General features: G+C 51.7%; 6 protein-coding genes, 2 non-coding genes and 1 pseudogene across 9 annotated transcripts; 5 read left to right on the top strand and 4 right to left on the bottom strand.

Annotated features, from left to right (window-relative positions):
- Positions 1–6787: 6787 nt before the first annotated feature.
- TOB2 (transducer of ERBB2, 2) lies at positions 6788–17060 on the bottom strand. The gene is made up of 2 exons (XM_040233210.1): positions 16288–17060; positions 6788–10653 (listed from the first exon to the last, which is right to left on the bottom strand). Exon 2 carries the CDS (start codon positions 10555–10557, stop codon positions 9538–9540), a length of 1020 nt encoding a protein of 339 aa, XP_040089144.1. The 5' UTR covers positions 10558–10653; positions 16288–17060; the 3' UTR covers positions 6788–9537.
- A 7472-nt stretch (positions 17061–24532) lies between these two features.
- Positions 24533–33891, bottom strand: PHF5A (PHD finger protein 5A). The gene is made up of 4 exons (XM_040233209.1): positions 33774–33891; positions 33320–33343; positions 32657–32823; positions 24533–25209 (listed from the first exon to the last, which is right to left on the bottom strand). Exons 1-4 carry the CDS (start codon positions 33823–33825, stop codon positions 25120–25122), a joined length of 333 nt encoding a protein of 110 aa, XP_040089143.1. The 5' UTR covers positions 33826–33891; the 3' UTR covers positions 24533–25119.
- Positions 33892–34303: 412 nt separating this feature from the next.
- On the top strand, positions 34304–81094 carry ACO2 (aconitase 2). Its single transcript, XM_040233207.1, has 18 exons — positions 34304–34395; positions 59125–59261; positions 63316–63574; positions 66709–66801; positions 70192–70350; positions 70580–70730; positions 72043–72147; positions 73034–73125; positions 74091–74196; positions 75341–75498; positions 75612–75685; positions 76282–76393; positions 77448–77570; positions 77754–77909; positions 78725–78916; positions 79308–79440; positions 79946–80067; positions 80541–81094. Exons 1-18 carry the CDS (start codon positions 34360–34362, stop codon positions 80673–80675), a joined length of 2343 nt encoding a protein of 780 aa, XP_040089141.1. The 5' UTR covers positions 34304–34359; the 3' UTR covers positions 80676–81094.
- TRNAS-GGA lies at positions 38388–38459 on the top strand. The gene has a single exon. It is a non-coding gene; the product is annotated as a tRNA-Ser (tRNA).
- Positions 56664–56815, top strand: LOC120858983 (annotated as a pseudogene).
- POLR3H (RNA polymerase III subunit H) lies at positions 81004–93457 on the bottom strand. The gene is made up of 6 exons (XM_040233208.1): positions 93026–93457; positions 90237–90333; positions 85227–85313; positions 84780–84843; positions 83236–83437; positions 81004–82376 (listed from the first exon to the last, which is right to left on the bottom strand). Exons 1-6 carry the CDS (start codon positions 93134–93136, stop codon positions 82323–82325), a joined length of 615 nt encoding a protein of 204 aa, XP_040089142.1. The 5' UTR covers positions 93137–93457; the 3' UTR covers positions 81004–82322.
- On the top strand, positions 91225–91297 carry TRNAE-UUC. Its single transcript has one exon. It is a non-coding gene; the product is annotated as a tRNA-Glu (tRNA).
- Positions 93458–104528: 11071 nt separating the features above from the next.
- CSDC2 (cold shock domain containing C2) lies at positions 104529–119139 on the top strand. The gene is made up of 4 exons (XM_040233204.1): positions 104529–105054; positions 114809–115107; positions 116412–116534; positions 117294–119139. The coding sequence occupies exons 2-4, from the start codon at positions 114932–114934 to the stop codon at positions 117454–117456; spliced, it is 462 nt and encodes a 153-aa protein (XP_040089138.1). The 5' UTR covers positions 104529–105054; positions 114809–114931; the 3' UTR covers positions 117457–119139.
- Positions 119140–119356: 217 nt separating this feature from the next.
- On the bottom strand, positions 119357–129734 carry PMM1 (phosphomannomutase 1). Of its 2 annotated transcripts, XR_005719702.1 has the most exons (9): positions 129235–129400; positions 126590–126707; positions 125033–125109; positions 124811–124902; positions 124517–124616; positions 122633–122726; positions 121051–121126; positions 120272–120387; positions 119357–119904 (listed from the first exon to the last, which is right to left on the bottom strand). XR_005719702.1 is itself a non-coding variant. In XM_040233203.1 (8 exons), exons 1-8 carry the CDS (start codon positions 129319–129321, stop codon positions 119782–119784), a joined length of 789 nt encoding a protein of 262 aa, XP_040089137.1. In that variant the 5' UTR covers positions 129322–129734; the 3' UTR covers positions 119357–119781. The 2 variants fall into 2 exon arrangements, 1 of the variants encoding a protein (XP_040089137.1); XM_040233203.1 differs by lacking the exon at positions 122633–122726 and having other exon boundaries at positions 129235–129734.
- Positions 129735–139097: the final 9363 nt, after the last annotated feature.

Here is a 139097-nt window from a genome sequence, read left to right as displayed (position 1 = left end):
GCGCCAGGCCCCCTGCCTGCCTCCCAGATAAGCTGGTCCACTCCTTGCCCAAGGTGGCAGGACAGGTTGTAAGAACCAGCCTTTGCTCGGGCCAGGCTGCTCCCCCACACTGGGCTGGCTGCCAGAACCCTCTGCCAGCCACTGTTCCCTGTCCGCCAGCCAAGCTGTGGAGCGGTCCAGGACATTGTGTCCAGAGAGAGGGCCAAGTGGGCCCCTCGCCCCTGGCCGATGACCTCCTGCTCCACCCCTCTGGGCCTCAGGCCAGCCTTCCCTGTCCCCGGGCCTGGCACGCCTTGGCCCCTCCAGCCTCTCTGTGAGCCCTGCTGAGGAGGGGTGCCCGCTGCTCCAAACCATGCTCTCTCCCCAGCAGATGACCCCAGTCCAGAGAGACAGGCGCCCTGGTGTGCCTTTCCTGTGAAGCCAGCTGGGTTCCTGAGAAGCATGTTTCCCTGCCCCTGGCAGTTTTGCTCTGCCTGTCCCTGTCCCCAAATCCAGCCAGGCCCAGGTGAGAGGCCCCCTTGGGCAGAGAACCAAGACGGGAGAGGCCACGGCCTTGTCTCCCCGCCCCTCGCGGCCCAGGGCTAAGAAAGCTGAGCTGCAGAGACAGGCGGGGGTTTGGGCAAAGCCCCACAGTGGCTGAGAGCTGAGAGTTCACGGGGAGTGGGGCAGGCAGGGGGCTGCCTTGAGGAGTGGGGGCACAGAGAGGGGAGGAACACCGAGGCTCCGTCCCCCATGGCTCCCTGCTGCCCCCTCTGCCAAGTTCTCGCCATGTGGTTTTGATTCTCTGAGGTTATTTTCTCATTTGTTTATCAGGATTACTATCTATCTTGCCCACTGGAAAATGAGCCCAGTGCGGGCAGGGACTATGACTTGTCTCACAGCTTTATCGAGGAATAATTGATAAACAGTGATTATGGTTTCATAGTATATAATATGTCAAAACATGAAATTTTCAGTCACCCCCACAAAATTCCTATGTTCCCCTCTTTAATCCCCCCTTCTGCCCCTTCCCCTCCTCCTCCTGTCCCCAACAAACCACTTACCTGCTTTCTTTTGCGACCTGATTAGTTTACATTTTCTAGAATTTTCCATAAGCAGATTCAAACAGTATTTTTTTTTTTTTTGCTCTTTCAGCATTAATATTTTGAGCTTCATTCATGTATCAGTACTTTTTTTTTTTTTTTTAATGCTGAGTAGTTTTCCATAGTGTGGATTACTAGGGTTTGTTCAGCCATTCACCTCCTGAAGGACATTTGGGTTGCTTACAGTTTAGGGCTAACACATAAAGCTGCTATGAACATTTGTATACAAGTCTTTGTATGGACATTTATTTCCTTTTCTTCTTGGTGAATAGAATGGAATGGGGGGATCATGTTGTAGATAAATGCTTAACTTTTAAAGAATCTTCTAAATTATTTTCCAAAGTGGTTGTGCCATTTTCCATTTCCACCAGCAGTGTATAATAGTTACTAATTCCTCGAACCTCTGTCTCCTGGCATTGGCAGGCGGATTCTTAACCACTGGACCACCAGGGCAGTCGGAAACTGCCCTGGTAACTGACTTGTAACATTGTATTAGTTTCAGGTGTGCAACATAATGATTTGATACTTGTATATACTGTGACATAGTATAGTTGAGTCTTGAAAGTTCCTCATGGATTCTCTATGAAAACTCTTACAAAGACTTTGTTTTGCAAATGTCTTCTTCCAGTCTGTAGCTTGTCTTTTTATTCTCTTAATAGTATCTAAGGGAAGTTTTTTATTTTGATAAAGTCCAACTTATCAGTCTTTTATGGATCATTCTTTTGGAGTCCTAAGAAATCTCTGTATAACTTAAGATCACAAAGATTTTCTCTTCTCTTTCCTTAAAAGTTTTATTGCTCGGGGTCTTCGTTTTGGCGCGCAGGCTTTCTCTACTTGTGGCGGAAGGGCTCGCGGCAGTGAACAGGCTTCTCTCATTGCGGGCCATAGGCTTTAGGGCCAGTGGGCTCAGTACTTGTGGTGCATGGGCTTAGCTGTCCTGCAGCATATGGATCTTAGTTCCCCGACCAGGGATGGAACCTGAGTCTCCTGCAGGAAGGCGGATTCTCAACCACTGGACAGCCGAGAAAGTTTCTCTTCTGTTTTCGTTTAGACGTCTTATAATTTTAGTTTTACTTTTCCACCCTCTGGATATCTCTGTCGCTTCATGAAAGAGGTCATCTGCACTTACTGTGCCCACAGCTTTACTCCCTCGCGTCTCTGCTTTCGAGTCTTGTTCCTTTTCCTGCCTCTCTACCCACTGCAGGGAGCCCCTCAGTGCTGAGTCTAGGTGCCATTGTACTTGGTGTGTGTGCTGGGCTGTAGCTGCTCGCCCGTGACCGTCTATCAGCCCTCTGAAGAGCCTTTAGGCTGGATAGGAGCCTCCTCTGGGGCACGCAGGCCTCCCTGGTGGCTCAGATGGTGAAGTGTCTGCTTGTAATTCGGGAGACCTGGGTTTGATCCCTGGGTTGGGAAGTTCCCTTGGAGAAGGAAATGGCAACCCACTCTCGTACTCTTACCTGGAAAATTCCATGGATGGAGGAGTCTGGTGGGCTACAGTCCATGGGATCGCAAAGAGTCGTACGCTTTCACCTTCACTGGGGCATATGTGGCTCCCTGAGCATCATTCTGTCCTGAAGCTGAGCCTGCAATGGAAACGCGGAGTCTTAGTCACTGGACCACCAGGGAAGTGATTTCATTCCACCAGTAGTTCCCCTGTCCTCCAGCAGGCCCATGACCAGAGCCCAGGTCAGGACCTACCACTGAGAAGGGGCTCTGGGAAGGTTTGTTGATTGAAGGTGTGAGAGAACTCTTTCTCTCTGCTCCCAGCCTGAGCAGATGGGGCAACCTGGGGATGAGTGACAACACTCACATTGGAGATTAGATCCCAGCTCGCCATCTGGGCTAGGGGGCCCATGATGTTGCCCTGAGAACTTCTTCAACCTCATCTTGTGCTGCTTGCCTGTGTCTTGTTGTTGTTTAGTCACTAAGTCGTGTCTGGCTCTTTTGCGACCCCGTGGACTGTAGCCCACCAGGCTCCTCTGTCCGTGGGATTTTCCAGGCAAGCATACCAGAGTGGGTTGCCATTTCCTCCTCTACTCCCTTGTTTATGGCTGGTCTTTTCATTCCCTGGGCACACCATGCTTATTCCTGCCTCACCCATGGATGTGGCTGACTCTTCTGCTGTTCTCTCTGCTAGCACTCTTGTACTTCAGGTCGCAGGTTGAAAGCTCCTTCCTTGGGATGGTGTGCCTTCCCCCGACCAGCCAATCTCAAGGGGTTACTTGGTCACTGGCTGCTATCCCCAGTTTTGATTGTCTTAGTGGAGCGTCCTCACCATCTGATATATCCATCACTTTTTTGTGTGTGTGTGGTTCATAGAAAATAGCTTCATGAAGACACCTGGGGGACTTCCCCGGTGGTCCAGTGGTTACAACTCCATGTTCCCAATGCAGAAAGTATGAGTTCCATCCCTGGTTGGGGAACTACCCACATGCTGCCTGCCTGGAACCATGTCCAGGACTAATGGGGGCTCTGTATAGTATAGAATGGTAAACCTTGAATGTTGGGTGATTTCCTACTGCAGGTGAGGGCAGAGCTGGCCTCAGGAGCCAGATGTCCAGGTGGCTGGGCCAGGCATCTTCTCCTCCCTGGACTCACCCAGCCCTGCCACAGCCCAGCAGGATCCTGTGCGAGTCCTCATGCCTGCGGGGCTCTCAGCCCATCGCTTTTTGCTCCCCTCTCTGGGGAAGGTGCCACAGCCCATGGTCCAGCGCTTGGGACCCAGTGGGGCAGGAAGAGGTGCTGGCCCAGGGTCCAGCCCCAGTGGCCTAGCTGGACAGGAGCCGAGACTCACTGCCTCTTGTACAAATGGGACAGAAGTCAAGGGGAGAGACAGACATCTGAGGTTACACAGAGTCGGCAGCTATGAGGACCCATTTCTTTCGCTGGCAGTTGAAATTCCCCAAATTAAAACCCAGCAAATCAGCAGGTTCCTGTTGCCCGGGCGGATCCCAGCCTGCCCTTAGGCCCTGCCCACTCAGAACTTGGCCAGAGTGGCCAGATCCAGGGAAGGGAGGACGGAGGACAGGCATGTGGCCCTCCACCCCATGACTCACTGGGGGGCGGTGGCAGTGAGGGGCCCAGACAGCAGCATCCCCTTGGCCTTGGGACTGGCACTGATTCAGGCAGGCGGTGGTGAATGGAGCCGGGTTCTCCCGCCGCCATGACTCACCCCTCCCCGCCCACCTGCTCTCCAGGGAGAAACTCCCAGGCGGTTTCGGGGCTCACATCAGGAGTGACCGGCATCCTTCCCAGGACACTGCCTTGCTGGGCGACAGCAGCTTCCCACCCCTGCGGAGGGCAGGCTGGGGGCCAGCCTAGCGTCTGCCCTGAGAATGGAGTCTCTTTTTTCCACCCAAGCCTAGTCTTGCTGTCTGCAGGGTTGGGTTTCTGCTTGTGTGCTGAATCAAGGAAGCCTCCTGGACTTGTTGGCTGGTGGTGTTTGAGGATGGATGATTATGGCCTTGATGATGAAATGATACTTGTCATTTACTCTGGGCCAGCAACCGTGCTCAGCATTTCCCAATCACTATTGTAGTTAATTTTCACAAGTAGGTGTAATTATTATCCCCATTTTAGAGGTGAGGGAACTGAGGCCCCTGAGTAGGTGGAGTGGTTGCTTGAGGTCACCCAGCTCAGGAGTGGCAGGGTTGGGACTGGAAACCTCGTTTTTCTCAGGGAGCAGAGTCCAGACGCCTCCCTGCTGGGTGCCCTCTTGACACATCCCCTGGGGAGGGGCCATGGCCTTGCTCTGCCCCTTCCTGGCTCTTCTTCGCCTCCCGATCCCTGGGCTCCCAGGCCCCCTGTGCACACCTATCCTGTCACTGCTGTCCCCCTGTGCCCAGGGCAGTGGGTGCTCACGGAGCGTTTGTGAATAAATGAGCCTTTTCCCCAAGGAATTCTAGGTCTACCCGAACGTTCTATCTCCTCTGACGCCCAGGTCTCCCCCTGCCCCACTTCAGAGCCAACCGTTGATGATTAAATGGATGCAGGGACACATGAACCAGTCAGGTCTGTGCCTGAGCTGCGGAGAATTTGGAGGTGTGCTCGCATCTGGAGCCTCCGGTCTGCTCTCTAGTTGCAGCGCATGAGCTTCTTATTGCAGCGGCTTCTCCTGTGAAGCACGTGCTCTAGGGTCCTGAGCTACAGCGGTTGCAGCCCACGGGCTCAGGAGTTGCGGCTCCCGGGCTCTCAAGCACAGGCTCAGTAGTTGTGGCGCATGGGCTTAGTTGCTCCGTGGCATGTGGGATCTTCCCGGATCAGGGACCAAACCGGTGTCTCCTGCACTGGCAAGTGGATTCTTTACCACTTAGCCACCAGGAGCCCTGACGTTTGTTCTTTCAGCTGGAGGGGCTGGCTGGGGAGGCGATCTTGGCACCTGAACTGGGCCTCCAGCTGCCTCCCCCAGGCCTGTCAGCTCCCTGGCACGTGCCCAGGAAGTGGGACTGAGTAGCTGGGGGCCCCAGCTCTAGCAGGGTCTGTGCTAGGTGTTTTATTTATATTAACATAAATAGGGGTGAACATGTGAGGGGCCCTGGGGCCCACAGGCAATGGGCTGCCTGAGCTCAGGGACACGTAGACAGGCTGGGCTTCTCCCTGCCAGGGCCGAGGAAAGGCACCCTGGACTGGGGCCTCATTCCTCAACAGGCTCTGTTGGGGGAAGCGGCCCATGGAGGGGCTGGACGTCAAGGGCTCCTGGGACCTTGTGCAGATGTGGTGCCTGGCTTGAGAGCATCTAGGTCCAGTCCACACACTTGGGTGGGCAGGGATTGGTGGTGTCCTATTTGGGGGGAGCGGTTAGGAGCCTGAGGAAACCCCCATCCTGCTGATGCCCCAGAAGAGCTGCTTGTCCCCTGCCCCAGCCTGGATGGAGGGGGCAAGATCAGACCTCCCATGCCCACCCCATGTCACTCTTCCGTGACAATTACCATAGTTTTATAAAAAGGCCACACATGGGTCAAAATCAACTTCCCCATTTATCAGTTTTACGAATTAGCAGATATTCTAACATGGAGGCCATTTCTCAGTTGTACCGTTGAGATCATACCTGTTATCATCAGGTTGTTGTGAGGGTAAAACAAGATTCAACAAACACAGCCGCCCTCTTCATCCCGTGGGCCTTGAGGGGCTGGTGTGCATCCCCGCTGGGGAGGAGGTGCCAGGTCCCACGGTAGAGATGGTGGAGGGTAGAGGAGATGGCTGAGTTCCTAAGAAAATTAGCAGATGGCAAGGCAGGGGGCCGGCTCCTCCCCAGGCCCAAGCTCAGGTAGGCCGCTTCAGCCTTGAAGCATCTCGGGAATCGCCCGGCCAAGAAGCACCAGGTTTTTGGACGGAACCTGACCTAGGTAGGCGCTTCTCCTCCTCGCCCACCCCTAAGGGTCTAGCAGCCTGAGGTGGTGAGCAGGCTGGAGGCTGAGCCCTCCCTGGGCTGCTGTTCCACAAGCAGGCGTGTCCTGTTCTCACCACCATCGGCAGAGGAAGCGGGGCAGTTCCCCACCTCATGGAACCGGTTTCCAGTGTGGGAGTGGGCACCCCAAAGTGTCCTGTGCTGATGGGCTAGTTGGTAAAAGGGGGCCCACAACACCGTGACCCTCCAGGGGCTCACGTGAGGATGGCCAATCACTTCTTGAAGCTGACAGTCATCACTTCCAACCCTCCCTCTCCCAAAAGGGGCCCCGGAAACAAAACAAGCAGGGAGCCAGCAGGTTATTATATATCATGCTTTTAATACAAACTTAAAAAAATCTGGAACAATATAAACTGTACAGATTTGATCAATCTTTTTGTTTTGTTTTTAAACTAAATCTCTAAACACACCAATGTTCCATTCCAAAATATTGCACAACATTCTGAATACAAAATGCTTGATTGTATTCCTCCTTCACTAAAGAAAACAAGTTCATTACCCTGCTCCCCCAAGCTCCTCTGCGTGTTGCCTCAATGCCCCCCTTCCCATCCCTAGGGGTCACACTAGAGAATCTACAGCTCACTGCATTGAGAAAAAGACATCATTCTGGACTAAAAAGTTTACATTCTTTACAAGACAATCCACCTTTTGATTTGTTCCTGGGAAAGAAGGGTAGACAGAGAGAGGATGGGGAAAGGGGAGAAATAGGTTTTATTCTCCTCTTTTTTTATTTTAAAGTTTGTTTTTCCTGAAAAAATATCTTTCTCTCCTCTTTTTAAGAAAAAATCTTGAAAAGAAAAAAATTACGTTTTTTTACGTTAGAAATATACATATATTATATATACCTCTTACATTTTACAAATGTAGCAAATTATTCAATACAAACGGACACCAAAAAATGTAGAAAATAAAAAAAAAAAAGTCTTCCTACGAAACCAGGTAAATTAGTGCAGATTTCGGTTTTGTTTTCTTAAAAAAAATAAAATTGAAGCAAAAATGCCTAGATTTGAGGCAGACACACTGAAGTGGGCCCAAGAGCCCAGCCCAGGAGTCATGCCCCTGAACACACATTTTTTCTTCTTATTTCAAAAGACACTAAGGGGTTGGTCTCCCCCTCCCTGTATGTGGTGAGAAACGAGCCGACCAGGTGTGGCGGTGCCTGTGTGCGTGCGTGTGGGGGGAAGGGCTGGGAGGGGCATAAGGCAGCATCCAACCTTTCCCAGAGAGCAGCCTGGGCCTGTCACCTGTGCAGGAGCTGAGGGCTAAGGGAGAGGGTGGCCCAGATTGGGCTGGCCCCTGAGAAGTCTAGGGGGACAGATGGTGCTGGGCTGAGGAGCCAGGGCATTGCCCTGCTCAGGGAGGTAGAGCTGGTGCCCACTGCAGGGAGAGGAGGCTGGCAGTGTCTGTCTGGGCGGGACCCACTGCTGCAGCAGTTGCCCACTTGGGGTCACTGGGGCGTGCCAAGGGCTTTGGGACTTTCTGGGGATGGGGCCCCTGGTGCCCACACCCACTTGCCAAAGCGTCATGGTGTGGAAAGCTAGCCCGTTGGGGTCGGGTCGAAAAAAACAACTTCTCTCCAGCAGAGGTGGGAGGGCGGTGGGGGCCACGCGCCTGTCCAGACCATCACGTCCTCAGAGCATCAGGGTCCAGGGGGACTGGGTCAGGCAGTGAGGGGAGGGCAGGAGGTTCCCCAGCAGGCAGAGGAAGAAATGTACTAAAACAAGAACAGCCCAAAGATCAGTCTCAATTCAAGGTTTAGGACTGCCCACCGCAGGTGCTGACCCCAAACTCCCATCCCCTCCACCCCAGGTCCTCAGGGGAGCAGTTCCTACCCTGGGCTGAGGTCACACAATAGGAGGGTCCGAGTCCAGGGACTTCTCCTCTTAGGTATCAGAGACTGGATGTCTCCTTAGCCCCTCACTGCTAACCTTTTTTTTTTTTTTTTTTTTTGGTCAAAAACAAACGAAAGTGCAGACCCCTCCACAGTTGGGAAACCAGTGGTTTCTGCACTGCTTTCCCCTGGGGGTGTCAGGCTCAGCCAGACTCACCCTCCACGTGAACCACAGAAGGACCGACAGCCCCCCCTAGCCCTTTCCCCAACCTCACACATAAATAAGCACTTGCTGCAACCCAGAGTCACACCTAGTGACCAAGTTTCACATGGCTTGGAATCCCATACAACAGGACAGCAAACCACGCACGCATACCACCGACACTCACCCCACCTCCCCGCCCACCAGCGCAGGCCCAGGAAAGAGGGGGCTGTAGGAGAGGCCGCCTGTGCCAACGGCTGGGGCTCCAGGGCCTCGGTGACTGTCTGGGCCAGGTGGGAATGGTGGCATGGGGCCACAGGGCAGAGATGAAAGGGACACCAGACAGACTGCTAACACCCCTGGAGTCACAGACATCAGCTCAAGGGGGGAGGGTGTCAGGCGGCCAGCTGGCAGCTCCCTAAGGCCCAGGCCGGAGAGAGGGCAGGGGCTGGAGTCAGACCTATTTGGGTGGTAGGGCCCAAGAAGGCCTGATGAGGTTGGATGGCTTTGAGTCAGAGGACAGCTGGGTGATGGAGGCAGTGACACGGGGCAGTCTCTCCCTGTTCTGAGGAGGGCCGGGCCCCAGCTGCAGTTCTTCCTTCCCTGTGAGCTTGGACAAACCAGCTTTAAACCAGGCGTGTGAAGGAGGGAGGGAGGGAGGGAGCAGGGAGCAGCAATTCACATCTGGACCATTCTTAGCACAGGAAGCCACTAATTAAAGATGTTATATAGAAAACTACATGTTAAAAAAAAAAAAAAGAAATATAAAACCCAAACCAACCAAATAAATCAAGAGGCAGGCAGGAAAACAGCAGGGGGGGCCGAGTTAAACCCAATTCGCTGCTTCAGAAGCCCCCTCCCACTCCATGCCTGGGCTGGATCTTGTTTCTAGAAGTTAGAGTGAGAAGACTGGAAATCTTGTGTTATCTTGCTTTTCCTCTCTTTTTTTGGCCTTTCCTTTCCTTTCTCTTTCCTGTGGTCTTGGGTGCTCCTGGCCCCGTGGGCAGGTAGGCGGTCAGTTGGCCAGCACGACGGGCTGGAACGGCTGGCTGGGATACTGCATGGTGTTCAGGTTGTAGCTGAGGCCTTCCACGAAGGGTGTCTTCTCCAGAAAGAGGCTGTTGGCACCACCACCAAACACCTGGGCCACATCGAAGCTGCTGCTGTTGCAGGTGCCAGCGCCGCTGCCCCCAAAGGAGGCCGGGGAGCCACTGCCTGGGCCATCGGCCCCGTCAAAGAAGAGGCTGGGCGAGCCACCGCCGTTGTACACAAACTCCTTGGCGTTGGGTGAGAGCTGGGACTGAGGGGCTGGGTTGGCGGTGATGAAGTTCAGTGAATGCAGGGACAGAGAAAGGCTCTTCTGCTTCAGCAAGTTGCTGGTGGGAGAGCGGGCCAGGCGAGGCTGCTGCTGCGGGGGTTGCGGGCCGCCTGCACCCCCCCCTGCGGCCCCACCCCCCTTCTTCATCTTGGTGGAGCCGAACTTGGTGGCTGCGAAGGAGGCGGTGGTGAACGTGACGGGCTGGGCTGAGCGGGGGACGAAGGTGGGGCTGGGCGACTGGCCGAAGGGCGGGGACGGGGAGTGGGACAGGGAGCTGTCCTGGCTGCCGACGGGCACAAAGACCTGGGCGTCGGGGTTGAAGCTGCTCTTGATCTCCTTGTCCAGCTCGGGGGCAACACAGCCCTCGCTGTCATCCACGTACAGCACTTTCACAGCCCCCTTCTCACCAATCTGGTAGGACACCTCGAAAGGGTCAATCCAGACACTCAGCTCCTCAGGCACATTGGCCCGCACGTCCTCCACCGCCAGGCCACTCCGCTTGGCGGCCAGCTCCACCACAGGGTCCACTATCTCCCCAATGTGGACACAGCGGAAGCCAGAGCCCTTCAGCGGCTTGTCGGGGTACCAGTGGCCTTCATATTTCTTTTTCAAGAGTCGCTCAAGCTCCTCGCCAAACAGGTCTGCCCGGCGCCGGGGCAGCTTGTTGTACAGGTAGGAGATGATGAAATTCAGGGCTACTTTGATCTCCAGCTGCATGGTCTTCTCCTAGGCAGAGAATCAATGCAGGTGTGTGCACAAGTCGAGGGGAGAGGTAGGAAACGTACGGTGGGCAGCCTTGGGTTCCAGACAATTCTGAGAAACAAAAAAGAAAGGCTTCGTGAGTAGACATGAAGAAAGCCAGGGGGTGGGGGGTGGATGACACCGAAAAGGCAGAAAAGCACCAACTCTGGAACACGGAGGCCCAGGGTCCCATTTCTGCTCCACTAGTGGTAGGCTCGTATGTGAGGCTGTGGGTAGGCCACTTTCTTCTCAGCCTTTCTTTCATCAGTGACATGATATTTCAGGAGGCACTTGATAAATATTTTAAGTAATTCTAAAGAAATAGGGGTGCTGTGGTTTCCACTATTTTGAGAATTCAGGTCACTGTGAGTGACACCAAAAAAAAAAAAAACAACTGAGCTCCTAAATCAGAAGGAGAGGGGACGGTTCTTACTAACTGGTTCCCACAATGTCGCAGGGAAGTCGTACTCCCAAACTGTCACAGGTTACGACAGGAGTTTAGACTCTTCATTTCTCCCCCTTAAATGAAAAGTGATCCGGGTCCCTGAACAGGAAGTAGCACGACCAGCATTTCATGGGAGGCTGATATCCAGTCATATCCCATTTGCTATCCTGGGCTCCCTGGGTGTGTATGTGCTCTGGTTCACTCGACATTTGCAGAACTGATTTTTTTTTTTTTTTGGCAGAACATGTAACCAAGGTGTGCATTTCCATCCAGATAAACCTCCAAGAACAGAGACTGGAGCACAATTCCCCCCGAAAAAGCCAAGACCTATCACAGTCAGACACACAGACCAACAAGGGAACTGCTGACTAGGGGCTGCCCCAGAGAAGCAGAGGAAGAGAGGGGAGCAAGCCTTTTAGGCTAACAAAACCTCAGGAGCAGTACTGGTGTGGCCTCAGGGAAATCTCTGCAGTTTCTGGCTGTGATGAGGGGGAGCAGAGAGAAGAAATTTTCCATCACCCTCCAGCCTCCAGCTGGGGACCCATCGTCACTCAGCCTCCCAGGGACTGTCTGACCACCTGTCCTTGGCACTGGACCAGATTTATCAAGTGTTTGGAGATCCCTGGAGAGGAGGCAGCCCAACATAAACACTCAGCTTGTTATTTTGGGATTCTCTCACAGCCAGATCCACAGAGGTCAGAAAGGTTTATTCCTGAGGTCTGGGCCAGCTTCATTTCTCAGGAAGACGATCTGTGAGGTCCTGAGAGCAGTGATCCTAATCGGCTCGCTTTCTCTACAAGGGCAGACCCAGGCCCCTACCGTGGGAGACCTGAACTGAAAAGGGCCATCTTTGAGGCTGACAGAGTCAGAACATGTGCCCCGCCAGACCCCTGGGTGTGACTGTGCTGCTGAGCTCAGCCCAGAAGCAAGACTCATTCATGACCCAGGACAGGCATCTTCTGTCCCTGGAGCTGGATTTTTGACTAAAATGCCTTTAGGGTCCAGCACAGAGTATCCAGGTGCTCACTCTAGGCTTGAGGATCTCAAGCTTTCTGAACACTTGCCCCAGCTCACTACACTGCAATTGTAGGGTCTGGGCCCATGGTTCCCTGGGGGCACTTTAAGGAATGAACTCTCAGGCAAAGCTCTCTGAGGTGAGTATCAGAGAAAATGCACTGGGTCAGTATGGAGTATCTGATGACACTGGCCAAGTCTAGTGCCACCCTCATCTCAGGTCTGAGAGGTCACGGGCAGCATCAAAATAAATGCTACGAGTGTGGCCAATCCAGAGCCCTCCACAGGGAGGCTCAGGACTCAGGAGACCTTTGTCTTCTCCTCTGTTCCGGCCTCCAATACAGACTTAATCTCCATATGTCTTCAAATGCCTATTCATGGTCAAAGATTAATTCCAGTGTCCTTCTAGGTTTAAAGAGAAGAATGGTAAAGATAAGCAGCCTTCTGTTTATGAGGACTGACTTCACTACCAGATGCAAAGCTAGCCACCGGGACTATGCCCCCCACTCCCCCAAGAATGGAGGTCTGTAAGGGCCACAGTGGCCCACTAGGAGAGTCCAACACACAGGAAACTAAAGAGTTGTGCAGAAAGTTGGCACTGATTCCCAAGAACGGGCCTGGATTTAAAGACGGTGTCTTCAAAGTATTTTTGAAAAGGAGACCTTGAACATGACATATGACACTTCTCCCAAGGCACCGTATGGCCTCTTGGGATGCCACATGGTCCAAAAGGGCTCCTGTACCCATCTATGCCTTCTCAAACTCTATTGCCTAACTGCCTTCCAAGTCACCTCCTCTGAACAGTTCAGTCTCAAAATGGGAGCGTTTTAAATGCAGGCCAAAGTCATTGGGAAATAAGCCTCCCACCTCAAAATACAATAGAATCACTGTCATCAGCCCTGCCTCGCTAGCCATTTTCTGCAGCATAAGCAGCTAACACTGCACACCAATTTCCACCTCTGTGACGCTGCTGCACGAGTAAGGACGCATATACGGCCACCTTCACTTTTTTAATTGGAGAACAGGCCAGGCCAGATGGCTGTGGGGTGGAACCTTAGAAAAATGCCGGACAACCAGAATAAGCTTTTCCGCTTTATCAGCTCAGGCTCTAATTTTGACTTCAAGAAGCTTAGGGAACAGAGGATTAGAGCACTACTGCTGTCTTTAAAGACAGGAGTGACGGCTCAGATCAGTTTGTTCATTTTTTTAAGGCTATTGTACAAATTCTAACGCTTATCTACTAAATATTCATACAATGAGGTAAAATTAGAAAGCTTAAAAATAAGGACCTTTCAATAAAAAGAACAAGTAGATTTAAGGTAAACCACAGAGGAGGACTCAAAGACTTTCTACAACTCTGACTCAGGTGCAAAAGGCAAGAAAAGTGACAAAAAGGAAAAAAAGACTAAGTGCTTAAATAGCAAAATTGACCTTTTGTCATCAGGTCTTAGTCCTGTCATGTGGCATCTAGTTCCCTGACCAGGGATCAAACCTATGCCTCAGGTATCGGGAGTGCAGAGTCCTAGCCACTAGACCACCAGGGAATTCCCTGTCAGATCTTATTTAGGATTTCATCCTCTTTCACTTGCTTTACTTCCAGCAATAAAGTTAATCCTGGATTCAGATCCCTGTGTTGGCTTGTGTTTTTTAGAGTAAGTGCTCAAGAGAATGTCAAAAAGCGGGGGAAGAAAGAAGCTGAAAGATGGCTGCAAGTCAACGATATGGTAATGGAGACGCCAGAGAAGTGACAAAAACGTGAAGGACAGTTTTCAGAAGAAAAAAATTATCTTTTAAAGGTGAAAAAGAGGGATGGTGAGGGAACCCACTGGGCCCCTAAACTCAGTACATGTAAATTCAGACACCACAAGCCTTAACATCCAAATCGTCCTACTGGATTCGAGTGAGTGTTGAAGGAGGACTCGGCGATCTCAGTTTTGACAAGGCCAGTCGATGTCATTAACCGGGTGCTGGGCAGTGGGGGCCTGGCTCTCGCGGGACAGGGGGTGGCCCCACCCCACTGGTCTGGAAGGCGGTGGCCCAGACGGCGGGTGTGGTTGAAAGGCTTCCAGGACTTGTGGCGACCGACCGCAATACCCCGCCCAGTGTCTCACACCATGTCCCTCAAACATGGACCGTGCAAGCCCAAGCCGGCATGCAAGGCTCCTTCCAACTAAGAGGGTTCGTCCTATGCAGACCAGGTTTCTCTGAATCCAGGAAGACCTGACTGCGCCCCAACGTAAGACGGGCGGGCTCTTCATTCTGGGAATTGTAGTCTTTAGAAACCTCACGCTCGAGTTGGAGCAAATGACCTACTTTTTCTGCACACTACATTTCCCTGCGTACTTTGCGAAGACTCAGCCAGGGAACTACGCATGCCCGACGGAGGGTGGGAGAATCCAGGAAAAGTTTCCGCTGCACATGCGCGCTGTGGCGGGCTGGCGCCTCCCCCCGCCTTCCCCGCCCACGGCCTAATACATTTTATATAAATTCTATCCTTAAAGCCTACTCTTCGTATTGTATCACCCCACCATATCCAAGTCTCGGCTTCTCAAGAAACTAAACTTTTCCTCCTTCTGTCTCTTCACTGCCTCGCATGACTGCTGAATTAAGGATCAGCTTCTAATGAGTTTTTTTTTGTTTTTTTTTTCTGGGTGAAGGTGGTAGGCTGGGATAGATAGGGTCACATTCCTACCCCGCCTCAAACCCCCGCCACTTTAATCTGTATTCTTTGGGGTCGGTGGCTTCCTTTTGGAGTTGCTATAGGGCCGGTGGGTTCGAAGAGAAAAGAGCCTTTGCCCCTTAATGCTCAGTGGGCTCCGCTGGAGCACCCTCACAGCCAGGAACGGACAGGCAGGAATTCAACCAGTTCTCCTGTCCTCTCGGCCAAAGAAATTCCCAGTTTTGAGCTGCGGGGAGGCGCTGGGCCGACAATCAAAAGGCCCGACGCCAGCAGGGCCCAAGCCTCACTTCTCTCCTAATCCAAGTCCGAGTAACCAGAGCCGGCTAGGTAATGGGAAAGAGTTCCCGGGCAGGGAAGGAAAAACGGTACATCTGACACCTGAACAACATCTTTTAATACTTAAAATTGTTGATGAGTCTCCTCCCACTGAAAGACCTGCGCTATGGACCAGACTTACCGGATCCTAGGCCAAGCGCCCCTACAGGGTGTTAAACCTCCCTAATCCTTCCTCCCACACAAGCTTCTTTCCCCCCTCTGCTTAAGAGGGGGATGGGGGCAGGCATCCAAGAAAGCAACAGGGGTGTTTTTCTGCTGTTAAATCAAAGATGAGGGACCCTTTCCCAGGGTAGGGTGGGTAGGAAGGCGGGGGGAAAAAAGGTTAAGATACTGAGCAGACATCCGGGAACCCCCTCGGCTAGCCGCTAAGTTGTCGCCTGATGTGTGGCGTTCTGGCTCTTATAGGGGGTGAGAAAGGGCTGCCAGCTGTCGCTCGTCTCTCTGCTCCCTCCTCCCCCTCCGTTTCTGGTCAAGGGCACAGTCCATCCTCTGGACAGGCGCTTAGGAGTAGGGCTCTTCCTCTGAGGCACCTCACCAGGGTCAACCAGTATCCACTGATACTGCTGGAAGGGTACTTTTTTTCCGCCCAGTTTTCCCTTGAAACACTGACGAGGATAAAGAGCTCAAGCCAAAATGGTGAATTCTGGCTTGGAGAACAGAGGACAGTCATCACTGACCGGTCCAAAAGGGGGTGTGTGGGGGGGTTGTCCATTCTCCATCCCTTAGGCTCCACAGGGCTCAAAATAAACCCTATTAATTATTACCACCACCCCCCTCTTCCCCGCACACGGGCAAAGGAGGAGCAAAGCTAGAAGGCCTGGAACCTCTTCCTTCCTCTTGATTTATTTAATGGTGTTGAGAGTTATGTTTTGGGGGGGGGGACAAGGAAAATCTAGCGACTCTCTAGGATATTAAGAACGGAGGGAGGAAACGTACCCCACCCAGGAGGTGGTCACACTTGAAACTGGGAGAGAGAGACTGTGGGATACCCCAGGATAAGAGGGAAAGCGAGGGAAAGAGCAGCACGGGCAAAACGTGGGCTCCAGTGGGGAGGTGGAAAGGGGGGAAAAAATGCTGGCCAGGTGTAAGGGGGTGCGACAGCAACGTGGAGCGTCCAACAGAGCGAAGAGCCGGAGTGGAGAGAGGGTGGGGGAAAGCATCTCCTGCCTGTTTGGGTCCTTGGGGGGGGGCACCCCACCCCCCTCCGCCCGCACGGCCCCCATTCACTCACTCGGGTCTCCGCCGCGGCGGGGCTGCGTGCCGGCCGCGGGGCGGCTTCTCCTTCCACGGTGTCTCCTGCGAGCCGAGCGGAGGTCGTTCTCCTTTTCCTGGGCACCGCCGGGGCCCGGAGCCGATGTGTCCTTTGCTTCGTGGAGGGTTGGGGGGAAAGAGTGAGAGGGGCTTATAGGCTATGACTCTCAGTAATTCTTTCCGCTTTTTTGGAGGTCGGGCTCAGCAGCAGGGCGGCGCGCGGGGGGGGGTTGGTGGTGGTGGTGGTGGTGGTGGACGCAGGGCTGGCGGGCCAGCCGGCGGCGGCGGCGGCGGCGACGGCGCGGGGATGGGAGGACCAGGAGGGTGGCTCGCGTCGCGGAGCGGAGGACGGTCCGGGCTGTGCCCGGAGGACGGTCTTGCCCTTCTGGCCGCGCGTCGCCCGAGCCGCTCGCTTCTCGCCGCAAGACGACGACTCGCACCTTCCCGCGCCCCGGCCCGAAGTGAGCAAAGTCAATGAAAAGTTTCACCCTTAGCAACCCTGCGCACGGATCCGGCTTCCCCACCCCTGCGTGATGCGTCCCTCCGCCCTGCAGGGGCGTGGCCCGGCGCCGGGCCGGGACTACTTCCCGGCCGGCTGGCGGCTTTAACCCCTCCGGGCGCGCGGCCAGGCGCTCGGCGTGGAACCTGGCGGTGGCCGGGCCCTCGCCCTTGTCCTACCCTCTGGTGGCTGGCCGGCCCGCCTCATCACTCAGCTCCCTCCTCGCTCAGATGTCTGCGAGGCTGCCTCTGGCCAGCCTGTGTCACGTGGGCCGTCTCCCCTCCCCATCACGACTCCGCATCGTAGTTTTTTTCTTCGTGCAACACCCCCCCCGCCCCGCCGCCGCGCAAAACCACTCAAATCGTGCTTATCGTGTAAAAGTGTTTCCCTAGGTTAGACAGCAAGTTCGAGAGGGCAGGGGTGTCTGGCCTGGGACTGCGCGTGTGCTCACTTGGTGTGTTGGCTGAATGGGTGTGTCGCGGGAAAAGGGAGACTTTCCCCCCTGTGTCTTTCGGCCCTGCACCTGCACGGTTCGGTTTTGCTCGGCCGAACCGTCCCCGCGGGCACCTCAGTGAGTCCTTCCGGCTCTGGGCCTCTTTGACTGACATTCCCCGTGGTGCTCGCACCGCCCCAGTTACGGGTCTCTTCGCGGGTCGGGGAGCTGAGGGGACGTCGAGCCCTGGAAAGGTTTCGGACCTTTTTATCAAACTCGGCTCTTGGTCCGAGTCTTCCGAGCCCCTCGTGCCTCGTCAGGAGGACCCGTAACGTCGAGGAGAAAACCTGGGCTCAGGCAGCGCGGGTGTAAGGGATGACCAGAGGCCGGCCGGACGGCCAGGAAAAGGAGCCGAGCGACACATGAACGTGCCCCCTTGCCGCCTCTGACGCCCGTTAACCTCGCGTCTGGGGCAGCGCCAGCTCCAGCCCCGCGCAGGCGCGCGAGCGCGTCCCCTGCCTGATTGGGGCAGGGCTCGGCCCCTCTGCGGACGCCCCCGTAAGGTTCTCCCCAGTCGGCGACCCCCCTCGCACTTCGAGCCACATTTCTTCTAGTAACAGCCCCCGCTGGCGGGGGTGGCGCCTGCTAGGGCGAGGCCCGGGGCTCGCGCACCCGACAGTCAGTCGGCGTGCGGACCTCGGGCGGCTGACCCAGGTTCGCCCGGGGACCCACACACGCCAGACCTGCGCGCTCGGCTCCCCTGACCGGGCTATTGGCCACTCGGCTACTTTGTGACTGTGCAAGGCACCGCACAGTGGGGAGGATGTGTGTGTGTAGGGAGGCCTGAGTCTCCAGGGAGGTCACAGGCGGATGGGACTGCCCTTGGTGAAGCCCGGGGCCGCTGGGAGCTTGTACCTGAAGTCCTCCTATCCCTTCTTTAATCGCCCATTCCCCAATTCCCTCCCTACCCCCGACCTTAATTCTCATTCCAGGCGGTTCCAGCCCAACGGCAGCCGCCAAACCCACGTGGGGTGGCGAGATCCGAAAGTTTCCAGCTACGAACGGTTTGCAGTTTTTCCTTGATCACTATTTTTGGCAAGGGCAGAGAACAACGCTAACGAGCGGCTTTAAATGCTCTTCGCTGTAGAGAAACGCTCGACTGGAGGGCAAACTCCAAGGGGACCGACAGCGGGAGGGAGCCTGAGCCGTAGAACCCCCCATCCCCCACACTCAGGGCGCCTCAGCCCCTGGGGCTCCTCCAGGGACTACTTGCTTGTGCGTCAGCGAGTGCCAGAACGTCACATACACGCCCCTCCGCCTAGCCTATTCCACCCCTCTCCTTCTTATTCCTCTTCCACCTCCTTCCCCTCCCTTCCTCTCCCCTACACCCCCGCCCCTGTCCCGCCCCGCCTCCCTCGCTTCTCCCCTCCCCTCGCCCTGGAGAGCTAAAAATATACCCGATCCGTTAGCAACAGTCTTTCCATTGGTGGGGAACAGGGAGCGGCAGCCCCTGATTGGGTATTCGATCCAACCTCTAGGACGGGGAAGTGGGGGCGAAGAGCCTAGGAGCCCAGCCCTTGGGGCGGGACGGGGGGGTGGGGCGGAGAGTGCGGTTGCGTATAGGGGCATTGCAAGGGATGCTGGTATTTGTAGTCATTTATTGGAGGTCGCTGTGAAAATCGGTGGGTTTGAATCCCAGTTCTGCCACCAGCCGTTTTATCTTGATTTAATGGCAGTAAATCTCTTTACATCATCAAAACGTTTTCTCATCCTTAAAATGGAGATCGTGTGGGGATTAAATCTTATACTGTATGTAAAGCCTGTCTCTGTTCTTAAAGGTCACAGTCCTGGCCAAATTGTATCCTACATGTGCTGTGCTCAGTTCGGTGTGTATTCTGCAATAGGAAACCATACAAGACAGAGAGAGAAAGAGGAGAATGAGCTGAAACGAATTCTCCTAGGTTATCACAAGGAGGGATGGAGTCCATGTAAGCAGATAAAGGGTACACATTTCCTACCATTCAGTGCATGTTGAAGGAGGAATGAATCCCTGGAACGAAGGTGTTGAATTTCTGCGCGTTCCAGCATTTATTCCAATCTCTCCTGCAATGCTGAAAACACACCAGCCTGGACCAATATCACTGAAACAAAACTGAGAAACTCAGCATCCCTGGCAAGTAGGAGCGCTGGATAAAGGGTTAGCATATAAATAGGGGGAAAAAAAATAGAGAGGAAAAAAGGTAATCATCATTTTTAACTGCTGAAGTCTCCATTTATCATGTGGTAAGGTGGATGTTTTTTGCTCTCCTCAACGTGTGATTTCCTCTTGTCAGGGCTTAATTGTGTGCTGAGTTCCTACTCAAGCATTCCAGAGTCCCCTCCTATTTTGAATAATCACAGGTTGTAAGACATACACTTTGTTTTCAAGATGGTGAGCTTCAGGAGTAAGCATGTGCTCAGAGGGTGGAGGCAGCTCCCCTGTCTGAGAGTAAGCAAGTTATGCCAGATGTTTTGTTGTGACAAGTCAGGCTGGTCATAATTAGCCCTAATTAATTCTCAGGGATGAGTCACTCACACACACATGTCCGGGTGAGAAATTTTGTAGTTTCTTTTAAGTTATCCAAGAAAATAGAAAATTTGATTCTTCAGATCCACTGCTCCAACTGGGCAGGAACAAAGACAGCCACAACAGAAATTAACTTTGGAGAAGAGTGATTGGATGGATGCTGAGGGCAAATGATATGCTGTTTATTGACCTCATTTACCTCTAGTAAGGGAGGTAAGTGAACAAACCTGTTTTTGGCTAAGACACTAAAACTAGAGTGTCCAAAGGAAGTATCACTTTAGCCTTGGTGATGGCAGGTAGGCCATTTGGGGATATAGTTGATAAGGAACTAAATAACTGGCAAAAGATGGAAACTGGAATTTGTTTTAAGGCAGTAAAATTCCAAGGCAAAGAATCTTTCACCTTTATGTCCTTGGTTCAAGCTCTAAAGAACTACAGGTCAAAATGTAGTGACACACAATCTCTTTGTGATTTAGTTGAGTTTGATTCCCTGGGAAGTTAGTTTGCAGGCCAAGGTCCACATCTGGTGGCTCTATTGCCTTGGCATATACTGACACATTAAAAAATTTTTTTTTTATTGGCTGCGCTGGGTCTTTGTGTGACTGTGCTCCGGCTTTCTCAGTGTGTGCTGAGTGGGGGCACTCAACTCCTCATTGCAGCGCCTCCTCATGTTGCAGGACATGGGCTCTAAGGTGCTTAGGCTTCAGTAGCTGTGGTTCCCCTGCTCTAGAGCTCAGGCTTAGTGGCTGTGGCACACGGGCTTAGCTGTTCCATGGCATGTGGGATCTTCCCAGACCAGGGATCGAACCGGTTTCCCATGCATTGCAAGGTGGATTAACCACTGGACCACCAGGGAAGCCCCTACAATTTTTGAAGTGAGTTGACAGACAACACTTACAAAGTTGAGAGGTTGTACAAAAATGTCTTGTCACTTGTTCTAAATTCAAGATATGGTAACACGGCATTCAAACTGGAAATTGTTTCAGTTGAATAGCAACTGTTCCCTGTAGACAGGGCCTGTGCTCTCTGGTTCCAAGCTTCCTAAACTCCCTATTGTCTCCCAGACACTGAGGCCCAGTGCCACATACCAGTAACCATCATGTTTGGGCTGCTCTTCTTACATCCCTCCATGTTTCTTTTTTTTTTTTTTTTCCTGCACCATAAGGCATGCAGGATGATCCCTGAGATGATCCCCGAGCAGGGATTGAACTGTGCCCCCAGCAATGGAAGGGTGGAGTTTTAACCATTGGACCACCAGGGAAGTCCCATCTCTCCCCTTAAAAAAAAAAATTTTTATTTGGCTGTGTTGGTTCTTAGTTGGAGCATACAGGATCTTTCGTTGCGGCACACAGGCTAAGTGAGGGCTCAGTACTTGTGGCGCGAGGCATGTGGGCTCTTAGTTCTCTGACCAGGGATCAAACCTGTGTCCCCTGAACTGGAAGGCAGATTAACCACTGGACCACCAATAAAGTCTCCCACCCCTCCCTTTTAATCACTTATATTACTCACCCAGACTCCTGTATTTGTGAGTACTTTTTCTAGGTGTGTTTTTTTTTTTTTAAGAACAGAATAAATTGGAAAATACTGTACACACAGTAAATACTTCATGAAATGTTGGTTTCTGTTATACATATGTACCAAGTGTGAAAACAGTCCAAGTGAGAGATTGTTGTAGGGTATGGTGCATCTGGCAGCATTCATGTTGGGAGCTTAGAAAGAAAAGGTACAGTTGGCTGGATAATGTGACAGTGGAATAGTATTTCAAACAAAGGAAATGGAGAGCCAAAAAGATGTGCTATGTGTGAGGAATTCCCTCTATGAATAGAGGAAAACCTGAGGGGTAGGGAAGAAGGGGAACCATATGGAAGACCTTCAATGCTAGGACTTAAATGCTTATCTGTGAAGTAGAGGCCCTTTGCAAGAACTACCACTGAAAAAAGTAAAGCCCTCCCAGTAAAGGTCAGGCATTTACCAGATCAAATTTAATCCTTACAAACCAAAGTGGGAGGCATTAATGTCCTTATGTCATAGATAAGAAAAAAAATGTCCCCAGTACAAAGATCAGTATCAGATCAGAATTCAAATACAGGACGGATAATAAAGCCAATGCATTTCTCATTACACTTTTTTTTTTTAGCAAGAGCAATGTGTGATGTTTAAAGGAGATTAAATTACCATATGTGTATAGAGCATATTTGAGAAGCTAGAAGCAAGACACTCAAAACACTGAATACTTAACAGTAATCATAAACCTGGGAAATGAAATGGCTTTCTTAGACTGAACTATAATGAATTTAGTTATTTCAACTAGACTTGTACAAGTAGTGTCTACTTCAACAAATGAGAAAAACAGTAATTTTTAAGACCATTCTGTTTTTTTGTGGCCATACATTTGGCTGAGATTATTCTAATTATTTCCAAAGAACTATATACAATTAGGGGTTAAAATTCAGTTTGTAAGCAATAGTTTCTCAACAGAGAATACTGTCATTATTCTGATTTTTAAAACTGAAAAAGATTTATTCTAAGGTCCAAGGTAGACAATAATTAAGGACTTGAATTTGAACACCGTTTATTTAAGATGGTCTTTTTTAAAAAAAATTTTTTTTGGCTGCTCCAGCGCTTAGTTGCAGTAGGAAGGACTTTCAATTTTCATGGGCATTTGGGCCCTAGTTTCCTGACCAGGGATTGAACCCAGGCCCTTTGCATTGGAAACACAGTGTCTTAAGCCACCAGAGAAGTTCTTAATTTACTCATATCCTTCTCTTGGCCTCAGACAGCAAACAAATGGGAGAATGGGATTGTGAAATTAGGTGACAGAGGAACGGCATTCAGCAGAATTCACTGGGCTGAGATTGAACTTGCCTGTCACTGATCAGTATGGAAATCTCACTGGGCATTAAATTTCAAGCTCCCTTGCAAGACCTTTTAGAGGCATGCACACTGAAGCTCACACAACACAGTAAGGTGGTGTTTTGCTAAAACTAAGCAGTGGCTTTTCAAACACTTGTAGATCCACGATGTTACATGGACCAAGGTGGTTAATAAATTTTTTTTTGGGGGGAGGCATACCTCAAGGCATGTGGGATCTTTTCTCTGACCAGGGATCAAACCAGAGTCCCCTGCATTGGAGTTTTAACAGCTGGATTGCCAGCAAAGTCCCAATGAACAAATTTCAGAAATTGTTTAGTAAAACAAAACATTATGACTTAATATTACATGTTAAAACTAAAGTTAGTTACTAACTAACTAGTTAAAATCAGTGACAGATTCTAGTTATAATCTGGATTATCTGGTGTCTCCAACTTTTGATATACCATAACCCCTGACCTGATGCTTTAAAACTGCTCAGAGCTCCCCGAACACATCACCCTGTCCAAACTGTTTCCCCCACAAAAATGTGCATTATCAGCAGACCCCATCCCCTATGCTGGGAGGTTCCAATGTGGCCTTCAAAGCCCAGTTTATTACCTGGTTTCTATGACTTCAATTATTCATTCAACACTGAGTACCTGCTACATGCTGGACACAACAGACTTGTTGCCTGCCATCATGGAACACAGCCTTATAGATGATAGTATCACCAAATGCTAGAAACAAAATGCTCACGGTTATATGTGGGAGTATGACAAGAGGGACTTTGATTGGGGGTTGAATGAGGCATCTTTAAGGAAATACTTAGCTAAGGTCTGAAGGATGAGTAGGAGTTAGCTGAGCAGAAGCAGAACAGAGCTTTACAGGTAAAAAGAACAGAAGCAGGAGGGAAAGCAGCTGTTTGAGGAACTGAAAGGAGTCCTCATGACAGTCCTATGCCTATGATCTTCCTCTAGCCTTCCTGAGGTGCCTCTCGCTAGGCCCTTGCTTTGTGCAGCCCCTGAGTTGCACTGAGCTGTTTCTGTTAAGCTCAGTCACTAAATTCCTTGAAGGCAGAGATTATCCTAATTCTGTTTTGGACACTCAATACATCACAAATAAGCAAGTATACATTCAAGACAAAACTCCGACAGAGGTCAGAAGACTCCTCTCTTCCTTTAGCTCTGCCACTAAGTTGCAATGTGACCTTGGGCCAGGTCCCTGAATCCTGCAGGACTTAGAAGCCCTTTCAAATCCACTGTCTTAAAGGCTTACTTGACTGGAAGCCTCCAGTTATGAATATGCCTTCTCCAGATAACTTACTGCCTCTAGCAGACAAAAAGTACAGATGGTTAAGTTAGGGTAGGATACATCTAGAGTTAATTTTACTTAAATCACACATCCCTTCACATCCATCCTATTTTTTTTTTTTTTGGCCGCACCTCACGGCATGTGGAATCTTATTTCCCTGACCAGGAACTGAACCCACACCCCCTGCACTGGAAGTGCAGAGGCTTAAACACTGGACCACCAGGGTGGTCCCTCCCTTATATCCTTAATGTGAGTATATATATGTACTTTACAAAAAAAAGTCAACCAAGTTCAGGTTTCCTAACTCATTGATTTGAATACGTTTTGTCTCACTCCCTTCACCATTACTGGAAGCCACCTCTTCAGTTCAAAATTCAAGCTGGGCAGGAAGGAAAAAGCAATGTTTCTAAAAATAACTTTGATTTACTTATCATAAAAGGCATGAGTGGTTTTGAATTACAGTAGTAATAAGAGAACAAGGTGCTTAGTTAATCTCAATACCTCTATTTTGAATCACAAATTTCTAGGTGACTAAAATTCCTAGAGTTAAATTGGGAAGGGGCTGACAACCAGAAAATAAACACCTACTTTATTAATATAACAGCAAGAGAAAGGGTTTCCAATTTTTTAGAACAAAAATAACATGAACCAGCACCACCTGGTAAAGGTTACAAGATGAAATGCCCACATTTATTGTTCTGCTGGCCCCCACAACACTGCAGATATTAGGACAACTGCCATCAGAGATTCTCTAAGAACACGCTTTTCACTGCAGGTAGCTTCACAGTTGGCTCTTCAAATAGAAGACGGAAATGACACATTTTCTATGTCTAAATAAATGACATATATTTAGAAGGTTTTGGTATGAAGAAATTCTTGATGTGGATAACACATCCTTGCTTCTAGAATTTAAGGAATACCATGAACTAATCTATCAAATTTTCTGATATAGTCTGCCAGAGTGCTCTGCGAAGAATCTTTCTTCCATTCCTACCAGGTCCAGGTGAGAGGAAACAGTGGTAAGGTGCCCTATACTAACAGGCAGATTCAGGTGATGCTCTGTGCTCCGCTTCCTTTCTGCTGGCAGTGGTAGGCATTTCTTTTGGCAGCTGCAGCAGTTTGATGGGGGGAGGAAGAGGCAGCCCACCAATCACCTCTTCTTGAAGCCATATTTTTTACGTTCATAGAAGAGATCTGTCTTAGAGCTTCCCAAATTGACAATCTTTGGGCAACCATCTCTCTGGAAAACAGAAAAGTTGTTAAAAGTCTCTGAGCTTGAATTGAAAGGAATCTAAGATAAAAATTTGGGCTTCCCTTGTGGCTCAGCTGGTAAAGAATCTGCCTACAATGAGGGAGGCCTGGCTTCGATCCCTGGGTTGGGAAGATCCTCGGGAGAAGGGCAAGGCTCCACTCCAATATTCTGGCCTGGAGAATTCCATAGACTGTATAGTCCATGGGGCTGCAAAGAGTCAGATGTGACTGAGTGACTTTCACACTAAAATAAAAATAACTTTTGGGTTAATGGTTCAGTCAAGCGTCTGACTCCAATGCAGAAGACCCAGGTTCGATCCCTGGGTCAGGAAGATCCCCTGAAGAAGGAAATGGCAACCCACTCCAGTATTCTTGCCTGGAGAATCTCATGGACAGAGGAACCTGGTAGGCTACAGTCCACGGGGTCGCAAAGAGTCGGACATGACTGAGTGACTTCACTTTTCACTTTCACTCATCTTACCAGTTCAGTTATCCTATTTGATCAATCAAGTATTTATTAAGCACCTAGAATCTGCCATCTATCCAGTAGCCTGCACTTAGAATGCTGGATTCTTAGCCCACTTCTGTTGCTAATATGATATAGTGGAGGCAAAATCTAAAACACTTTAAGGTGAACTTCCCTGATGGCCCAATGGTTAAGACTGTGCTTCCAATGAATCGAGCATGGGTTTGATCCCTGGTTGGGGAACTAAGATCTCACATGATGTGTGGCCCCAAAAAATAAACAAAACTCCTTAAGGTGTTCAAAGGATTTTCTCCAAGTGAGAGTTAGGAAATGGTAATAATCATCTACAGATCAAGCTCTTCAGCTTTCTTTCACTATCCCAAGAAAGGAGAGAATACCAAGGGAAAAAAAACTGAAGACTTTAGGAAATAGTACCTTATATTTTAAGTATCATAGGAGAATACTAAGTTTGATGTGTCCTTATTAATTCACTTGACACACAGTCTTGGGAGAAGAGTGCTCCTGTGCTAGAGATCGCTGTTGACAGTCCATACTCTTGATTTGTAATGTCAGGCTCCCCTGGCCATTTTGTAAGCTTGAGTGGTTTCGGTGAAGCCCCTGGGAAACTGTGTTTTGCAGGGATGATGGCTCCATCAGTTGACTTGGGATGATGGGAAGAAAACTGGGGGAATTACTACTGGAAGAAGCCTTCCTAGATCTGATGATTTTATTAAACGTCCATGTCAAAGGTAGTTGCTTGACATTGGGCTATGGAATGAATGAATGAATGACTCCAGTCCTCAGACAACTTACTTCTAATTCAGCTGATTTCTTTTTTGGGGGACTGATACCAACACTGTAAAAAAAAATCTCTGAGAAGACACAAAGCCAACATTTCATTATTTTCTAGAAAACATGTATAGGTTGGCCAAAAGTTCCTTCAGGTTTTTCTGAAAGATGTTGCTGAGGGGCTTCCCTGGTGGGAAAGTGCCCATCTTATGGTTAAAAGCCACATGGTTATGTGGCTCTTCCAGTGGTTAAGAGCCCGCCTTGCAATGCAGTGGACACTGGTTTGATCTCTGATCTGAGAAGAACCCACATGCTGGGTGGGAACTAAGCCCCTGTATCACAACTATTGATCCCTTGCACCTGGAGCCTGTGCTCTGCAACAAGAGAAGCCATTGCAATGAAAAGCCCATGCACCACAACGCAAAGCAGGCCCTACTTGCTGCAACAAGAGAAAGCCTGTGCACAGCAGTGAAGACCCAGCACAGCCAAAAATAAACTAAAAAAACAAACAAAAGTAATGGAAAAACCTCAAGAACTTTTTGATCAACCTAGTACCATCTATTACATTGAGAACTACCGTCTGTGGAGCTCATTGTGCTGAGGGAGCCAGGCTGTGGGGAGCCCAGCCCCACCAGTGCGAGGTGCTAGGTGAACTCGAGTAAGCCACGTAATCTGTACTGGGAATCTTGGTACAAATGTCAGAAGAACTGCCTCTCCTGGCCCAAGGTAGCCTGCTACTAGTCACAACAGTGCTCAAAGCCCTGTAGGGATGCTATGAAATTCTGTGGTATGATAACAGTCTGTTCAGGTTCACTACGCTTCACTGACTTGCATGACTGGGCAAGCCACTTCTGTCTGGATTCATATCCAACTATAAAATAAGATGACTGGTTCAGGTCAATGTTTACAAACTGTATTTATAGAGCCCTAGAATCCTGAGAGGTGCCAGGTGACTGCAGGACTCATCCCCTGCTCTGTACAGCTCTGTTCTCCCTCATATTACGACTGTAGGCTCTGGAGACAGGCCACCTGAATTCGGAGAAGTTATTACCCTCTTTATGTCTCTTTTTAGTCATATTATTAAATTACTACAATGGTAGAACCTACCTTACAAAGTTAAGAATCAATAAATGTACTTAGAACAACACCTGGCATATAGCCAGCCTTTAATAAATTATAAGAAATTGCCAAAAACAAACAGCAGCAATTTCATAATGGTCCAACCTAACACAACCACGGCTTCTGTATACAACACTTTTTGAAGATAGGACTCGACGTGTTAAAAAGTTGAAAAAAACATTGGAAAACCAATGTTTTAGATTATTAGCTCTTTGGTTTTTATGGCATTTTCTCTGACTTATAAATTTCCTATTTTCTTGCCTAAACTCCTGTTTTTATTTTCTACATATCCTGTGGGTCTAGTGGTTGTTCCCAAATTCTAACAATACTGTGAGAAGTGAGGATGTGTGCACTGGCTGGCTTCTGTAAATGTGCCTGTAAATGGAGACCATGAAAACAACGTTTAAGAAAACCTCAAGGACGGTACAGAGAGTATTCGTGAGCTGAGCTAGGGAGTATATTAAAAACAACCTGCAAATGTCTGCCTGGTGCCAGTAGCTCTTTTAGCAACTGTATGCCTGATACAAATTTCAGCCTTTCTCAGTCCTCCCAGAGGGTAACAGATTTCCCCATTCTGAGCATAGGGAGCTTTTATTTTAGGCAGCTACAGGTTGAATTGAGTGTACACGTTGCATGGCCACTTAATTTCTATAATTTCACACACAAAAAAGTAGACCCTAGACTGCCAAATGCTTCTTTCCATTATACTAAATATGTCTGTTAAAACATCCCCATGTGTGCATGCTAAGTCAGTTCAGTTGTGTCCAACTCTATGTGACCCCATGGACTGTAACCTGCCAGGCTCCTCTCTCCATGGGATTCTCCAGGCAAGAATACTGGAGTGGGTTGCTGGGCCCTCCTCCAGGGGATCTTTCTGACCCATGGATAGAACTGAGTCTCTTATGTCTCCTGCATAGGCAGGCAGGTTCTTTACCACTTTAGGGAAGCCCCTAAAACATCTCCAGAAGCCTAAGGTGGGCTCCATTACCAACCACCAAGGAGAACTCAATGCCTATGGATTTCCTTCCTGAGGAGGGCTGAATGTCAAGTCCATTTCTTTGGCACGAAAGCAAGCTACAAAAATTACCCTGGACCTGGTGAAAATCCAGGACTTTATAAAGTAATACTTAAAAAACCAACACTGATCGTGTACCAAAATATAACATACCATGGGGAAATGTGTACAGAACCAAAATGCAGGAAAAGGCAATTTACAAATTTTGAGATCAGAAAAACAGGATTACAGAAAATGGGTCCACACGTCCGTTTCTTATAATCGGTAGCAAAGAATTACCAACAGCAGGCAAGGCCTGCTTGATTAACAGAAACTGGAAGACGAAACACTGATTTTTCCAGCAACTGTTTAATGAATACCTACAAGGTAAAAACCAGACTGTATACTGGTTTGAGATCTTAACAAGGGCATCACATTTTCTATTTGAAACTTTAAGCTCTCAGTAAATGTATCCAGGAGGTAAAAGGGATTACTACTACCCTTTGTGGGCTGGGGGGTCAGGGTGAGATTTCCTCAAAGCCACACACAGTATCTTAGTAGCAAAGCCAAGACCTGAACTTGGGCTTTCTACCTCCTACTCTGATGTTTTTTTTAAACAGAGCTTCCTGGAGGCAAACCCCAAAACTTTCACAAGGTTTAGGAAGTTGCAGAGAAGGGTAAACTTGTGAATTACCTTTGAAAATTATCACATATCTTTTCTATATATCTAACTGCTCCGTTTACTTAAACGGGGAGAAGAGAATGGTAGACGTAGCATGAGACAAGAGAGGCACACCCTTAACCATCTTGAGAAGAGAAATATGATGAGTGTTTAGGGTAAGTGCTTTGAGTTAGTTGATGCATCTTCAATAAGGATGAAAACATCTTTGACATTACAGTGGTTTGTGATCTGAAGCTCACCCTTACACAACAAAATCTTATCCAACTTTAATTCCTCTTGTTGTGGAGAAAATGTAAATAAAGCTTTTTGGCATTTGAGATCTTAGTTCCTCAACCAGGGATCAAATCTGTGTCCCCTACAGTGGAAGCACAAAGTCTTAACCACTGGACCACCAGGGAATTCCCAAGAAAATTTAATTTGGATTTTAACCTTTCTCCTTTAGTGGAGGGGCGATAACGAAAAACAACCACCCGAGCCCCCAAAAAAGAAAGAAAAACCACCACCAAAAAAAAAAAAAAAGGCTGAGAAAGAGTTCCAGAGACCTGGGTTCTAATCCCATATCTGCCATTTATTCATCATGTAACCTTGGGCCAAACCTGTCTTTAGGCCATTCATTTCCTCATCTGTATCATGCACAACTTTTAGACAAGAAAGACCAGCACAGCACCTGGCATGCAGCAAGAGCTCCAAAAATACTAGTTGCTGTTTTTACAATACTAGTTGTTATCTGGTTGGGAGAGTTGAGGAAAATGGTTAAGTAAAAGGAGTCAAGGGTAAAGGGAGATCAATAAGATGCCACATTATAAGAAACTACAAGTTGGTCCTTTGGCAGCAGTGCCCACAGATATTGTCCCTGACCCCTGAGTATTCTCGAGGCTTTGAAAAAACTAGAGAACACCTAACTTAGCTTACTGGGCTAATTCCCTTATAAATTATGGAAGTTGCTGGAAGAGAGCAATAAGAGGGGTTGCTTTGGCTGTAGGAAGATTTGTGTGTAGGAAAGTCTTGGGCACTTAATCTACATCATGATCTGTAAGGCTGAGAGGCTGGATCATGTCACTGGACTGTTTTGTGTTCCTTGGAAACTATTGCTGCGTAAACGCGAGCTAGATGCCACCTCAAATATCCTCAGAACATTCCTGTATAATGTGAAGTAAGGGAAGTGGTGACATCTAGAATGAGGCACAAGGATCCGGAGAGATCAGGTCACCTGCCACATGCAGACGAATCAGACAGCAATTAACCTTTATTAAGTACTCTCTGGTTGTAAGCGTATCAGATAAGAACTCTAGCTACAGTCATGGAAAACTCAAGAAAGTGTTGTCCTTAATAGATTCTTTGGCTAGTTTTAGCTAGTTTAAGACTTGCTTGTACTGTTTTTCACTGATACTGTCTCACCATGGTATAGACTGTAATCATCCAACACCTACGTGTACCAGATGCTCTCTAGCGGGAGCTCCTACAGATGATCTACAGGAGCAGCACAAAAATGTGGACCAGACTTACACTATATGCCGGGGCTACACCAAGAGCCGGGCTTCCCAGGTGGCTCAGGGAGATCCTCTGGAGAAGGAAATGGCAACCACCCCGGTGTTCTTGCCTGGGAAATCCTATGGGCAGAGGAGCCTGGTGGCGGGGCTACAGTCTACGGGGTCGCAAAAGAGTTAGACACAACTTAGTGAACTAAACAGCAGCAGCATACCAAGAGCTAGAGAAAAAGGAAGACATGAGCAGGGTATGATTTGACAGTCAAAGACAAATGCAAATCAGAGTTTAGGGTAAGAGAATGTTCAAATCGGGGACATCCCTGGTAGCCCAGTGTTTAAAAATGCAGGGGACATGCGTCTGATCCTTGGTCAGGTCAGGGAACCAAGATCCCACATACCTTGGAGCAAGTAACCCTGCACACCGCAAGACCCAGAGCAGCCCCCACAAGAGAGAGAACGTTCAAATCACCAACTGAAATTACGTTTTTGGTACTTTATCCATCACCGTTCTCACTTCCCTAAATAACAGAAGACTTCACTAGTGTAAGAAACAAGCTTATCTGCTCTAATATGTCCCACTTATTAGAGGTAGACAAAATCTAACTGCAAAGATTCTGAGGTAGCTGAATCGTCTCTTTTCAACACGGGCACATCACAGACTTATCAAAGGACACCACGAGGTTTAGTCAGAAAGCTTGGACTTGACACTTATTAGCTGGGAGAGGGGCTGTAAAATGGGGATAATAATAACCCCTAATTAACAAAGCTATTGAAGAATAAGGGAGATAAGATCTATATAGAAGAGGGATCTTCCTGACCCAGGGATTGAACCTGTGATGAACCCGAGTCTCTCACACTGCAGGCAGATTCTTTACCATCTGAGCGAACTGGGAAGCCCTATATATATATTTAATTATCTACTATTTGTAAAAAGGAATATAAAGAATTATTTATCTTTTGGGAATTCGCTGGCAGTTCAGTGGTTAGGATTCTGCATTTCCACAGCAGGGGGCCTGGGTTCCACCCCTGGTTGGGGAACTAAGATCCCCAAAGCTGCCCAGCATGGCCAAAGAATTTTTTATTTCTTTTTTGCCTTATGTCTTATCCTAGATTAGGTAACCAGATACCTCATATTAGCCTATTGTTACTGTATCACACTTTGTTTTATTGTCATAAGAAGAACAGAAGATGATTCATGGGTTGTCCTCCTCTCCTCCAAGAAACCTGTTTTTGGTACAGATCTATAGCTCTCTATTGTATCCTGGCAACTGGCTCAACTGCATTTGCCAACATACAATGTTAAGGGGAAAAAATGTCACAAACAGAATCCCAAGCAATTCTTAAAAATCAAAGCAAAAGTATTCTCTAGCTACTCAGAGCTGAAATCAACTTGAATGGTCCCAAATTCAGAAGTCAATACATCCACCTGAACAGTCCTTAATGATAATAAAGAGAATTACTGAATGGCTATTATACAGCTTGCACCATGCTAGGACTTAAAAATGCAGAATATTGGGAGTTTCCTGATGGCCTAATGGTTAGGATTCTGGGTTTTCACTGCTGTGGCCAGGGTTCAAGATCCTGTAAGCTATGTGGCACAGTTTAAAAAAAAAAAAGGATATTGTTTGTGAATAAAAATGAGAGAGACATCAAAGGAATAGAGGGCTTTCCAAATTGCCAGTGTTGACCAAAATTTGCTTCTCTTGCACTTTTGTCCTTGATACAAAATAACTGCCTTTTGTTGGGCTACACCCAGTTTGGCTCACAGACACTGAAGAAATTATAACCTATATGACTAAATGAACATATCCATCTACGGACTATACAGTTTGCTGTGGATGGCAAAGTGATACTAAGCACAAGGGAAAATCAGGTGAAAAGCTTCCTATATATACTCACATCTTTCTCCTGGATGGTGCATTCCTTACAATAATAGGCATCTGAAACTCCAGGGCCTCCACAGATCACACAGCGTCCCTGGTAAGAGCCATAGTTACACTCGTCGCATATGCGCACCAGGGTGCAAGGACGCACATAGGAGTCACAGATCACACACTTGCCATCACCTATGAGAAGGGAATGGAGTTACACTCACGTGCAAGTACCTCAAGTCCTTTGCCCTCCTCCTGCTATGGGGACTACACCAGTCTCCTAACAGTGACTTGAGGACCCTCTACTTTGGCATCACAAAACCTGACTTACCTCGTGTCCATCTCAATCTCTACAACACAAAGGAAAAGTTAATCAACTACTGGGTAAGGAGCTTAGAGAAGCACCTAGTAGATACGTCTACATAAATTAGTTGGCAGAACGCTGTATATGTCGGATGGGGTCATGCTACTTCCGGTCCAAAGCTAAAGATTATCTCAAAACCTAGTGTCTAAAACGTGCAAGCTGGAGTGAGGGTGGTGGCCTTTAGTTGCAGCCTGGCACTGTGTTGACATTCTTTGGGTCACGTCTACTCAAAGTCCTCTTAGTGCCACCGCTGAAAATGCTCGTTTGCTTGTTCTACAGAAACTGAGTGGGCCAGGTGGGCTATTTGGGGAGGCGTGTTCCACTCACACTTTTCACACAGTCTTCCAATGGCTGCAAGATAAAAGACGGTAAAGAGCACAATTAGGATTAAAGTTTTTACGAAGAGGGGACAAACATCTTCGAGCTTGCGGTGGGGACAGGAGCAGGGACTGCAGTGAGCCCTGAGGGGATCTATCCGTCTTATCCTCTTAAACTTCAATCCGAACCAAATCCAGAGCCTCCTGAAGCCCCTCACAGGTCCTGCGCAAACTGAGAATTTCTCCCAGCCCCATTCCGGCAGCCTGCCTCCGGCCCAAGCACGCGAGCCCCCGCCCTCTTTTCATTAAGAGACCGCAAACCCGCGCGCTCCAGCACTTTCAACCTACAGGCGGGGAACGTGGCGCCTCCCGGGCAAGGCCCTAAGCAAGTGGCGGGAACCCCGGACCTCTCAGGTCCTAATACCATTCCCACCCAGCGAACCGGGGGCAGAAGGCTGCCTCACCAACACCAGCCTGCTTGCGGCAAAAGATCAAGTCCGGGTGATGTTTAGCCATAGCGCCCTCTCAAGCCACCGGAAGCTTACAGAACTTCCGTCCGACCTTTAACCTCCGTTGCTCCTGCCTCTTGGTCGCCGTGATTGGTTCTCTAGACGTCCGTCAGCGTTTATACTCTTTGCGCCAAGCCCCGCTGGTTCTCGCGAGATCAAATTCCGAGGCCAAGTTTCCGTCCTAACGGGGGTCAGGTCCTGGCAGGTATATGAAAGTTATTTAAAAAAAAAAATCACAATCTTTCCAGAACTAGAATGGAAGAGGCAAATTGCAAAGTACAAAGGTGAAATTTTCGCTTCGATAAGATATCTCTTGCCCGGCATTTACTTCCTTGAGTGTTTTTATGTAGTTTTGTCCTCTCCCCTTTCGAGTCCTCACTCGGGAACTCCGCCCAAGGCGCTCGCAGGAGTAGGCGCCTCGGTGGAGGCCCAGCCTTCACGAGGTCGCGTTTCTCTTCAGGCCACGCCCCCAGCCCGAAGGCTTTAAATACTCTGAGTGGTACGTCACTTTCAAGCGACCTCATCTTTGTCAGTGCACAAAATGGCGCCTTACAGCCTACTGGTGTCCCGGCTGCAGGTGAGCGAACTGAGGGCCCTCTGGGTTCGCGGGGGCGGGGTGCCTCCTCCTGTGCTTGCGGCTGTGGGCGAGGCAAGACGAGGCAGGCCCGACCTCCGGCCGGCTTTTCGTGTACCTGTCCCTGTCGCGGGCCCAGCACCCACGCTCGCTCCTCCGGCGCCCGAGGTCAAGGCGTCCCTGGCTCTGTCAGCTCTCTCTGCTCTGTCCCCGCCCAGCTGGAAGCTTGGGTCTAAGAAGCGGCAGCTAGGTGAAGAGTGGAGGCACCTCTTTCTCGTTTTCGTGGACCTCGCTTTATACCCCATAGAGTTTCGTTTTCTGTTCCTCAAGGTGAGGACAAGGTGACTGGGGGGGCGCGGTGGTTGTTGAGCCCGCTAGGCCCAGAACCCGAAGGCCTCACTTCTCGTCTCTCAGCAGCGGAGACTTGCTAGCCAAGTGCATCAATCGTTGTCAAACCCGAAGTCTGGAGAAAAAAACTATATTCCCATCTTGAGGGGATCCTGCAGAACATACAGCCAAGAGTTCGAGGAGACCTTCCATCCCCAGCCGTAGTAATTAGTAATGATAACAGTAGTCTCACCTTTGCACAGATTGCCATTTGGTAGGATGATTATTCTCATTTGATAGGTGATGAAACTGCTAGGTAAAAGTTCCTGCTCTCTCTGAGTGTTACCTAAGTGCTGTGGCCTTAGCATCTGCCCTACTACCCCACTGTTCTCTTTGTTCGTGTCACCCTGCCCTCAGAACTTTGTAAGCCAGAGTGTGATCCTGGAGCTGACATTTGTATTTGTGAGAGTACCAGAATGGAGTATTTTGAGCACTCTTTCGTTGCTTTTCAATTACTAGATGGGAAGGTAAAAGAATCAACAGTTTGACCTTGACAGTCCTTTTATGAACCATCTAGAAAATTGACTGTGACTGCCAGATGGCTTTTTCACTCCTAACTTGACAATCCTAGGGAGGTGTTGTTACACACAAAGGTTCAATGTCGAGCATGTATTTTAATAAAAATAAAGGAAGCAAGCATTTGTGGACATTCTATGCAACTTTTTACATTTAACCTGTGCATCTACTTTGGATCAAGTAGCCAACTATACTTACAGGTTTGAAGAAGATGTACTGTACCTTCAAAAAGTTTTGTGTTACCAGAAGTTATTTATTAAGTCACATTGCTTAAATTTAAACCATTTAAAGTGAAGTCATCATTTATCTTATTTATACTTATGGTCTCTCAGTTCTGGCAGAAACAGGGGATTTGGCCTAATCTCTTTAGATGCTTTGATTCTCCAGGTTAACAATGTGGAATAGTTGTTTCTTCTTGATCCTGCTGTCACATGATCTAATGAAGTTATACAAGGTTATTTGATAAGGTAAATTACTACAGATTTATTGAGCTTGGAAGAGAGAACTGATATCACAGTATTTTCTAACTGAAAAAGAATCTTGGAAAGCATGAGCATTAGACAGGCATAGAAGAGAGCTGAACTCTTCCATGTTAACCCATATGCTAACCCATCTAAGTGACCTTGAACTTGGAAACTGAATCCCACTTTCTTCATCTCTCGTTTGGAAATTATGTTCATTGACAAACGTTTATTGAGTACTTGGTGATCAGCTTCCATTCATATTGTTATAATAATGGTTAGAAAGCAATGAGAAAGAATGTATTTGTTTATGATCATCATGTTGTCCAACTTCCTCTTTTATAGATAGACACTCCCAAGACCTTGAGAGCCTGGGTCTCCTTGTTTCTGCATTTAGCTAAGATGAATGAACAGCATTATACCACACTGTCTGCTAATAGCCAGGCTGTCTTAAGTAATGACCAGCTTCCACTGTTCTCTAAAAAGTTTGTAAATTTACCTCTTGTATGTTTAGCTACATTTGAGAAGTGATGGTACTACCTTAGTTGTTGTATGACAGAACCCTGTCTATGCATTCAGTTTATTTACCGCATATTAACTGAGTACTCTCTGCTTCCTCCGGATACAATGAGAAGCAGAAAGAGCAGACAATTCCTGTTCTCATGGAACTTCCACTATATTCTAACATATTCTACTGCAGAGGATCTTGGAGATCTTTCTCAGCTGAAATATTTTCAGCAGACCTTGATTGAACCTTGACTGGACCAAAGGTGATGGCAATTACTACTACCACTAAGAGCAGCTAACATTTAACTTAACTGTGTGCCAGTAGCCTTGCATGACCCTGTGAGATATCACAGATTTATTAACCCTGTGTTATAGATGAAGTAATAGGAGTAGAGCAGAAACACAGAGTAATGGCTAAGAGTGTAGATTCTGGCATCCACTGTCTTACTTTAATGCTGACTCTGAGACTCACTAGCTGTGGCTTTGGGCAAGTTACTTCACCTCTCTGTGCTTGTTCCTCACCTGTAAGATATGGATAACAGTACATCTGATTTATCTAGTAATCATAGTTGCAAAGTACTTAGAACCCTCGTTGTCGTGTCGTGAAGTCACTCAGTCGTGTCCGACTCTTAGCAACCCCATGGACTGCAGCCTACCAGGCTCCTCCGTCCGTGGGATTCTCCAGGCAAGAATACTGGAGTGGGTTGCTATTTCCTTCTCCAGGGGATCTTCCCAACCCAGGGATCGAACCCGGGTCTCCTGCATTCCAGGCAGACGCTTTAACTTCTGAGCCACCAGGGAAGCCCACTTAGAACCCTGCTTGCATCTAAAAGAGCTATATAAGTATTTGTTCATTAAATTAAAATAAATTTGTCTAGGGCCTTATCACTGGAGAAGGCAGTGGCACCCCACTCTAGTACTCTTGCCTGGAAAATCCCATGGATGGAGGAGCCTGGTGGGCTACAGTCCATGGGGTCGCTAAGAGTCGGACACGACTGAGTGACTTCACTTTCACTTTTCACTTTCATACATTGGAGAAGGAAATAGCAACCCACTCCAGTGTTCTTGCCTGGAGAATCCCAGGGACGGGGGAGCCTGGTGGGCTGCCGTCTATGGGCTCACACAGAGTCGGACACGACTGAAGCGACTTAGCAGCAGCAGGGCATTATCACTAGTTGTTAGTGGATGTGGTTTGAATCTGATACTTTCTGACTCACAAGCTTGAGGTTCCAGCACCTGCACCATACCACTGGTTCCCTTTGCCATCAAGACTCAGCCTGTCAACCAGGGTACCATTAATGGTCCATAACCAGAGAACAGTGCTCCACAAAGTTTTGTGTTGTTTGATACCTGCTACCAGGTAGAAAGATAGAAATAAAGTGTAGAAAATGGAAGTGAAATTTTTGAAAAACCATATCTACTCTCCAGTTTTTAAAATTAACTTTGTGTAAATGACCATGGATAGAAAATAAAAGGGGGTGGACACTTGCAGATACATTTTAGTCTTTGGTTTTGCCTTGAGATACTGGGATGCTGAGTTCTCACCATGTGACCTTGCGGAAGTTATGTAACTTCTTGCATGTAAATCTGAAGAGTCTGTTAACTACAAAGAAATCTGACACATTTGCAGGTGTTAAAAGTGCCTCTGTAAAGTGCCACGTTAAAAAAAAAAAACTTACTTTGAATTGGGAAATAAATCATTCTGGTTCCCTATTCACTGTGGTACCTTCTCAGGTGACCAGTAGTTAGTTGTTGGTTTGAATTAAGTGAATGAATGAACAGATAAGTAAACTTCCAATCTGTAATTTGGGCAGAGTGAGTAGAATCTTGAGGATGATGGGAGCACACCATTGCCTTTTGAATAGCCTGTTTGTAAAACGTTTATTGAACACTTATGTGCCTATCTCTATTCTGGGCTTCCCTTGTGGCTCAGCTGGTAAAGAATCCGCCTGCAATGTGGGAGACCTGGGTTTGATCCCCGGGTTGGGAAGATCCCTTGGAGAAGGGAAAGGCTACTCACTCCAGTATTCTGGCCTGGAGAATTCCATGGACTGTATAGTCCATGGGGTTGCAGAGTCGCACACGACTGAGCAACTTTCACTTCACATTTAATTGTTAGGGGCTTCCCTGGTGGCTCAGAGGTTAAAGCATCTGCCTGGAATGCAGGAGACCCGGGTTCGATCCCTGGGTTGGGAGGATTCCCTGGAGAAGGAAATGACAACCCACTCCAGTACTCTTACCTGGAGAATCCCTACAGTCCATGGGCTTGCAGAGTCAGACACGATTGAGTGACTTCACGACACGATCTCTGTTCTAGGCACTGAGAGAGTAACAATCAGCAGGAGTAGTGGAGCTTGTATTGTAGTTCTGGGGAGACAAGTGGACAAGAAAATTCAGCTGTGAAGTAAGACAATGAAGATACAGGATAGTGTGGTCGAGACAGTAGAGGTGAGGATGTGGCATAGCCTTTGACTGGAGTGGTGGGGAAGGCTTCTCAGAAGAGGTAGCATTTGATGATAAGAAGACAGCCCTTCAGGATTTTGGGAAGGCCCCAAAGTAGGAGGGGAAGGAGCAGTATGTGCAAAGCACCTGCGATGGATCTGAGGCTAAGAAATAGGGCCAGTGTGGCCAAGGTGATGCGAGGAAGGTCTGAGCAAGTGGCAGGAGCCAGGGTCCTGCTGGATCTGGTAAGGAAATTGGGTTTTACTCCAAGTGTAATGAAAATCCACTGGAAGATTTTAAATGGTGAAGTGACAGGATTTGATTTATAATCGAGAGGGATCATTCAGGCTGTATGAGTACTGGTGCTTGAGCAGTCTTGTCTTCATCGGCCCTGGTGTTCTTTGACACCCCTTGTTTTCCCAGCATGTGATTTGGAAAGCAGTGGTGGACTCTGCGCCCGTCAGCATGAAGAAGAGGAGGGACTGCAAGGCGGCTGCATTGGGGGAGGGGGGCAGGGGGGAATTGGATGAAAGTTGTCAAAAGGTGCAAAGGATTATAGTTATAACTAAGTACTAGGGATGTAATGTCCATGGTAAATATAATTAACACTACTGTATGTTATATATGAAAGTTGCCAAGAGAGTAAATTCTAAGAGTTCTCATCACAAGGAAAAAAGATATTTTTCCATTTATTTGACTTTGTATCTAAATGAGATAGATGGATGTTCACTAAACTTAATGTGGTAATTATTTCATCGTGTAAGTAAAATCATTATGCTGTACACCTTAAAACTTACACATCTATGTCAATTATATCGGTAAAACCAGGAGAAAACAATTTTTTAAATAAAAATAAAACGAAAAAAGGCGGCACATAGGATATCAGGAATCTTAGGAGACTTCCTCTAACCCATTCTTACCATGTGGCTTCAAGCAAGGCCTCAACCCCCTGTAGCTCTCTGGTTACACATCTGCAAAATGGGACAATTCATAGCTACCCTCTGATTGAGAAGGCTCCTGAAGACCTAGTAATGTTTGGAAAGCTCTTTAAACACTTGGTTTTCCCTGGTGGTTCAGATGATAAAGAATCCGCCTGCAATGCAAGAGACCCAGGTTCGATCCTTGGGTCGGGATGATCCCCGAGAGAAGGAAATGGCACCCACTCCAGTATTCCTGCCTGGAGAATTCTATGGACAGAGGAGCCAGGTGGACTACAGTCCATTTTTAGAATGGTCCTGAAGACCTGGTAATATTTGGAAGGTTCTTTATGGACTATAAAAATTTTTGAATAGTTTCTAATGTTATTTTAAAAATAGGCCTTTTCTAATATTGAGACAAAGGACAGATTTTTTTTTTCCTTAGATTATTCTAGAATGAACCTGTGGAAGCTCTTCTTTATTTAGTGGATCCGAAAAGGCAGGGAGAATGATTTTTTCTTGGATTCATTGTGCAAAGCCTGGGTCAAAGGAAAAGGTAGCAACATTGCTGTGTGGCCCTGGGAAAAATAGCTAAGTTCCGGAGCCTCAGTTTCTTCATCTATAAAATGGACACTGTACCTTCTGTCTCTGGGCGATCGTATTAGGTGGGACTGTGTGTATAAAGTGTTTGGGGGAAATTGACGCAGGATATATGGGCACTTGGTGAGAGTTAGTCTATGTCTCCACTGCTCCAGATGGTCTACAGCCCCCATTGCCCAGCATTTATCTTCAACTCATATGTTTAAAAAGAGTCTTGGGACTTCCTTGGCGGTCCAGAGGTCAAGACTCTGTGCTTTCACTGCTCTGGGCCCGAATTCCGTCCCTGGTCCGGGAACTAAGGTCCCGCACGCTGCGAGGTACGGCCTAAAAAATCAAAGAGGGGCTCTAGTGAAACTGCTTGCTCCTTCTGTAGTGGCCGTGGATACTGGGTGTGTAGTACTAGTGCAGGAAAACCTTTTGGGTACGGCTCTAAGAGAGGTGGGAGAAGAGGAGCAGATGAACCCACGGCTTCCTGTTTTTTAATTTTCTAAGTTGAAGGGCAGCCTTGAGAAGGCGAGCTCTAGAATAACATTTGCAGTATTTCCGTCAATAAAGATGAAGTTCCGTGGGGAATTTAGGCCCAGTGAGGAGCATTTCTGTTTTCACCCAGCAGAAGTTGAGACAGTTTCTCAGTGGGAGCTTTAATTCTGTGGCCGGTTGTGGGGGCCCAACGAGGCCTCAGGAGCGCCTTCAGCTCCTACACTTGCGTGCTCTGTTGCTGGGCACTTCACCTGCAGCTGGACACTGGTGTTACTGTTGTGTTGCCACTGCTCACTGAGAGAACTACAGAGCTTATTTAAAGGGCCTTTCTGTGCTGGTGAGGAAGAAACCGCGTCTTAGTAACTGTAATACCTTGCGCTGAAGTGAGGAGGGTGGGGGCATGCTAGGTGGAGCTAAGTCCATGCCGGCCTGTCCTACTTGCTTGAGTGGTGGCATGTTCAGTCTGCCCCACCGCACCCTTGGCATTTAGAAGATACTGATACTGAGCTGTACTCATCACTGAACTAGGTCTCATTGGACAAACACTGCCTCACTTGACCTTCACAACAACCTAAGATGTAGGTGTCATCAGCCTTGCAGAGTTTCGGAAATTAACTAGTTTTAAATCTTTGTATGTGGCCAAGGAAAGGAGGGCTGGAGAAGTGAAACAGTTAAACAGACCCCAGTTAGTTAAATGGCCTGCCCAAGGTCATGACTAGTATGCAGCTGAGCCAGATTTTGACTGCAGAACTCAGGGTTTTTACCCTTCAGTCAAACTGTTTCCCCAGAGGACTCCCCTGAGTATAGCAAGTAGAAACTGGATCTCTGCAGAGTAGGCTAGATGGAGGGGACACAGTTCGGTTGGCTCCGTGTCCTGTTGGGATGTGGAGATGTTTGAGGCCGTGATTGCCTCCTGCCCCAAATACCAGCAGAACTTGAGAGGGAGGGCCCAGAGCTGTGGGTCAGCCTCACAGGCTGTCTGTCAAGCTTTCAGAGGAAGCTATTGCCCCAGGATGGGCGGTGGGGGCCAGACCAGGGCTCAGAATTTATATGCAGTTCATGGTGTGCCTGGAGTCTGCTTCAGATGCCAGCAAAGGAGAATTAGGCAGATGAGTGAATATATCAGCTGACTTCTTAAAGGAACCCCTACTGCCTTGGAGCCCATTTACAGGCTGTGTCTTGGATAGACATGGCTCCCTCCCCCTTCCCAAGCCTCTGAAAAGGACTGCATCACTTTTGTGCCTGCCTGTTGCATAGCAACCAAGCTCACTGATTGCCTAGGGACAGGAGGGAGTTGTTTAGCTTGGGAGTCTTAGGAGGGTTGCCAGACATTCTCCTACCAGGAGTGGGAGACAGTTGTTAGAAGCAGCAAAGATGTGGAGAGATGACGCTTCTTAAGGAAGGTGCTGACTGACGTGCATTCCTGCATTGCTCACCTAGACAGAGCCTCACCTGAGGCTTCCCTGCCAGGAAGAGCTGGTTGCTAAGAGCTGTGAGGCTAAAGGCCATTGAGGGTTATGGTCAGAGGAACCAGGAGTCTTTCCCTTCCTGAGACCTTGAGGTCGTCTTGCTGGTGAAACAGGTGGCCTCCTGTGGTAGTGTGTTCCCCACTGCCAGAAAGGGTCTCTCAGGTATTCAGGGGCAGAATGGGTAGATAGATGAGACCTTTTCAATTCCAAGATGTGCTATCCTGGTGCTTGGGACCTGGTCTGGGGCTGGGAGGGACCTGCTTTGACAGCTGGGAGGGGGGCAGAGGGCATGGTCGGAAACAGCAGGTCATGGTTCTTTCTCTTAACACGTAGGCAGGAGGTATGTGAGAGGCAGCAACTCCTCCCAGGAGAAATGAGGAACAGCAGCTTACATTTATTGAATGCCTGGCAGGAACCCAGCTGCTGAGCTCTGTGTTTTCCATATATTTTTTCCTTAAAGAAGACTATGCTTAAAAAAGCTCTTTTTCCTTCTCCCAGTTCTGGTTCCCAGAGGCAACCACCGATAACCGATGGGAAGTTTGTATTTATCATTCCACACTTTTTTTTTCTGCTACATTTACAAACAATACATTGTTTCTGGGCTTCCCAGGTGGTGCTAGTGGTAAAGCCTCCGCCCGTCAGTGCAGGAGATGTGAGAGAAGTGGGTTCGATTCCTGGGTCAGGAAGACCCCCTGGAGGAGGGCATGGCAACCCACTCCAGTATTCTTTCCTGGAGAATCCCATGGACAGCGGAGCCTGGTGGGCTACAGTCTGTAGGGTTGCAAAGAGTCGGAGACGGGAGGGAAGCGACTTAACACACACATTGTTTCTAATCCTCACAAAATCTCTGCTGTTTTACACCAGTTTTACAGAAAAGGAAGCAGAAGCTCAGAGAAGTGAAGACTCTGGTCTGAGGCCCCACAGCTAGGGGAGTTGAGGTTCTGGGCCAGGCCCCTCCAGCTCTAGAGCGGATGCCTTCCCTGTGGCTAGACTCTGGGGCTGCAGTGTTGCTGCAGGCCAGGCCAGATGGGGCTGGCAATGTCTCTGTCTCCTGCTGAAGCAGCTGCCTTCAGAGACCAGGCTGCTCCAGGATCCCGGCCTGTTTGGACAGCTCAGCCACCTTCTCCTCCGCTTGCTCTGGGTTGTAGCGCCCTCTGACACGTGGTTCCCTGAGGCAGCGCTGGCGTATGGCGTGCTTCACAGTGTGGACGGAGGTCAGACTGGCCCAGCCAGCCGCCCTCATGCTTTGGCTCTGTGAACAGGCACGGAGGCTCAGCACAGCCTCTGCCAGAGACGCTCACAACTTGAACTGGAAGGCAAGATGAAGAGCCTATGTTCAAATCATGGTTCTGCCTTCATCCATCTCATCATCAAGCGTTGGTGTCCTGGACTCTGTGTCCGAAACTCTGAGTCTGTCGTGGTGACCACATGAGACAAGCCGTCTGCCCTCGTAGAGCTTACCTTTTAGTGCAGTCTACCTTCTCACCTGTCGGAGTCTGTTTTACCCTTACGACAAGACAAAATGACCTGTGACACTCCCACTCGGCCCAGTTGTTGGGAAGGTGACATAAGATAACCTTTGTGGTCCTGCCTCACAGTTTTGTTGGTTTCATTTCATTTTATTTCTTAGTGATTACCTGGCGGGTCCACTTTGGTTATAGTCCTTCCTTCAGAGTTTGTTCTCTGTCAGTTAAGCACGAGATCAGGAGAGCCTCCCTCACCCCTGGGAGCCCTAGGGGTTCATATCCCAGCCAGCAGAGGAGAGGGCAGGGTTGGACCAGGAAGCTAGATTCCACCAGAGACACTGAGCCCCCTGGAGGACTGAGCCCACCTGGCTGCCGGGCCTGAGGTTGGGAGACACTGTCTGTAAGCATGCTGAGAAGGGCGCAGCTCAGCGGGTTCCCAGCCATGTGACCTTGGGCAGGCCACTTGCTGTCACTGAACCTCTGCATCTTCAGGGCGGTTAGGGGGGCCGAGCTCTGTCTAGCCAGGGTTATAAGAGACACTGCCCTGGAAAAGTGGGTCAGCTGTTGCTGTTTACTCCAAAACAGATCCAAGGGCTTTCTGGTCACCCTGAGGGGAGACTCCCACCCAAGTGGATGGAGTTTTGTGGCAAGGAAATACTATAGGAGTGCTTAGAATGGAGAAGACATGGTCATGGTTTTCAGTGATTTGAAGGGCTGAAGCGTGGAGGAGTGACTAAGCTCGTTTGATCTGGTTCCAAAGGACAGGGCTAGGAAATGTGTTGGTGACTGGGCTGGCTCCTTTTACATGGGTGCTCTCCTTTAATAACCCCCACAGCGTTAGAGGGGTTCAGCAAAACCACACGGCATCGCGTGGCTTGTCGGGGACAGAACTGGGATTTGAGCCCCGGTTTCCATTGCCTGATAGGAAGGAGGTGGGTTTCAGTTCAGTGTGAGAAGCATTGGTTGTTAAGTGTTAGAACTGTCTAGTAGTGGAATAGGCTTTCTGGAAGCATATGAGCTCCCTAGAATAATCAGGTTGAATCCGGGCTCTGTAGAGGTTGCTGAAGAGAGGTTTTCTGCCTTGAGGCTGCCCTCAACTTCCTAGTTCCTGAGAAAATGGAGGCTGAGGGCATATCTGGAAGTATCTGTTCTAGATAAGGGCCTGGTACTTACTCATGAGAATTTCACACAGCCTGGGACTTGGACTTCAAGTGTGGGGAAAAAATTTTCCCATTGCTGTGACATCTGAGTGGATGGCCAGTGGATGATCGCTGGAATGGCCGTGGGGCTAGGCTGAAGCAAGCATTTTGTTTTTCTTTTGGATTGAGAAAACAAAGACAAAACCCCAGTAAGTTTTTTTTTTTAATATGCCCAAGTCATCGTTCTTCTTTAAATAATACTGATCTGGACTACTTATCCTCCAACCACCGTGGTCAAATGTTATAAGACTCAGTAATAGCTATTTTTAAGGTAGAATTAATTTCTTACCTTTTTTTTTCTTATTTATAAAGATACCTATTTAGGAAGCTTGGAAAATACAGAAGTATAAAGAATACCATAAAAATTACCTGTAATTATTCCCACCCCACCCGGAGATAACCCACCCGGAGAGATAACTACTGTTAACATTTTGATAGATTTCCTTGTAAAGTTTCTAAAATTTTGTAATTGAAATTAAAAATGTTTAATAATAATGTATTTATAATTTATATTTCTTTAGATTTTCTTCTGATAATAAAATTAATCCATGTACAGTGTTAAAGGTTCAGATTACCTAAATACAAAAAACTGTCCATAATTTCACCATCCAGGTATAGCTGCTGTTAACAGTTTGGTATCTATTCCATTTTGATGTTATTTGATTTTTTTAATTCATTTGTGTCCAACTCAGTACTTAAAGTTGCCAGGGTTGACTTGGTACTTGGAGGTTTCGGTGTTTAGGCTTAGAGCCAGGCTGTCTTTGAATGCTGGCGTATCTGCAAGACCTTGGGTGAGTTACTATCCTCCTCCAGCCCTCAAGTTCCTCATCTGTTAAATGGGGCTCATATACATTAGGGCTGTTCATCCACATAACCCTTACTGCTGCTACTAGTAATTATTATTGTTGCCATTGTCTTTGCTTAGACACCTCAGCTGTGGCACCCGTTCAGTTTGGGTTCAGTGGGTACCCTGGTCCTAGGGGCTGTGAGGAGATGTGGATTCAGCGTGGACTGGTGTTTAGTGCCCTTGTGGGAGTATTGAATTCCACAGGGTACCTGGCATCAGGCCGGGGAGTCTGGTGGAGGGGTGGTGGTGGTAGGTATTTCTGGATGATCTTCAAGGAGTTATAAAATTTTGTGTTTTCTAAATTTTCTCCAAGAAACATGTCCTACTTTTTTAAATGGGAGGAAAACTCTAATAAAAGCTATTTAATAAATAGCCTTCAGTCTCTCCCAGCGTCAGGGTCTTTTCCAGTGAATCAGCTCATCGCATCAGGTGGCCAAGCATTGGAGCTTCAGCTTCTGCAGCCGACCTTCCAATGACTATTCAAGGTTGATTTCCTTTAGGATTGACTAGCTTGATCTCTTGTCCAAGGCACTCTCCTAAGAGTCTTCTCCAGCACCACAATTCGAAAGCATCAGTTCTTCAGCACTCAGTCTTCTTCATGGTCTAACTCTCACATCTGTACATGACTGCTACCCCGATAAAAACTTCAAAAGAGAAAACTGGGTTCGAAGGTGAACGCTTGGCTTGACAGCACACAGCTAGTGAATGGTGGAGCTGGGCCTTTGAGCTGTATCTAAGTTCTTCTCACTGGGTAAATAAACTGCAGGTCTTAATTCAGCCTCCTCAGCCCTCCTGGGTGTCTGGCCTGACCTTCCACCACTGCCTGCTTTGTCTTTTACCTCGCACCATTTTGAGTGATTTCTAGCTCCTGCTCGCTTCGCTTGACGATTCTCTATCATCTTACATACTGACTGTCCTCTGAGTGCCTTGCAGACCCCTCACAGCCCTGCTCAGTGGAGGCTTGCCCAGGAAGAGGTCATTGTTCTCTCTGGTGTACTCCTGCCCCTCGTGTGTGTTTCCTTCTTCCTGCAGGTCACAGTGGGTGCGCTGACATGCTGATTGTGGCCAGACTATATAAGTGTAGGGACTATCTTACTCTCCTTGGTATCTGTGTCCTACTGACTGGCACAGGATAGATGCTCAAATGTGAAAATACAAATGTGCTCATGGGAAGGAAGTAGGTTACATGATAAGCCACTGTCAACCTGCTTTGGCCCCCTTGAGTGCATTATCTACATGTCAACCACAGTGACTTTTTATTTTTTTAAGGCAGATATAATCCTGCTTCAGTGGCTTCCCATTACTTTTAGGATCAAGTTAAACGTTTAACATGTCCTACTGTAAAGTTCATACATACTTATAAGAAGAGATCAAGGCCTGACTGCTTGATCAGTAAAGGTGCTGTGAACCCCTTTCATATTCAGACAGTTCATTTCTTAGATACAGAATGAGAAGAAGAACAAGCTGAAGGTGCCAGCTCCCTGGGCTCTAGTCGCATACGCTGAAAAGGGTCACACACCGGAACACAAGGAGCTGAGGACTGAACCGAGAGTCGTGCGGCCCTGGCACCACTGAACGGGTCTGTATTCTGCAGTTCTAGTCTAAAGAGTCCAGGGCAGAAAGCTCCATACCTCAGCAAGTCCTGGGAGGCGAGGAGAAACTGTCTCTTGACTGCCTCCCAGGGAGGTAAGGAGTCAAGTGGGAGATGACTTCAGAGCTCCTTTAGAAGCCTTCTGCCCTCTGGTGTTCCGAGATGTTTCACCAGGTATTCCACCAAGAGGCAGAGAGGCTTTAGTCAGGGTTGCTGGGGGGCTTTCCTCATGGATCTGCAAGGTCATTTTCGGTGCCTGGCTATACTTTACCTCTTAGCTCTGTCTTCTGCCATTTCCACTGCTCTTTGCTCACTCCAGCCAAGTTGGCTTTCTCTTTCTTTTTTCAACTACCAAGTGCCTCCCTGCCAAGGGGAGTTTGCACCTGCTGCTCTCTCTGCCTGCCAGGTTCCCTGAATTCCTTCTCCTAAACCACACTTTATTTGCTTGACTAGTTCCTAGTCATGTTTCAGTTCTCAGATGAAATATCACTTTCTTGGAAAAAGCCTTTCCCCCGCCTGGATTGGGCGCTCCAGCTTAATGCTGTAGCTGCCTCACCTTTCTTTCACAGCACTTACGTCATTGCTTCCATGGTCTCATGAGTGATATCTGACTTGATATCTGTCTTCTCCACCAAACTGTGAGCTCACCAGTGGGAGGGACTGTGTCTTGTCTTGCTTATCTTATTAATTCAAGCACCGTAGCACAGAGTCTTGTGCTTGTGCTCAGTCACTTCAGTCGTGTCTGACTCTTTGCAGCACCATGGACTGTAGCCCACCAGGCTCCTCTGTCCATGGGATTCTCCAGGCAAGAAGACTGGAGTGGGTTGCCAGGCCCTTCTTCAGGGGATCTTCCCAGCCCAGGGATCAAACCTAGGTCTCCGGCATTGCAGGCATCTTCTTTACTGTTTGAGCCACCAGGGAAGCCCAGCACAAAGTCTGAGGCTGGATAAATATGTGTTTAATGAATTAGTACTACTACAGTTTTAATTAGGGAGGGGTAGTATGGTGGAAAAAGTTTTGACTTGCAAAGTTAAGTGACTTGAGTTCTGCTCCAAACTGCTGGATGTGTGTGTGTGTTTTGCTGTGCCACTCAGTGCGTAGGATCTTAATTCCCCAATCAGGGATCAAACTTGCACCTCCTACATTAGAAGTGGAAGTCTGAACTACTGGACTGCCAGGGAAACCCCCAAACTGCTATTAGCTAGGTATGTGTGACCTGGGACACTCTTCATCTGCCAAGTGAATAAAAGATACTTGGTGGTCTGGGGTCACCTTGGGTCCTGATAATCTGTGCTTCCAGATGGACCATTTATTAGCCTAGTTCTAGAGGGAAGGGACCTAAAATGAAAATCCAGCTGCCTACTTGACCTCTCCACTTGGGGGTCAGACACGCAGACTCCTAGGCTCACCCCAAGCCAGCCCTTCCTGTTACCTTCCTGATTTCAGTGTATAGCAGCTCCATTTTTCCAGTTATTCAGGCCAAAAACCTCAGTGGTATTCTTGACCTACCTCTCATGCTTTCTTGGCCAGTTTGTGAGCAGAGCCTGTCTTTAGAACGTCACCTCACTGAAGCCCTTCCTCCTAACTATCCTCCTTTGAATTGCACCTCTCCCCACTTCCCTGGTTTACTCTCCCATTGCTCTGCTTCCTTCTCTCTTATGATACTTATTAACATCTGACTGAGATTTTACTTGTTTCTCTGTTTCTACTTGACTGTCTCCCCTCCTCCCTTAACCTCCTGGAATGTCAGTCGCAAGAGGGCAGGGTGTACTGAAACATTTTATTCATTGTTGTATCCTCAGTGCCTGGAACAGTGCCTGGCACCCATAATCACTCTAACTAGTTGGTAGATGGGCAGAATGAGTAAACAGATGGTAAAGTTTGGTGGTAGGAGGGAGGGAAGACAGGGAGAATGACAGTGAAGATAGATGTTTTTCACCAGAGTCAACCCTGCTTATCATTTCTCAGATTTCTGGCTGCTGCTGACATAATAGGGGTAATATTAAAACCTAGCCTTTTTCTCCTCCTTGTATCTTACTTCTTCAGTGTCCTCCAAAGACAGTTTTGTTCTGGGAAAGTTGCATGATAGGGGGCACCAAAGTGTACACATGGAATTGAAGGGATCAACCTGAGGTTACACGTTTTCAATTTTTTAAAGTAAGGACACCAAAACAACAGCAAACCAAACCAAAAAGCCCATCAAATAACCCTCTACTGTCAGCATTATTGCCTTAAAGGACCTTTTTAACATCAAAGATATAGGAAGGCTCAACAAGGGACGTGTTTTAAGTGTAATAAATTTGACTGAAAAAATAAACTTGTTACGTCGTCTTCATTTATCCCATTTTCCTGGTGGATATTTGTGTGTGGACAGGCACCAAGTGGGTGGGCTGAGGTGGGGGCCACTGGTGCAGGAGGTAGAATGCTGCAGAGTCTAGGAATGCAGATGCCTGTGGTGGCGGTCCCTCGTTGTTTGGCTTTGATGTTTGTAAGTAACGTTTTAAAAATTTGAGTTACAGTTGACATACAACTTTCCATTAGTTTCATGTATACAACATGATTATAGATATGTATGTATTGCAAAATGATGACCACAGTAAGTCTCATTAACATCCATCGGCATATGTTATGTAACTTGATATTTTTAATTGAAAGGGGTCCCCAGCCTCAGGGATCTAATGCCTAATGATCTGAGGTGGAACTGATGTAATAATAATAGAAATAAAGTTCACAATAAATGTAATGCATTTGAGTCATCCCTAAACTATCCAGTAGAAAAATTGTCTTCCACGAACCAGTCTCTGGTGCCGAAAAGGCTGCATTAAGGAAGTATTTTCAAACTGCCTATATTGACCTGTTACTGGATCATGAAATTAATGGGGTGCAAGTTACTTTCAAAAAAAAAATGCAGAAAGCTAAATGGAAAAAGCCTGACCCAGAAGGCCACCTGTTGTATGATTTCGTTTGTATGAAATACCTGCGATAGACAAATCCATAGAAACAGCAGATCAGTAACTGCCAGCTGCTGGGACAGGGAGGGTGGAGAGGAGGAGGAGCAGCCGCTCGCTTCAGGTGGTGGAGAAGTCCTGGAACGAGACCGTGGTGATGGCTGCACACTGACTTGGACATTTAACAGTTACAGTGGTAAATTTTATGTGCGCATGTGTATTTTACCACACTGAAAATAATTAGAGAATAAAAACTGCCCGTATACATTGCACATGGCAGGTGTGAAACTTTTGAGTTACACGCGCTGTCAAGTACCTGCTGCTGGATCACACCATAAAGTGTATTTTGTGCCTGTGTGTCTTCAGTCAAACCTGAAGAGTCCTCTCTGCAAGGGTCCTTTTAGCCCAGAACATCTTGTGGCCAATATTTGGATGTTGCTAGGATACTACAACAGACTTTGAATGACTTCTTCCTTCCCTGATGACTCTCCACAAACGGCATTCGATTTGGAGCAAATCGCTCATTCTCTCTGTTTGGCTTTAGCATCTGTAGCCAGTGTTTTTGATTTAAAACCAACATGATCTTGTTTGAGCCCCAAGGAGGTCTCAGCATCCTTTTCGCTTCACCGTTTGTCTTTTCCTAACTTCACTGACCCCTGTATACAGCAGCTACTCTGACACACTACCACGCTGTCTGTTTCCACTTCTGTCGCATCCCACCAACTTCTGGTCTTGAGGGAGAGCATTGTGGTGGTCTAGAGTCCAGTGTGGTACAACTAAGCTCCCTTCAGGAGTTTGTAGCAAATAGCATACAGGTGTGTGGAGACAATGACCCTACCCCACCCCACCCCCAGCAACTGAGGCTGCCAGTTGCCTCCTAGCAACAGCCTGGTATGTTTACCACAAAGAATTTTGTTCTTGGACCTTGAAGTTTGGAAACCACTCAGAGACAGTTTTTGGGATCTAGGAACATGTTCATTGTTTGTTAAATGACAGGGATCACTCTCCCTATTTAATAATTATTTTAAAATAGTTTGACCAGGCAGGGAGCTAGTCATCAATGGAGTGTTCTGAATCTGGCTTGCTTTCTGTGACACTATACTGGGTTGCATTTGATGTGTGCACATGTGCATGTCTGTGAACAAAGGGTGAAGGCTGTGGCTGCTCCAGAAAGACCTGAGCCCTGGGGGTTTTCTTCCCTGATGCAGATAAATCTGTTGTGACACTGCTATGTTTTCCCCTAGGCCTTTGGGGAATTAGTGGGTTTATCTGAGAGCCTGCTTGCTGGGGAGGAGTATTTATAGAATCTCTGAGCTGGAACGCACTCTAGAGAGCATCTAGTCCAGTAGTTCCGAGACCCAGCTGTGTCAGAGTAACCTAGGCTCTTACTGATGCTTAGGTTCTGCCTCCGGTGACTCTGAGCGGTCTGGGAGCCCGTAGAGGCTAGGCACCATGTCTGTGAAATCTCCCAGGTGATTTTGAAACATCCAGAATAACCTGCTTCTCCCATTTTATAGAAGTGGAAAAAAGGCACAGAAAGTCTAGGCTTTTTATCCAAGGGGACATTGTGACCCAACTCTGAGGCCAGGTCTCTGGATTCCCACCCCTCAAATGTTCCTTCTTGGCCCCCACCACCTCCTGTCACCTGGGGGATTGCACTGTCCACCAGACCACACACAGGGAAGTGACCCACAGGGTGGGCACTCTGAGCTTGGTACCTTCCCCAAATGTTGGATTTAAGAATTGAGGTTCAAGGACAAAAATATAATGATACTAGGGAACTTTGGTTTTTTTCTACACCGTCTGAAAACAGTATCACCTTGATACGAATTTGGGGAATTATAGGAGAAAATAATTTTCCATCTTAACCCAAATAGTTTTTTATAATGTTCATTGCCTTTATATATTTAGAATTATTTCCTGAGGATAGAGTCTCAGATACAGAATTATTGGGTCAAACGTATGGATGAGTCCGTGGGCATCTTATTGACAAACTGCTTTATGAAAAGATTGAATTGTCAGTAGTTTGCTTGCAGGCAGTCTATAAGAGTATTTCTTTGGTTCTGATTTAATTAAAAACTAATGCTGTCTACATTCTTTCTAATTATAAGTATTACAAAATGAATCCTTCGTAGAAAACTTGGAAAATACAGAAAAAACCAAGAAGGAAATTTAGACTGTTATATCTAGCACATGGATTTAACTGTACTTGATGCCTTATTGAAAAGATTTTTTTTTGTCATGACTTTTTACATGTAAGGAAATATAGAAAACAGTACAAAGGATACCCATATACCTACCGTCCAGAGTCAAAAGTTACCAACATTTTGCCTTATTTGCTTTCTTTACTTCTCCCAAAAGTGTCTTTGGTTTCTTTCTCTTTCCACATAAAAATCTAATTTAAAAAAAAATTGCACTTTACTGACATGGCCTTTGTAGTCTCTCTTAACCTAGAACAGTCCCTCCTGCCCCCTCAGACAGACACACCCCCCATTTTCCTCTATGACACTGACTTCGGGAGGAGACCAGGCCAGTTTCTTGTAGACTGTCCACACTCTGGATGTAACTGATTATTCTTTTATTCCCTGCATTTCTCTTAAACTGGAAGTCAGGTCCCAAAGCTTTCTTCGGTTCAGTTGAATATTTGTTGGCAGGGACTCTTCCCAGGTGGTGCTGTCTGAGTGGAAGGCACAAACAAGGCGGTCTTGCTATTGCTGACGCTCTTTGACCTCTGGGTTAAGATGGTGGTAACCAGGTCCCTGTAGTGTGAAGGGACGTTCTTTTCCCCCCTTTTCCTTAGTAATGATAAATTCCTGTAAGTTAACTTGCTGAAACAAAGGGTTTGCACATTTTTAAAAACTAGAATGCTTTTGATTGTTGTCCAGACGCTCCTCACTGGTCTTGCTGTGTATGCTAGACTACAGTAAACATGCTTTTCCTGCATTGATTTGTCTCGTCCATTTTTTTCCCCCTGATTACAAAAAGAGCTCACCTGTGTAGCATTTGGAAATATTTAGCCTAGAACATAAAAGTGCCCATAATTCTAATCTCTACAGATAATTTCTGTGAACAATCTAAGCAGATCTTACCAGTTTTTTTTTTTCTGAGCATATTTACATTTGTTAATTACTATTATTATACAGAAATGGGCCCATACCATAGTACTATTTTGCCAATTTTTTTCACCTAATGTCATGGAATTTTTTTTCCTGCCAGTAAAGGTAGATCTACTTCCTTTTTTTTTTTTTTTTTAGATCTACTTCCTTTTTAAAATTATGGTAAAATACATATAAAATTTTACATTTTAAAACATTTTCAAGTGTCCAGTGGCATTAACTACATTCACAGTGTTGTAAGACCACCACCATTACCTTGTTCTTTTTAAACAGCTGTAGAATGGCTTTCCTTCATGGGTAGACCAGAATTTATTCAACCAGTGCCCTATTTTTGTACAATTAGGTTGTTCTTTTAGAAACAGTGATGTAGAGAATGTTCCTGCCAGTCTCTGTGTTCTTTTAAATGAGTGTTTTTATGAGATAGCTTCCTGGAAGAAGAAGAAAAGTTAGTCATAAGATAGAGACATTTCACATTTTAATAGGTAGTGCCTAATTATCTTTCAGAAATGTTCAGCCTGTTTACAATCTAACCAAAAGCATCTGAGACTGGTAAATTATTAATTTGTCTTGTTAACTGTTTGCTGTTACAAAGTTAACCGAACTTGCTCTGTATTCAACCTTGTTCAATAAGGAAGAACTGGTTGGTAAAGTAAAAAATACTTTGGTTTAATTAACCAATGTTTATGTAACACCTCCTGTGTATCAGACCTGGTGTTCAGTCATATGGGGAATTTTATTATGAAGACACAGAGATAGTCTCTCCCTTAGTGGATCTTACAGAGTAGTAGAGACAGATAGCATCTCACAAATGAGTGTTAGAAAGTAGTAAATGGGCATATATGAGAGGAGACTGCTTGGATTGAGAGTTCAAGAAGTTTCCCTAAGAAAGTGAAGTTAGTTTGGAACTTGAAGGATGAATGGGAATTACCTACATGAAGGGCAGATTGGGAAGGGATGGACAGAGCTTTCTAAGCAGAGGAAACAGCATGTGCAAAGGCCCAGTGGCAGAGCCCTTTGGGGTTTGTACTGGGTAAGGAAGTTCAGTGTGCTTAGTGCCCTGGAGGAAAGCAAATTCTGAGTTACTCAGAGACCAAATAGATGAGGTCTCACTGCCAGGACCCCATAAGTAGAAGGGATTTCAGAAGGATGGGAGACTTTCCAAGGCAAATTCTAACAAATCACAAGTTGTCTGAAGGAGAGACAGAAGAGATGTACCTATAGACCTCAGCTTAGATTTTCAGAATGTCTTGGCCAGAGTTGGAAGGAGGGCAAATAACTAAGGAGAAATACTAAGACAGCCGGAATACCAAGACAGACAGAAGAGGGTCAGGAATGTCAAAGGTCCCCATGAGCTAAGGCTTCTGAAAAATGCTGATCAACCAAAAGCTGTGCTTGCAGTAAGCAAAATAAGAGGCATGCCTCTTCCACCAGAATCCAGAAAAGGAGCACAACCTTATCTAATTTTGTGTCTGTCTCCTCCGTGAAGGAAAAGAATACAGTGAGCACATATTCTATGAACACACTCTGTGCCAAGCACTTAGGTTGTTTCATTTAAAGTTAATGCCAACATTTATCTCCCATTTTCTCTATGGGGAAGCTAAACCTTGGTGAGGCTAAGTAACTTACCCAGGGTCACAGCAGTTTGGTGGTGCTGGATTGGGCGGTCTGACTATAGGTCTTGTATCTGAACCATCACACCAGGCTGCCTTCAAATGGGAAAGGATAGGCTCTGTGGGGCAAGAGGGCAGCAGAAACCAGGGGAATTGGCTCAGCTTAAAAGAAACAGGCCCGTGCTTGCATCCTGGATTCACTGCTTTCACTGTCGGACTTGTGACTTAACCTCTTTGACCTTCAGTTTCCACATCTGTAAGGTGGGAATAACAATCATCTCGCACAAAATCAGACACAGAAAATGCCTGATGGCATAGAGCAGGTACCAAATAAGTAATGACTGGGTTTGGTTTTTTTTTTTCCATTAATTTTGATATTTATTTTTTATTTACTTGGCTGTGTTGAGTCTTTAACGCTGCACGTGGGATCTTTGATCATCCCTGTGGCAAGGGAGATCTCATTCCCTGACCAGGGATCAAACCCAGGTCTCCTTCATTGGGAGCTGGGAGTCTTAGCCACTGGACCACCAGGAGTGCCCCTATTCTTATTTTTATTCTGAGATCATCCATAGCCTAGTGTTCATTTTACATGTGAGATATACGTGGTCTGTGAATGAATGATACATGGTGTCTTTGCCCTTGAGGTCAGCCTCTTCAGAGTTACACGTGACGCTTCATACACTTCAAACCTCTCAGCTCAGCTCTGAAGCAGGGAGCATGGCTGAGGTTTCACCCTTTGAAAAGCTGAGGCCTGGAGGAACAGAGTGAATTGCTTACAGTCTTATAGCCAAGCTAATAACATCCTTTTACTTTTTTGTTGCAGTTAGTAAATTAGTAAAACAGTGAGTGCAAGTGTTGATTTCTGTAGGACAATTGACAGGTCAGTCCGGCTGTCCCTAACCACGAAACATAAGTGATAGCTTAGTGACATTTCAGTCAGGTGGTTATTATTATTGTGGGTTGAAGACCTGGGGACTGTCACTAAATAGGTTGGCCTGACCAAACGTCCACCCTGGGGAGCCTGACCTGGAATGGGTCACATTTGCACTGAGACTTGAATGAACAGCCGGAGAGTTGTGCCTACTGTGTGTGTGGCTGATGTCCACTGGGAAGGCCAGCCTGTCAGACCTGGGGTGACTGACCCGAACTCCTGTAGACCACAAGGGGCTAGAGGTGGATAGAAACCGGTGCTGAAATTAAGTCAAGGTTAAGATATATTTATAACACACCGTGAAATTAAAAGACACTTACTCCTTGGAAGAAAAGTTATGACCAACCTAGATAGCATATTCAAAAGCAGAGACATTACTTTGCCAACAAAGGTTCGTCTAGTCAAGGCTATGGTTTTTCCTGTGGTCATGTATGGATGTGAGAGTTGGACTGTGAAGAAGGCTGAGCGCCGAAGAACTGATGCTTTTGAACTGTGTTGTTGGAGAAGACTCCTGAGAGTCCCTTGGACTGCAAGGAGATCCAACCAGTCCATTCTGAAGGAGATCAGCCCTGGGATTTCTTTGGAGGGAATGACGCTGAAGCTGAAACTCCAGTACTTTGGCCACCTCATGCAAAGAGTTGACTCATTGGAAAAGACTGATGCTGCGAGGGATTGGGGCCAGGAGGAGAAGGGGACGACAGAGGATGAGATGGCTGGATGGCATCACTGACTCGATGGACATGAGTCTGAGTGAACTCTGGGAGCTGGTGATGGAGAGGGAGGCCTGGCGTGCTGCGATTCATGGGGTCACAAAGAGTCAGACACGACTGAGCGACTGAACTGAACTGAACTGATAACACACCAAACAGGAATCTGGGTTATTGTGACAAGGGGCACAAAACTTGTGACCTTCCTGTAAACAAACACCCAACACGTGTCCCCCTGTACTGCCACGTGGCTGCTGGCAGGACCTGTGGAACAAGGCTCAGTTTTGCTTAGAAAGCTACAGTGATTGGTTGCGGTGGGGGGTTTGCCGCCTAGAGCCTGTCCGGTCCATGCATGGGTGGGCCATGAGAGGTTAAAGGCTTGAACCTCCCTTTTCAAGGAAAAGAAGAAAAATAGATTCCAACTATATGGTATTCTGGAAAAGGCAAAACTATGGAGGCAATTAAAAGGTCAGTGGTTGCTAGGAATTTGGGGGCAGAAGGGAGATGAATGCACAGCACAAAAGTTTTTATGAGCGGTGAAAATACTTTGTATGACAACGTAGGGGTGGCTGTAAATACTTTGTATGACAAAGTAGCAGCAGCAGTAATGGCAGATGGATGTCCTCATATTTTTGTCCAGACTCACAGAATGTACAACACTGTTCACTTCATTAAAGTGGACCCTCAGATGAACTGGGGACTTGATGTGTTACACAGTTCATCCTTGGTTAAAAAGGAAAAAACTTAAAATGACTTAGGATAGATGATTTGTCAAAACCTTTGTTTCACTGTTATATATGTATATGTACTTTATGTGTTTGTGTATTTGTTGGACAGTGATATAAAATGTACTTTTTAGATCAAAAAAGTTTGCAGGCTACTGTAGTTAGATTGTACTGGAAGATAAAGGCACAGATTAACCTCAAGAAAAAAAAAAAAAGATCAAGGTAGAGCTCTGCACAGCTTCACTGGCTGTCCAGTGGTTAGGACTCCATGCTTCCCCTGCAGGGGACATGGTTTGCTCCATGGTCCGGGACCAAGATCCCACAGGATGTACTGCCCCCTCCCAAAAAAAGCCCTTTGATTGGCGGGTTCTTCACCCAATAGAAGAAGGGTGAGTAGTAGAGTCCCTGGTGGATTTTGAGCTGGAGGGCAGGTGGACCTGAAGTCTGCATTGGGAGGTCGCTCCTGCTGTGCTGGGTGGGGAGTGTGCTATTTCCTAACCGGGTCTGCTCTCCTCACTGGGTGACCTGCACGGGGAGCGGCTGCTGCGCACTTGTAGGGGTTCAGATGCTGAGGTCAGCAGGGTTTGGTGTCAAAGGGGCGGTGGCCTGAGCTTTGCCTCTTTGCTTGCCCAGGGTGTGAGCTGCTAGACCTGGAGCCCCACTGTTCTTTCCCTCTGTCGCTTCATTGGGTTCATTTATTCTTCCTTGGTCACGGTGCACCCTGTGAAGTTTGTCATCCAGTTTAAAATGAACTAACACAGACCTGACAACTTAACAATCATTCATCTGCTGCTGCATTAATAAGTTGTTTCTCCCAAACTTGGAGGATTCAAACAACAGTAAACATTTCTCGCTCCTAGTTCCTGTGGGCCAGGAATTTGGGAGCATCTTGGCTGGGTTGTTCTGGCTCTGACTCACTCAGTAAATCGCGGTCCAGATTGCTGGCCAGGCCCCTGGGTATCTGTGGCTTGTGCTCTGGCTGGAGCTCTTCACCTGCTTACAGATGGCGTGCTTACCTGCCTAGCAAGGTCATGCTGGGTTTTGGCAGGTGGTCTAGTTCCTCTCTAGGCGGGCCTCTCTCAGGACTGCCTAAATGTTTTCACTGCAGTGGTGTCTTGCTCTAGAGCAATCAAAGAGAGCCAGGCGGAAGTTATCCTTTTATGGCCAGGCCTCAGAGGCCCCGTAGCATCATTGTGCCACACTCTGGCCAGCTGTAGGTCTGCTGCGCGTGCCAGGGGAGCAGGGTTAGCCACCACCATCTCAAGGGAGGAGGAGCCATCCGAAGCTCATGAGCAGGTTTTCCTCACTAATTTTTCCATCAGTTCAGCTGTTATTCAATCTCTAATGTGCCAGGTAGTCCAGATAGAGATAAATAAGACAAAGTCCCCCGGACTTAGAGAGCAGGTAGGACAGCAGGGACTATTTGGGTGGTGCTTTAGAGCTCAGTGAGAGCCTCCACACACGTTCGCGTTCTGCCTTGCCAGTGGCAGCTGTGTGATCACTACAGCTGCTTTGCCCTCGTGGCCCATCTCTTCTGGCCCTCAGATGATGGAGGGTTTTCTCAGGTGGATAGAACTTGACTTTGTGACTATAAATAGCCATTGTGACTATAAATCCCTTGTACTTTCTCCTACCACAGGCTGTGTTCCTGGTGGCTGCTGTATCATTCCTGTGCTCAGGCGAGGAAACTGAGGCTGCACTCACCGAACAGCTCTTGACACTATAATTCCTTGCTTTTTTCACCATTCTGCACCACCCCTTGGGGTGCAGCGCCTTAAACACTCTGCTGACAGTCACTGTTGTCTTCTTGCAGAAAGCCCTGGGTGCGCGGCAGTACCATGTGGCCTCAGTCCTGTGCCAACGGGCCAAGGTGGCCATGAGCCACTTTGAACCCAACGAGCACATCCGCTATGACCTGCTCGAGAAGAACATTAACATTGTCCGCAAACGGTAAGGCTGCAGGGCGAGCTGTGGAGACCGTTAGAGGGGTTGGTGTTTCTGGTGTTTCCTGCCCCCAGACAGTGTAGGAGGTGCTTGGTGGAGGAGGATGGTGGCAGGATCTAGGCATTGAGGGCATAGCGGTCCCTGCTGCAGAAGGGTGTTCCGGATCACTGGTGGGCCTTCCGCCCTCTCTGCCAAGGAGAAGCCTGGAGATGTGGGCCCTAGAGAAGATCTCAGGCCCTCTGGTGCTGTGGCCTGAACGTCCCAGCTACCCTTTCCAGGACAGACAACTGGCCCTGGGCCATTCCTCTGGAGTCTGCCAGGTCCAGGGACTTCAGAATTACTATATTTCCTCTTTGGTCCATCAGCCCGGGGGAGAGCTCAACCTTGAGACTCAGAAGGAAGCTCAGATGGGCACTTGAGCATCCCTTTTTTCTGGACCTCTCTTTGCCCATGTAGTGAAGTGGCAGCTGTCTTGCTCTACTGTTCTGAGTGCCAGGTTCTGGGCTGGATGCTGGCTCAGGAGAGGAGATGGATGAAATCCCACAAGAGGAGGGATGGGGGCTGGTCCTGCATAGCAAGCAGCACTGCTCCTGGAGCTTGAACCACTGCAGACAGAGCTGTGCGCCTGCCTGCCAGGTGACATGGCCCTGGCAGCACGAGGGAGCCAATATGAGTACACACAGAATTCCCGCTCAGAGCCGGCGAGCGGGCTTAGGTGGACAGGGCCACACGGTGAGAGAGTGACTGGACCTCACCCAGTGCTCTGGCCACTGTGCCCCACGTGCTCCCCGTTGGCATTTGCTTGCGCCTTACTGGTATCCTCACCTCAGTTTTAAGGGTCAGGGACTAGCCTCCAGCATAGCATCATCTAATTACAGTAAGGACCTATTATGTCCATCAAGGGTGTTCATCTGATTCAGGTGGTAGGAACTTAACTACTCAAAATGTGGCTCGTGGATCAGCAGCGTTGGTACCAGCAAGCAGGCCTGGGGGCTTGTTAGACATAGAGAACCTCAGGCCCCACCCCAGACCCACTGAGTCAGAATCTGCAGTTTTCACAGGAGCCCCAGGTGACTGAGTGGCCATCAGACTGGGAGGAGTGCTGGCCACTTTCCCGGTTGGTTCTGACGTGCAGCCAGGGTTGAAACCACTGTCCTCATCACTCTGCAACCTTGTACAAATGCTTTTTCCGCAGAAAACACTATTTTATTTATTCTTAGAGCTCTCAGATCACAGCTGAGTGGAAAAAGAATGGATTTTCCTTTAGTCTGCAAAAACTGCTTGGGAGAAGTAACACAGAAGCTTGCTTTCACATACCTTGACAAAAGAGTCTTTACCATTTTGTCTTTGCTTCAAAAAGTTAATCAAAAAACTTTGATTTAAATTTTGGTTTAAAAATTTTTTTGTTTTGGTTTAAATTTTTGTTTAAATTTTTTTGGTTTTAATTTTTATCAGCGAAATTAACTCTCCCCTTAAAATTTTTCCTTTGCCTTTTTATTCCAACCCTGCACCAACCAGAAAAGTCCAATCAATAACTCTGGGCATTTTCCAGATTAGTATAGACTAGGGATGTTCCATTTTCATTGTTGTCATAGAGAAGTGGTTCTCATTGAGGGTTGGGGTGAGGGGTTGATTTTTGTCTCCCAGGGAAATTTAGCAATGTCCGGAGACATTGTAGGTTGTCCTAACCCGGGGTGGGATGATGGTTGACTATTATCTAGTGGGTAGAGGCCAAGAATACGGTCAGATATCCTGCAGTATGGAAGACAGCCCCTGCAATAAAGAATCATCTGGCCCAAAGTGTCAGTGGTGGCACAGTGGAGAGACCCTCCCATAGAAAAAAGAAGGCGAAAGTGGAGCCATTCTAGAAAGATGCTAAAGGATTAGGATAGATGTGAGGGTGTTTTAGAGGGCCAGGGGGCCTGCCTGGCGACGACTCCACCCCTTGACAGAGGAGCCTGATTCTGTTCCCCGGGAACCGAGTCTCTGTCGTTCAGTGAAGCCGGGCGACAGATGGACGTTGAGGATCCATTTTGCCGTCCTCACTTCATCCCCACAGAAATGTGATGATGAACTCGTCCTTAGCCTTTTTATACAACTTCAGGCATTTGCTGTCAAGGTCTTTGGTTTGAAAGCCCATGTGAAAAACATTTCATCGCCCCTGGGACGCAGGAAGAGGGGCCCTGCTCCACGCAGTGAGTCACTGCCTGCTCACCAGCCAGGGAGGCGCTCCACTAAAGGGGGCAGGCTGTACTCCAGGCCAGGCCTATTTTTATTCAAGTTCTCATGGCAGCAGAGCTGAGAGGCTTTCAGAATTGGCGGTTGCTCTGCTGTTGCCCACAAAACCAGCAGCCTAGGGAGCCCTTGCTCTCAAGGGGTGAAGTCCACTTGGGGGTGAGGGGCTGGAACCCAGGCCAGCAGAAGGGCCTGTCTTTGCTTCCCCGCAGAGTCATTTTGGTAACAGCAGTAGCAGTGAGGATAGTTATGGAGCACTGGCTACAAGCCGGGCTGGACCCTGAGTTTCCAGGTGTTACTGAGAAGACAGAGCCACGGTGGCTCCTTGCTGTCCAGCTCGGCCCCTCGCTGCCTCATGACCAGGGTCAGGGTCCTTCACCTCACTGGGCCTCACCTTGTTCCTCTGTGTTGTGAGAATAAAGTGACTTCCGAACATCCAAGTATAGATGCATGTAGACCAGCACTGCCCTGAGCACTAAAAGCACCAGGATAAAACTCGGACAGAAAGCAGATCAGTGGTTACCGGGGGATGGGGGCAGGAGGGAGGGATTATAAAGGGGAAAGAAGAGACTTTGGGCTGGTGGGTGTGTGCGTTGTCTCGATGTGGTGACGATTTCATGGGTATATTCATATGTCAGAATTGATCAGTTGTGCACTTAAATATGTGCAGTCTGTTCCGCACCAGTTAGACCTCGGTGAAGCTGTTTAAAAAACATGTGCTGTATAAGCTCTGTTATCTGTTTCCAGTACCAGCCCTGGACTATAGAGATGGACTGGTGAGCTCCCTGGCTTATCTGGTTACACAGTGGGTTTAGTAATAGGGTCAGGTCTAAACCCAGAGCCTCTGACTCTGAGTCCAGTTTTGTGTGTGTGTGTGTGTGTGTGTGTGTGTGTGGTTCGTTGGGTATGAGTGGAACTCTGCCCTTTTGAGGAGGCCTTGGATTTGGCTTAAGCTTTGCAAGTGGCGGAAGGCAGAGTGTGAAGTCCAGGCAGATGGGCTATGCTGAGAGGCGGTGGGGGTTGGTGAGAGGTGGCCCCCACGGAGGGAGCTTGGTGTGCGGCGGGGAACTTAGTGTAACGAGAAGGCAGCTGGACCTCCCCAGGGGCCCTGACGGGAAGGGAGGGGTGGGCCCCACAGGGAAACAAGGTCTAGGAACAGGGTCTCATGAGGCTGGCGTCAGTTTCTGTTCTGAGAGCTGGCAGCCTCACCCGTCTTAGTGGGGTGAGAGCAAGCAGGGCTGATGGGGAAGGCTTTTGTACAATAGGGTGATGAGGCATCCACCACCTAAGGTGGAGGGTTGTGGGTGCAGGGCGGGGAGGATGGGGTGAGGGCGTTGCTGGGTGGATTCTCTGTGTCCCGGTGGGCCAGCTGCACGGGGGAGGTGGCCGTGGCCTGAGAGATATAGAGGATCCAGGGTGAGACTCCTCCTGCAAACCTGAGCTTTGAACATCACTCCTCTGAGTCTCTGTTAACTCTAGGTTGTTTTACTAAACGACGAGACTACAGTAAGGATTAAACCATGAGACATAGATGAAAAAAGTGCTCATCAGATAATAGGACTTTAATACGCGTGGGAAAGTAAATATCCTTTAGGGAAAAAAGAAAACCCTCCCCCTCTTGTGGTGGTGTTATTCCCCAAGTGATTTTGGACCCGGTGAGTGCCAGGCGCTGTGCTGTATGCTGGGGGTACTAGTTCGTCTCCACCTTGGACGCAGGGTGCCCTCCCTGGCCGCCGTTGAGGTTGCCTTGTACTTGAGAGGGCCTGGCTGTGGGCAGACAGGATCGTGCAGCCGGAACCAGGCAAGCCCCCGCTTCTCCCGCCAGGCTGAACCGGCCTCTGACCCTCTCAGAGAAGATCGTGTATGGACACCTGGATGACCCGGCCAACCAGGAGATCGAGCGGGGCAAGACATACCTGCGGCTGCGGCCTGACCGCGTGGCCATGCAGGATGCCACGGCCCAGATGGCCATGCTGCAGTTCATCAGCAGCGGCCTGCCCAGGGTGGCCGTGCCGTCCACCATCCACTGTGACCATCTGATCGAGGCCCAGCTCGGCGGGGAGAAGGACCTGCGCCGGGCCAAGGTGAGCTGGAGGCGGTGGGGAGGCAGGCAGTGGGGGTGACGCAGGATGAGAGGCACCGCCCTTGAACGAGAGCATTGCCCCCCAGGTCTAAGGGGCTCTGGTTTAGTCTTGTTGTTCTCTTCTGCCTCTAAAAACACCGCTTGCTCTTTGTGAAGATGTTAGAAAATACTGAGAAAACCTAGAGAAAACAAAAATCATCCCCAATCTTAACCATACTAAAGGTACTCTTCTCAGATCCTTTTTCTGTAATAAAACAGAGTATGAGGTAAATTGTGCAGGTTCTGATTCTTGTCTCCAGTTGCCCTGGAGAGTCATCACTCGTGTTCTTTCCAGGCCCCTGGGGACCTCGGCAGGGAGGTGGGTGAACAGTGTCACTGTTGGTAAACTTGAGGCATCCAAGTTGTGTGCAGTCCCACAGCTGCACGGGGGTGAGGCTAGGGCCAGACCCTTCTCCCAGCTCCCACTGACCGATAACCCCTGTGGGCTTTCTTCGTCTGTGAGTTTTGCTTAATAAGGTGGAAGGGGCTGGCTGCCACGCTGAACACCTTGGCTTACCCTCTCTTTCTTAGGAAGCCGAATTCGTGCGCCTTCCTCCAGGCTCTGCTGTGGCACCTTTGTGTGTGCCTGCTGTTGGCAACATGCAGTCTCTCCCAGCTCTGAGCCTCCACCCTCTCCACCCAGTCATGGAAGCGGGCCCCGCTCTTGGGGGCCGTTGGCAGGAGCTGAGTGCTGGCAGGGCTGCAGCCCGACGGGCGCAGAGCAGAGTGCTCCGGCTCCCAGGGTCAGCGGCTCAGCCAGCCTCTCAGACCCCTGGGAGAGGCATAGGGCAGCCTGCCCACTCAGGCCCCCCTGCCCACCTGCTCACTCTGTCCTGGCTGCACGGCGACTCCCCTCAGGCGGCAGAGTCCAGCTGGCCGGCCTGTGGTTCCCATGTAGCAGCAGCCATGGGACCTGGTAATGTGACAGGTCCTGCGGTGCTGGGGACTGGATCCTCTTCAGCCTGAGAGATGCATGACCGCCCACAGGAGGGCCAGCCCCCTCGGAAGTCGGCCCTCTCCTGACTTTATGGACTAAAACCTATCTTCTGGAGATGAGATTCAGAGTCATGAGGTCTCAGAACCCAATTCCTGCTTTACTTCACCCATGTTTATTGAACGTTAATTTTATGCCAGGCACTGTGCTGGGATTCAGTATGAATGTGGATCTTAGAGTCCAGTAGAGAGACAGCAGCTAAGCAGTTACGCAGACTGGTAACTGCCAGTCTGTATGTGTATTCTGAAGGAAGCGTGTGGGACTCTGGAAGATGCATGTGGAGTCAGGGAAGATGTAACATGTAAGCTGAGACCAGAACAGATGAGGAAGCACATTCTAGACAGAGCAGAGTTCCTCAAGGCCTTGAGGCTGGAAGAAAGCTGATGCCTTTGTGGAGCTGGAAGGGGCCTGTGGGCCTGGGGCTCTGAGGTGGGCAGGGCAGAAGCAGGAGGGCCTTGAGGCCTCTGGGCAGGAGCGTGGTCAGATTTCTATGTATCTGTAAAGGCTCCCTCTGGTTGGAGCTCAGAGAGGCAGGTCTCTGTGGCCAGGGTCACAGAGACCACCAGAGAGGCATCTAGGCTGAGTCAGGTGCAGACAGCGGTGTGCTCCGTGCCCACCTGGCTGTCTCCCCCGCCCCCCACCCCGCCACCGGCATGGACACAGGAGCAGCTGCGGCCACAGCCGCCTGCCTCCTGCCCTTGGGACCAGTTATATCAGTGACTGATTTGTAAATGAGGAGACCAACGGATTAATTATTAATCAGAAAGAGACTGCTATGGGGACCCAAGCTCTTTATCCGCCACTCTTTCACTTAGGGGAACCACACGTGCCCTCAGAAGGATGTGTGGTTGGTCTGCAGTTTTGTTTTTTTTTTTATTATTATTACTTCTAATCTTTATTTATGTGGCTGCACCAGATCTTATATGCAGTATGTGGGATCTAATGCCCTGACCAGGGGTCGAACCCAGGCCCTCTGCATCAGGAGTGTAGAGTCCTAGCCACACTGGACCACTGGGAATGTCCAGTTGGTCTGAAGTTTAAATGAAGGGGACTGCATGCTCTGAGGGTGTTTCTTGGAGGGCCTAGCGGAGCCCACAGTGAGTCCCTCCTCTGCCTGTGGTCCCATCCCTTTTGTCCCTGAGGTCTCACCTGTCCAGGGACATGCTTGGTTGTCCAGTTAAACTTTGGCCTCATATCCATGTGCTGGGATAGCCTTCCCTTCCCCCTGAGGAAGTTGCCTTTGAATTATAGGCATACTGGCTACCGTCTGCTGCCTGTTTGGCTAAAACCTACAGTTGGGAACATGGTCCATCTGACAGTCTTTCATTTGGGGCCCATGAAACATATTACCAAGTGTTGACCACCTAGCACGCGTTAGAGAGTGGTCTAGGTGTTCTGAGATGTAGCCTCTGTGAGGGCAGTAGCTTTGTTCCTATTCCAGTGTAACGACAGGCTCTGGCTGGACAGGCCTGGATTCAAACTCTGACTTGTCTGTTTAACCATAGGGTCTTGAGCAAGACCTCTGAGTTTCTGTTTTTGCGTCTGTAAAATGGGGTTTGTTTTGGTATGGTACCACTTCCATAGTGGGCATTCAGTAAACATTAGCCAGAATTACAGGCAAGGCATCCGAGGCTCCAAAGGAGAAACAACACCCAGCATGAGGCGTGGTGGGACCGGGTGGTCCACTCCGTCTCACTGCTTCCCTCTGATGGTTTCCCTCCCCGCCACCGTGTCCTAGTTAGTCCTGTGGTGTCTTGCCACCCCCTCGCTGCTGGCCTTGACCAAGGACTTGAGTGCCAGAAGGACCCGTCTACAGATAAGGAAGCTGAGACCCCCGGCGGGGGGGAGCGGGGAAGGGGTTTGTTCTGGACCTACTCCCTGGCCATGTGTCACAGAACTGGGTTTCCTGGTCTTTCTCCTGGGCCTGCTGGCCGAGACTTGCGGGCCAGCATCCAAGCCTTTTGGGAATTATTTGTAGAAGGCCTCCAGGAGAGGGCCTGCCTTTCCAGTGCCAGCATTTCAGTCATAGGGGAGAGGAGGTGGAGGGAGGGAGGCATGAGCAAACTGTTTCTAATGCCCTGGTTATTGATTTCTCTCAATAGGACATAAACCAGGAAGTGTATAATTTCCTGGCCACTGCAGGTGCCAAGTACGGCGTGGGCTTCTGGAGGCCTGGCTCTGGAATCATTCACCAGGTAAAGCAGGGCCTGGCCAGCCTTTGGGGGTGGGCAGAGGAGCAGGCTGCCCTTTGGACCTGGGCAGCACCTCCCAGTCTGTACGAGCAGGGGCCTTAGCGGGCAGTTAGATGACATTTTCCTCAACCCTTAGACTCCACTTTCATTTTACAATTAATTTTCATTGTGTCAAGTTACACATTCTCACTCTCCATGTGAGAATTTAAAGTAGTCCCTTCTGAGCAGCATTTTCAAGTTGGCATATTTTGTGCTGTACCTTCTCTGAACGTTCGTGCGAATCGCAGTGGTTTTTGTTTTGCTTTTCTCCACAAGTGTCATACCTTGGGTGGATTGCTAATACTTGGTGAGATAGGCACTCTGCAGATAGTAACTTACGCAGTGCTCGCCGGGACCCGGTGAGTCTGGTGGTTTTATTGTCCGCACCTTACAGATGAGGAAGCTAAGGAATGGAGAATTTAATCTCCTTGCCCAGGGACATCCAGCTGACCGAGTGTGGAGTCAGGCTCCTGCAAGCATCTGGGCAGCCTGGCCCTGGGGCCCGTGCTCTACCCGCTCTGTGCTCTCCTGTCACACCAGGCTCATCACCTCTCAGTGCAGGGGGTGCCCCTCAGAGTCTGGCCGCTTGCTGGAGTTCTGGAGGGGGAGGTACCACAGGTCATGTGGCCACATCAGCCAGGAGCTCTTCTGGGTCTCCCCAGGGGTGAATATTCTCTTGACAGGAGAATATCTTGCATGCGTGTGTGTGTGTGTGTGTGTGTGTTTCTGGGGAGATAGTTGATTAGCTGTCATCAGCTGGTGTGTGTTCATCTGCCCTCCGTCCTGTGTGTGAAACCTGCCTCTTTGTACCTTCCCAAGGTGACCCTCCTCCCCGCCTCCAGCCTAGGCCTCACTTCCAGATGCGCTGAGTCAGGCTGTAACCCGACCCTGCCTGGGCTCCCACACCGCCCCACTCTGAAACCAGAGCCCCACAGATCACCGCTCTGCCCTTTGAAACCCTCTCCCTCGCCAGGAAGGGGCTCCCCGCGAATGGCAGGTCACATTGGTCTGCAGGGGCCAGAAGGCCTCTGTCAGCGGCAGGGCAAGGGATCAGGTGGCCCCAACCTTGGCTTTTTGTCATCAAGGGGATCCCAATCCAAGCGTCCCCCATTCCCCCTGAGTACAGATGCCCAGGCCTTTTGGGGAGCTTTGGGGCCAAGGTTTTTAAAAAGAAAGTTCCTAGGGACTGTGTGATCTCTGTGCAGCTTTCCTCTTCCTCCCCCCACCCCCCCCCACGTTAGGCAGCTTCAATCGCCATGTCCACAACAAACCTTAGTCCCTTTCCCTCTGCCTAGAATGCCCTGGCTGATCCCTCCTCCACCGTGCTGCTTCCTGGTTCCCTCTGTGCAGCCCTGGCCCTCCAGTGCCCAGCACTGGGGTCTCTCTGACCCTCTGTGGGACCCTTCGCTTTATGACCAGAGTGTGCCGCGTGCCCTGTGGGGACCAGGCCTGTGGCTTGTTTACTCCACTCCGCTCTGGGCCAGTGGCCAGGTCAGTACAGAATAGGTCCTCAGTGCGCGCGGCTCCTGCACATAGAAGCTGCATTTCCAGTTCGATGTTCTCGGTGGTAGTCCAGCCTAAAAGTACACTTCTTCCCCACCACACCCCTACCTGCCTAACCGAATGCAGCTGACCACTGAGGTCTCTGTCACAACCAGCTTCTTTGTGATGCTTTCTTCTGCCCTCCGGTCTGCGCCGACCACTCCTTTCTGGATGTGGACCACACTCACAGTCTACACTGTGTGATCATAATGAATTCTGTGTGTCTGGTCTTCATGGAGCAGGCTTTTACAACCTTGAGTTTTGGAAATTAACTGACTAGTTTTAAATCTTTGTATTGGCCGAGGATAGGAGGGCTGGAGAAGTGAAACAGGTAAACAGTGTTCTCTGCAGCAGTTGAGTTTGTTAGGGATTCCCTCCGTGTTGGCCTCTTCTCCCAGCCAGCTGGCTTGTTTCTGGGGAAGGAACCAGGTTTTCTAACTTCCGCATTCTCAAGAGGCGAGACCCCTCGAACCTCACTCAGTCTGCTCAGCAAATGCCTCTCCCAAGGCATAGGCCCTGGGATTTCTGTAATATTCCAGGGAAGCTGCCCACCTTTCAGTTGGTCTTGACAATTCATAAGAGCCTTTCACCGCTCTGATCTCATTTAGTGTCCCCGACATCCATAATATGTGTGTGTTGGGACACAAATCCATATGATGGTGAACCACAGAACCTCAGGTGAAGGCTTTTGGCTGGAAAATAAGAAGACTGCCTCTCCCAGGCATTATTGCAGCTTGCTGCTGCTGCTGCTAAGTCGCTTCAGTCGTATCCAACTCAGTGCAACCCCATAGATGGCAGCCCACCACGCTCCGCTGTCCCTGGGATTCTCCAGGCAAGAACACTGGAGTGGGTTGCCATTTCCTTCTCCAATGCATAAAAGTGAAAATGAAGTCACTGAGTTGTCTCCGACTCTTCGCGACCCCATGGACTGCAGCCCACCAGTCTCCTCTGCCCATGGGATTTTCAGGCAAGAGTACTGGAATGGGGTGCTGTTGCTTTCTCTGATTACAGCTTGAGGGACATGCTTCCATCACATCGGGCGGTGGTCCAGTGAGGAGAGCACTATTGTCAGCTGCTCTTTACAGATGGGAAGCAGAGGCTTGGAGAGAAGCGCATTGCCTGGGGCCCACAGCTGGGTGGTGGGGCCGGAACTCAGACCCACACATGGTTCCCTTTGGCTGCAGCTTTCCTTGAGCAACCCCGTAGCCGCAGAGTGTCCAGCACCTCAGGTGGTGGGCGGGGCTGCTCCGGGATTGCTGCCCCTGTGGCCGCCTCAGGTATCTTGGGGGGAAATGCTCACTGCCAGCTCCTCCCTCCCCTGTGCTGGAGCCAGGCCATGGGAGATTGTTTGCTCTCTGGAGAAGCCAGATAAGCACACTCCACATACCCACCACGTGAGGCAGAGAGTGTTATCGGAAGCACCTTTTAGCAGTCAGCATTGTCCCCAGGCCTGTCCCAGGACACACTCTTGGATCCCAGGTCATCTGGTTCTCACCACCATCCTGGGGTCAGGAAGGTGCAGCCATTCTTAATACTGTACTAACAGATGAGGAAACTGAGGTCCAGGGAGGCAGTTACTAGTCCAAATCATACAATCAGGAACTTTCAGAACTGTTCCTGAGCCCAAGCTACCAGTCTCCCAGGTCTCTGGCTCATCTAGGCTACACTGGAGAGGCCCTGTGCAGGAGGCATGCCTAGGACTAACTCGGTGGCCCAGTGTCGGCAGGGGGCAGTCTTGCAGACCCCACTGGAGCCCTAAGCTCCTTTCTCTGCTAAGGGCTTTTAAACAGAAGACCTTGGATTCTTTTTAAGATCATTCTGGAAAACTATGCCTACCCTGGGGTTCTTCTGATCGGCACTGATTCCCACACCCCCAATGGCGGTGGCCTGGGAGGCATCTGCATTGGAGTCGGGGGTGCTGATGCTGTGGACGTCATGGCTGGGATCCCCTGGGAGCTGAAGTGCCCCAAGGTGAGAAGTGGGGAGGGCTTGTGTTGGGGTGGCAGCAGAGGGGTGGTTGGTGGGGCGAGTAGGAGATGTGGGACCCACAAGAGCTGAGAGCATAGGTCAGGCTCAGCTCTCTCTGGGAAGGAGGCAGGGATAAATAAGCCCAAGTGAGAATTCCAGCAGATAGGTTCCTGGTCAGAACGTGGGGTATGACACACGGGCCTGTGCCTGCTTTCTTGCCCCACCTATTCAGGTGATTGGCGTGAAGCTGACGGGCTCCCTCTCTGGCTGGACCTCACCTAAAGATGTGATCCTGAAGGTGGCAGGCATCCTCACAGTGAAAGGTGGCACAGGCGCCATCGTGGAGTACCATGGGCCTGGAGTAGACTCTATCTCCTGCACCGGTGAGGACGGCGACCGCGGGCGTGCTCCCAGCCTTTGCGGGCCCATGGGCCTGTGGTTGAGCTGTAGACGCAGCAGCTGGCCTGCCCGTGAGGCTCTGGCCAGTCAGTTTGGGAACTTGCAATGGGCTCTTAGAGGTAGAGGGGAGGTTGTCTAGTCCAGGCCCTTCATTTAATGGGACGCTGGGGCCCCTCAAGGACAGCAGGTCACTTCCCTGTGGACACACGGAGTTAGGGGCTGAGCCAGCATGGCCATGGCCGTGGGCTGCCTTGAGTGATCCAGAAGAATCCACAGAAGGTGGAGGTGGAGGGCGGGGACTCAGAGCAGGACTTCAGTCACAGAGCAGCCCCGTTCTCACACCCTCCCTTGTCTGGAGTCAGAGCCTCACTCTTCCTTTGGGTTAGAGACCATCACTTGTCTCTAAGACCAGGTGGGAGCCAGCCCCTCCCTACTCATCACTCCTGGTGATCTGGCCTCAATGCCTGAGCCCTCAGAAATCCAAGTAGAGTTGGAATGAGCCTTAGAGATAGTTCAGTCCAGACTTCCCTGCCTGCCTCAGTTCCACAGCACCCCCACAGAACTGGAGTTCAGCTGGCCCTTGTATTCCTCCAGTGCTGCGGGGCTCACTCCTGTAAGTAGCGCTTACTGCTGATGGGCATTGTTAGGAAGTTGGCAACAAGCACAGACCCATGTCCCAGCAACCCCATGGGGCTGGAGTGCTGGTTGCAGTCAAGACGTCTGTAATCTCCCCAGTTCTGCGGGAGGCTCTGTGGTACAGGCCGTAGACATCATTCCAGTATTACAGCTGGAAAACCCCAGGCCCAGAAACATTTCCAGCGTGGTGTGGCTGAAAGCACGCAGGCCTGCCCATCAAGCAGGCAGACAGACCCAGTCCTGATGCCACACTGGCATTTGCTTTATGGCATGACCATGGGCATCTCTGAGTCGGTTCCCTCACCTGCAAATGAACACAGCAACGGCTGGGCGTTCTGGCCAGGTCAGCTCTCGACACATGGTGGCCATCTAGTCTGCTGAGCAGGCAGCCAGGCCCGGGATTGGAACTCTGCTCGTAGGGCTAGAATCTTGTGTTCTTCTCCCCGTATCCAGCAGCCACCCTGACAGCCAGGACACTGGGCTCCGGCCCCGTGGCCTCTCTTTCCCTGGCCCTCCTTTTAACCCTGGACCACCAGGGCAATGAGAGTGAGGGAAGAAGTGATGCCAGCTCTCTGGAGCAAAGATGTGTATGCGCCTCTAGCAGGTGCGGGGGCCTCGCCCAGCTGCTCAGCCAGCCCTGTGGGTTCTCTCTCTATACAGGCATGGCGACCATCTGCAACATGGGTGCAGAAATCGGGGCCACCACTTCAGTGTTCCCTTATAACCACAGGATGAAGAAATACCTGAGCAAGACAGGCCGGGCAGGTGAGCCGGTGGGGGTCCTAATCCCCACATCTCTGAACTGACTCCAGGGCTCTGAGAAGCCCCTGGAAGTCTGTGAGAGGTTATGTGTGTGACTGCTCCTAAGGGGGCTTCTGTAGCTCTCATCACCTTCTCAGAGGCTCTGGCCTCTCAGCGTGAAACATCATGGTTCCAGAGTTTAGTTCCCCTGAATGGGCATCGTTGGGATTTAGTAACCCCGAAAGGGCTTCTGAATTCGGTTCTTCTTGGCCTGGTCCCTGGCGCCCTCTATGGGAAGCTCTGGAAATGACATGGATTTGCTTCTGTTTGTAATTCCTACTCTAGCAGGGAAGGAGGAAAATCATTTGGTGCAAGAACCACTTTCTCAGCCTCCCCCAACAACTTCCCTGAGCTTAGCTTCTTTGAAACCCAGAGTTGGAAATGGGGCCTGGGGAGAGCTTCTTGGGTCTTCTGAAGGGAGGCGACTGGTGGAGCCAGAGGCTGGGGGACCTGGGGAGAGCTTGTCACTTTGTTTCCGAGCTCTCTGTACGCAGAATCCTACCTGGAAGACTCTTCCTTTAATTATCAAGTAACTTCTCCTCCTCTAAAATTCAGTGCTTCTCCTCTCCCTGACTCTGAACCCCAAGTCAGTACCTCTCCTCAGTGTCCCCACGTTCCTGTGCCTCTCCCGTATTGTGTTGTAACTTCTGGCTCACTGATGGCGCCTTCGCTAGACTGAATTCCTTGAGGGCAGGGACTGCCCTCTGCTGCTGTTCCTTTGTTTTCCCAGTCAGTGCCCAGGGCCCGCTGTGTGTGGCGGGTGCTGGGTAACTGGTCCTTACGGATGGATGGAGTCTTGTGACCAATTTCTGTCCTACATGCTTCAGTCTCCCTCCCTTGTTGATTTCAGACATTGCCAACCTTGCTGATGAATTCAAGGATCACTTGGTACCTGACTCTGGCTGCCATTATGACCAACTGATTGAAATTAACCTCAGTGAGGTGAGGCAGGGCATTGGTTCCAAGGAGTTTCTGAGGGTGGGGGTTGTTCAGGTGCCATCTGGAGACTTCTGGTGGGCCTTGGGGAGAGCTTGGGCAGGTCCCTGGCTGTGCACCCAGCAAGGCTCTTGAGCTTTTGGTTCCCCAGCTGGTCATTCAGAAACGTTCAGTTTGCCCCTGCCTCAGCTCTCAGAAAAGCCAAGATTTTACCCTTGAGCTTGCTTTGTTGTGAGAATTCAGAGGGCAGGGCCCTAGATTCCAAGCCCGACCCTGGTTCCCTGAGACTTGAAGATCAGGGTAGCATTTGGAAGGCCAGAGAAAGGATGGGCTAGAGGAACCAAAGTAGCAGAACAGAGCAGCTGAGGGTTTAGGCCCTGAAGCCAACCCGCACAAGTTCAAATCCTGACTCTGCCGCTTAAGCCTATGACCTTACTTCAGGTCACTATGGGCCTCACTTCATCACATGTAAAACCCGAGGCAGTCATGAGAACTGAATGAGCTAATTCATGTAATAACTGTTGCTGATATTTATTGAGGGTTAATTGGGTGCCAGGCACTTCACTCAGTGCTTCACGTTGGTGATAAGTAGCGTCACGGATAAAATGTCTGGCCTCCAGATTCCAGAAGCACCACCTCACGGGAGATAACGGGCTGAGGGAGCCGGCAGCCTTGATTCATCCCATGCCTTTGCTGTCTCCAAGCTTGTGACCTTGGGCGAGGCAGGCAGCTCTGCCATCTGCAGGCGGGAGATAATGACCTTGGGGGTTGGAGGGCTCCAGGAGCGGGTGCATGGACAGTGCCCACTGCTGGGCCCTTCCTGGGATGAGGTGTGAGCTGTAGAATGAGAGCTGGCCTCCCAGGCCCACCGTGACTGGGCGAGCAGGAGCCAGGCCACTTCTAAAGGGGAGAGGTGTCCACACACCAAGCTGAGTTCCTCCCCACTCCCGCCCCCGCCTCTTTTGCTTCAGCTGAAGCCGCACATCAATGGGCCCTTCACCCCTGACCTGGCTCACCCTGTGGCAGAAGTGGGCAGGGTGGCAGAGAAGGAGGGGTGGCCCTTGGACATCCGAGTTGGTGAGTACTCCCTACCCCCAACCCCAGAGCCGGAAGGTCCACCCAGGGCTGTGGACCATCTCCCGTGCTTACCATGGGGCCCTTCCTGAATGGTTCAGGCACTTTGTGAAATAATTTTTTTCCCCTCCACAGCTTCTTAAAGGAATTACTTTTTCTTGGTGTAAAAGAAATACGCATCAATGTAGAGACTATTGACAAAACAAGAATTTTAAAACACCCCTAATCTCCACCCTCAGCCAGAACCGGCTCTTTGTACGTGCCCATACTGATGTGTGTAAATTTTGTTTTACAAACATTTCCTCGTACCAACCACCATGCCTGATTTTACTTTACGTGCTTTACACACACACACTGGCATGTTGGTACCGCTGTTGCCATCTTTTCGTGAAGCATGTGAACCCCGGTGGCCTGAGAGTGAATCTGACTCTGCCACTTCATAGCTGGGTGGCCGTGAGCTCATTGCTTCACCCCCTGTGCCTCGGTTCCCCAGCTCTGAAACGGGGGTGATTCCGTTGACCTTGCTGGGAGGAGGGGCGTGTTGAGGGCTGGCGAGAGCTTTCGACGGTGCCTAGCATGAGGCGCTGTACAGTGTGTGCAGCCTTATTAGTTGACGTAAATAAAAAGAAATCTTTTGGTAACTTAATAATCAGAAAATAAATCACTGAACTGGTAAGATAGACTGTCTCTCTCTGTAGACAGTGTGATGCCATCCAGTCTTTATTGGCTTTTTGAATAACTATGATAGACTTCTTTAAAAGAATTCTTTTCTTCCTGATTATAAAACCAAGTAGAAAGCCAGAGAATGCTACAAAATATAAAGGAAAATGGGCCCCTAGGTCCTTCCCCAGCAGTGGCCTCTGTCAGTATTGCAGTGGGCGCCCCCCAGTGTGTGTCCACATACAGACGCTGTTCACTCTGAGACAGTGGGTTATGTGCTGCCAAGTGTGTTCAGCGTTGTGCCCAGTGGCCACAGTTTCTCTTAAGTGTCTGGGTTGAGAGGAAAGACAGCGAGATAGGTTGCTTCCAACTTCTGTCTATTGGGGGCAGGGTCGGGGACCCCTTGACCGGATGTGGATCATTTGCGGTCAGGCGGAGGGCTCTGGTCACTCTCCTGACGGTCGGTCCCCCACCCACGCCGCACCAGGTCTGATTGGCAGCTGCACCAACTCCAGCTACGAAGACATGGGCCGCTCCGCAGCCGTGGCCAAGCAGGCACTGGCCCACGGGCTCCAGTGCAAGTCCCAGTTCACCATCACCCCCGGCTCGGAGCAGATCCGCGCCACCATTGAGCGGGATGGCTACGTGAGTGCCCGCGTGCCGCGCCCCGGCTCCCCCACCTCTCCCGCAGGGGCCGGTGCCCTGGGGTTCCCGCCAGCCTGCCCCTGACCTCTCCCCGTCCTCTCTCCCCACTGCAGGCACAGATCCTGAGGGATGTGGGTGGCGTTGTCCTGGCCAATGCCTGCGGCCCCTGCATTGGCCAATGGGACAGGTGAGAAGCACAGGTGGTTTGTTTTTTTAATGTATTTTTAAAATTTTATTTATTTTTTAATTGAAGGATAATTGCTTTACAGAATTTTGTTGTTTTCTGCCAAAGAAGCACAGTTTTATAGGACGGCCCCTTGTGTCCTGGGGTTCAGAGCCCCAGATGTTGAGGGGAGATGCCCCTGGGGTGGAGTTTCCAGGGCTGTAGGGTATTAGAAGACTTTTCCAGGCAGGACTAGAAAGTTGGGCTGGAGGTAAAGAGGGTTCCCCGCAGCACTGAGTGGCTGCCTGGCCGAAGCCTGGGGAGTGGGAAGAAGCCAGGGAGGCCTCATCCTGGCGCACACAGTGGGGACTCAGATGGACCCTCCTGAAAGGACGCCATGGTCCCGGTCAGGGATCGCTTGGCCTCTTGTCTTATGTGTGGCTTCTAACGAACCTCGGTGATGCCTGAGGTTCCCTCCTGCTCCGTGGGTGTGAGTTGAGTCCCAGGAGGAGGTGACCATTTCCAGGTCTTCCCATTTCCCCGTCCTCTGCCATGAGCTCGGCAGGTCAGGCCAGGTGACAAGGCCGGTGTCCCTAACTGTGTTCCCTCCGACCTGGCAGGAAGGACATCAAGAAGGGGGAGAAGAACACCATCGTCACTTCCTACAACAGGAACTTCACAGGCCGCAACGACGCAAACCCCGAGACCCACGCCTTCGTCACGTCCCCAGAGGTGAGGCTCCGCCCTCACCCGGGATGGCCTCTGGGGCCCCTGCCTGGCCGGTCAGGGGAGTGGGGGCCCCGCAGAGCTGCTGAAGGAAAGTTGGCATCACAGGGCCAAGGGTTGTCAGAGCAGAAACCGAGAGCCACGGGCCTCGCCAGCCCCAGGCATCGAGCTCTCTGGTGTGCCCTGCCTGGCTCTCCTCAGCCCCAGGAGTCTAAGGTTTTGTAAGAGTCACCACCGGGGACAGAAGGCAGTCCTGCCTCCACCCAGCCACATGGGCCAGATCCTCAGTGCCCCGGGGTCCTGTTGGTGACCCATGAACAACGCAGCAGGCGCTTGCACTGCCTGAGCCAGGAGGGAGGCCGTGCCGTCACGATGAGCAGCCAGTGGGCTGCGTGCTCTGGGCATTCGGTGGTTGTCCACATACAGCCAGTCTTTTGTGACCCATTTTTCCTGCACTGGGTCTTTGTTGCGGTACACAGGCTTTTCTCTAGGGGTTCACTCTCGTTGTTTGTTGGGTTTCTCACCGCAGTGACTTCTCTTCCTGCAGAGCATGGGCTCCAGGGTGCAAGGGCTCAGTAGCTGTGGTGCACGGACTTAGCTGCCCCACGGCACATGGAATCTTCTTGGACCAGGGATCAAACCCATGTCCCCTCCTTTGGCAGGGGGATTCTAAACTAATGAACCACCAGGGAAATCCATGACTTGGTTTTTTAAATGAGCATTCCAGAAATACTTCAGTGAAGAAATGGCCCCCTCCATGTTTTCAGTGCCCATGAAGGAACGTAGTCATCATGGGAGCATTTCTGTGCCAGGGCCTCACGGGGTCCAGCACTGGCCCTGCCCAAGGAGGCGGTGAGGTCCAGGCCCTGGGGGCCAGTAGAGGTGGGTGCGTGAATCCTCCGCAGGCCCTGGTCCCAGAGACATTGCCGCAGCTCCCGCCTGCAAGGGGACAATCTGGAAGTTTCCCGGCTCCACCTCAGTCTCAGCCTAGGCTTCTGCTGAAGTAATAGGATGGGCGGGGAGTCTGGTGCGAATGACCCACTGGCTGCCTCCATTCCAGATGGTCACCGCGCTGGCCATTGCTGGCACCCTCAAGTTCAACCCAGAGACTGACTTCCTGACGGGCAAGGACGGCAAGAAGTTCAAGCTGGAGGCTCCGGACGCGGATGAGCTTCCCCGAGCGGTGAGCAGGCAGGCACGGCCTCTGCCACCTGGCCCGGGGCTCAGGGCCACTGAGATGCTTCCGGCCCAGGAGGGGTGCTCGCTGGGAGGGAGAGCTTGGCACCCAGGGAGCTTGCCTGCCACGGGAGTGTGTCCACGTGGGACTGAGGGCTTGGCACCCAACCTGCCCTGTCGCCTGTTACAGGAGTTCGACCCCGGACAGGACACCTACCAGCACCCCCCCAAGGACAGCAGTGGGCAGCAGGTGGACGTGAGTCCCACCAGCCAGCGCCTGCAGCTCCTGGAGCCTTTTGACAAGTGGGACGGCCGGGACCTGGAGGACCTGCAGATCCTCATCAAGGTCAGCGGCTCGGGGACGTGCGAACAGCCCTGCTGCCAGGGCACCCTCCCCTGGTGGGCAGGAGGGCCTGGGAAACCACACAGGCCCCCGTGGAGGACACGGTCAGGAGTCAGGCAGGGGCAGGAAGGGAGGTTTGGCTGCGGGGGAGTGAGGGGATCTGTGTCCCCCATTCTGCTGCCCTGTGCCATGCCAGCTGCTCAGGGGCCTCCAGGGGTGTGGGCAGTGGACGCAGCGTTAGGAGGGCAGGGTGGGCACTGTGACCCTCACAGCAGGCCTCTGTGCACTGGGCTTGACCAGACAGGCTCTGGCGCTGTCGATTCTTGTTCCCGTGGTTGAGCATCGGGTAGGGCCTGTGTCTGGGGGCTGAGCTGACCGGCCAGAGGCCTTGGGCCCATGCCACACAGGCACGGTGCTGTTTACTGCGGGGTCTGCCGGCAGTGACGGCCACCGGTAAGCCCATGTGGTAGATGGAACTGAACAGCCACCAGGCAGAACCCAGACACATCCCCAGGCTCGTCTGTCTCTGGCATCAGTCTGCAGGTGGTCTTCCAACCTGGGCATCTCCTACCTGGGGGCCTCAGGCTGAAGGGTGAGTGAGCAAACACATGGGTCCTCCGTGCCTGGCTCTGCCCCCTTGAGGGGCGGGGGACAGCCTTGCCTGAACCCTCTTGGCCAGAGCGTGGTGACACCAAGACTGCAACCCGTGTCAGAGCCTGACCCGTTTCTCCTGTCCCCACCACCTGCCTCCAGAGGGCCTGTCCATCCACCACTCAGAGCCCACACTCCAACCTCTGTTCTCTGCTCACCCACCCAAGGTCAAAGGGAAGTGTACCACCGACCACATCTCGGCTGCTGGCCCCTGGCTCAAGTTCCGTGGGCACCTGGACAACATCTCCAACAACCTGCTCATTGGTGCCATCAACGTGGAAAATGGCAAGGCCAACTCCGTGCGCAACGCCATCACCCAGGAGTTCGGTCCTGTCCCTGACACCGCCCGCTACTACAAGGTGGGGGAGAGCTGGCGCTTCTTGGTGGCCAGGTCGGGCACTCCCACTCAGGGAAGGGGCGTCCACACTTGCAGCTCTGCAGTGGAATGGTGTCCCAGCGCCACCGAGCCAGCCCCATGTCTGTCGCCCCTGCTGCCCTGAGCTCTGGGTCACAGAAGGGTGGGTCACACCTTCCCAGGCCCTGCGGACAGCCAGGCCCTGTCTCATTCTGTCTTCTGAGGGCCTGGCTGGGGCTGGATTCAGCTCTAACTTCCCTTGTCCTTGGGGTGCAGGTGAGGCGGGGGGCTCTGGCTCCTTGACCTGTGAACCTTAGGAGGCCTGAGGGCTGAGCAGGAGGTGGGCCAGTGCCACCCTCTCCCTCATAAACTCACTCCTTACTCACCCCCGACAGAAACACGGCATCCGGTGGGTGGTGATTGGAGATGAAAACTATGGTGAGGGCTCGAGCCGGGAGCACGCGGCCCTGGAGCCTCGCCACCTCGGGGGCCGGGCCATCATCACCAAGAGCTTCGCCAGGATCCACGGTGAGCAGGAGCCTGGTCCCAGCCCTGCCCGCCTCCCATCACTGGCAGCCCAGGGTCACCTGGCCCGCAGTGCCTGATGAGGCCGGAGCCCTGTGGCTGGTCTCCAGGGTGTGTCCACAGAGACCCCACAGCCCCCCGGCCTCCAGCCTCTGCCCCTTCAGGTTTGTCAGTTCTGACACCACAGCTCCCCATCCCTGGCATAACCTGGTCTCGCTTCCACACTTGGAGCAGTTGAGATCCAGGCCACGTGGTCAGAGGACCGCCTCTGATTGTCAGGGGCCTCAGGGAAACACGGGCATCCAGGCACACTCGCCTAGGGCCCCGCGTCGCTGGGGGAGCGACCAAGCTGGCCGTTGTGGTCAGTGACCCAGGTTTGTCCCCACACAGCAGGACCCGGGGTGACCCTCCTAGAGCCCTAACTGGACTTGGTTGGTGAGGTTCCTCACAGAGAAGGGAGGGACGGGAGGGACCTGCCCACTATGGACTACTGCCCTCTGCCTTCTAGAAACCAACCTGAAGAAGCAGGGCCTGCTGCCCCTCACCTTCGCTGACCCAGCTGACTACAACAAGATTCACCCTGTGGACAAGCTGACCATCAAGGGCCTGAAGGACTTTGCCCCTGGCAAGGTCAGGGGGCAGGGAAGGAGGGTGGGCCAGCCAAGCCCATTTGTTTCTCCCAGGGCCCTCCTGAGAGGGGAGGGGAGGGTTGCCCTCCTACACCTGGCCCCACCTGTACCTCCTTCCATGAGCCTTTGTTCTAGCTAGAAGGGCCCCTGAATTCTCCAGGTAACCCCTGAGAAGGAAGGAAATGCCTTCCCAGAGATGAAGGTAAAGCCAGCTCGGGCCCTCATTCCATCCAGTCAGTGGCCTAGGCCTGGCACTCCACGGCCACAGCCCATACCCTGCCGGGCCCTGTGGTCCCAGGAGTTAGGGCCTCTGGTCTTCCCGTGGCCAGCCGCCGAGGCCCAGACCTGGCCTAGGACCTGGTTCACCTTGTTGGCCCCAGGCCCCGAAGCAGTGGCTCACCCTCCTGAGCCTCTAGTGGAACCAAGGGCCGTGCTCCCAAGGGCCCGTCCGCCCACACGCATCCCTCCTCACAGCCGCTGACGTGCATCATCAAGCACCCCAACGGGACCCAGGAGACCATCCTCCTGAACCACACCTTCAACGAGACCCAGATCGAGTGGTTCCGCGCCGGCAGTGCGCTCAACAGGATGAAGGAGCTGCAGAAGTGAGGTCCCACTCAGTGTCCCACTCAGCCGCCACCGCCCGCCGACCTGCTCCTCGGACCCGGCTCCAGCGTCACAAGGGCAGTTCCGCATCACCAGAATCGGATCGGACCTGATCCAGCCGTGGCTCCACTGCGAGATGTGGCGGCCGGGCCTCCTGCCCTCCTCCCCTCGGCCCAGGGAGTGCCCCAGAGCCGGGGGTGGGGAGGCTCTTAACAGCGTGTCACCCCCCCACCCCCCACCCCGTCTTCCTGTTTTTAGTCCGATTCAGATCTTGAGCAGCTTCATGCAACTGTATTTATTTTTGATGACAGACGCCCATCTAAAGTTTTTCTCTTGCCTGTTCATTTCACTGGTGGCTGAAGGATCTGAAAAAATCCTTTTGCTCTTACAAGGAAAATAAGAATTCACATTCAGTGACTGTCGCTGTGTGAGTGGTGGTGTCTGCTGCTGTCAGCTCACGCAAGGGGCAGGGGGGTTCCTGCACAGCCAGAGTCAGTGGACACCCCGAGAGCCACGCCACAGTGCTTGTTTCTCAGCCTCACTGCCTGTGGGGCAGCCTCCCCTCCCCATCCCCACATTCCAGTAGCTTCCCTGATGGGCCTGGGCCCAATATGGAGCCTCTCCTTTCCCCTGGGCTTGGAGTTGCCCTTCAGACACGCAGTGTGTGTCTCTCTGTCGTACAGACCGGCCACAACATCCAAGGTCACAGCTAGTCCCTGTGTGCCCTGCCCCCGTCCACTGGCACCACCCACAGCTCCAGACCTGTGTCCACGTGAGCCGAAAGGCTGGGGTGGGAGGCAGGCTCCACAGTGACCCCTTCATCAGGACAAGACTTGCCTGACAGAAACATGGCCTCCGGTGGGGGCTATAAAACCATGTCCTGGTCCCAAGAGAGGTTTCTGACAGAAATGAGTGGAGGGGCAGGAGGAATCTGGCAAAGCCATTCTGTTGAGTAAACGATGAGGCCTGCCTCCAGGATCGTCAAATCACAAGCGTGTTCACAGTGTGGCCAAGGTCGCAAAGTGACAGCCAGCCCGAGGCTCCCTGCTGTACTGCTGGTGGGAAAACGATGACAGCAGGTCGCCAGCCCTTACCCCTGGCTCAGGAAAGCCCGCTGCCACCACTTCCTGATGGAGCTGCCTGGCTGAGTCCAGGCCCCCACCTTCCATACACCAGTGGGAAGGAAGGTGGTTTCCCTTGAAGGTCAGGCTGATGAAAGCCTGGCAGCTGCCCTGGACCGGCCTCTTGCTCTCTGGGTTACTTGTGGGGTCACCAGGCTCAGCTGGCCCAGAGCTTGGCCTGAGGTGGCCGGGACCTCTCACCCCCAAGTCCACCTCTGGGCCATCTCTAGATGTGATCTGCGGTCAGGAAGGGTGTACTGTCCCAGCCATGGCAACTTGGTGGCTGTAGATCACTAAGACAAGGGCGGCTCTCCCGGGCGATGCTGTCTTCATTTATTAAATGTCTGCTGTCACCAACGAGCAGAAGTCCGTGGGGACCGTGGCACTCGGGCAGCTCTGGGAGGGGCAGGGGAGGGGACAGCCTGGCAGGGCGCAGGCCGCTCCCCATCTGCACAAGCGGTGGTGGTCTTCAGGGCCAGCTGCGCCTCCTTCCTGAGGGCCAGGCAGGGTCCGTGGTCACAGCGCAGGGCTAGCTGCTCGTCCACCAGGAGAGGAGGCCCAGGCCCGGCTCGCTGATGGATCCCTGCCAGGGTGGGGAGAGGGAACCGGCGTGCTTCATCTACCGTTCAGCCTGGAGCCAACTCAGACAGGAAGCAAAGGGGGCCCTTCTAGGTGAGGCCCCAGGGAGGGTAGGGCACAGCCAGCCAGGAGGCTCTGGGAACAGCCGGGAGCCACACCAGCACCCCAGGGGGCAGGTGGACTCCCCTTGCGCTCCAGCCTCAGGCCTGTAAGGACAGTGCTGGTTACTGAGGACATGGCCCCTGGCCCCTCACCGGCATGCCTGCCCACAAGGGCACCAGCGTGCCAGTCCTAGGCCTGCCCTCCTGAGCCGCTGGTGGTCTGGTCCTGCCAGAAAAACCTAGTGACCTTAAGCCCAGCCTCCGGATCATGCAGAGGGGACCACTACCCCTCTTCCTGACAAAGACCGCTGCCCTGAAAGTGAACAACCTGGGCCCTACGTTACACTAGAAAACCCTTCCCGCAGGCCCTGAAGTCCTACTTGGGTCACGTGTCACCATCTGGCTTCACGGGGGTAAAAGACAAGGGACCCAAGTCAGATCTGGTGGGTTTCAGCTTCCCCAGGCCCTCAGGCCACTTGGGTTTGCAGTGGGAGCAGCCTTGAGGGTCCACGCCCGGTTTCTTCCTCACGCAGCCAGCTCAACAGCAGCCTCGTGCAGCTGGTGCTGTCCTCATGGGCAGGGGCCTGACTCGCCCACCCTCCCCAACAGCGTGGCAGCTTTATGACACCGCCGCAAGGACCACTGCTGCCCTGGCCCACAGAAACTGGGTTCCCCAGGCTGGGTCCACCAAGACGCCACAGCAGGGACTGTACCCCCACCCGCTGGGCCCCCCCACCCCTGGGTCTCATCAGGACAGCTCACCATGAGTGTGTACGGAGCTGCCTTCTTGGGCAACTCCTCACTGGAAGAGGTGGCCTCAGCCGAGCTGGGTCCCGTGGGGGATGTGTCCACGAAGCTCTCGTCCACCACCCGGAAGCGGACCTCCTCGCCGATGTCCATGTACAGATCGTGGGCGCCCTCCTCTGTCTCGTACTCCCACACCCACACCTGCTCTGCCTCGTCGCTGGGCGGGGCACACAGTCAAGGCAACAACCAGGCCAGCGGGGAAGCCCTGGGTTTGGAGGCGGGGGGTTCCTCCCATAGTGCCCAAACCCCCAGGAAGAGGCAATTGCAGGCTGACATGTTTCGCCCGGGAAGTCACAGGAAGAGAGGGCTCAGCCCCACATACAAGAGGTGAGGTCGGGCCACCTGGAGCCCATGGAGTGACCAGAGTGCCAGGACCCAGGCTTGGAACACGGACATCAGAGCTGAAGAAGCTCAGAGCAGAGCGCAAGCTGCACCGCCACCCAGACTCCACCTGTGTGCCCTCTCAGAGGCTGGCTCCCAAGTTCAAACCTCAGCTCACTGCCCACCGGGAGCCAGGCCCAACCTCTGTGCTTCAGGGCCCCTGTCGGTATACCAGGGGCGCTAGGGAGACCTGCCCTCCAGGGCTGCGGCGGGGAGGTAATGAAGCAGCACGCGTGGAGGGCGCCCTGCCCAGGCCTCACAGTCGACCTGAGCGCTGGCCGGAGCTGGCCGTGTGCTCCGCACGGCGCGATCCCGCACGCCTCTGCAGGTCTCAGTGCTCTCTGCCGGCAGGCAGCCCAGGAACCTTCCCAGTTTCCAACAGGACGGGCAGGTTTTCTGACAAGTTCCAGAGTCACACACAGACCCTGCCCCAGGCCCTGTGCATGCATACACACACACCACACGCACACACATACACACGTACACGCACAAACGTACACACACACCATGCACGCACACACGTACACATGGATGCCCACGTGCACACAAAACCAGGGCCCCTCCCTCAGCAGATCCCACACTGAAGGGACATACTGCCCTCCAGTGGCAGCCCCGCAGGTGGCTCCTGCCTCTCCTCGCTGCCAGGTCCCCTGCTGGGCACTTTGGGCACAGCTGGGACAAGATGGGGTCTCTCCCGGTGAGCAGTCTTGGGGAGCACCCACAGAAACAGCCACCCCGGTGCAGCAGGGCTAGGGCCGGGACGGGGACAGTAGGGAGCCAGCAGAGCCTCCTCAACCAGCCCGGGACCTGCAGCAACAGGCCCTTAGACACGTGCTGAGGAGGGGCAGCGGGCCGGCCAGGGGCCTCAGAGGGAGGCGACCTGAGATGCTTCCTGAGGGGACAACCTGAGCGAGGTGAGCTAGAGCCAGGCCTAGCAGCCCCGACGCAGGCGCAGGCCCCGTGGCCCGTGTGGGGCGCACAGGCAGATCCGTGCTTTGGGAGCAAATGAGAAAAGGGGTGGACAGAGGCCGGCAGCATCAGGTCACAGGCCCCAGGGCCACCCTGAAGAGTGGAGACCCTCCTGTGGAGGAGTGCGAGCTCTCACCCTGGGAGGATACAACTTGGCCGGCTGCTGCAGCGACTCTGGAGGGATAAGAATGTCATCGAAGAACCCTAGGGAGACTGGAAGATAGGCAGGTGACAACGTGAGTACACAGGCCAGCCCTGAGTCTGTGCTGCCCGGGGACCCCTCCTCCACCTCGGAGCCCCACGCCTCTGCCCGGCCTGAGCAGCCACCCAAACCCGAGATGGACCCTGTACTACTGGGGCCAGCAGCCCGGGGCACCTCCGCCAGCTCCGGTGCCTCCCTCAGGCTGTCTCAGCCTCCTGGCCAAGGCCCCGAGCTGGCCGGGGTCCGCACTGTTACAGGACGGACGGCTGAGCAGCCTCTCAGGAAGGTTCTGCTCGTCTAGGTGGCCGCTCCCCTGACCACCTGGAGAGGCTATGGGCCCGGCGCCTGCCCCCGGCGTGCTCCCAGGTCTTGCGTGAGGACGCAGGGCCGTTACCGTGCACTCCCTCCGGGCTGCAGCCTTTGATCTTTCCGATCAGAATCTCGTCCAGGAACGGATGGAACACCACGTAGCGAAAGTGAACTGGAAACGGAGACGCCACGGCGTGATGAACAGGCCGTGAGCAAGGGCCACTCTGGCTGGGGGCGGCCTCACTCACTGGCATGCTGACCCCCAGGGCAGCACCTAGATCCCACCCAGCAGTCCATGCGAGGCCTGCCCGTGGGCCTAGACCTCATCTCCTGCAAGGCCACTGCTTGGCCTCCACAGGAAGCCAGCAGCGCTGGCCCTGAAACAGGCCCGCTCCCAACCCATCAGCCACGCCTGAGCCCACATCCTGGCCATCAATGACGCCAAATCAATCTCAGCCTTCCTCCGGGCGCTCTCCTTGAAATTCTAACAAGGGCAGAAGCAACTGGCAGAGAGAACCAGGTTTGGAAACAAGTTCCCCATCTCCCGCTGACCGGCAAAGTTTGCCCCAGGCGCAGCTCTGACCTGGAAAAGGATGCTAAAAATGCCCTGAAATTTTGGGGGGCTGGGAGGTTGGGGGGAGCCAATAAACCAGCAACAATGCCTCTGTGGGTTCTCAGGTTCTGCCCTAGGTGGTCCCTACTCATGTGAGCCCAAGGAAAGTATCAGGTAGGGTCTGTGCCCACATCACAGACTCTGACTCCACGGCCTGGCAGAAGCCATCCCTTGATCACTGCTGCCCCTTGCAGAGCACCTCAAAGGGAGTGCCCACTGAGTGCAAAAGGCATACAGTGTCTAGGGCCTGAACTCCGCCAGGGCTAGATAATAACCACGAGGCTGCCCCCGCCCAGCCGCCCAGGGCCCATCTCAATCCGCCCGTGTGAGTGTCACGCTTCCCCACTGGAAGCAAGCGGCTCTGGGAGGTCAAGTAGCCTGCCCACAGCCACACAGCTGTTCTGCCAGTGGGAGACTCCAAGCCTTTCTGAACCACCACCCAGATCCACGGGGTTGGATCTGCCTCCCCCGTTTAACCCCAGACACAGGCTTCTGCTTTCAGCTCCCTCAGCTGCCTGGTCTGCGGCTCACCCCAAGGACAGCAGGGTCCACCTGCCCCCCACCCCAGCTCCCTGCAGGCTGCTTCCCACGAGTCCACCAGGCAGGAAAGCGTGGGAGAAGGACAGGGGCAGCTGGTGCACCTCCCTCCCGGTGAGGGGACAAGCACAGCTGTCCGAGCCTTCAAGACGGGAGAGCCGCACGCTGACCTCGGAGAGAGCAGCTGAGGGCCAATGTCCCTAACGCACAGAACGGAAAAATCCCTCTGCCCGTGTGACCCAGTTCCATCAGCTCAGTTTAATAAGTCCCCATGGAGCCTCTGCCAGGGCTGTGCCAGGCTGGGCTTGGGCATGGAGCTCTCTGGGGCAGGACAACACGTGATCCCGTGCCCAGGGAGCTCGAGTCTGGAACAACCAAAGCACATGGTGAGCAACCCAGGTGTCCGTGGACGAATGGATGGATAATCATACTGTGATACAGCCACGCAATGGAAGACTGTTCAGTCTCAGGAAGGAATAAAGGGCTAGCACGGGGAACCACACAGATGAACCTTGAGGATATCATGCTGCAGGAGATAAGCGAAGCGAAGTCGCTCAGTCCCGTCCGACTCTTTTCGACCCCGTGGACTGTAGCCCACCAGGCTCCTCCGTCCATGGAATCTTCTAGGCAAGAGTACTGGAGCGGAGTGCCAGTTCCTTCTCCAGGGGATTTTCCCGACCCGGGGATCGAACCCGGGTCTCCCGCATTGCAGGCAGACGTTTTACTGTCTGAGCCACCAATAAGCCAACCACAAAAGGCCAGCACTGTAGGATCTGATTCACAGGAAATGTCCAGAAGAGGCAAATTCAGAGACAAAGCTGATGGATGGTTGTCAGGGGCTGGTGGAGGGCAGGGAGTGATGGCTAATGGGCACTGTGTTTCTTTTGTGGATGACGAAAATATTCTAGAATTAAGACAATGGCAACAGCCACACAGCTCTGTGAATACAGTGCTGAAAGCCCCTGAACTGTGTGCCTTAAAAGGGTGAATTTCACGGTATGTGAATTATATCTCACTTAAAAATCAAAAGGAGGCCACAGACCAGGTGGAGGGCCAGCTGGGGTAGTGCTGTGTTGGGGGCCACCTCCCAAGAGTCCCCCACTGAAGTTCTAGGGATGTTCAGCCTGAGGTAGGAAACCTGAAAAGTCAAAAAGGATGGGTCTGAAGAACCAGTAAGAAGAGGAAGACCTGTTCTTAGTTGTGGGCCGAGGATAAGCAGGATTGCCTTAGGACGTAGTGAGTGTCTACAAAGGACAAATACCTTGATTCCACTCCAGAGGTGCCTGGAGGAGCCAAATTCACAGAGACAGAAAGTACAGTAGAGGGTGGGGGGGTACAGGTACCGGGGGAGGGAGGGTGGTAAGGAGAGGGGAGCGGGAATCGGCATTTAGTGGAGACGGAGATCCAGTGTTGGGAGACGATAAAGCGCTAGAGATGGATGGTGGTGATGGTCAAACAACAACGTAAACATACTGTCACGAACTATACGCTAAACATGGCAAACGCTATGTTCTATCACAGCTTAAAAAAAATATAAAAGGGAAAAGAACAAAGCAAATGGCAGGCACATGAGTGGGGCCCTAGCTCAGCCGGAGGCGGGGGCAGTGGGCAGGTCAGGAGGGACTTCCTGGGGGCCGGGTCTACCCAGCTTGGAAGGCATGGGGCACACAGGGCTGGTGCCAGGTAAAAGTACCCTAGGTGACACGGGATGAGGCTCAGTGTCACAAATCAAAAGGCTGGCATCTCACGAGCACTTACTATGTGCCGGGCGCCAGGCCAAAGGCTTCCTGTGGTTTTTCTTCTTGACCCCTTGTAATCTCTATGTGAGGCAGGTACTATGAGTATCATACTGTTTTCCCAGAAATGAGTCTCAGAGAGATAGGTAAAGTAACCTGGCCGGGGTAGAAGTGAAAATAGAAGTAGAAGGCGACTGATGAATGAATAACCCTCTAAGCAAAGGCAGAGGTCCAGTGCTGAGCACCCCTCAACACACCCTCAGCCACAGTCCTGGGGAGGCAGTGGGGGGAAGGAGGCCCCGGCCCGGGGTCAGCCTCCAAGCCTGGCCACTACCCCACCACAGATCGACAACTCGCCCTGCACGATGCTCCATGGGCCCGAGGAGCCTGACTGCCATAAGTGTTACCCCATTTTACAGATGAGCAAAGTGAGGCTGAGCCAGGTAACCACCTGCCCGGGGTCCCCCTGCAGGGGGGTCAGAGCCAGAATTCAACCCCAGGAACACCGCAGACCCAGGCACAGGGGGTCGGTCAGAAAACCAGCAATGACACCGAACAGAAGAAACAACCCAATAAACAGACAGAATCTATGCATGTTTAACTTTTCTCTCCAGTCTCTCTCGAAGTTCTGGCCCCCATACCACTTGTCTCCTGGACAGTAAGGCCCCTGTTCCCCAGCAGAGGCTGGCTCAGCTGGACGGCATCCTTCGCTGTAAACAGGGCCCGCGTGGCCTTGTCTCCACATCACCATCTGACCTTTCTGCTCATGAGACCGTCCCGTCCGCATACAACTCAGAGCTCCACGGCATCCTCGTGAATGAATTAAGTCTCCGGATTCCTGGACACACACACCAGGCAGCCTCGCGGCACTTTCTGGAATGCTTGGACATCCCTGTGCGGAGGCTGAAGCCCCCAGTGGGGGTCAGGGCTAGGTGGGAATCACTGTGGGGCCCTTCCCAGAGAATCTGACTCAGAGGGTCTGGGGTGGGCGGGCGAGCGCCCAGGTGATGGCGAGTAGCCTGTCTACACCCTGACTAACCCCAAACCATCTCAACGGCCTCCTGGCCCTCTGCTTCTGACTTGGTTTGTCCCAGCAGGAGAGAGATCAATGCCCCATTTCCTCCCTGAGAGCCCTCCTCCCATGGGGTGCACATCCCTTTGCAAAGTGATTGCAGCTCCTCCCATCCAGGGAGTCCTTCTCCAGTCCTTGACGCTGCCTTGGCCACGTGACCTGCTCTGGCCAATGGGATCCGAGCAGAGGCTCAGCCCGGAGGCGCTTTGGTACCCAGTCTGTCTGCCTCCTGAAAGGAGGAGCAGAGATGAGCAGCCCAGCCGAGGCCTCCCACCCAACCAGTGTGCCAACCACCAGACACATGAGACCACCCTACACCATCCAGCCCTGGTCAAGTCAGCCCAGAAGACCACCACCGAGCTGACCGACAGAATCAGAGGAACAATTCAAATCAATGAGCTATCAGGGCTCGCTATAAGCCAAGGTCCTGTCCTGAGAGCTTGGCGTGTATTAACTCAGTAACCCTCAACAGTCCTGTAACTTAGTCTACTGTTAACTGCCTTTTATTGAAGAGGAAACAGAGGCTGCCTATTCCATACAGCAAACAAGCAGCAGAGCTGGTATTTGAACCCAGAGGGCACGAGTTTAACCTTTATGCCCTGGTGTCCCTCGAGGTCTCCCACCCCCAACCAGCCTCCTGTGCCCTTCCTCCCTCTCCCCACTTTTATTCAGCAATGCCGATTCCACTATCTGTCCACTCCCCCTACCTGAGCACACTGACAGCCAGGCAGAGCGGGGCTCAAACAACACACAGGACCGCAGGGGACACGTGCGCAGACAGAGCCACAGCCTCAGAGCTGGAGAGGCCTTGATGGAGAGGCCTCGAGAATCACCTCATCCACCTCCCCTTTTTTACTGGTCACATTGCACTGCATGTGGGATCTTAGTTCCCCGACCAGGGATTGAACCTGCAGTGGAAGCACCGAGTCTCAACCACTGGACCACCAGGGAAGTCCCTGCCTCTTTTTTTATAGACAGGAAACCGAGGCCCAGAAATGGGAAGATTCTGCCCATACCACCCAGAAAATTCCTGGCAGAGTGCTCAGGACTAGACTCCAGATCTCCTAACCCCAGACCAGGACTCCTCACCGAAAACAGCCCCAAGAAACCCGAAAAACCCAGGAGGAGGGCACCCACCTTTTGTGTGTGATGCACCATCCCCTGGGAACACGTACGCGTCCTCCAGCTTGGTGATGTCAAATAGACAGATGCAGAGTCCCACGTTGTACACGACCTGTGTGTGTCCATGGACACGCCAAGTGACTCTGAGGCCCAGCTCCCAGGCAGTCTCTCCTGAGATTCGCACCTCCCCCCTCCACGGGGCAGGTATCCCCATTTTAAATGCACTGGGGCACTGCCTGAGGTAAGGAACTCCAGTAGATGAGCTCTAAAAAGAACAAAGCCTTTGGTGACAAGACAGATTCAAGTCACAACACCAGCTCCACCACTCCCTGAGTGGCCTGCAAGGTCACTTCTCTGAGCCTCGGTTTCCCCATCTGCAAAAATGGACATACCAGGCTGCGGGGTTGTTAAATCCAAAAAGAACAGATGTGAAGCACCTAGCTCAGTAGCCAGCTCTCTTGCTAGAAGGAACCCTCTCCAATCAAGGATCATTACTATTAGTAGCAAGGACTGGGTGGGGAACCCCAGGTTAAAACTACACTTTTCCAAGGTCCCAAGTCCATCCTGGAGCTCACTGTTCAGAGTGTCAGAACCACAGCTAGTCGCTGTTCTGCTCACAAAGTCTCAGACACACAGACTTGGCCGCAGGGACTGAGGCTGGCAGAGTGACACACAGGAGGCCCTGAGACTGGGCAAAACAGGCCAAGGACGTCCACAACCCGTTCCCACCCCACAATGCTCCAAAAGACTAGCCGCTCGGTGTCTGCTTATCTGACACCAGCATCATCACATCCCAAACAGAGACCTTGCAGGACTGTTTACAGATTAGCAAGAAGCTCAGAGAAGTGAGTCCTGGCCAGACCTCAACGCAGTGAGGCCCAGAGTCTGGCTGGTTTTGGAAGCACAAGGAAGCAGGCGCCCTTGCCTGCGCCTTGGACCTCTTTTGCGAGGTCTCCTCTCAAATGACTCAGTAATTCAAATGCAGAAATACTTGTCTGGGAATTCCCTGACAGTCCAGTGGTTAGGACTCAGCACTTTCACTGCTGAGGGCCTGGGTTCAACCCCTAGCTGGGGAACTAAGATCCCACAAGACTCAAGGAGCAACAACAAAAAAAGAAATACTTGTCTGAACAGGTCAGAGAAGGCCCTGTGCCACAGAAGGACTACATTCCCTTCTTGGACTTTTCATAGCTTCTCTCTTTGTCGCCTCAGAAGCCCCCTCTCCTTGTACCTTACAAAGCAACCAGACACCATCCACTAAGGACTCTGTGCGTTCTCGCCAACAACAACGCCCCAGGTCTGTACACCCCACCTTCTGTGCCTTCAGCTTCTATGGCAGGACCTGCCTCCAGTCTCCAGCCAGCCAGTCTTCTTCCTGCTGGCTCCTTCTCAGCCTACTGCAGATGAAGGCCATCACTCCAGTGAGGTCCTGTGGGCCCTGTATGGGCTGGCTCCCACCACTCTCCAGCCTGCCCTCCCCTCTCTCCCTCTGCCCTGGCCACACCAGCCTCCTCCAAGCTATGACAGGCTTGATATTCCTTCCTGCCACAGGGCCTTTGCACATGCTGTTTCTGCTTCCTGCATAGCTCTACTCTGCCCGGAATCCCCTACCTGAGTTCTTCCTCACCACCTGATCTTAGCTCAAGTTTCACCCACTAGCAAAGCCTCTTGTCTCCCTCACTGTAGGCGAAGTTCCCTCATTCCACAGGCTTATGAGAACACTCATTGTCATAACGTAAGTAAGTGAAGTAGCTCAGTTGTGTCCCACTCTTTGTGACTCCGTGGACTGTAGCCTACCCGACTCCTCCCTCCATGGGATTCTCCACGCAAGAATACTGGAGTGGGTTGCCATTTCCTTCTCCTGGGGATCTTCCCGACCCAGGGATCGAACCCGGGTCTCCCACATTGCAGGCAGACGCTTTAACCTCTGAGCCACCAGGGAAGCCCATAACAGTTATCTCAGTTTGTCATCACACACTCAACTGTGAGAGTCTCTTGTTCATATCTGCTGTCCCCACCACACTACAGAGTAGAAGCGTGTCTGTTTTATTCATTCAACAATTATGGAACATCTGCTCTGTGCCCAGACTCTATGGGGGTTACCTGCGGAGAAGAAAAAGGTCACTGCCCTCGTGTAGAGGAAAAGAGAAAAACAGTAACCCAGAAAGCAAGCAAGGAGAGAGTGTGGCGACTGCTAAGAAGGCAAGAGTGGCACAGAATAACTGCTTCAGAAAAGGCAGAGGGAAGGCCTCTTGCTGGTACTACGGTGTGCTGGCCCGGCACGCAAAAGGTACACAGACATTTCTGTTGAAGGAATGAATGGCTAAACCTCCTGACAGCTGAACTACCACCCATCTTCACAGCAACAATGCATGGTTGGACAACAATGATTATTTCCATTTTGCAAATGGAAACCGAGGCTCAGCGGGGGTAAGTGACTTGATTTAGATTGCAAATTATCAATAATTTGGAAGTGGGGACGCTGCTGCTGCTGCTGCTAAGTCGCTTCAGTCGTGTCCGACTCTGTGCGACCCCAGAGACGGCAGCCCACCAGGCTCCGCCGTCCCTGGGAATATTCCCCAATTACAGGAGCCTTCTTCAAGCCCAATTTTTGATTCTCTCCAACATCCTAGTGGGGTAAAGGATGAGTTCATCCCACGTACAGGTGAAGAAACCGAGTTCTGGGATGTTAAGCTCCTTGCCTAAACGCCAAGGGTTGGCAAGGCCAGGCCGGCGGCGGGCGGGTACGCAGTGTTGGCCCTTCCCGTGCTAAAGGCCTGCCTGCGACCCCGCGGACCCAGTACCTTGTTGGCCAACTTTTTGTTCAACTCTTCGGCGATGGAATCGTTGAGCTTCCTCTCAAACTGCCACGGGGGGATCCGCACGGTGTCCACCATCTCCACGAGGACAAACATCCCAGCCTGGGCCGGGGGCTCTGGGAGCCGCAGGATCAGTCACGCACCAGGGCCTGCGGCGGTGGGGATCCCCGAGCCCGCTCTGTGGAGTCCCCAGGTGGGTAAGGCGGGCTGCGCCGTAGGGCCCGGGGTGTCCCGTGCGGGGCGCGCTCCGATTCGACAGATAAAGAAAACAGGCTCAGCGGCGGCGGGGAGGTCTCCTGGCTGAGCCGGAACGGCGCGCGGCCCGCCACATGCGGCCCCTCACCACGCGCCGCCGCCTCACACGGAGCACCCAGACGCAGCCCGCGGCAGCAAAACCTGGGGCAAGATTCCGAATCCAGTAGCTTCCGGAGGGCCGACCAATAAGAAGCTTCGGCCCGCCCCCGACGTGGGGCGGGGCTGCCTACCGGCTCTTGCGAGGGGCGGGGGAGGCGGGGGCGGAGCCTCCCCTTCCGCCTGCGCGGAACTGTCAAAACCCTCAGACAACGCTTTCAGGTTGCTAGGCGACCTCGGAGCCACCCAGTCAGCTCTCGCCTAGCCTGTATGTCCTCTCCTTGCTGGTCTGACAGTCCTCTGCACTACTGCCCGAGTGATCCTTTCCAAACGCAAACACAATCTGCTTAGACCCAACCGGATTCTGGAAACGGGGAGAATTAACCGGAACCGGGCAGGCGGGACCTTTTTCGGATAATAGAAATGTTCTGTGTCTCCTTTTAGCAGGTGGTTACACAGATGTATCGGAGAAGACAATGGCACCCCACTCCAGTACTCTTGCCTGGAATATCCCATGGATGTAGGAGCCTGGTAGGCTGCAGTCCATGGGGTCGCTAAGAGTCGGATACGACTGAGCGACTTCACTTTCACTTTCATGCATTGAAAATGGCAACCCACTCCAGTGTTCTTGCCTGGAGAATCCCAGAGACGGGGGAGCCTGGTGGGCTGCCGTCTATGGGGTCGCACAGAGTCGGATACGACTGAAGTGACTTAGTAGCAGCAGACACAGATGTATGTAATTGTCAAAACTCATCCAACTCAACATTTAAGATCTTTGCATTTAACTGTAAGCAGATTAAATCTCAATTGAGAAGCAATAATAAATTGGGATCAAAGAAAGAAAGAAAGAAAACAACCCCTCAGTGGCTTCTTGTGAGTACTAAGTCATTTCAATAGTGTCCGACTCTTTGCAACCCTATTAGACTGTAGCCCACCAGGCTCCTCTGTCCATGGGATTCTCTAGGCAAGAATTCTGGAGTGGGTTGCTGTGTCCTCCTCCAGGGGATCTTCCTGACTCAGAGATCGACCCCTGCATTGGCAGGCGATTTCTTTACCACTAGCACCGTCTGGGAAGGCCCAGTGGCTTCCCATTCAGTTCAGTTCAGTTCAGTTCAGTTACTCAGTCGTGTCCGACTCTTTACGACTGCAGCATGCCCGGCTTCCCTGTCCATCACCAACTCCCAGAGCTTACTCAAACTCATGTCCATTGAGTCGGTGATGCCATCCAACCATCCCATCCTCTGTCATCCCCTTTTCCTCCTGCCTTCAGTCTTTCCCAGCATCAGGATCTTTTCCAATGAGTCAGTTCTTTGCATCAGGTGGCCAAATTATTGGAGTTTCAGCTTCAGCATCAGTCCTTCCAGTGGCTATTTAGGACCTATTTCCTTCAAGATGGACTGGTTGGATCTCCTTGGAGTCCAAGGGACTCTCAAGAGTCTTCTCCATGGGATTTCCTTGGTGGTTCAGTGGTTAAGACTCTGAGCTCATAATGCAGGAGGCCCAGGTACAAACCCTGGTCAGGGAACTAGATCCCATATGCAGCAACTAAGACACAGTGCAGCCAAATAAATAAAAAATAAATTTAAAAAAGAGTCTTCTCCAACACCACAGTTCAAAAGCATCAGTTCTTCTGCTCTCAGCTTTCTTTATAGTCCAACTCTCACATTCATACATGACCACTGGAAAAACCATAGCTTTGACTAGATGGACCTTTGTTGGCAAAGTAATGTCTCTGCTCTGTCTAGGTTTACCAGAGCTTTTCCTTTAAGGAGCAACTGTCTTTTAATTTCAAGGCTGCAGTCACCATCTGCAGTGATTTTGGAGCCCCAAAAAATAAACTCTGTCACTGTTTCCATTGTTTCCCCATCTATTTGCCATGAAGTTATGGGACTGGATGCCATGATCTTAGTTTTCTGAATGATGAAGATCATGGCTTCCCATTGAACTGGTAATAAAATCCAAAACCTTTCTGGTAGCTCACAAGGCTTTGCAGGATCTTGACACTACCCACAGGCCTCCAGCCTCATTTTATTTTCTCCTGGCATTCCAGTCTCATTCATCTTCCTATGGTAGCTAATGTGGGCTTGGGCTAAGAGAAGTTAGTAACTTAAGATTATGGGTTGCTAAATGGCAGAAGTGGGCCCCACCGGAATCTCTACACTACACAGTCTCTAAAAGTTGGTGGGTCATGGAAATACACTGCAGGGTGTTGTGTGTGGTTTCTTTTTAATATTTATTAATTTGGCTACATTGGGTCTTAGTTGTAGCACTCAGGATCTCTGTTGCACCATGGGGAATCTTTCACTGTGGTGCACAGACTCTCCAGTTGTAGCCTGTGGGCTCTGGAGCACTAGAGCTCAGTAGTTGCCGCCTGCAGGCTTAGCTGCTCTGAGGTCTCTGGGATCTTAGTTCCCCAACCAGGGATTGAACCTGAATCCCCTGCACTGGAGGGCAAATTCTTAACCCCTGGACCACCAGGAAGTCCCTGCAGTATGTTTTAAACAAATAAAAAGAGACTTGGAGTGCATGACAGAGACAGTCAGAAATTCATGGTCCTTCAATATGCTGATTTTACACATATAGGGATATCTCTGTAAGTCTGGCTGCTGTGACCAAATTTGGCCTTCTCTGCATCTATATTATTTATAGGTCTGTCTGCTTTTCCTAGGGTTTGAGCTTCTTGAAGTTGGGAGGAAATGAGACTTTAGCTCTTTATTCCCACAACTGCCCAACATCATTTCTAAGATGCCTTCAGTAAAAGTGTTTAGGAGATCATATTAATTCTTTCTCTCAAATCTCTCGAAGTTTTCCTTCTTCATTTCGTTCCCACAACTTACTGCCCTGAAGGGCTTTTCATTGCTGCCCCAGAGCTTAGCCACCACACATCCAAGCTACTGGCCTCAGTCTTTCTTACAACTGACCCACCCACTGTCACAAAAACCTTCCCTTCGTGGATTTCTTTTGTCTACACAGAGAATTCTGGACTATGCCCAACCTTCCTCTCCAGCCTAACCTCCCTTCTGTCCTCCAGTCACTGGGAGCTTCCAGCTCCAAGGATGGAGAAAGTCCTTTTATAGCCCAGTCTTGAACCCTTCTTTACCTGAAAAACTCCTACTCATCCATCAGAACCCAAATGTAATAACTTTTTCATTGATTTATTCAATACACTATGTGACAGCTGTTAGAGATCCAGTAGGGAAGAAGAACTGGTTTCTAGGCCCAGCTTAAGCTCAGAGGGGTTGGGAGAAGGAGAGGGAGGGCAGGGCCAGAGACTTTGAGAAAACCAAAAAATGTTTCAGTGGGTTTATAGAGGAGATGAAAACTGGTAAGACTGAAGACCCCTGGGTAGGGTCCAGATCACAAAGGCCTTATTAGTATATTCATTAACGTTTTGGCCACACCCCACTGTATGTGGGAATCTCAGTTCCCAGACCAGGGATGGAACCTACATCCCCTGCATTGCAAGGAGATTTCTTAACCACTGGACCACCAGGTCCATTAACTTTTAATTCTTACACCAGCTGTATAAGGTAGGGGTTATCATCATCATCATTATCTAATTTATCTCACTATCATTTATCTCATCTCAGTTTGCCTCATCTAAGGCAAAGGGTTTCTCAAGTGGCACTGGTGGAAAAGAACCCACCTGCCAATGCAGGAGACCTAAGAGACACTGGGTTTGATCCCTGAGTCCGGAAGATCCCTTGGAGGAGGGCATGGCAACCCACTCCAGAATTCTTGCCTGGAGAATCCCGTGGACAGAGGAGCCGGGCAGGCTACAGTCTGTAGGGTCACAAAGAGCTGGACATGACTGAGGCGACTTAGCACGCACTAGCGCGCAAGGCAAAGAGAAGTTACGTAGGTCATTCAAGGTCACACAGCTAATAGGTGGCATAGCTGAAATTCAGACTCCAGAGCCCTCCTAACCACTGGGCTTATGCCACCACCTCATTAGCCCAAGGGCAGCAAAGGGAAGCGTTGGAAGTTTAGAACCAGGAAATGACACCGGGACATGTGAGCTGGGGGAGAAAAGAATACCAGAGAGGAAATTACTGGGTGGCCCCTGTAAGAGGAGGCCCGAGCAGGTTGGTAGCCATGGAGAGCAAAGTTGGGCCGAGTCCAGAGGTCTTTAGGGGGTGGTCTCAGATAGGGTGCAGGACCTGGGCATGGAAGTGGGAGGAGCCTAGGCCTGAGGCCTTTCACTGAGATGGGAAACTGGAGGGGGGCCAGGTTGGGGCAAAGAGGCCAGCGCTACCGAGTTCGATGTTTTGGGTTCCCAGGCTTTTTTTTATGGTGTTCAGCTTACGGGGTTGTAACAGTGATTTCTTGGCACGATCGGTTTCCTCATTAGTGAAAACAGGGACCAGGCCTCCTTGTTAATTCTCTGCGTCGTTCCATGGAAGCTTTGAGGTGGCTGACAAAAACACAGAAACTTAGTCTGCCAGCTCCTTGCCGGCCTGGGACTCTTCCATCGTGTCCCCCTCCATCCTCCCGGCCTAGCCCTGTGCCTGGCACAAGGTCAGGGCTTGTAAATATGTGCTATTTGAAGGAACAAAAAGGATACCAAAATAATTGCTAAGAACAGAGGAGTGAGGGAGAAATCGAGTTGGAAACTAATCCAGGAGGAGAGTCCAGTGGGTGGTTAAGGGCATGGAGTTCCCACGCCGCAGCGCACTAGCTGAGCAGCGGCGGCCAGTGAACCTCTCAGCAGCTCATGGCCTCCCTGTAAAGTGGAGATAATAATAGAACCCATCTCAGATGACTGTCCATCAGTGGAGGGCTGGATGAAAAAAGATACATGGTGTACCATTGAGTAAAATAATACAAAGCCGTATGAAAGGATGAGAATGCATTCTGTGTATGGATGGAGAATGATGTTGAGAATATATTATTAAGTATAAAAATGCAAGGTACAGAGCAGTCTATATGGGATGTTACTATTCATGTCAAAAAGAGAAAAATAATACTGTGTGTGTTTCTGTGTCTGTGTGTCTGTGTGTGTTTGTGTGTCTGTGTGTGTTTGTATCTGTGTGTTTGTGTGCGTGTCTGTGTGTGTATCTCTGTGTGTGTCTGTGTATCTGTGTGTGTGTGTCTATGTGTGTGAGGGGGTCTGTTTCTGTGTGTGTCTCTGCAACTGTGCATGTATCTCTGTGTGTGTGTCTGTGTCTCTGTGTGTGTCTGTGTCTCTGTGTGTGTGTCTGTGTGTGTCTGTTTGTGTGTGTCTGTGTGTTTGTGCATGTCTGTGTGTTCACCCAGGTATGTGTGCACTGATCACACTGGCTGTCTCCAGGGCAAGGAACTGAATGCCTGAGGGATGTGGAAGAGGGGCCTGGTAGGAGGGAGAATGTTCTAAATGCCCTTCAGAATCTGTGATGTGTGGGATCACGGGGCACAGTGTCCTCGGGCTTTGACCCATTAGGGTCACCAATCAGAATCTCAGGAGCAGCCTGTTGAAATCTCTGGCTGGGAGATGGGGATGTTTGAAAGCCGGAGTTCTCACTGCTGGGGGATTCCCATCACTAGGCGTGTCCTGAGTCGCTCAGTCGTGTCCAACTCTTTGTGCCCCCATGGACTATAGCTTGCCAGCCTCCTCTGTTGATGGATTTCCCAGGCAAGAATACTGGAATGGGTAGCCATTTCCTTCTCAGGGGTTCTTCCTGACCCAGGGGTCAAACCCAGGTCTTCTGCATTGCAGGCAGATTCTTCGCTGCCTAAGCCACCAAGGAAGGGCAATGCAGGAGACCCGGGTATGATCTCTGGGTCAGGAAGAACCCCTGGAGAAGGGAATGGCTACCACTCCAGTATTCTTACCTGGAGAATTCCATGGACAGAGGAGCCTGGCGGGCTACAGTCCATGGGGCTGCAAAGAGTCAGGACTGAGTGATGAACATACTTCTGTATTCTCGTGCAAAATGTGCAGTGATTGTTTTAACCTTATTATAATTTGTATCATGGGAACATATTACCTATTCAAATTCAAAGAGAAATAAAATTTAAATTAAAAAAAGTAATTAAGATTTTTTCCCATCTTAAAAAAACCCTCCCAGCCCCCTTTCCCTCCAGCTACTGCCCCATTTTCTGCTCCCTTTACCAGCAAAACCGCTTGAAGGAGTCAACTGCATTTACGGTTTCCAAATCCTCTCTTCTTGTCTGTTTTCCACCTGCTCGGTCAGAGTTTTGGCCCTACCTCTCAACCCACGCTGCTTTCTCAGGGTCAACAATGGCATCCATGCTGGCAAATCCAGTGGCAATTCTCAGTCCTCAAGGACAGCGTTTATCCTGGCTGATCACTCCCTCCTCTCCAGCACCTGGGTCCTCCTCCCACCTCCTCTCCCCACCTCTAGACATGGGCAGGCCTCAGTGCTCCACTGAGCAGTCTATACACCTGTCTGCTCACATCCCCATTTGGAGACTCAAATTTCACCTGGGCCAAAATGGTCCTCTCTTCCCCCACAAACCTGCTCCTGTTAGACTTTCCATCTTCAAAATGGACTTCATCAGGGACTTCCCTGCTGGTCCAGTGGCTAAGATTCCATGCTCCCAACACAGGGTGCCAGGGTTCAATCCCTGGTTGGGGAATTAGATTCCCTCGTGCTTCAACTAAGTTTGCAGGCTATGACTAAAGGTCGCACATGTCACAACTAAGAACCGGCACAGCCAAATAAGTCAACTAATTTTAAAAAATAAATTAAATGTCACTCAGAAATTCTCAGTCCTCCTTTCCTGACCTGGCAATGCTCCATCTCAGTGGAGGAAGAGCCAGTTCTTGGGACGGCCTTCTTAGCCCTGAGGGGTGCACCGGTGATCCCTATGACCGCGTGCACCCATGCCTCTGCCTAGGGGCTGTTTCTCAAACCCTGGGCATCCTCCCCACTCATGGCCTCTGCCTGACGCTGTCTCCTCTCCCTAGAACATTCTCCCTCTCAGCACCCTCATGTCTTCCTTCCTCACCTCCTCTAGGTCCATCACCTCAATGGTGCTTTCTCTGGCACCACCCCTCCCATTTTAAATTGCAAACCACCACCCCACGCTCCCTCCCTCACCTCCCTGTGTAATAGCTTTCCATAGCATTTACTGTCTCCTGACATGTGACATAGTTATTTATTAGGTTGTTTTACTGCCTCTCTCCTTCCTGACTGTAAGTGCCACGAAGACAGGGGTTTGTGTCTGTTTTGTTCACTGTTGATTTCCCACTACAGTACTTAGAAAAGTGTCAAGTCAGGACAAATATTTATTGGATGATTAAATCAGATGAGGAAAAGAAAACATTAACCCTGAGATACGCATGGTCCTGTAAATGAACTTGCTATTGACAAAGGAAGAATTTGGCTCCAAGATTTCCAGCAGTCAAAACAAAGAGAAAAACATCTCAATTATAAAATGGAAACTGTTGGTGGTTTAGTTGCTAAGTCATGTCCAGCTCTTGGGACCTCCTGCCAGGCTCCTCTGTCCATGGGATTCTCCAGGCAAGAATACTGGAGTGGGTAGCCATTCCCTTCTCCAGGGGATCTTCCTGACCCAGGGATCGAACACGGGTCTCCTATATTGCAGGCAGATTCTTTACCAACTGAGCTACAAACTGCTGCTGCTGCTAAGTTGCTTCAGTCGTGTTCGACTCTGTGCAACCCCATGGACTGCAGCCTACCAGGTTCCTCCATCCATGGGATTTTCCAGGCAAGAGTACTGGAGTGGGTTGCCATTGCCTTCTCCGAGCTACAAGAGAAGCCCCAAATAGAAACTAACCAATTTTAATTGGTTAGGAACTTTTCAATTATAAAATATAAACTAACCAGGTATCTGGATTTTCCTGATTCTGAGCTCTCGGAGGGCCTTCTCCAGGTTCTCAAAGCATGGAGGCTCTGAGGAGCAGGATGATGCCCTTGACCATGTCTGGAAAGGCCCAGGAATGACACACCCCCCGCCGTGGACAGCTGGGGAGCACTGGGGACAGTAGTCTTAGAAGGGACCTAAACAGAGCATCCCAGGACATTACTCTGTTCTGGTTTGAGCCAGAAAGCAAAGTAGAGAAAGTCAAGAGATGTTTGTTGTGGTTGCTGTGCAGGAGGCCCTGCTCTGAGTGGCTTATGCTCTGGCAAGGAGGACCCGCAGGAAACAGGAAAACAAACAGAGGCAGGTCCTCTCTCAGGCCCTGCTGTTGAGAAAGCTCACATGCAAAATCTGATGGTGAGGGAGGGGCGACTGCCCCTCTGGCCAAGGCGGTTGGGGACGGCCTCGCTCGGACGGTGAGCATGGAGGGAGCACTCAGCTTGGGAAGGCTGGAGGTGTTCAGGACCACGTATCTGAGGGCAGATGGCTGATCGAGGCCCGCCTCACAGCCATCCCAGGCCCAGGTCAGCTGGGGGTCAGCTGGCTGATCCAGCCCCAATCCTCTGGGAAAGCTGCAGGGGAGGCTGGCCGCGGGTCAGGGACCCCTACTTTTGTCATCACAAAGAGCTCCTCCTAGTGACTTGAGGAGATCCAGGCAGCTACAGCACAAGGAGATGCTCACCCATGCACCTTAGGGCAGGCTCCAGCCCCAGGCAAGGCCAGGAGAGCCTCCCACATCCTCAACTTCTTGCCTGCCCTGACCGCTATCCTGGACGAGCCCTGAGGCTGCCAGCGACACTGTCTCATTTCAGATGGAGGAGCGGACCTCTTGTCAGGCATCCCCCCAGACCCCACACAGCATGGCCTCTGCCCTCCTATTCTCTGCACCAGCCACATCAGAAACCCTAAGTTCCTTGAATATGCAGTGTTTTTTTGTTGTTGTTTTTTGGTGGCAGGGCATGACATGCAGAACTTCCTCATGCAGCAACAAAGACCCAGGACAGCCAAAAATAAAATAATAATAAAAAAAAAGAATCCACTTTCCAATGCAGGAGACACGGGTTCAATCCCGGATGTGCTTCGGGGCAACTAAGCTCACACGAGGCAACTACTGAGCCCATGAGCCGCAACAAAGACCCAGCGCAGCCAAGTTAATGAATTAACTGAAAAGTAAATAAATAAATAGGATGCTTGTGGAGGGCTGCACAAACCAGTGACATTTGAGATGAATAAATAAATAAAAATAAAATTGCTAGTACAGGCTGCAGATGAGTCCCACAGCAGAGGATATGGGTGTCCAGGGAACGGAAGACATTTCAGAGCAGTGTGATACAGCAGAAAGAACAAGAATAATGAAGCCAGAATTCTTGTGCTTTAATTCCTGCTCTGCTACCAGCTGTGTGGTGCTGGGTAAGTTTCTTAAACTCTCTGTGCCGAAGTTTCAGCATCTGTCAAATGGCACCAACACCTTAGGAGGAGTGTATGTACTTTAAAGGGTTTTGTGGATTCAAGGCCATGGAAGGCTAGGACAGGGCCCCATGGGTGGGCTGATCGTCAGTAACAAAATGGGGATTTTAAAGTTCAGTTGGAACCAACAGGACGAAGGGGCTTCTCTCTCCTGACCCACCTCTACAGCCTCACCAAAGTGAGGAAGGCTTTCTAGGGGGTGAGCTTTTGAATTCTTGGGTTTTCACAGAAATGGCCTGCATGGCGGAGCCCCTGGTTTTAAGCAGATGATTTCTTTGTTACTCAGCTGCTGGTGGGTGGGTGGGTGGTGCCTTGGGCTGCTCATTTCCTGAATGAACAGCTGTGCCCTCTCGTCTTCGTGGAGAATAATCATAATACTACTTCAAACCTCAGCCCAGCCTCCTTCATTCACGGCTCCCGGCTGCCTGGCAGCCGCAGCACATGCTCGCCCGCCGGTGGGGCAGGCAGGGCCTCAGGGAAGGGGAGGCTGGACGTGCAGGGAGGGGTGAGGCCCTTGGCCCTAGTCTACAGCGGACCGAGCCACAGCCTCCTCGGAGCTGGCCTTTGAGGCCCTGCCTCTCGGCCTCCAGACTCATGGCCTACCTCTCCCCTCCCGCGCCCCCTCCAGCCACACCAGCCTTCTTCCCAGTGCTCTGGCACGCCAGCACTCACACCCACCTGAGGGTCTTCGGACAAACCACCCCCTCTTCCCACAGTTCTCTCTAGACCCTGGCAAGACTGGCTGCTTCGTGTCACCAGGGGCTCAGCTTAAACATCATCACTCCAGAGAGGTCCCCCCTGACTTCTTCCCTCTGCTGGCCCGTAATCCACCGTGCAGCCATCAGGACTCAGGCTGAACCAGCTCTGGACTTCTCCACGTCAGGTACTACCTTTGGGACTTCCTGGGGGTCCTGCAGCAGGGGCTCTGTGCTCCCAATGCGGGGGGCCGGGGATCGACCCTGGTCAGGGGGCCAGAGCCCGCATGCCAAAACTAAGACTCAGCACAACTAAATAAATAAACAGATTTTTTAAAATATTTTTTAAAAAGTCACTGCCCTTGTGCCAGAGAAGTTCCCTTCCTGCAGTTCTGACCACATCATTTGTTCATTGACTTGTACATTCACCCAACTCACTCACTCACTCAACTCACTCGCCCTCAGTGCCTCTTACTAGCCATTTTTATTAGGTATTTGTATCTTTCTGGTCTCCCTTAAAACTCTCTGCTCCTTTTTTATTTTAATAAGACTTCTTTGGAAAATGCCAGGCTGCATCAGCTGTACTAAAGATATATGAAGGACAGACTTTCTTCTTTCCTGAGGAGAAGGGATGGGTAGGGGGACGAGGAGCCAGTCTTGGGGTGGGGGGGCCTCCTCCAGCCAGGCTTGTACAGCAGCTGCCCTGGAGCCTCCAACAGCCCCCTCAGCAAGGGCCTCCTTCTCTGCTTTCCAGAGCTCATGGGGGACCAGAGTCGTGAGAAGCTTGCCCAGGTCACCCAGCTTGGAAGTGCTAGGGCTGAGACTCACACCCTGGGCTTCCCAGGCTGTGGAGTCTGTGTATGTGTGCGTGTGTGTAGCTACCTTTTACTTCCTTAGGGGCCTCTTCAATTCAGTTCAATCCAGCAGAAACAGCTCAGGGTCTGCCACGGGCTAGACAGAGGAAGACATGAGTGCTTGCAACTAGACTTGCCCACATGGGTTCACTGAGGAGGAGCCCAGAGCCAAGGGAGGGAGAGAGCAGTGGAGGGCAGGGGCCACTCTGCTGAGGGGACAGAAGGGAGAGGGAGGTTGGCGAGTCCCTGGGGCCCTGCTGCGGCTCCACTCTTCCAGACTCACCGTCCACCCCACATCCTCCTGGCAGACACACACACAAACACTCACACACACTCACCATCCTCCTTGCTCTCTAACTGCCAGGAATGCAGGCTGTCCCCAAGCTCTTCCCCCTTGCATTCCTTAGCAGCTACTCCCACCTGGCAGGGCAAATTATACCCTGGCCTGGCAATAAAAGCCACTTTCCAGAAAAAGAAGCTTCGGGGCCCCCGAGAGACGCAGCTCACTCTCTCACACCGCCCGTGTCTGACTCAGGGGCCCGGTGTCCCTTTAAGCAGGGAGTACGAATTCCCACCCCGTCCCTCCCTCCTGCTCTTCCTGACGTCAGGAGGAAGGCGTGTGTGAGTGAGTGAGGGGCCTGAGGTGCCGCATGCTCACACACACACACACACAGACACACACACACACACACACACACGGAGTCAGACACACAGCACATCTCTCAGACCCATCCCTGCTCATCAGCTCCAAGCACGCCAGAGAGAGGCCGAGTCTGAACGGCTGCGGGAGGCTGTGTGGGACCTCGGCAGTCAGGGAGAGGTAAGGGGCTAGACCCTGGGGCCTCAGGCGCTCCAGCCCTGGAAACTGGCTTTAATGATGGGGGGCAGAGGGAGGTGCAATGGCGGGGGGGGGGTGCTCTGGGAAGGTGGGCCCCCTCCCCTGGGGCTGGCCCAGCCCAGTCCAGTTTACAGAGGAGAGGCAGGCATGTGTGAGCGTGGAAGAGCCCACCCGGCCATCCCGCTGCCCTCCCTTGCTCTGCCTGGCCCCCAGGGGAAGCTGAGCCTGCGTGGTTCCCTGTGAAAGGGTGTCTGTGTATGTGTGTGTGTGTCTGGGACTTATGTCTGGCTCAAGAGGCAGAGAACAGCAGACACCTGCCAAGCTGTAGCCACAGCCTCCTGTCTGGGAACCAGGGGGGAGAGAAATGACTGGAGAATAATTGGGTTCTTACCAGACGCTGAAAGCAGAGTGCAGCAGGGAGCGACATGGATCGTTCCCCCTGGAATTTGGGGCTGGGGCCAGGGAAGGACCGTCCAGGGTGGGGGGGGGGCGGGGTGGCTGGCAGACAGTTGGACCTGGAGCAGCTGTCTCATCCTGACTCTGTTTCTTCCGCGATGTGTTGGGGATAATTGGGCTAATTGGCTTGGAGAGGTGGCGCCACGCTTTTATTTCCCCCTTGGCCTTGGAGCCACCCCTACCAGGAGCTTTTGCTTCTCCCAAGGCCACTCCTCTCCCCTCCAGGCTGGTCTCGAGCTGACCTCCACCCTTGCCAGGGCGCAGCCCCTGGAGGGCAGGGGTGATCAGCCAGGGTCCTCTGGATCCCCTGCCATGGGATTCATGGACTCAGGCAGCCTTGGGTAGTAGTGCCAAGTCCCAAGGTGGCCTGACCCTGGCACAAGGAGTCCAGGCAGAGATAAGGGGTGATGCTGGCACCCACAAGGGAGACAGCAGGTTCCTGCCAATCTGCCAGCCTGCAGACTCTTCCCAGGGAGAGGGGAGGGGGCTGCGGGGAGCGAGAACAATAATAAATACAGACTGTGAACTGCCTCATCCGCTGGGGCTGGGGGAGGGGAGGAGGAAGTGCACCCGGGTAGAGGGTGGGCCACCTTTCCGAGAGCCTGGCAGCATGCCCGTCTGGATGGGCTCCAGGGGAGGCCTCTCCCTGGGAAGGGGGCTGTCTGCAGCCCCCTGGGGGATGGAGAGCCTGTCCTGCAAACCTGACTCTATCTCAGAAGCCTCTGAGTCCTCCAAATTCTGGATATCTCCTCCCCCCCAGCATTTCCTTGAAGTCTTTTCCAAAAACATCTATTTCCCATATTTGCCCCGCCCCTCTGGGTCTGTCTGACCCTCCTCCAAAAAAAAAAAAAGAAAAGACAGGTGTAAGTCGGAACCAGCTCACAAGGGCCTGGGAGAGGCCAGAGGACAATCTTGGCCACAGAGGTTTCTCCCAGGGATGGGCAGTGGTCACGGAAGTCCACTGGCCATGGGGGGAGCCTCCCTAGGAGGAACTTGGGGGTCCCACACTGCTGGCTGGCGAGGGAGGGAAACCCGCAGGCTGGTCTGGAGGCAAGTCCCCAGGAGTGGCACCAGCAGAGGGCGCTCAGGGCCTGGCTGAGCTGATCACACTGGTCACAACTAGCGTGGCCAGGACCTGAAGCCTGGTGGGAAGAGGAGGGCTCGGGGCAATTCAGACCTTTGTCCACACAGACCATTAAGATGGGAGACAAGAAGCAATGAGGCGGCTCTTCCCCCCTGCCCCAAGCCAGCAAAATGATGGGCACCAGGATAAGTGGCCTGGCATTTGAGTTCAAGCTCAGCCACTCTTAAGTGTGACTTTGACCCATCCATTCCTCTTTCCAAGGAGGGTTAAGAGTGGGAAAGCAACTTGCCCATGGTCATACAGCCTGGCGGGGCTGGGATGTGAGCAGGGCTCTCTCGTGGTGCCCATCCTGGCATCCATACCCTCACTAACGCCCACAAAGCCCAAAGGCCTTAATCATAGGAGCCCTCCAGGGCAACCTGGGGACATGACAAAGAGGAGAGCTAAAGGGTCTCAATTAAGCTCAAGTATTGGCTGGGGCAATGCCCCACCCCGCCTGCCCCGTACACACACGCGCGCGCGCAAACGCACACACACGCGCGCACACACGCTGTGGGAGAGGGAAAGAACCAGGTTTAATTAGGTCACCTGCAGCTGCTCCAGCAGCTCTGGCCCTGATGTATTTTAAGGAGTGTCTGAGAGGCTGGGAGAGGGCAGGGGCACTGCGGAAGAGCCAGATTCTGCCTGGTGGGCTTGAGGCTGTCTCCTCGCCCTCCTCAGGCCCCCCTGGGTAAGCCCTCAGAGTCTGGAAAGCCCTTCCACCATCACCTCGTGTTCCCTGTCCTTCCCCCTAAGCCATCGGACCCACGCCTCCACTGTCCTTTCTCAGTGGGGGCTTGGGCTGGGATGCTTTTATGGAGGGAGTTGTTTTTAAGCTTGCCGTAGTTGGCAAGTGACTCACCCAAGGTCACGGTCTGAGTCAGCACAAAGCCAGGAATAGAACCCCAAGCCCCGTTCTTCCTTCTGCAGGGGCGGCGGGAGCTTGTAGGGATGTGCAGGTCCATCCTCCCTCCCTCCCTCCTGCCTGAGGCCTCTGTCCCGCCCCCCCACCAAACATCTCCAGGGTGCTAAAGTGCGGGCCCCAGCTGGCTGTGTGACCCCAGCAAGACTCTTCACCTCTCTGGGCCTCAGTTTACTCCTCTGAAGGGTTATAATGATAATTACCTTGTAGGGCTGTTGTGAGGAATAAAGGAGGAAAGGGGGCAAAGGGCTTGCACACCTCTTGGCACGTGGTTGCTAATCCACTGATGGTGGCCGTGATCTTGTCGTGACCAACCACCCTGTGTTCTGCTTGTCCGTCTGTCCCCCGGACCCGGGCCCTCTCAAGGCGGGGCTGTCTCCTCTCCTGCTTGTTGTCCCAGTGTCTGGCAGTCACACTCAGTTGCGCGTGTGTTTTCGACAACCTCAGAGGAAAGGTGGAGTGACCCTCATGCGTCATCAGGATCAATGATGATTCATGTAGCCGAGGAGAAAATTGAGGCCCAGAGAAGGGCAGGTGCTTGCCCTAGGTCTCACAGCACCGGGCGGTTGAGCCAGCTTCATTTCCCTGACCTGCCCAAAAGGAAAGGGATTCACAGGGTCAACAGAAGATTCTGACAGCCATCTCCTGCCCAGTTCTTTTGGGGGAGTGGATAATTGGAGGAGCCCCAGCACCAGGCTGATGGTCACCTGCCGATATGGCTGAATCACCATTCACAGCCCCATGATGCTGTATCAGGACCTTGCCTAGGGTTATCTCTGAACAGCTCTGATGTTTTATTTTTACCTCCCCTGGCCTTTTGTCTGCAGAATTACTGGGGCTTGATCTTCAGGCAGGGAAATGAAGAGGAGCTTGGCTGGCAGGGTCAGAACCAAAATATTCTCAGGGGCACCACTGACACAGATCCTTGGCTCCTCTCGGAACCTGGACAGGGACTTTGATTCACGCTATTTGACAGATGGGTAAACCGAGTCTCTGGAGAAGGAAATGGCAACCCACTCCAGTATTCTTGCCTGGAGAATTCCATGGACAGAGGAGCTTGGCAGGTTACAGTCCATGGAGTCACAAGAGTCAGACACGACTTAGTAAACCACCACCAGAGTCTCAAAGAGGAAGTGTTGAGACTTCCCTGATGGTCCAATGGCTAAAACTCCAAGCTCCCAATGCAGGGTGCTCAGGGTTCGACCCCTGGTCAGGGAACTGGATCCCACATGTTGCAATTAAAGATCCCACATACCACAACTAAGATCTGGTACAGCCAAATATCTAAATAAATAAATATATTGTTTTAAGGGAGGGTCACCCCGCTAGGACACTCTAGAGCCAGGAGTCAATCCTGGGTCATCTGGGACTCAGGCTGTCCTCTTGCCCTCCAACTGCTAGTTCTGAAGGGCATCATTCCAGGCCAGAGATGGCCCCAGGCAGGCATACCAAATCCCTTGGGGGTCAGTCTCTAGCTCTGTTTGAGTTGAACCAAATGTTCTACGAACACATCTAGTTCTCTGATCTCAGTTATTTCCCCTTTGCTTTCTCAGGGAAAATTCTTCTGGGAACTTATCCTCAGAGGGAGACACCATTTGCTTTCAGACAGATCTGGCCTCTGTCATTTACCTGCTGTGTGACCTTGGGCAAGTCATTTAACTTCTCTGAGCTTCAACTTCCTCATCTGTAAAATGGACACAATTGTAATTTCAACCTTTTGCGGGAACTGGGAGATTTAAAAGTGGAAAATAATTTCTGTAAAGACTCTGTGGGTTTCCCTGGCAGTCCCGTGGTTACGACTTCACCTTCCACTGCAGGGGGTGCTGTTCTATTCCTGGTCAATGAGCTAAAATCCCATATGAATGGTGGCCACAAAATCAAAACATAAAACAGAAGCAGTATTGTAACAAGTTCAATAAAGACTTAAAAAGGACTTTTTGTAAAGACTGTATATAGCATTCAGACGATCAAAGCCCTCTCTTCCCTTGCCCCCTTCTGCAGCAACATTCTGGAGAAAGAATCTGAGCTGGAGGCTTGCTCTGCATCCCCTTGTTTGGCTCTCTCTAGTTTCCCAGGCTACCCTGCACTGGGCAGCTTCTTCAAGTCCAGGGCTCTGGCATGGATCAGAGAGGCAAAGACTCTGTCCAAGGTCACACAGCAAGTTGGTAGCAATACAAGGACTGAACCCAGGACCCCTGACTCCCCACTCCAGGGCTCCAGAGTCAGATTGCCCTGGTTCAAGCTCTGGCTCAGACATTAATTGCTGTGTGGCCCTGAGTGAGTGAGAGCCTCCCTGAGCCTCAGTTTTCTCACCTGCAAAATGGGGTTATAATAGCAAGAGCCTTAAAGTACTGACACAGGAACTAAATGAAAGGAGAAACTGTGAGGGGCAGGGCAGGGACCTAGTGGGTGGGCGAGTCCTTGGGGAAACAGGAGAGGTGAGAATAAAGGGTGGGTTTGGCTCCAGGGTCTCTTCTTCCACCCACTCCCTCTCCCCCCCCAACCCATGCCCACCTTAGCCACCCTGCCTGGGAGGCGCCCCTTCTCATGTAGCACCTACTCAGTGCTTCCCACACTCCATCCCGTGTCATCCTCACTGACACCCTTGGAGGAGGGGCTCTCATAATCTTCATTTTCCAGCAGAGGAAGGAGAGAGGGGAGATCCCAGCCCCAACTCCTTCCCGAAGGCCAACTCCCCACCTTCTCCCAGGGTGGGTGGGGTGATGGATGGAGAGTGGGAAGGCATACATGTTCTATCGCTGCTGTTTTTCCATCTCCTTCCCCTTCCCCTCTGCTACCTGGCCCACTGCGGGAGGGGAAGGAGGAGGCTGCCCTCCACCCCTGCCTTGGATAGTGCCCCTTACCCCTCCCCACTGCCCACGTCACATGGAACCTGAGAGCTGGGCTGTTCAGTCTTGGGTCCGGAGGCCCGGCTGGCCGGAGCAGGGCCCAGCTCAGCTGCATCTCCCTGGCAACAGCTGTGGACCGCCTCAGCCCCTCCCCTACCTCCTTCCCTCCCTTCCACCCCCCTCGACCTCCCAGCACAGGCTGTCACTGCCAAGCACAATACCAGGCCTGGGAAAACCGTGCAGTGGGCAGCCCAGGACCGCCTTGCTTCCTAGAGAAAGGGAGGCTGAGTTTCTCTCCCTGCCACCTGCCACCCTCACCCAGGTAGGGTAGGGGGCACCCAGGAGTGCACCCCAGGGCCTCTCCTGCTTTTCTGCTGTCATCCTGGGTAGCTTTGCTCCCTGTCTTCCTTTTCCCTAACAGTGTTATTGAGGTATCATTCCCACACTATATAATTTATCTGTTTATGATGGACAAGTCAGTGGCTTCTAGTGTATTTACAGAGCTATGCAACCTCACTATAGTCAACTTGAGGACATTTTCATCACCCCCTAAAAGAAGCTCTGTACCCATTAGATGTCACTCCTCATTTTCTTCACCTTTCCCAACCCCTAGAACCACTAATCTTCCCATTGCCATGGGTTTGCCACTTCTGAACATTTCACGTAGGTGGAATCAGGTAACATGCCATCTTTTGTGACTGGCTTCTTCCACCTTGCAGCGTGACTTCAAGGTTCAAGGTTTCAAGTCCAGCTGTCATAGAGCTCTATCAAAACTTCGTTTCTTTTTATGGCTGAATCATGTTCTATTTCATGGTGCACCACATAAAGACATAAACCACATGTTCATCTGTTTATCTGGGGATGGGCCTTTGGGTTCTTTCCACTTTGGGGCTTTTATGAATAATGCTGCTGTGGACATTCATGGGCAAGTTTCTGTGTGATTGCTTTTCTTCTTGAAGCTTCAGTTTTCTTCACTAAAATGGGGACAAGGGAATTCCCTGGAGGTCCAGTGGTTAGGACTCTGCTCTTTTACTGCCAAGGGGGCAGGTTCAATACCCGGCTTTTAAAAGTTAATTGATTAGTTTGTTGTTGTTCAGTTGCTCAATCATGTCAGACTCTTTGCGACCCCACGGACTACAGGACGCCAGGCTCCCCTGTCCGTCACCATCTCCCGGAGCTTGCTCAAACTCATGTCCATCGAGTTGGTGATGCCATCCAGCCATCTCATCCTCTGCCGTCCCCTTCTCCTCCTGCCTTCAGTCTTTTCCAGCATCAGGGTCTTTCCCAATGAGATGGCTCTTCGCATCAGGTGGCCAAAGTATCGGAGCTTTCACTTCAGCATCAGTCCTTTCAATGAATATTCAGGGTTGATTCAATTAATTCAATTAGTTAACTAAATGGGGACAACAATGCTAAACCCGGCCCCTGCCTGCCTCCTCAGGTGGGCTCAGAGAGAAAAACCGCACCTCAGCGTGAGGGACCCTGAGGGGCAATCCTGACCTCTGCCTGCTTCCCCACACCCCCGCAGCAGCTCTCCTGGCTGGATGGGATGTGTCGGGGGCCTGCTGAAGCAGAGGGACACCGAATCTCCACCCCCAGGGACGGCAGAGCCAGCTCATCACCTTGACCCAGAAAAGTCCCCCCTGCTGTAGGACATTGAACAGTGGCCAGGAGACCTGCCAGGGAGTTGAGTGGCTGTGACTCCTCAGCTATTCCAGTCCATGCAGGGCTCTGGAGTCCGAAGGCGTCTTAAACTCTTCCCTGGAAACTACTGGTTTGCAGGGGTCAGGGCAGAGAGGGAGGTCAGAAATAGACTTAGCTCAGAGGTTCACCTCTGGTCCCAGGGTGGTGGGGGGAGTGAAGGAATGGGGGTGAGGGGGTGGAGAGCCTGTCACCCTCATTCCTATACGTCATGGGCCATGGGCAACTCTTTGCGTCCCTGCTTAGTCAAGCCTCATCATAGCCCATGAGGGAGTGAGGCAGGGTTTCTCAGCTCCATTGTGCAGGTGAGGAAGCTGTGGCTGTTCAGTCACTCAGTTGTGTCCTGCTCTTTGCAACCCCATGGACTGCAGCACACCAGGCTTCCCTGTCCTTCACCATCTCCTGGAGTTTGCTCAAACTCATGTCCATTGAGTTGGTGATGCCATCCAGCCATCTCATCCTCTGTTGTCCCCTTCTCCTCCTGCCCTCAATCTTTCCCAGCATTAGGTCTTTCCCAATGAGTTGGCTCTTTGCATCAGGTGGCCAAAGTATTGGAGCTTCAGCTTCAGCATCAGTCCTACCCAAGAGTACTCAGGGTTGATTTCTTTCAGGATTAACTGGTTTGATCTTGCAGTCCAGGGGACTCTCAAGAGGAAGCTGAGGCTGGTGGAAGTGCTGCCCAAGCCAACAGCTAATATGCAGCGAAACTGGAGCTCTCTTGGTCCAGGCGTCCTGCTGGCCCCGCTGTGGCAGGCCACCCGCTCCAGGCTCAACAAATAGTCTAGCATCTCTTGGAGCCCAAGAGTTTCCAATCCCAGGGGACCCGGAGGGTGAGTGGGTGCACGGATGGGGTAACTACATTCTTTTCCTCCGCAGAGAAAAATACAGGATGAAGGACTTCCCTGGTGGTAGAGTGGTTAAGAATCAGCCTTCCAATGCAAGAGAGACACAGGTTTGATCCCTGATCTGGCAACTAAAATCCCACACACTCGGGGCAACTAACCCTGATTGCCCAACGAAAGATCCTACATGCCCAACTAAGACCCGATGCAGCACCCCCCAAAATAAAAAGGATGATTTTTTTTTTTAAAGTTTATCCAGGCCCTGAGCTGTTGTCAGGGGAACTTCTATTGATTAGCATTGATAATAGCAATTTATTGGGTATCTACAGTAAATCATTGAAGCCATAGTCACTTCGCACGGTAAGCATTCTCAACTTTCCTTTAGAGAGGATGAAACTGGGGCTAAGGAAAAATCTCCAACATTACAAAGAGCTCACAAAACCCCAGTCCTGTTCTAAGCACATAGAATGTCATCTAATTCTCACAGTGACCTCTCTATGAAATAAGAACCAATGCTTTTCCCATTTTACAGAACAGGAAACCAAGTCAAAGGCTATGAGTGTTGACCAAGGCTGCACAGCCAATAGGTAGAGAAGGATTCAAACCCAGGTCACTGGGGTCTGGGGTGCACACTCCCACCCGCCATGTTGCAACTGTTGAGTGGCTTGCTTGAGGTCACCAGGTTACAGGTGACGAAGCTGAGATTCAGACCCAGGTCTATAGGTTGGAAACTGCTGGCAATTGTGCCAAACTGTGTTCCAGGTCATCGGCCACTTTACGCATCCCACCTCCTAGGCCCCCAAGTTGAAGAATTGAACTACAAGCTGGAAGGACTTTGTGGTTAGTCTCAGTCAGCTTGGTCCACCATTAACAAAACACCACAGACGGGGGGCTCCACAGAGACATTTAGTTCTTCTGGTTCTGGAGACTAGAGGTCCAAGTTCCATGTGGCAGCATGGTCTGGTTCTGGGGAGTGTTCTCCTCCTAACTTGTAGACCACCCCCTGCCAGGGCTTTCCAGGTGGCTCAGCAGTAAAGAACCCACCTGCCAACATGAGAGATGCAAGAGATGCGGGTTTGGCCCCTGGGTCAGGAAGATCCCCTGGAGAAGGAAATGACTGACAACCCACTTCAGTATTCTTGCTTGGAGAATCCCATGGACAGAGGAGCCTGGCAGGCTACAGTCCATGGGGGTTGCAAGAGTGGAACAGTAATGAAGCAACTTAGCACGCACACACATCCCCCTGCTGGCTGTGTCCTCACAAGGCAAGAGTAGAGGAGGCAAGCTCTTGGGAAGGGGTGAGGAGGGAAGGGTCTCTCCTTCTAAGGACACCAATCCCATAATGGGGACCCCACCCTCCTGACCTCATGTAAATACTTTTTTATTTATTTGGCTGTGCCGGGTCTTAGTTGCAGCACTTGGGAATCTTTAGTTGTGGCATGAGAACTCTTAACTGCTGCACGTGGGATCTACTTCCCTGACCGAGGATCAAACTTGGGCCCCCTGCATTGGCAGCAAAGAGTCTTAGCCACTAGACCACCAGGAAAGTCCCCTTCCTTACCTCATCTAAACCCAGTTACCTCCCAAACGCCCCCATATCCAAATACCATCACACTGAGGGCTTCAGATTTCAATAGGTGACTATTAGGAGACCACAGTTCAGCCTGCAGCAAGGTTCTAAGACCCTTTTGTCTTTCTGGTGAGGACCCTGTGTCAGGGAGGGGCTGTGAGTGGCCTGAACTCACAGTTGGGAGCAGCAGGCAGGCCCAGCCCTCCAGACGTGTGTCCAGAAGCTGCCCACCCTGGACCACACTCACCTGTACGTCTCTCTTCCCCCTTCCAGACGGAGCCTGTGGCTGGTGAGGCCGCCGAGCAGGGCCAGGCCGGGCCCTGCCCGTCAGGACGCCCAAGCCCTTCACCGGCCCCTGCGCCTGGGAGCCCACCCGGCTCTCCCGCTGGCCCCGCCATGACTTCGGAGCCTACGCCGCCCGCGGTCGTGCCCCCGCTGCACTCCCCCAAGTCCCCTGTCTGGCCCACCTTTCCCTTCCACAGGGAGGGCAGCAGGGTCTGGGAGCGAGGCAGTGTCTCATCTCGGGACCTGCCCAGTCCCCTGCCCACCAAACGGACCAGGACGTATTCAGCGTGAGTACCAGCCCCTCGCCCAGGCTCTGCTGATCTTTCCCAGGATGGGGCTCCGGGTGGGGCTGTCTGGCCTCTTTCTCCACCATCCCCAGCTATCCTCACCCCAGGGCAGGGGAGCTGTGTAAGGACCTTCTGGTAACTACGAGCGCTCATTCATTCAGTCTACCAAGCTGTATGGAGCTCCTTCCCCAGGGGATCCAGTGATAAAAAAGGCAACACTTCAGTCCACAAACTGCTTATAATACAGGGGGAGTTTGTCCACAGTTCACGACAGCTGGCAGTGTTGGGGGAGAGGACCCAGTGTCGAGTGTGAGGACCCAGTGTCGGGCTTCGGGGAAGATATCTTAGCTGGCCTTGGAAGATGTATCAGGAGAGGAGGGAAGCTGGGTGCTCCTGCTGGATGAAACAGCCTGGGCGAGAACCGTGGCACGTGGCTGACCTCTGGAGAGAGGTGGGCAGGCTGGACAGAGACCAGGCCTGGGCCTTTGGAATTAGGTCACTGGGTGGGGAGTCAAATTGAAGAGGAGGTTTGTGCCAGCCACCTGAGCTTCCCTGGTGACTTGAACAGTAAAGAATCTGCCTGCAGTGTGGGAGACCTGGGTTCGATCCCTGGGTCGGGAAGATCCCTGAAGGGAATGGCTACCCACTCCAGTATTCGTGCCTGGAGAATTCCAGGGACAGAGGAGACTGGTGGGCTACAGTCCAGGGGTCACACAGTCGGACACCGCTGGTGACTAACACTGTCACTCGTGGGGGCCACGCGGAGGCTGGTTTGGCCAAAGGAGGGGTCTGATGGCAGGTGCGGATTGTCCCGTGTCCACACCAAGGCCAGGCGCAGAGCAGAGGCTTAATAAGTGATGCGTGAAGGGCTGAATGACCAATGAGCGAATAGGACGGAGACTGCTGCCTCGGGAGAGAGCGAGCTCCCTGTTCTGGGAGGTATTCAAGCCTAGGCTGCACATTCTTCACTCAGCATTCTTACAGCAGGAATTCGTGTCAGCCAGACCAGCCTCAGGTGGGGAGGGTCCTGTGTACAGAGAAGGGAACTGCCTGGCAGTCAGGCGACCCACTTGCTGGGCCACCTGGGAGAACCAGTTTTCCCTCTCTGGGCCTGTCTCCTTATTGTCCAGTGGGGTGATGAGAGGACTGAACTAGTCGCAGGATAGGTGGTTTCTGCTCCGGGGAGGGTTTTCTAGGCAGTCTCTGCAGGCAGGGCGCAGGAGGGCTGGGGTTGGGGGGGCATCCAGGGACGCAGGGGGTGGAGTGCTCAGGCCACATGTCCAATCCTCCTACCCGATCTTTAGGACAGCCCGTGCCTCGGCTGGCCCCGTGTTCAAGGGCGTCTGTAAGCAGTTCTCACGCTCACAGGGCCACGGCTTCATCACCCCCGAGAACGGGTCGGAGGACATCTTCGTGCACGTGTCTGAGTGAGTCCCTCCCAGTTCCCCGTTCTCGGCTGGGCTCTGCTACAGGGTCCCAGCAGTGCCTCCAAAATGCCTCCCTAGGCCTCTGCCCTCATTGGCTGAAGTCTGTGGTCCTGGCAGCTTTTTTTTTTGCTCCTAGGGCCTTCAGGGACGGGGTGGAGGAGGGCTGGGGCTAGGTGGAGAAGGGGGAACCCCAGAAGCCCTGGGACCCACCGCCTGAGTCCTGGATCCTATTCCCACACCATGGGGGTTAAGAGGGCTGGGCCAGCCCCTGGGCCTTTCAGCCTGGAGGGAGGCTAGGAAAGGCGGGGTGGTCTTGGTCTAAACCCCAGCCCTCATGCTAGGCATGGCCTGTGGAGTCCCTGAGCTCTGAGCCTTGGGGACCTCCCTGAGTCCTCTCACACTCTCAACATTATAGCAGTGGTCCCCAACCTTTCTAGCACCAGGGACCAGTTTTGTGGAAGACAATTTTTCCATGGACTGGAGAGGGATGATGTCAGGATGATCCAAGCACATTGCATTTATTGTGCACTCTGCCTCAATTACATCAGCTCCACCTCAGATCATCCGGCATTAGATCCTGGAGGTTGGGGACCCCTGCTTTATAGCATTGAGAGGGGCAGTTTTGATTTCTCTTTTACGAGTCTGGCTCTGGCTCCACGACCTAGGGAGACCCAGGGTGAGGCTGACCTCAGGCCAGACCACAGGGGTTGTCCAGGGCCGAGACCTCTCCTGGGCTGACACCCCTCTCCCCGCCACTAGCATCGAGGGGGAGTACGTGCCGGTGGAAGGCGACGAGGTGACCTACAAGGTGTGCCCGATCCCGCCCAAGAACCAGAAGTTCCAAGCTGTGGAGGTGGTGCTCACCCAGCTGGCCCCACACACTCCCCACGAGACGTGGTCCGGCCAGGTTGTGGGCTCCTAGGCTGGGGACCCCTGTGCCAGCCGCCGAGGGAGGGAGGGAGCCACACAGGGTAGAAGGGCCGCAGCCAGCCCTGCGCCCCACCGCGCCAGCCGAGCCAGTCCCCCGGGCGGCCTCGGTGTGAACATCTGTGTGTCTGTGCTTGTGGACATGAGTGTGGGCCTCCATCCACCCCGTGACCCTCGTGTGAGCTGGACCGAGGCGGAAGCCACCAGACCTGCCTTCTCTGCTTATCTGCGCTCTCCTCCCGCCCCTCCCCGCCACATATGCACAGGACCCCCTTGCCCTCCTAACACCCGTCCCAGGGTCCACTGAGCCTCTGAGGGCCAGTGTCAGGCCTGGGGCTGGGTGTCAGGGCATTGGTGGGCCCTGCCCTACCAGCTTGCTCCCCTCGCCTCTGCCTCAGGCCTGGCCGGTGGGGTTGTGGGGGAGCCAGACTCTGCCTGTGCCACCCACACCTCCCCCTCTGGGCTGGGGTCTCCCCCTGGGAACTGGATCTCTTTTCCCCAGAAGCCAGGCCAGTGAGTGCTTTGGGGGAGCCCCCTGGCCTCTTGCAGGGGAAGAGGGTGAAACCTGGAGGGAGACAGCTCCCCTCCCCTACTGCCAAGGCCCAGCCTCAGCTCTTTCCTCCTCTCCCCCCAGCACACTGGAGAGGCAGGAGGCAGTTTGGGGAGCTCCTGGCCAGCCCTTCCTCCGCAGCCTGGCAATGGCTGTGAACCCCAAACGGAGGCCACGTCCACTACCCTGGGCTGCGCTGAGCCTCGCTGCCTCTGCTCTCCTTGGAGCTAAGGGTCTTCAGTGGGGTGGGGGCATAACTCCCCCAGCCTGGACGGAGCCACCCCCTTTGCCCTGACTCACAAACCCCATGCCCACCAATCACAGCTGCGAGGACCCAGCGGTAGACACACACACACCCCTCAGGCAGGGCCGGGCAGGGGCACCCACCAGAATAAGCCCTTAACCTGGGAGACCACCAGCCCTGCAAATCATGGGGTAGAGGCTCCCGCTGGCACCCAACAGGCCAGTGGCCGAGGTGTGGTCCCCATCTCGTCCATCCCTTAAATGTGTGGCAGCCCTCTCCCCTTTGACCAGGACGGGTTTGTGTGCACTCTTGGGTAGCGCGCCCCGCCCCCCCACCACACTCCCTTCCAGAGAACACATCACCTGATGGGGGAAAGAACGGGGTTCAAAGGAGGGCTTGCCAGGGAGTCACCCTTAGGAGACCCAGTCTGAGTAGAAGAGTAATGCCCACGATGGGGGGTCAGTGACTGTCTAGGAGGATCCCGGCCCTGTGGCTATGTGTACCCCATCCCTGTCCCGAGGCTGGAAGACCAGAGCTGTTAGGGTGCACTGCCCAGCCCCCTAAAACTCAGAATGGCCCCAGTTTGAGCTGGGCCTACTCAAGCAAGGCCTGAAGCCTTTCACCTGAGGAAGAGGCTCCCTGCCTTCCTCAGAGGAAGGTTTACTGGTGCAGGTTAACTCCTGGGAACCCCCAAGACACCCCCGCCCCCACCAGGAGTAGGCTCCCCCCTTTTAGGCACGAACCAGGAGGCAGACTGTGTTAACAGCAACCCGGGGCCGCCCCCTCATGGCCCCAGTGTCCAGTCAGGCCTCGGGAGACCCCCACCAGCCTCCTGGATCCCCCATCCTCCCTGACACTGGCAATAAACCCTCAACTGTGACTCAGCCTGGCCCAGAGCTGCCTGTCTATCGGGCCCCGGGGGAGCGGCTGGGGGAGGACACCCCAAACAGCTCTTGTTTGGGGTTCAGTGGCCCACCCTCCTGGACTGCATCACATCTGCTGGGTGACCTGGGCCAAGTCCCGGCCACATGCGTCGGTCTCATCTGCAAAGTGGGGGCCCGGAACAGTGTCTGTGACTGGGGCCAACTAGCCACTCGGGTATCAGCCATATCGCGCTCCACAGGGTTTAATATCCATGAGATAAAATTCTCACGAATGTGCATGGTCCCCACTGCTCTGCACCCCATGGAGGGCAGGCAGGCAGGCAGGGCGGGCTCTATCTCGTACCAACATTCGCACATGCTTCCCGCGTAGACAGAGACCTGTTCTGCCAAGAGTCCAGGCAGCAGCTGCAGCCAGGGCCATCGGGTCGGGCTGGAGGACAGAAGCCAGGCCCACCCGGAGCTGACTGGCTGCGGGTGGCCGTCCACACAGACCCTGGGCCCATAGAGCTGGGCCTTCAGTAGGTAACACGAGGCAAGGGTTCTGGGCCAGAGGAGGGCCTGGCACCCCCAGCGCCAGGGCCAGGGGCTCTCTTGGTGTGGGCACAGCTCCCTGAAGTCCCGAGGGGCAGGTGTGGGCCCCGGTCACGCCTCGTGGGCAGTCTCTGGGAAGAAGAGCTCGCGGCATCGCTGCACAGTGTCCTGCGGCGACACCACGCTGTGGCCGACCGTCCGGGGGTCGGTGTAGATCTCAAAGTCGTTCCCGCCCTGCACACGGAGGAAGGGCAGTGAAGGCATGTGTACATGCGTGGTGCGTGGAGGAGGATCCCAGGCTCGGGGACCAACACCCACCCTGGCCTGGGGTCCCCTCCCCACACTGGCTCCTACACGGCTGCTCCTCCGGCCCACCTCAGAACCGCCAGGAGGCCCACCTTCTTCACCACATGGGCCCTGACTTGCTCTGTGACACGGGGCAAGTGTCCAACCAGCTCTGGGTCCCAGCCTTCTAATCTGTATAATGGAGCTGGTGAACACTGACTGCTTTCTGGGAGTTTCCCAGGAGGTGTGTCCCATTATCCCGTGTCCTGGCCCTGATCCGGGGGGCTAGGGGGACCTGCGCCTGAGGCACACTTACAGGGCTGGTCTCGTTCCCAAAGAAATGGATGGTGTCGAAGCAGTCCTGGTCCAGGCTGTCCAGGCAGTAGCGCTTGTCCCAGCCCTCGGGGAAGACGTCAAAGCTGATCATGCCTCCTGCAGGGTGTGGGGAGTTGGGCAGACGAGGTGAGCAGAGGGGCGGCTCACAGGGCCTTGGGCAAGGCCCTTCGTTCGTTCATTCATTTCAACCATGCCTAAGTGACTACTGAGCACCAGGCGCAGGGCACGGGCAGGCCCAGGATCCTCTCGGCATTACGATCCAGGTGGGAGGAGGGGTGGGAAGTGACCAGACCACCTCTCAGCTCATGTAAGTCAATGGCAGGGGTCAGGGGTGGAGGGGTAGGGAAGCTCCCCAGCTGGTGTGTTCGGGGGACAGCTCTCCAAGAAGGTGACACTGAGCTGAGACCTCAGCCAGAGTAGCAGCTGGCCGGGAGCCATATGATCCTCAGGGCAGAGAAGGGGTGTGCAGGGCCTGGATTTCATTAAAGTCAGAGGGAGCCTCGGAAGGCTCTAAGCAGGGGTGTGACAGGGGCTGTTTGTCCACAAGGCTCCCTCCGGCCACTGTAGGGGGAAATGGCGGTGAGGGTTGCCTGGGTTTAGGGGAAGCTTTGGGGGCTAGGGTCCCTGCCTGTGTTGGCTCAGCCTGCCCCTGATGCACCTGGGGGACTGGGGTTTCTGAAGATGCTCGGGGTGCAGCCTGGCCTTGGCAGTGAGGCCCTGCGTGGCAGACCTCTCAGGCCCTCCAGGGGGTGGACGTACCACGGGAGAATCTCAGTCCTTTGCCGGCAAACTCGGTTTTCAGGGCTTCCACGAACTTCTCCCGGATCTTCTCCTTCTGCAGAAGAGGAGGGAGCAGACTGAGGTTTAGGGGGCCACGTGTGCTGAGCCCTGGGCTGGGCAGACAGTGCCTGTGAGTTCACTGAGCCTGCCAGGTAGAGGTCATGACCCCCACTTTTCAGATGAGGAAACTGAGGCTCAGAGAAGGCGGATGCCTTGTTCAGGGTCACCCAGCCTGAGAGGCAGGGCCAGGAGTCCTGAAAGTAAACTCAGTACCAGGCGTGCTAGCGGAATTCGGGCAAGGCGTCCTGAAGGAGGCCTTGGAGCAGAGACTCGAGGAGGAAGGCTGCAGGGACGGGCCGGTCTGAGTCCTGAGTCACAGTGTCCACCTCAGGGCGGGGCTCAGCCCTGTCAGCTCTGCCCAGCTCAGCCACGGCTCAGAGGGTGAAGAGCCAAGAGCATGCAGAGACCTGTGAGTAAAAGGCACTGGTGGTTTAGCTGCTAAGTCATGTCCGACTCTTTACAACCTCATGGGCTGGAGCCCACCAGGTTCCTCTGTCCATGGGATCCTCCAGGCAAGAATACTGGAGTGGGTTGCCATTCCCTTCTCCAGGGGATCTTCCTGACCCGGGGATCGAACCCAGGTCTCCCACATTGCAGGCAGAATCTTTCCCAACTTAGCTATATGGGAAGTGGCGCCAGGCAAAGAAGTCAGCAGGAGGCGGGGACGATCACAGCACCCACCACGTAGCAACGTGCCTTCGTTGAGCACCTTCCACGTGTTCCCGGCTCCTGCCCCTCTGGGTGGGACCTTGGAAGCCTACAGCATATCTATGGACACCAAGAAGGGGACACTCACTCACCAGCCCAGGGATTCCCCAGCCTGGCCTTGCTGGGGCCACAGAGGGGAACAGCCGCACTGGGCCTGGAGGGGAGCTGCTGAGCTGACGGGGGCTGTGGTCGCGGGAGCAGACGGCAGGCTCGCTGTGGCCGAGGCACCAAGGTGGGCAGCCCCATCTGGCCACCTCGAAAGATCAGCAGGATGATCAACACACAGAGGGCCTGGAAGCCAGGCTGGGGAGCTTGGACACATCCCAGGAGACCAAGAGCTGCTGAGGATTTCAGAGCACGGGGGTTAAGGTGCCCAGTTCTGCACTGTAGTCAGTCAGTGATGGGCAGGACTAGAAACGGAGGAGAGACAGGTGGTGGCCAGCAGTCTGGAGCCTGGAAATGTGGTCCAGGGAGCACATGAGAGATAAAGGCAGGCTGCCTAGGTCCCAAGCCCAGCCGCTGTGCCTCCTGGCTATGACTCTGAGTCGATTTCCTGGGTTTAAAGATAAGAGGTGTATTGAATGAACCCTGACATACTCTCATGGGAACAGAGATGAGGGATATAACCTTCCCAGAAAGGCTTGGCTTCCCAGGGAGGCCAGCATCTATCAGAGGCCACTCTGTGGGTCCAGTGTTAGCGCTAAGGGTGCCCCAGGCTCAGAATAAATGGTCCAGAGCAGCTGCACTGTCTGTCTCCAGAGAACCAGGCTGGTCACCGGACAGCCCCACGTACGAAGTCCAGCCTTAGCAGAGACTAGCACGGTGTCCTCAGGCTGGTTCACATGCTCTCTGGCCTCAATGTCCTCAGACCCTGTCCTCTGAGGCGGCTGAAGGAAGGTAAAACATTAGTATTAGATCTGTGCTAGTGAACTGCACACAGATCAGAAGGTTCATGTCCCTCTCCAGTATCAGAAGAGGGTAGAACAAGACCCAAAATATAAGAGAAGACCCTGAGGGCTGTGGGAAGAGTCAGTGTGTTCCACCTCATGAGATGGGAACTGTGATCATTCCGACTTTACAGGTGAGAAAACAGAGGCACACAGCAGAGAAGCCCCTTTTCCAGGTTGCTGGGCAAGTCGGAGGTGGAGCTGGGATGGGAAACCTGGGTGGTCCGAGAAAGGGCCACTTCTCCATATGTGTGTGGGAGGAGGTTCTTGGCCAGTGGTCAATCACCCACTCCAACAAGGAAGTCTCCATGCCCGCGGGCATTGCCTGTGGGCCTTGGGGCCCCAGGCAGGAATGGGGATGAGCTGGATTAGCTGGGAGTTGTCACCAAGTCCCACACAGCCTCTGGGAAACATCAGAAGGAAGCAAGCAGAAGGCCAAGTTCAAATCTTTGGGCTGCAACTCATTCCCTACATAACCTTGGGCAAGTCACTTTTCTCTGAGCCTCAATTTCCTCATTCATAAAATGGGGATAACATCATCTATTTCATTCAAAAAGTGTGTCTTGAGCACTTCTGTCAGGCTTATGCTGGGCCCATGGATCTAGCAGGCAACAGCCACAGAAATCCAAGCCCTTAAGGAGCTTACAGCTTTAGTGAAGGAGACAGACAATCAAGGTGTAAAAACAGGTGATGCACTGGATTAGTGGGTGGTAAAGGCTGCCTGGGAAGAAAGAAAACTTCGAAGAGGAAGAAGTACAAGGAGGCGCTGGGTTATGTGTCATGCTTAGGGAAGGTGATACTGGGAAGGTGACACAGAGGTGACACATGAGCGGAGGTGAGAAGACACAGCCCTGAAGCAGGAGATAGTCTGCTGTCTCTAGAATGAGCAGGGAGGGCATGGCTACGGCAGAGACAGCAAAGGGGGGAGCAGAAGGGCAGGCCAGGGCACCTCCCTGGCGCTCCAGTGGCTGAGAATGCGCCTGGCAATGCAGGGGATGGGGGTGCCTGTTCAGGGAACTAGATCCCACATGTTGCGAGGAAGACCTGAGGCGGCCAATAGAGTTTAAAAAGGGCAGCCAGCGGGAAGGTCAGAGACTGGCTGATATGAAAAGGCCTGGGGGACGGAGGGCAGGGAGTGATGAGCAACATCCAAGTCAAGGTCAGTGGGGGCAGTGCACCCAAAGGTGACAGGGACCTTGGTGTGTTCCAAAGACAGACGCACAGGGAGAGGGTGTCTGAGCCAGGCAGACCCCTCAGGGCTCCAGAGACCACGGGAGGTTGGCCGGGGGCCCATGGAAGGACTGTCAGGCAGGGCAGCCAGATGTGCTTCAAAAGGTTCTCAGCGGCGCTGCTGGAGAACAGGTGGGCAGGGCGCAGAGGCACACACAGGGGTGAAGGGATTTTTTTTTTGAGACCAACTCGGGCAGCTGAAACCCCAGGAATTACTGTTGGGCTCTATGGGGTGGGAAGGTGGAAGAGATGCCCCAGGTGTTGGCTCAGGTGAGCAGGCGGCTGGTGGTCCTGGTCGCCAAGGGCCGTCACCGAGCCAGCAGTGCTGGGAAGACACAGAAGTGCTGACAACCACGCCACAGAGCGGGTGTCTGAAAGGGTACCGGTCGAACCAGAACAGCCTGCCACCACCGATCCTTTTCACAGACGAGAAAATAAAGGTTCAGAGAGGTCAAGTGACTGAGGTCCTAGAGACTAAGGCTGACAGTGGGTGGTGGCACCTTGTCTAGTTCGGAGAACTCAATTCGCTCCTCCAGGGTGCAGCTCCGGCCGATGGGCGAGATGTTCAGCATGCCGTTCCGGAACTCGATGAAGGTCCCACTGGGCGCGAGGAGGTGGGTGGAGGGGCGGGGAGGCGGAGCCAGAGAGAAGAAGGACCCTGAATTCAAATCCAGTCCCACTGGGACTTCACCGGGGACACGCATCCACCCCTGGACAAGTCAGAGCCCGTCTGCGAGAGCCCATGCCCACCACTCCCATTCCGGGGAGGGTGCCCAGGAGGGGCGGGATCTCACCGCTTCTTGGGCAGTCTGAGCAGGGCCATGTAGCGGAGGCAGAAGTTGATCAAGTCCTGCAGGAGCTCTTCCCCCAGGTGGTTCTGGATGGTCTGGGCAAGGGACACAGGGCTCTGAGGGTGGTGGGCGCGGCGCCCCTCCCCCCCAGGACAGAAGGCACCCAGGGACTGTTCCACTGTGGAAAAGTGTCCCAAGACCCAGGGGGAGAGGCAGGGCACTGACTTGCTTGGAGAGCAGCCGTCCATGCTTATACTGCACCGTCCCGTTCTCAGCAAACACATAATCAAACTTCTCGATAACTTCAGGTCCACGTAGAGGCCAGGGGGAAAGACAGAGTGTGAGACCAGATACCCAGAGCCAAGGAAAGAAGTGAAACCCACACTCCTTGGTCTGGCATTCAAAGCACCCTCGTTCCATCCCCAACCTGCTTTTCCAGCCTCCTCGCCTTCGCAACTCGGTTTTTTTCCAAACATCCGCACAAGCCCTTCACAGCCCCGGGCCCTCCGTCCTGCAGCTCCCTCTGCCTGGGATGCCCTCCCCCGTCACTTTTCCTCCAAGCTCCAGCTCCCTCCTCTGGAAGCCCCTAGGACTTCCCGGCAGAGGACATCATTTCTGCCCTGCACTCCCACAGGCCCTGGGCACAGGAACTTCCCTTCTGTTTTACAACTTCCATCACTGTGCCGTCGTCGAGGCTGGCTGCACGGGGGATGTTTTTGACTCTGACTGCCACCAAGAAGTGGCTGGAGCACAGCCAGGAGGCTGCTGCGGGGTCAGGTAGGGGGAGAGCACCCGGACGATGGTGGGGTGATGGAGACACAGATACAGGAGATCTGGATGCGGGGAGACATTTTTGGACTTGCTGATAAAATAGACAAGGGGTTGGGGAAAGCGGGCTTTCTTAATGGCTCAGATGGTAAAGAATTCACCTGCAATGCGGCAGACCCAGGTTCGATGCCTGGGTCGGGAAGACGACCTGAAGAAGGAAATGGCAATCTACTCCAGTATGCTTGCCTGGAGAATTCCATGGATTGAGGAGCCAGACGGGCTACAGTCCATGGGGTCATAAAGAGTATGACAGGACTGAACAACTAACACTTTCACCCTTGGGGAAAAGTCTCTAGGTCCACAGAACTGCCAGGATGACTTTAGAATCCTCCTCTGTTAGATGAGATTATCATACCCACCCTAAAACATGATAGTTGTGAGGATTAAATGAAAGGAAGTTAATACAAGGTCATTTTCAACCTGTGGTAGCCCACTTTAAAGATGAGGAAATCAAGACTCAGCAGGGAGAACTGAGAAAGGAGACCATGTAAGGGCTGGATTCTGTCTGCTTGGTTCCCTGCTGTTTCTCCAAAGTCAGCACAGGGCCTGGCATACAGTAAGTGCTGAGGTGTTCGTCACTCAGTTGTGTTCGACTTTGTGACCCCATGGACTGTAGCCTGCCAGGATCCTATGTCCATGGAACTCTCCAGGCAAGAATACCATTCCCTTCCCCAGCGGATCTTCCTGACCCCGGGATTGAACCCAGGTCTCCCACATTGCGGGCAGATTCTTTATCGTCTGAGCCACCACCAGGGAGGCCTGGCACAGAGCAGGTGTTGACCAAATGTTTGTTAAATCCCTGGAGCAAACACCTGCCTATTCACTCTGCTTCCTTTGCCCCACAGAAGCAGGACTGGGTCTTTGAAGGCACATTGCTCCAGGGGTCTCCCAAACTCCCCACACCCTCCACCCTCACCACCCAACTGTAGAATTGGTTCTGGCCTCTCTTCTTACCTTCATCCCCCTCTCCCAGCTGCTCGGCAATTTTTGAGTAGTCAGAGCCGCCCACCACACCGATCTGCACCCTACTTCGCAACTTCTGCAGGAAGGCAGCCACCTCTGGGTCGATTTTCTGCAGGGGGCAGGGAAGCACAGGCTCCGTCGGCATGTCTGGGCCTCCACCCAGCCCTCACTCAGGGCTCAGAGTCCTGGGAGCCCATGTTCCACCCAGATCTGGGGCCAGTCAGGGTTTAGAACCCAGATCTCCAAATTAGAAGCGCTTGGATTCAAACTCTGGCTCAAGTTCCTTAATAGCAGGATGACCTGAGAAAATGGCTTTGCCTTTGCCTCAGTTGTCCCATCTATAAAATGGGGATCACAGTAGAACCTGGAGAGGGTCACTGTTAAGGATTAAATGAGACAGTGCTTGGAAAAACAACTAGCAACTGGCTTCCCTGGTGGCTCAGTGGCAGAGGATCTGCCTGCCAATGCAGGAGACAGAGGTTCATTCCCTGATCCGGGAATATCCTACATGCCATGGAGCAACTAAGCCCGTGAGCCACAGCTACTGAGTCTGTGCTCTAGGGCCACAGACGTGCAACTACTGAAGCCCGAGAGCCTGTGTTCCACAAGAGAAGGCCCTGCAATGAGAAGCCCAAGCACCTGTGAGGAAGAGTAGCCTCTGCTCTCTGCAACTAGAGAAAGCCCTCACTTACAGCAACAAAGACCCAGCACAGTAAAACTAAACAAGTAAACAAAACAAAACAAAAACAACTAGTGACTAATCACTTGAAAAGATGTCCCCCCAAGGAAATGTAAACTAATGAGTTTCAGTCCTCGTTACTCAAAGCTGACACTGTCTAGGGTGGACATAGGAGAAACACACTCAGATGTTGCTGGTCAGAGTGTAAATTGGTATAGCCACTTGGAGGGTAATCTGGCAAGATCTAGCAAAACTTTACATGCCAGGACTCGTCACCCAGAATTCCCCGGGGGGTATATGTTCACTGGGATGGTTTATAACAGTGAAAAACTGCAAATAAGCTAATCAATTAGAGAATGGCACACAGCTGCTCTGAAATTCTATACTGTGCTTGCACAGAATAAGGCAGGACTGTGTTCCCAACATGAGAGAGCACCAAAACACGCTGTTAATGGTTAAAAGCAAGTTGCAGGAACTTCCCTGGTGGTCCAGGGGGTAAGACACCGAGCTCCCAACGCAGGGGGCCCGGGTTTGATTCAGGGAACCAGATCCTGTATGCTGCAGTGAAGATCGAAGATTCCATGTGCCGCAACTAAGACATGGTGCAGCCAAATTAATTATTTAAAAAAATTATGATATCGACTATTTTTTTTAAAGCAAGTTGCAGAAGGGCACACACAGTATGATACCAGTTGCTAAACACATACACACACACACACACACAAACTCACAACTTTGGGATGGGGCTGGGCTGCAATCCTGACTAGTCAGAAGGGACTTTACCCTTCTCTGTTACGCTTTCATTCTTTACAAGAGAATGTGTTTGTGAATATGCGTACAATTAAAAATTAACTTAAGATGTACTGTGGACAGATCTTAGGTGGATGGACAGACAGCACTGACACTCTAGTCTTGTTTAGGCCCTGGGAGCAGTGGGAAGGCAAGGTGGCCAGATTGCTTCCTGTGCCCCCAGGGCTCTCATTCAGGGGCCGCGATGCCAAGACCAGGGTTCCTAGAAGCCCCTGCCTTGCCACCCAGATCTAGTGGCTCCCGCTCTAGGAGATCCCTCAGTAGGTCCCGGTGGACCCAGACCGGAGGGCAAGAAAAGAGGCCTGCTTATCCACGCCCCCAGCTGCGGGGAGCCGGGGGGGGGGGTAGGTGGGCGTGGGAGGCTCATCCTGAGTTAGATCCAATGGGAGAAAAACTAGGTGTGGAGCAGAGGTTGGAGCATCAACCCAGTGAGATGCTTTTAGAAAGAAAACCGCACTCCCACCCACCCTGTACCACAACATCCCTACGGAGACCAGCCCAGCCCCCCACCCCTTACGTCCAGGAGGAAGAAGCCCCCAAACTCAGCCTGAATGGTACAGAAGCCCTCTCTCCCTGGAAGAGGAGAATGGAGGTGGGAGAGAAAGTAGGGAAGGGGCTCGAGAAACTAAATGCAGGCCAGCCCGATTTTGCAAAGGGATGGCTCCGAGACCCCCACCGATGGCTCTCGCGCCCCACCGATCGGGACTCAACGCTTGGGTGTGTTGCCCTGTATGGAAACCCAAGGTTCAGACGACAGCTCCGGGCTACTGGTGTGACCTAGAGCTGAACTGGGGGTGGGAACCAAGGCTGGGGAGACGGGGGCGGGGGCGGGGGGTGGCGTCCCAAGGCAGGCCTGGCGGGGGAGGGAATTAGGCCCCTGCTCGCAGCTTCTTCCCTCAAGAATCCGACCCATTCCCCTCGCACCCAGGCAGAGAAAGTGGGCGCCGATGCTTGGGGGGGCTGTGACGTGGGGAATCGGGAGGGCTCATTCCCAGCGTGCAGCCCTGGGGTGTCAGAGGCCGGGTGTTGCGGCAGCCCACGCACAGTCCCGGGGGATCTGGGATCACGCCGCTGCAAGTCACTCATTAGGCTTCTGGGTGTCCGCGTGACACCCCCAACGGGAGCTTCTGAACGAGCGGGGTCCTACCTGGCGAGCCGGCGTGAGGGTCCCGTCCACGTCAAACAGGCAGAGGACGCGCTCCTTCCTACGGGCGCCCTCAGCGGTGACGGCCATGGTTGCAGCTCCCGGCGCCCAGCAGAGACTATGGCTGGGGCCGCCGGAGCCTCTGGGGATAGAGGACGGACGGGGCGGGGCCTAAGGGCCGGGGCCTAAGGGGGCGGTGCCAGCAGGCAGATCGGAGAGCGCCAAATTGGGAAGGGGCGTGGCCCGGATGCGGCGACACCGGGCCTGCGCTGACGTGGGACGAGAATTCTGATGGCACCGCACGGAGAAGGGCCGTGGCATCGGGAGGGGCAAAGCCTCGCAGGTTCCGTCAGTTCAGTTAGTTTAGTCGCTCTGTCGTGTCCGACTCTTTGCGGACCCCAAGAAATGCAGCACGCCAGGTTTCCCTCGGATTTTACCAAACCGAACCGGAGGCGGGCCTGGGCCTCGGCCCGGAAGTGAAGGATGGAACCCGGAAGGAAGGGGCGGGGCCAGCGTTGGCCCTTGGCGGGGTGGTTCCGATGGAAAGTGGGGGCGGGGCGGGGGCGGGGCCTCGAGCCCGGCGGTGCAGTGTCCGGGGGGGGGGGGGGGGCTCAGCGCCCCGCCCCCTCCCTCTAGCACTACCCCTCCCCTGCCCCTCTCTGCCCAGTCTGCCACTCACCCCCGGGCAATCAGTGCCTCTAGGGCTCACCCGCTCCCTCCTAATGCCTTTGACCTACAGATCTCCAGCTTTAAGAAATCTGATGGCCTTTGCTCAAGGCTCTGTGCTTTGCCGAAAGGCCTTCCCTGACCCTTCTCCAGCTGTCACTCTGCCCACCCCATGAAGTGAAGTGAAATGAAATCGCTCAGTCGTGTCCGACTCTTTGCGACCCGATGGACTGTGGCCTACGAGGTTCCTCCATCCATGGAATTTTCTAGACAAGAATACTGGAGTGGGTTGCCATTTACTTCTCCAGGGGATCTTCCCGACCCAGGGATCGAACCTGGGTCTTCTGCATTGTAAACAGATGCTTTTACCGTCTGAGCCACCAGGGAATCCTGTCCACCCCCATAAGGTGTAGCTAATGGTTTACTTTCTTTAAGAAACCTTAAGACTTCAGGCCTTCACTGCAGGGAGCACAGGTTCCATCCCTGGTCGGAGAACTAGGATTCCCTGCCAGCCGTGCGCTGCACTGCCAAAAAAAAAAAAAAAAAGTATATATGAAAAAAAGAAATTTCTTGGACCCCTCTCTATTCACAACTGTTTAACCATCACGGTGACTTCTTCCCAGGTTCACCATCTATGTGACTTTGGACAAGTTACTTGACCCCTCCGAGGCTCTTACAGATGTGTTTCCATCTGTAATGGAGAAGGAAATGGCAACCCACTCCAGTACTCTTGCTTGGAGAATCCCATGGAGGGAGGAGCCTGGTGGGCTACAGTCCATGGGGTTGCAAAGAGTCAGATAGGACTGAGTGACTTCACTTTAACTTTTCCATCTGTAAAATGAGAAGAACACCACCTGTTTTGTAGGGTTGCTTTGCTCATGAAAAGAAGTAATAAAGATGAAAGAGCCTGCAGAGTAGCCCCTCTCTGGATATTGGTTTTATGGCAAGTTTCAAAGTTCTTTCTGCTCTTGGAAATGCGTTGGCCCCAGCTTTCTCCTCTCTAAGATTCTTTGTTTCCTCCTTAGAAGCCAGAACCAAAGCCCCACCTCCACTCCCCTCTGTATCCCGATGGGTTGGTTGCCTGCGTAGGCAGGCATTTTTGCTACACCCACCGTCTTTACCCTGATAGCTGTGATTGTCTCTGGTTGTTTTGGTCATACTGAGACACATGTATCCATTGCTGGCCAAAATCTTGGCTTTCTCTGCCTGCTGAAGCCTAATAAAAAAAATACAGAGACAGAGTTTGGAGGAAGTAGAAAGGTGGCTTTAATTCTCAGCCAGTGGAGAGAGGAATACAGTGGGCTAATGCATTCAGGAGTCTAGGGGCTTGTATAAGATAAAGGAGCTGGTGATGAGGAACAAAGGTGTTAGGATCTTGACTTCTTCCTCTCGCATTGTTTCAAAGACTGTCATATACTGGCTGTCAGTAATCCAACAATTGAGTCTGGCTCTTTGGCCTTCTTTCTGATATGTAACTACAAAGGGAAAGGTGTTGTAAGGATAAACACCAGATACTGGGTGTATTTAGCATAGAGTCAAAGGAAAAATAGGTGTGAACTGTAGCTCCTACAGAAGTTCAGTTCAGTTCAGTTCAGTTCAGTCGCTCAGTCGTGTCCGACTCTTTCCAACCCCATGAATCACAGCACACCAGGCCTCCCTGTCCATCACCACCTCCCGGAGTTCACTCAAACTCATGTCCATCGAGTCAGTGATGCCATCCAGCCATCTCATCCTCTGTCATCCCCTTAAAAAAGCAAGCTTAGTTATAGACATGCACAGTTAGGAGCAGTTAAAAAAAAAAGGGCTTCCCTGATGGCTCAAACAGTAAAGAATCTGCTTGCAATGCAGGAGACACTGGAGACTTGGGTCCGATCCCTGGGTCGGGAAGACTCCCCTGGAGGAAGAAATGGCAATCCACTCCAGTATTCTTGCCTGGAGAACCCCATGGATAGAGTCCATGGCTATAGTCCCTGGGGTCACAAAGAGTGGGACATGACTGAAGTGACTGAGCGCACAAAGTGAAACACTAGGAACGTTCTCGCCTGCTCACTGTTCTCTTTATCTTCTTCGTCCTCAGGAAAGGGAAAGAGAAAAACTCATTCTTTTTTCTTTCTTACGGAAACACATCCACACACCTGTGAGTAAGTGCTCTTGATAGGCCTGTTTGTTTTCCTGTCTTGGTAGCTGTGGTACCCTGGGGAGGTCCCGGGAGGCGGAGTCCGAAGAACTGCAGTGAGGTGTCTGATAATTTGGGGTCTTGGACAGGTCACCTTCCTTTGCTGGGCCTCCGTTTCTTCATCTACATAAATGAGGATGTAATCCTGGCCTGTTAGGACTGTGAGACCATTGTGGCCAGGGAGTGTTGCCTGCCATCCTGTTGCAGAGAATACCATACCTGACTCTATGTTGGAACTGTTTCTTTTGACTTGCTTTTCATCGCTGTTACTATAATCATACATAATGGCCTGTTGCAGAGGACCCTGCCCCTCTACCTGACTGTTAAACTAAAGTAAAGCAAAGCGAAGTGGCTCAGTCGTGTCTGACTCTTTGCGACCCCATGGACTGTAGTCTGCCAGGCTCCTCCATCCATGGGATTTTCTAGTCAAGAATCCTGGAGTGGGTAGCCTTTCCCTTCTCCAGGGGATCTTCCCAACCCAGGGATGGAACCCAGGTCTCCCTCATTGCATGTGGATTCTTTACCAGCTGAGCCACAAGGGAAGTCCTGTTAAACTAAAGTAACTTTGTTTAGCTCACAGGGAGATTATGACCCTGCTCACCTGTGAAAAGAAGAGATTAACATCCCTTCCAAAGGCTTCCCCGCTGGCTCAGTGGTCAAGAACCTGGCTGCCAATGCAGGAGGTGCATATTCGATCCCTGGATTGGAAAGATCCCCTGGAGAAGGAAATGACTCCCTAGCCCAGTATTCTTGCCTGGGAAATCCTATGGACAGAGGAGCCTGGCGGCCCCAGACCATGGGTTTCTCAGGAGCCAGACATGACTTAGGGACTAATCAGCTACGACAAAGGAGCCGTAACTAGAGAGGCAAAGGGAAAAATCTTTCTTTCCAGGCCCTGCAGCAGAGTTTGTTTTAGTCATTAAACAACACGTTGGGCCAGATGCAGGGGGAAAAAACCAGAACGCTGACTGAGGTGACTAAGCATGCACGGGACATGTGGGATCTTAGTTCCCTGACCAGAGATCCCTGGAAGCAAGGAGGCTTAACCTCGGGACCACCGGGGAAGTCCCAGGAAGCTTTTGTTTTTTGTTGGATGCAGATAGCAAATGGAACCCTCTCGGAGGAAGTGAAGACTGAACTCTTTTTTTCTGCACTTCCTGTTCCTTCTAGATCTGGCCTCTGGGACTCTGGGTGTTCCCAGGGCCCAAGACCCCTCCCAGGATCTACCTAGTTTACAGGCAGTTGGTGGGGCTGGAACTACCTAGATCAGTCTCTAATATCTCACAGTCAATACCTGTTCCTTTGCTTAAGAATTCCTATAGAGATTTCCCTGGTGATCCAGTTGCTAAGACTCTATGCTCCCATGGAGGGGGCCTGCGTTCGATTCCTGGTCAGGGACTAGATCCTACATGTTGCAACTAAGACCCAGTGCAGCCAAATAAAATAAGTTAAAAATATGTTACAAAGTAAAACGTACTATATGATTTCAGTTTAAAAAAAAATGAAGATATATGGGCATGAGAAATGCATAAATTGTGATATATTCCTATAATGCTATACAAAATAACAATTAAAAGAAATGAATTAGCCCTCATGTATCAGCTACACAGAGCTCAAAACTATATAGCTGAGCAAAAAAAAAAAAAAAAACAGTAAGAAAAAAAAGAATTCCTATAATATCCGTCACACGCTCAGTCGTGTTTGACTCTTTATAACCCTCATGGCCAGACTCTGTCCTCTCTGTCCATGGGATTTCCCAGGCAAGAAAATGAGTGGATTGCCATTTCCTTCTCCAGGGGATATCTCCCACACAGAGATTGAACCCTAGTCTCCTGCATGGCAGTTCAGTTCAATTCAGTCGCTCAGTTGTGTCCAACCCTTTGCAACCACATGAACCGCAGCATGGCAGGCCTCCCTGTCCATCACCAGCTCCCAGAGTTTACCCAAACTCATGTACATTGAGTTGGTGATGCCATCCAACCATCTCATCCTCTGTCATCCCCTTCTCCTCCTGCCCTCAATCTTTCCCAGCATCAGGGTCTTTTCCAATGAGTCAGCTCTTCACATCAGATGGCCAAAGTACTGGAATTTCAGCTTCAGCATCAGTCCTTCCAATGAACACCCAGGACTCATCTTCTTTAGGGTGGACTGGTTGGATCTCCTTGCAGTCCAAGGGACTCTCAAGAGTCTTCTCCAATACCACAGTTCAAAAGCATCAATTCTTCGGCGCTCAGCTTTCTTCACAATCCAACTCTCACATCCATACATGACCACTGGAAAAACCATAGCCTTGACTAGACGGACCTTTGTTGACAAAGTAATGTCTCTGCTTTTTAATATGCTATCTAGGTTGGCCATAACTTTCCTTCCAAGGAGTAGGCGTCTTTTAATTTCATGGCTGCAACCACCATCTACAGTGATTTTGGAGCCAAAACAAATAAAGTCAGCTATTATTTCCACTGTTTCCCCAACTATTTGCCATGAAGTGATGGGACTGGATGCCATGATCTTCGTTTTCTGAATGTTGAACTTTAAGCCAACTTTTTCATTCTCCTCTTTCACTTTCATCAAGAGGCTTTGTAGTTGCTCTTCATTTTCTGCCATAAGGGTAGTGTCATCTGCATATCTGAGGTTATTGATATTTCTCCCAGCAATCTTGATTCCAGCTTGTGCTTCTTCCAGTCCAGCATTTCTCATGATGTACTCTGCATAGAAGTTAAATAAGCAGGGTGACAATATACAGCCTTGATGTACTCCTTTTCCTATTTGGAACCAGTCTGTTGTTCCATGTCCAGTTCTAACTGTTGCTTCCTGACCTGCATATAGGTTTCTCAAGAGGCAGGTCAGGTGGTATGGTATTCCCATCTCTTGAAGAATTTTCCACAGTTTATTGTGATCCACACAGTCAAAGGCTTTGGCATAGTCAGTAAAGCAGAAATAGATGCTTTTGTGGAACTCTTTTGCTTTTTCGATGATTCAGCGGATGTTGGCAATTTGATCTCTGGTTCCTCTGCCTTTTCTAAATCCAGCTTGAACATCTGGAAGTTCATGTATTGCTGAAGCCTGGCCTGGAGAATTTTGAGCATTACTTTACTAGCATGTGAGATGAGTGCAATTGGGCAGTAGTCTGAGCATTCTTTGGCATTGCCTTTCTTTGGGATTGGAATGAAAACTGACCTTTTCCAGTCCTGTGGCCACTGCTGAGTTTTCCAAATTTGCTGGTGTATTGAGTGCAGCACTTTCACAGCATCATCTTTTAGGATTTGAAATAGCTCAACTGGAATCCCATTACCTCGACCAGCTTTGTTCTTAGTGATGCTTTCTAAGGCCCACTTGACTTCACATTCCAGGATGTCTGGCTCCAGATGAGTGATCACACCATTGTGGTTATCTGGGTCGTGCAGATCTTTTTTGTATAGTTCTTCTGTGTATTCTTGCCACCTCTTCTTAATATCTTCTGCTTCTGTTAGGTCCATACCATTTCTGTCCTTTATTGAGCCCATCTTTGCGTGAAATATTCCCTTGGTATCTCTAATTTTCTTGAAGAGAGCTCTTGTCTTTCCCATTCTGTTGTTTTCCTCTATTTCTTTGCATTGATCACTGAGGAAGGCTTTCTTATCTCTCCTTGCTGTTCTTCGGAACTCTGCATTCAAATGGGTATATCTTTCCTTTTCTCCTTTACTTTTTGCTTCTCTTCTTTTAACAGCTATTTGTAAGGCCTCTCCAGATAGCCATTTTGCTTTTTTGTATTTCTTTTCCATGGGGATGGTCTTGATCCCTGTCTTCTGTACAATATCATGAACTTCTGTCCATAGTTCATCAGGCATTCTGTCTATCAGATCTAGTCCCTTAAACCTATATCTCACTTTGATTTAGGTCATACCTGAATGGTCTAGTGGTTTTCCCTACTTTCTTCAATTTAAGTCTGAATTTGGCAATAAAGTGTTCATGATCTGAGCCACAGTCAGCTCCACAGTCTTGTTTTTGCTGACTGCCTGCATTGCAAGCAGATACTTTATTGTTTGAGCCCTCAGGGAAGCCCCAGGGAGCTGGTTAAATACAGATACCTCCATCCCACCCCTAGCTCTGGGATCTGGAAGCCTTAGGGTGGGGCCCACAACACAGGACAGGTTTTTCCCTTCAGGGGTTGGATACACTTTTCCAAAGACAAACAAAAATCAGCCAGTACCTTACATCTGTAGTGAACCCGAGTTTCCTTACAAGTACCTTTCACAGTCTCACCACAATCCATTTCACAGATTCAGTTCAGTTCAGTTCACTCGGTCAGTCATGTCTGACTCTGACTCTTTGCGACCCCATGAATCCCAGCACTCCAGGCCTCCCTGTCCATCACCAGCTCCTGGAGCTCACTCAAACTCATGTCCATCGAGTCGGTGATGCCATCCAACCATCTCATCCTCTGTCATCCCCTTTTCCTCCTGCCCCTAATCCCTCCCAGCATCAGGATCTATTCCAATGAGTCAACTCTTCACATAAGGTGGCCAAAGTATTGGAGTTTCAGCTTCAGCATCAGTTCTTCCAATGAACACCCAGGACTCATCTCCTTTAAGATGGCCTGGTTGGATCTCCTTGCAGTCCAAGGGACTCTCAAGAGTCTTCTCCAACACCACAGTTCAAAAGCATCAATTCTTTGGCGCTCAGCCTTCTTCACAGTCCAACTCTCACAACCACACATGACCACAGAAAAAACCATAGCCTTGACTAGACGGACCTTTGTTGGCAAAGTAATGTCTCTGCTTTTTAATATGCTATCTAGGTTGGGCGTAGGAGGGCCGAGAGGAGCTACTCAACGTTCAAGGTCAGGAGGGGCGGCGGTGAGGAGATACCCATCATCCAAGGTAAGGAGCAGCAGCTGTGCTTGGCTGGAGCAGCCGTGAAGAGATACCCCACGGCCAAGGTAAGAGAGACCCAAGTAAGACCATAGGTGTTGCGAGAGGACATCAGAGGGCAGACACACTGAAACCGTAATCACAGAAAACTAGTCAAACTAATCACACGGACCACAGCCTTGTCTAACTCAATGAAACTAAGCTATGCTCTGTGGGGCCACCCAAGACGGGCAGGTCATGGTGGAGAGGTCTGACAGAATGTGGCCCACTGGAGAAAGGAATAGCAAGCCACTTCAGTATTCTTGCCTTGAGAACCCCATTAACAGTATGAAAAGGCAAAATGATAGCATACTGAAAGAGGAACTCCCCAGGTCGGTAGGTGCCCAATACGCTACTGGAGATCAGTGGAGAAATGATTCCAGAAAGAATGAAGGGATGGAGCCAAAGCAAAAACAATACCCAGCTGTGGATGTGACTGGTGATAGAAGCAAGGTCCGATGCTGTAAACAGCAATATTGCATAGGAACCTGGAATGTCAGGTCCATGAATCAAGGCAAATTGGAAGTGGTCAAACAGGAGATGGCAAGAGTGGATGTCGACATTCTAGGAATCAGTGAACTAAAATGACTGGAATGGGTGAATTTAACTCAGATGACCATTATATATACTACTGTGGGCAGGAATCCCTTAGAAGAAATGGAGTAGCCATCGTGGTCAACAAGAGTCCGAAATGCAGTACTTGGATGCAATCTCAAAAACGACAGCATGATCTCTGTTCGTTTCCAAGGCAAACCATTCAATATCACAGTAATCCAAGTCTATGCCCCAACCAGTAACACCAAAGAAGCTGAAGTTGAACGGTTCTATGAAGACCTACAAGACCTTTTAGAACTAACACCCAAAAAAGATGTCCTTTTCATTATAGGGAACTGGAATGCAAAAGTAGGAAGTCAAGAAACACCTGGGCTGCTGCTGCTGCTGCTGTCGCTTCAGTCCTGTGTGACTCTGTGCGACCCCATAGACAGCAGCCCACCAGGCTCCCTCGTCCCTGGGATTCTCCAGGCAAGAACACTGGAGTGGGTTGCCATTTCCTTCTCCAATGCATGAAAGTGAAAAGTGAAAGTGAAGTCGCTCAGTCATGTCTGACTCTGACTCTTTGCGACTCCATGGACTGCAGCCTACCAGGTTCCTCCGTCCATGGGATTTTCCAGGCAAGGGTACTGGAGTGGGGTGTCATTGCCTTCTCGGAGAAACACCTGGAGTAACAGGCAAATTTGGCCTTGGAATACGGAATGAAGCAGGGCAAAGGCTAATAGAGTTTTGCCAAGAGAACGCACTGGTCATAGCAAACACCCTCTTCCAATGACACAAGAGAAGACTTTACACATGGACATCACCAGATGGTCAACACTGATATCAGATTGATTATATTCTTTGAAGCCAAAGATGGAGAAGCTCTATACAGTCAGCAAAAACAAGACCAGGAGCTGACTGTGGCTCAGATCATGAACTCTTTATTGCCAAATTCAGACTTAAATTGAAGAAAGTAGGGAAAACCACTAGACCATTCAGGTATGACCTAAATCAAATGCCTTATGGTTATACAGTGGAAGTGAGAAATAGATTTAAGGGACTAGCTCTGATAGATAGAGTGCCTGATGAACTATGGACTGAGGTTCGTGACGTTGTACAGGAGACAGAGATCAAGACCATCCCGATGGAAAAGAAATACAAAAAAGCAAAATGGCTGTCTGGGGAGGCCTTACAAATAGCTGTGAAAAGAAGAGAAGTGAAAAGTAAAGGAGAAAAGGAAAGATATACCCATTTGAATGCAGAGTTCCAAAGAACAGCAAGGAGAGATAAGAAAGCCTTCCTCAGTGATCAATGCAAAGAAATAGAGGAAAACAACAGAATGGGAAAGACAAGAGATCTCTTCAAGAAAATTAGAGATACCAAGGGAATATTTCATGCAAAGATAGGCTCAATAAAGGACAGAAATGGTATGGACCTAACAGAAGCAGAAGATATTAAGAAGAGGTGGCAAGAATACACAGAAAAACTGTACAAAAAAGATCTTCACAACCCGGATAATCACGATGGTGTGATCACTCATCTAGACCCAGACATCCTGGAATGTGAAGTCAAGTGGGCCTTAGAAAGCATCACTATGAACA

The sequence above is a fragment of the Oryx dammah genome, unplaced genomic scaffold (genome assembly GCF_014754425.2).
Source record: "Oryx dammah isolate SB20612 unplaced genomic scaffold, SCBI_Odam_1.1 HiC_scaffold_29, whole genome shotgun sequence".
In the NCBI taxonomy this organism is placed as follows: Eukaryota; Metazoa; Chordata; class Mammalia; order Artiodactyla; family Bovidae; genus Oryx; species Oryx dammah.
Note: the sequence above shows the minus strand (reverse complement) of the source record. Positions and strands in the feature narration are given on the sequence as shown.

Coding starts and splice junctions, on each gene's coding strand:
- CSDC2 (XM_040233204.1), top strand. CDS start 114,932: ATGACTTCGGAGCCTACGCCGCCCGCGGTCGTGCCCCCGCTGCACTCC. Junction 115,108..116,411: donor CGGACCAGGACGTATTCAGC/GTGAGTACCAGC, acceptor CCCGATCTTTAG/GACAGCCCGTGCCTCGGCTG. Junction 116,535..117,293: donor ATCTTCGTGCACGTGTCTGA/GTGAGTCCCTCC, acceptor CCCCGCCACTAG/CATCGAGGGGGAGTACGTGC.
- ACO2 (XM_040233207.1), top strand. CDS start 34,360: ATGGCGCCTTACAGCCTACTGGTGTCCCGGCTGCAG. Junction 75,686..76,281: donor TGCATTGGCCAATGGGACAG/GTGAGAAGCACA, acceptor CCGACCTGGCAG/GAAGGACATCAAGAAGGGGG. Junction 77,910..78,724: donor ACCTGCAGATCCTCATCAAG/GTCAGCGGCTCG, acceptor CACCCACCCAAG/GTCAAAGGGAAGTGTACCAC.
- PHF5A (XM_040233209.1), bottom strand. CDS start 33,825: ATGGCTAAACATCACCCGGACTTGATCTTTTGCCGCAAGCAGGCTGGT. Junction 32,824..33,319: donor TGGAAGACTGTGTGAAAAGT/GTGAGTGGAACA, acceptor CCCTTCTCATAG/GTGATGGCAAGTGTGTGATC. Junction 25,210..32,656: donor GCACCATCCAGGAGAAAGAT/GTGAGTATATAT, acceptor TCTGTTTTCCAG/AGAGATGGTTGCCCAAAGAT.
- PMM1 (XM_040233203.1), bottom strand. CDS start 129,321: ATGGCCGTCACCGCTGAGGGCGCCCGTAGGAAGGAGCGCGTCCTCTGC. Junction 125,110..126,589: donor GCTGGGAGAGGGGGATGAAG/GTAAGAAGAGAG, acceptor GTGGACCTGAAG/TTATCGAGAAGTTTGATTAT. Junction 124,903..125,032: donor GACGGCTGCTCTCCAAGCAA/GTCAGTGCCCTG, acceptor TCCCTTGCCCAG/ACCATCCAGAACCACCTGGG.
- POLR3H (XM_040233208.1), bottom strand. CDS start 93,136: ATGTTTGTCCTCGTGGAGATGGTGGACACCGTGCGGATCCCCCCGTGG. Junction 90,334..93,025: donor ACAAAAAGTTGGCCAACAAG/GTACTGGGTCCG, acceptor GGACACACACAG/GTCGTGTACAACGTGGGACT. Junction 83,438..84,779: donor CTGCAGCAGCCGGCCAAGTT/GTATCCTCCCAG, acceptor TGCCCCGCCCAG/CGACGAGGCAGAGCAGGTGT.
- TOB2 (XM_040233210.1), bottom strand. CDS start 10,557: ATGCAGCTGGAGATCAAAGTAGCCCTGAATTTCATCATCTCCTACCTG.